This window comes from Dendrobates tinctorius, unplaced genomic scaffold (assembly GCF_039654945.1).
Source record: "Dendrobates tinctorius isolate UK_male_01 unplaced genomic scaffold, ASM3965494v1 ptg000022l, whole genome shotgun sequence".
NCBI lineage: Eukaryota > Metazoa > Chordata > Amphibia > Anura > Dendrobatidae > Dendrobates > Dendrobates tinctorius.
The window spans coordinates 117,242,579-117,386,757 of record NW_027361690.1 but is presented as its reverse complement, the minus strand read 5'-3'; the positions used below and the strand labels follow the sequence as shown (position 1 = coordinate 117,386,757).

The 144,179-nt window shown below is 43.6% G+C and overlaps 1 protein-coding gene across 1 annotated transcript; it reads left to right on the top strand.

The window, feature by feature from the left end:
- Positions 1-32,308: 32,308 nt before the first annotated feature.
- On the top strand, positions 32,309-103,339 carry TGFA (transforming growth factor alpha). The gene is made up of 6 exons (XM_073569092.1): positions 32,309-32,957; positions 63,983-64,042; positions 87,469-87,586; positions 89,595-89,744; positions 91,854-91,978; positions 97,087-103,339. Exons 1-6 carry the CDS (start codon positions 32,915-32,917, stop codon positions 97,092-97,094), a joined length of 504 nt encoding a protein of 167 aa, XP_073425193.1. The 5' UTR covers positions 32,309-32,914; the 3' UTR covers positions 97,095-103,339.
- The last annotated feature ends 40,840 nt before the right edge of the window (positions 103,340-144,179 follow it).

The following is a 144,179-nucleotide window of genomic DNA, read 5'->3' as shown; positions in this document are numbered from 1 at the left end:
TTCAAAAACACGGACACACGGACAGCAAACGGACGGCACACGGACAGCACACGGATGGTACACACGGACATACGGATAGCACACGGATGTCACACGGTGGCATAAGTATGCACACGGACACACGGATAGCTCCGGTACTGTTTTTTCCGGTACCGGAATTATCTGGACGTGCGAAACTGCCCTTATTCTATAAAATTTCCAGCCTGAAAACAGGAATTACCAAAACCCATAGCAAACTATGTATGGTCTTCCTGGGGCCTTATATACTACATAAGGCCTCTTTCACACATCAGTATTTTTGATCAGTATTTGATCAGTATTTGTTTGCCAAAACCAGGAGTGTCTCCAAAACAAAGAACAGACATCAGTCTTTCAATTATAATTTTTTCTTGGTAAGTTCCATTCCTGGCTTTGGCATACAAACACTGATGCAAAATACTGACCAAATACTGACGTGTGAATGAGCCTTAGGCCTCTTTCACACATCAGGTTTTTGCCGTCAGGCGTGATCCGGCGCTTTTGACAGAAACCGGATCCGGCGAAATGCAATGCCGGATCCGGTTTCCCCCCCATTGACTTGCATTTGCGCCGGATCGCGCCGGATGGCCATGCGTTTCATCCGGTTTTCGCCGGATCCGGCAATGTGTCGCGATCCGGCGTCTGGAAAAAACGGCTACTGTAACGTTTTTTGTCTCCGGCGAAAAAGCCGGACCGGCCGGATCCGGAGCGTCCGGCTTTTTCACACAATGAAAGCCTATGAGCGCCGCAATGCGCCTGATCCGGCGAAAGCCGGATCCGTTGGCCGGATCTGGTTTTTTTGGTCTGAGCATGCTCAGTAGCTCTGCCCACAAGACATATATAAAAGCAAGACAGTGGGACCCACAGCCACACCCAACATGCCACCCAAGAAAGCAACCAAGCGCAGCAGGAGAAGGCAGGAGACCACTGCAGCACCATCAGCACCACCACCACCCCAAATGGAGCAGCAAATGGAACATGCTGAGGAGGGGAGTCCAGCAGCAGATGAGAGACGGTAATTATCAAATCCCCCATTCCTCCAAACTAGGGCCATGGAATATCAAGATATTCATTGGCCCTTTGTTTCTCTTTATTCAACAGCCGCCCAAGAGATGCAGCAGCAGCAGCAGCAGCAGCAGAAATGGCATCACTGGCAGCAGCAACAGCAGCAGCAATACCCACAGCCATGGAGTGTGGCCATCAACAGGACAGCACATCTTCTTCTGGGAGCCCTCCCTCGCATCGTCAGCGTTTGACGGTAAGTTTTTATTTCCAAAATCCATCATCTCTGTAATATATGTCTATTCATTGCCTTTTATTTCAAAACAGGAATCACAAGATGAAGAGGAGCTCCCAGAAGAAGAAGGAAGGGGTGGACAGACACCTGGAGTGGGCTCACAATTGGTAAGTTTTTTGCATCAAACGCAGAAACACAACATCACACTACACACAACACATAGAAAACAATGTTCTGCAGACCACACACAGCAAACAAATGCCTACATCCAAAGACATAACATTTTTTGTTTTCTTCTCTAGTCTTCCCAATCTAGTGCTCGGCCAAGAGGTCCTCGCAGTGCCTCCCAGGGTCGTCGGCGACAGCAACGCGGCGGTCACCAGCGTGTAAGTATAAATATTTTTGCTTTGTTTTTTTGCACTTTTTATTTCATTTCTTTTGTGGAGGCTAATTATGTTATTTTTGTCTTTTTCTTTAACAGCCTTCACAGCGTGCTCCCGACTCTGACGGTGAGGATGGAGGACTCGATGTGGACCACCTCATCGATCTCGTCAGAGAAAGGGAGCCGCTCTGGAATATGGCTGACCGCCGCCACGCTGACCTTATCGTTACCCGACGACTCTGGGAGGAAATCTGTTCGCTCCTTGTGGGCCGCAGGACCTCGATGTTCGGGCCCAGATTAAAGAGCGTAAGTATATACAGTACCGGTTGCTTGATGTAAACCAGTGTTTCCGGAACTCCAGTCCTCGTGGTCCCCACGGATCATGTGTTCAGGATTTCTATTTACTATGGAAATCCTGAAAACATGACCCCTGGGGACCATGAGGACTGGAGTTTGTGAAACACTGATGTTGTATACTAACCACTCCTTTCTCGTTTCAGGGAACAGAATTGTGAATCGGTGGCGGTCTGTGAGGGATCGTTTCAAGAAGGAGTTCAATAAAGAGATGCAGGCCCCGAGTGGATCTGGAGGACGCAGGAGCAAGTACAAGTACTCACAAGCCCTGTCGTTCCTCCGGGAAACAATGGTCACTAGAAGGTAAATATTACACACCACATGTGAAAAAAAATGTTAGATGTAACTTTTTTTTTTCAGCCAGGGCCATACCATGTCAGTATTTTAATTGTTTTTTTTTCTCTTTATTCCACAGCACGGTGAGCAGCACTCGGGAGCCTGCACGATTGGACCCTTCTGAGGCGATCCCTGAGGAGACCGGCACCGAGGGACACTTCGACCGCCCCGGTACATCTGCACCTTCCCAGCCTTCCCACACATTCGACCCATCTGTCCCATCCACCAGCACAGGAGCATCGTGGCCGCCTACATTACATGAAGCTGCTGGTGAGGAGATCGCTTTCCCTTTACCCCACCCTTCTGCCCCTGCCACCTCTAGTACACCTGCGGGTACTGGGCGACAGCGGCAGAGGGGTCAGGAAAAGAGTTATGCGCAAGAGTTCTTGCATCTGAATGCATCTTTCCAGAACTGTCTAAAAGTCTTGTCAGAGCAAATCTCCGCAGGCTTTCAGCAGATCAACTCCAGCATTCTGGAGGTGAAGACACTTCTGCAAACCATGCATTCAGAAGCAAGATCTTCGCCAAACCACACCTTTTTCAGGTCTGTTGTGGAGCGCATGGCAACACTATCTCCTACCCAGCAGATGCATGTAATGCATTCGTGCCACGCTGCTCTCCAGCAAGTTACCTCCCAACCTCCACCTCCCACCACTGTAGTTCCTCCACCTGCACCCCCTCCAGCCACTTTCCATCCTCCCCCTCCTATTACATCTGCACCCCCTCCAGCCACTTTCCATCCTCCCCCTCCTATTACATACCAGCAACCTCACCAGTACCAGCAACCTCCCCAGTACCAGACATCTCCCCACTTCCAGCAACCTGCCCCGTACCAAACTCCTTCCCCGTACCAAACTCCTTCCCCGTACCAAACTCCTTCCCCATACAACTTTCCATCAACATCATCTGCTCCTACAGTCCCTGCCCAACCCTCCACTCCACCGCCCACCACCTCTTCTGCCTCCCACATGTCCACCCATTCTGTAGCTTTTTCCACACCTTCACCTCTAACTGTTCCTTCCCCACCACGATCCCAGTCCTCTCTCCACACACCCAGTGTCGAAGTGTCCCGCAGCCCCTCCAGCAGTATTTCCACCCCACAGTACACAGATTTGTAATGTGTGTTTTTTGTAATAAAAATGCCCATTGGGTTTAAAACCTTTATTAAAAAAGTTTTTTGCACTTTAAAAACATTTTACAAAAAAAAAAAAATTTTAAATAAAAGTTAAATTATCGTTTCACAATGGTTGTCTGTCATTTCTTTCTGCGGCAAACTATGTTTAAAAAAAAGGTTAAATACAGGGTATTTCAAAGGTAAAAAGGTATTCAAAACCAGGTATATAACTGTGGGTAAATTTTAGCTTTTTGCCACAGTTGTGTTCCTGGTTGTGTTTGAAGCAAAGTATTTCACCTAAAAAGTTGTGTTTATTGTTGGTGATTTCCTAACAATGTACACAACTTTTGTTAAAAGGTGAAATACTTTGCATAAAACACAACCAGGTACACACCTGTGGCCTAAAGCTAAAAATAGTAAGACCATGACAAGATAGCCAACTTTGGTTGGCAAAGGTATATACTGTTGGTCCAGAAGGTACACAGGTTTGGTTAGGGCACAAATCTTTCACACTCTGTCATCCTGCCAGTGTACTCTGCCTTGAGGTGACATAAAGTATAGTGCAAAATTGTCCCTCATTACTGAAACCGTCACAGAACTTCTAGTGGTAATATTTCCAATGACAACATCCATCTTCGCCAGTAACTTGCTCTTTTCTCCAACCTGCACTTTCTTCTCTACAACCTGTCAAAGAAGGGCTGTAGGAACATGCTATATATAGTTTTCCAGTAGCCAATCCCGTTCGGAAGGCCACAAGGGTCAATTTTAAAAACCGGATCCGGCGTAATCCGTCGAAAAACGGATAGAAAAACGGATGAACCGGATGAGACGGATCCGGTTTTGTCTGTCAAGAACAAGACGGATCCGGCAGAAAACCGGATCCGGCACATCAGGTTTTACAAAACATTTGCCGGATCCGGCATTCCGGCACGACGCCGGATCGCGCCTGACGCCGAAAACCTGATGTGTGAAAGTAGCCTAAGAGAGTGATACTTAGGAAACATTGCAATCCCATACTACTGATCCTGTTGCTACCTCCCAAACTGTATGATTTATGTGTACCTCCTAACATTGCAAGTTAGAAAAGATATACACATGCAATATTTAATTTACGCCTGTACCCTAACCTTGCCCAGTGCTTTACATGTGCCCACACAGAAATATTGCTCCTAGTGTAGCCCATTAGTGTTCCCACACAGTACACTACTCCTTTGATGGCCTTCACAGTGATCACCACACACAGTATGATGCCCTCAAATTACCCCAACACACAGTATGATGTTCCCACAGTCCCCCTCACACAGTATGATGCCCCTACAGTATCCTTCACACAGTATGATTCCTTCATTGCCCTGCTCACAGTGTCATGACCTCACAATTTATCCACATATTGTAATGTTCCCACAGTACATTCTCCAAACAGTATAATGCCCCCAAGGCCACCTGACACAGTATAATGTCCAACAGTTCCCGTCATACAGTATGATTCCCCAATAGCCTCGCTCGTACAGTATGATGTCCCCAAAATTTCTCCACACATTGTAGTATTCCCACAGTGCACCCCTCCACTTAATATGATGCCACCACAGTTCACCCCACACACACAGTCCTCCCATGGAGTATGATGCCCCCACAGTTTCCCCACATAGTAAAATGATCCCACTGTACATTCCTCCACACAGTATGATGCCCCAGCCCCCACTACATATTATGATTCCTCCATAGTTGCCCCCACACAGTGTCCTGCCTCCACAGTATGAATTCCCCACAGTTATCCTCCACACAAGTATCTGACTTGTTTGCATGTCTTGCTTCCTCTCAGACTTGTGTGTTCTGTTCCTTTTACAAGTCATATTAGCTGAAAGTCTTTCAGTCTATTGATGTGGAATGAAAAGCAGAGATCTGTGTGAAGCCACTGTCTTCATCTGTATCTGTGTCCACAGCACACAGATACAATTGAAATTTGGACATACCATGACCTCCTGGGACAGCTGCCCAAATTCAAGTCTGTCCTGCTGGATCCGGGATGGTTGAGAGGTATGTAAATGTTTGGGTTGAAGAAAAAAATGGTAAAAGGGGGAAACATTTGTTCTTTTTTTTTATCTTAGATGGGTATATTTCATGGATCTATCAAAAGAATGTATACAATAGCTATACACATACACCGCTTTTTCTTGCAGTTACAATTTTCAAGTTTCATCAGACTAATTTAGGTTTTCTATTACAAAAAGTGTCTGCCTGTCATTGGATATGCCAATGTGGCGCCCCTGAGGGTTCAGTCGCCACAGAGGTACTGCACCCCCTTCTGAGGTGTGGTACCCCACTATCCAGGTAAGGTGGAGACACCTGACCACACTCCAACACCTGCATCCCACACAACATAGTAGTGTGGCAAAGCACCTTTGGTGGCTCCCTGCTTGGAACACGAAGAGTGGTAGGAGGTGGGTGGAGCTTAGACTGCAGAAGAGAGCGGGAGAATATTAGGAAAAGGTCAGTCTGTGAGAGAAGATCCCCTGAGAGAGATGGAGTGAAGGAAGTGCTGCAGCAGACTCCTGTGACCTGGAGCTGCTGGCACAGGAAAGAGCCATAGAAAGCCTGATTCTTCAGAAGGAAGTTAGTTTAGTACGGAATGTAAGGAGAAGAAGAGGACTAAGGACTAGGGTCAGAGCAGAGCCCTTCCTCAAGTTTGAAGCACATGGCCAGGGTCCAGTCCCCAAGGTTGTATGGATACTGATGTTCCTGCAGCAGAAACCGGAGGAATAGAAGTCGTCACCACTTTATTCCCATCTAAGACTTGGGGCCCAACAGCAACGTGGGTGAGCCGGGACATGAAAGCAAGGAGTCCCCGAAGCAGGCTACAGCTGTCTGCCGTACAAGTAGAGTTCTAAATAACATCAAGAAGGAGGAACTTGAGTTTAATACGCAACTACAAGTACTTCAGTACTAGGCGCTAGTGTGGAGACGTTCAGAGAAGGCACATGTTGGAGGAGTGCTGGAAAGGTGTACTTTACCTTGCCTGGGAGTTGGCTGAGCCCCTGACCTGGAGGACATGGCACCGAAGCAGGCATCTGTGTGCACCAGACTGTGGGTAAAGCCTTGGAAATACATGCCTTTGTGTCCTCCACTTATTCTTGCGCCTTACACCCGGCTCTGCTACATCTACTTCTTTACACCATCTCCCCACTTGCCAACCTCATCTACACTGCCCTGAGACTACAGCTCCACCTGTGGGGAGCTTCAACACCATTGCTGCACCACACCATCTGTCCCAGAAAAGCAACCCTGCAGCGCTGGTCAAACTGACCAGAAACCACAGGTGGCGTCACGAATCATCTCAACAACTTTATCCCCATCACTCTACCCTTTTTACATTGACCACCTGAGGCCACAGACTGGGTCACTGCCACTGTGACATCTCCCATTGTAATCAACGGGCCCGGCTCCGAGTACCCCACGGCCTCTGGGGGCGAGTCACCATTGCTTTCCAATCAGTGGGAGTCAGACAAAGCATAGCTAACTGTACCACAACTCCAGTCAAGTGAATGCGGATAAGATATGGTTCCTGCACAATCGGGGCCTGGAGCTACAATCTGAGGGGAAAAATGTACTCACAGTGTCAGCCTCAGATGACTGGTGTTCACAGAACCATTTAGAAATAAATTATTGCCCACGGGAACCACTGCCTCAATATATCCTTTAATTATGAAAAAGAATGCAGAATGCTGTCTTTTAGTACAGTCAGTATGTTTGTCAAGTTAGCTTAGGTTTATGACAGGACAGGAGCCCATTACTCAAGGCCAGATCATAGCTTAGATAGAATGGATAATTTTCTAAGGGCCATTATAGCCCTGTCTCCATTAACAGTAAATTGCTCTATTCTTGCTCTCTGGTAGGTATAATTAACTTTTTTTATTCCATCATATATCGGTACGACATGAGAATTAATACTTTTTCTGAAATATTGGCCAACACATGTCAATTAATGTTTTCTGCTCCTAGTTTTCAACAATACCACTTTTTTACCTTTCATCAACAAGATAACAAAAACCATAGTTTTTTGGCGATTGAACTTGAGAGGTCTCATTGTCTGATCTGTAGAGAAATCAACTCATTAACTCCCATTAATGCTATCTATGTGCAAGGGAGTGGTGGACAGAAGATGCACCCATTCATCCTCCCACAGAACTTACAAATAAATGCTGAAATCTGCTGGTTGGACTGGAAATGAAGTACAGAGAGTGTGTTTCCTCTGGGGAAGAGTGTGATGGAGATGTCGGTGTCACGACACCCTGGTAATACTGTGGCGGGGAGAGCAGTAAGGGAGTTGAGCAAAGCGCCAGGTAACTATCAAGGTAAAGAATAGGACCTGAACCATGTGACAGAGTAGGAGGTGGTCAGGGGCGGAGCCAGATGTTGGGGTGCAGAGGAGACAATAAACACAGGAGAATAATCGAAACAAGCTAAGATCAGAGCCAGGAGATCATGAGGTACCAATTGGGATTGACAGAAGGGAAACCAGAGATCAAAATCCAGAACGAGCAGTGCGGTACAATAGAAACAAACTGTAACAGAGTAACAATAGCCAAACCAGGAGGTAAGAACCAGAGAAAATAATAGTACCAAAACATGAGACAGAGAACAGAGTGAGCGGGCAGACCAGGTCATACACGGGAGGCAATCAAGCAATGCAGTATACAAGCACACCAGGGGGTCAGACACACAGTCAGAACAACAGTATAGCTGACAGGGAATCCTAGTCTGGAGTGAGTATAAATACCCCTCCCAGATCCAAAGGGAGGCCAGCAAAAGTTAACCATGAGAGAGCAGGACATTAACCATGCCCTACACCAAGAGAGTACCCCCCCTTAACAGGGGGGCCACTGGACCCCCAGGCTTCTCAGGGTATCTGGCATGAAAATTCCGCACCAGCCGATCAGCATGCACTGAACTGGCCGGAACCCATGACCGATCCTCAATGGAATATTCCTTCCAATGAATAAGGTACTGAAGTCTCTGGTGCACCCACCGTGAATCAATGATGTGTAGGGTCGGACAGGTTCGCAGGATGCAGTGACGAGACACTAGACGAATGGTGGTTTTCGAAATCACGTTTATATAACTCTAGCCGATGGGCTAGGCTGAACAAAACAAGGATAAAGAAACAACACCAACAGTCCACGTAGGGACTCAACAAACTTAACCAAATATAGTTTCACTTAGCCTTCCAGGGACTGCGGGGTTCAGTAGCGTGGCCGCGTTGAGGTCGCTGAGGCGGCTGTCCTGAGGAAAGTGACATCGGTGGGGGCAACAGGCACTGAAGAAAATAATACCGTTGGGGCGCAACAAGCCCTGAAGAAAACGAGGACGTTGGGGAGCAACAGGCCCTGAAGAAAACGGGGACGTTGGGGTGCAACAGGCCCTGAAGGTAACGCTTCCACTGGGGCGCAACAGGCCCTGAAGGAAACACTGCCGCTGGGGCGCAGCAGGCCCTGAAGGAAACGGGGACGTTGGGGCGCAACAGGCCCTGTAGGTAACGCTGTCGCTGGGGCGCAACAGGCCCTGAAGGAAACGCTGCCGCTGGGGCGCAACAGGCCCTGAAGAAAACGCTGCCACTGGGGCGCAACAGGCCCTGAAGAAAACACTGCCGCTGGGGCGCAACAGGCCCTGAAGAAAACAATGCCGTTGGGGCTCAACGGGCCCTGAAGTAAATGATGGAGGTGGCGCGCGGTGATGACGCAGTTCCCCAGAAAGGCCTGTAGCCGTCCTTTACCAAGGAGTCTCTTCCTAAGCCAGGGTAGCGAGCCTTTTATCCCGCCTGTGACAATGTGGAGTATCTTGAGGCCGATGATGGCCGGGTCGGCGTGATGGGGGAAGGCTGGGGGGAAGGGCCCAGGTCTCTGAGGCCTGGTTACCGGTTCTCACGGCCACAACCGGAGATATAGTTCCTCTCCCTTCAAGGCGGGGGTTAGCGGGGATAATTCTCTCAGAACGGGGGCGGGGAGCAGTCTCTGGGCACAGTCTCTCACGTTTCTCTTGTCGGTAAATCGGTCGCTTTCTCCTCGCAGGCTTCTCTCGGTGCCCCTGCAATTCACCCTGCGTCCTGCCTTCACTCCCTCTCTTCCCAACTGCCACTTCAGCGCGTCCCCTGCTCCTTTTACCCTAGCCCCTCCCCCTGTTGCCCTGACAACCTCAGTCGCATGTCTCCCTTTGTAATTCCCCTGTTGTGCTTCCTTCAATAACTCTGATGGCGGTCCCCTTGGTTCCGGCCCAAACACTATATGGGGGTCCTCCTCCCCACATTCCCCCACCCTGTAAGCTCGCCAGTCCTCGGGCGAGGGAGTTAGTCTATTAAGATTGGCCTGTAAAGGTGTTAATATTCGTTGCCATACGAACTGATCTTGTTCATACCGTTCGGTGGGTTTGCCGGCTGTTGACCGCTCGGAGCGTCTAAGTTTGACTGGGGTGGAATCTTCTGGGGTGGTGGATGTCGGTGGGCTGCATGGTGCTGGTGGGTTAATTGTGTCAACTGGCTCATTATTGGGTGGAGGGCCCTTGGGAACTGGAGGGAAATCCTTGTCTTCCGAGTCCCAGCATATGGACTCCGGTTCGGATGTCTTCGGGACAGGTTCCAGTTGCTTCGGGTCGGTGGAAATACACGGGCGCAACATATTACGATGCACAATGCGGGTGGGCAGTGTTTCATCCTGCTCGGGCCGTATTTCGTACACAGGTCCTTCTGGATGGATACGGCGTAGTAACCGATAAGGACTCTCTTCCCAACGTAACTCCAGTTTATTCTGGGGGCGTTGATCTAGTACAAGCACACGGTCCCCGCTTTGGAGATGGGGAGGGGAGGTTGTATTCTTCCCTGGGTGTTCCCAGTCTTGAAGTTTGGTATGTACAATTCGGAGAAGAGTTTGCAGCCTGTGGCGATGATTTCGGACCCAAGATGACACTCCGGTCCAGGGCCGAGGCTCTTCGGGGTCCAGCTCTACCTCCGTGATCCCTTTACCCTCTCGTCCGAACAGCAGGAAATAAGGAGTATAGCCCGTAACTCGATGTACCCGATTATTATAAACCCATACTAATTCAGAAACATATTCAGGCCAACGAGCTTTCTTGTCACTCTCCAGAGTGCGTAGCATTTGAATCAATGTCCGATTAAATCGCTCACAAGCCCCATTCCCTTGCGGGTGATATGGTGTGGTCCGGGATTTATCAATCCCATAAAAATGATGTAGTTCCTCCATAACTTTCCCCAAAAAACATGCTCCCTGGTCGGAATGTATACGTTGAGGACAGCCGTACACTTGTATAAAGTTTCTGCAAATTGCGGAGGCGGCTGACTCCGCGGTCTGGTCTCGAGTAGGGGTGACCACAGCGAACTTGGTGAAATGATCCACCATGACGAGGCAGTGTTCGCATCCCTGGAATGCGGGACCAATGTGCAGATAATCCACCGTCAGGAGCTCAAAGGGTGCTGAAGTCACAATCGTCTGTGTTGCGGCCCTCTGAGCAGGCGGTTTGGCCAATTCACATAAGCGGCAGGTACGGCAAACTTCTTCCACAACGGCCAACAAGCGTGGGTGATAAACTTTCTGTTGTAACCATTGCAAAGTCTTTTTGACTCCAAAGTGGGCCCCTTTTTCGTGAGCCTCTTGAGCCAGCTCGTGTAGTTGAGCTCCGGGTGTAACCACCTGCCAAACAGTCGTTGAGGTTGTTTGCGAAGTGATTTTACGGTACAGTAGTCCCTTTTGGAAAATCAGTCTCTCCCATTATCGCAGCATCAGCGACAGGTCTTGGGTCAAAGTTTGTCGTTGAGTATCAGTGGGTAATTGACCAGCGGCGACCCATGTCCGGAGAAGTCCAACTTCTTCATCTTCTTGTTGCTGTTGTATCCACTTATCCCGAGATTGTTCCAGGATGCCCCTGTGGACCTCTGGGGAAGATACTTTTGCATCAACATTGGTGAGCACGGGAGCGGTAAGAGCGAACGGTATTTCCTCTCCTTCTAATTGTTCATCTCGATTCCGTCCGGTAGTTGTATGTCGAATCCTGGAGAGAGCATCTGCATGAACATTCTCGGCCCCTCTTTTGTAAATAATCTTGTAATTGTACTTCGCCATTCGGGCCACCCATCGCTGCTCCAAAGCCCCCAACTTGGCGTTTTCCAAATGAGCCAGTGGGTTGTTGTCAGTTCGCACTACCACCTCGGAGCCCGCTAGGTACTCTGCGAATCTCTCCGTCATAGCCCACACCACTGCGAGGAGCTCGAGCTTAAAAGAGCTGTAATTGTCAGGGTTACGCTCGGAGTCATGGAGTGAACGGCTTCCATAAGCGATCACCCTCTCCCGGCCATCCTGAACCTGTGACAATACAGCCCCTAGCCCGTGAAGACTCCCGTCAGTGTGCAGGATGAACGGCTGAGAGAAATCCGCATAAGCCAACACTGGGGCATCCGAGAGTGCAGCCTTAAGATCTCGGAAGGCCTCTTCCTGAGGGTGTTGCCACTGGATTTTTCGCCCATTGGCCCCAGCGGGAGCCCCCTTCAGCAGGTCATGCAGGGTTCGAGCTCGACATGCAAAATTCTTTACGAAACGACGGTAATATCCAGCTAACCCCAGAAAAGCCCGCACGTCTTTCACCGTCTCGGGGGTAGGCCATTCCTGGATAGCAGCAACCTTCTCCCGGGACGGCCTCACACCCTCTGCCGAAACGACATGACCCAGATACTCAATCTGAGAGCGAAATAGGTGGCATTTCTGAGGCTTCACCTTCAATCCGTACTTTTGCAGCCGGCTGAGTACCTGTCCCAACCGCTTCAGGTGGTCCTCGAAGGAGGCGGCATAGACAATGATGTCGTCCAGGTAGATCAACGTGGCCTCAAAATTGAGATCTCCTAAACATCGCTCCATCAATCGCTGAAAGGTCCCGGGGGCGTTGGCCAGCCCGAATGGCATACGATTAAACTCAAACAGTCCCATGGGCATTATGAATGCCGTCTTAGCTCTGTCCTCTTCTGACATGGGCACCTGCCAGTACCCACTGGCCAAGTCCAGGGTCGAAAAATATGTTGCTTTGCCCAATGCAGACAGAGATTCTTCTATGCGGGGCAGTGGGTATGAGTCTTTAATAGTGCAAGCATTCAATTTACGATAATCCACACAGAATCGTAGAGTACCATCTTTCTTCCGGACCAACACGATGGGGGCCGCCCAAGGGCTTTGACTTTCCCGTATCACCCCTTTTTGCAGCATCTGAGCCAGCAAAGTTTTCACCTCTTGATAGAGTTGTGGCGGGATCTGTCGATATCGTTCTCGGATAGGGGCCGCTCCTGCTGTGGGGATCTCATGAGTGATGGCGGTGGTACACCCAAAGTCATCCTCATGGCTAGCAAATACTTCGTGGTACTGTCACAGCAATGCTTTTACTTGTGAAAGTTGGGCCGCAGTTAGTCCAGAAAGCTCGGCCCGCATCTGCTCCAAAATATTTCGGCCCTTCTCTTGTGTCGAGACTTCATGGGCCTGTAAGGTTCGTATTGTTACCTCCCAAGGATCCTCGGGGTGTACTCGTAATTGAACCACAGGAGCGGGCAGCACTTCTTGGATCTAATCCTTATAAACAGGGAGGAAATGGTTGAGGAGGTAAAAGTGGCTGGGACCCTAGGAGGTAGCGACCATGCTATTTTAGAATTTTGGATAACTAGAGGCGGAAGACCTGTGAAGACTCAGACGTCAAGGTTAGATTTCAGAAAGGCAGATTTTAAGGGATTCAGAAAGAGAATTGGAGGGATCCAATGGCTGGATATCCTTAAAGACAAAAATGTCCAGGAAGGATGGGAAATCTTGAAAAATGAAATTCTCAAAGCACAGTTGTTAACAATTCCGAAAAGAGGGAAGAATAGGAAGCAGTTAAGGAAACCAGGATGGATGAACACAGAACTTAAGCACATGCTAAAAAGGAAGAAAAAAATGTTTATAAAATGGAAAGAGGGAGGCATATCTAAAGAAGAATATAATGCTGTCTGCAGAACCTGCAGGGCACAAATCAGATTAGCTAAAGCTGAAAATGAATTGAGGCTTGCAAGAGATGTCAAAAGCAATAATAAAGGATTTTGGGGATATGTCAAAAGTAAAAGAAAAGTCAAAGATGCTATAGGATTTTTACAGGATGAAAATGATGAAATGGTAAGACAGGATGTTGAGAAGGCTGAACTTTTAAATTCCTATTTTGCATCTGTTTTCTCTCAGAAAGGAAATGTAACATCAACTGTTATTCACTGTCCTATTAAGGGAATAGAAGAATCCAGGATATCTATAAACAGAAAGATAGTGAGGAAACACTTAGCTAGCCTAAATGAATTCAAGTCTCCAGGTCCAGATGAATTACACCCCAGAGTACTGAAGGAGATAGCAGAAGAAATTTTTGAACCCCTCTCTATAATCTTTGAAAATTCTTGGAGAACAGGAGAAGTGCCAGAAGACTGGAGAAGAGCAAATGTTGTTCCTATCTTCAAAAAGGGGAAGAAGGTGGACCCAGGTAACTATAGGCCGGTGAGTCTGACTTCTATACCAGGAAAGATCTTTGAACAAATTATTAAACAACATGTATGTCAATACCTGGATAAGAATGAAGTGATTAAACAGAGTCAGCATGGGTTTGTAACTAATAAGTCATGTCAGACTAACTTAATTTCCTTCTATGACGGTATCACTGATTGGGTGGATCAAGGAAATGCTGTAGATATAGTGTATCTTGACTTCAGCAAAGCATTTGACAAAGTCTCTCATACAATCCTTATTGAAAAAATGACTAAGTATGGAATGGACAAGGCAACTGTTAGGTGGATTCATAACTGGCTTAGTGATCGGACCCAAAGAGTGGTCGTAAATGGCTGCACATCCAGTTGGAAGAATGTCTCAAGTGGGGTACCACAGGGCTCTGTCCTGGGCCCTGTATTGTTCAACATCTTTATCAACGATTTAGATGAAGGAATTGAGGGTAAACTGATTAAATTTGCTGATGACACAAAGCTAGGAGGGATAGCTAATACTAGAGAAGAGAGAGAGAGGATTCAAAAAGATTTAAATAAACTGGAGAAGTGGGCAGCAACTAACAGAATGGTTTTTAACAGGGAGAAATGCAAAGTACTACATCTGGGCAATAAAAATGGAAAAAGCATATATAGAATGGGAGGAATAGGGCTAAGTGACAGCACATGTGAAAAAGACTTGGGTATACTAATAGATCACAGACTGAATATGAGTCAACAGTGTGATGCAGCAGCAAAAAAGGCAAATGCAATTCTAGGATGTATTAACAGAAGCATACAGTCTAGATCACGTGAAGTCATTATTTCCCTCTACTCCTCTTTGGTCAGACCTCATCTGGAATATTGTGTCCAATTTTGGGCACCACATTTTAAAAAAGACATCAGCAAACTGGAGCAAGTTCAGAAAAGAGCGACCAGAATGGTGACCGGTCTGCAAACCCTGTCTTATGAGGAAAGGTTGCAGGATTTGGGAATGTTTAGTTTGCAAAAGAGAAGACTGAGAGGAGACTTAATAGCTGTCTACAAATATCTAAAGGGCTGTCACATTGTAGAAGGATCAACTTTATTCTCATTTGCACAAGGAAAGACTAGAAGCAATGGGATGAAACTGAATGGGAGGAGACACAGATTAGATATTAGAAAAAACTTTTTGACAGTTAGAGTGATCAATGAGTGGAACAGGCTGCCACGAGAAGTGGTGAGTTCTCCTTCAATGGAAGTCTTCAAACAGAGGCTGGACAGACATCTGACTGGGATGATTTAGCGAATCCTGCTTTGAGCAGGGGGTTGGACCAGATGGCCCAGGAGGTCCCTTCCAACTCTACAATTCTATGATTCTATGATTCTATGATTCTTCTAAAGGCTTTACTAGTTTGGCCAGTACAGTCCGGGCTTTCAGAATGGTATCTCGGTCTTCAAGGTTAACGCAGCGGACCAGGACGGTTCCTTTTCGCACCGTAGCAAGGGAACGAGCCACCAGTATGCCAGGAGGTAAGTGCTCTGAGTGACATGGCTCCACCTGCACCTCTACACCCTCCAAAGGTATCGGGGCCCAAATTGGCAGGGCCACCACTGTCTGTCCAGGAGGCAGCACAAGCAGGGGTGCCGCTGACGCGATGACCTTACCCAGAGCCTCACCCTCCTGGCAGTCCCGATGCACCCGCGCACCTCGCACCAGCTGCTGGAATACCTGTCCCTGAGCTGTACGAGAACCCCACTGCTTCAGTGTCCTTTGTGTGGGATCATTAAGCAACAGGTTACCAAACTCTTTTAAAATATTCATGCCTAGGGTGACGGGGTGCCGTTGATCAGCTTCTCCTTGAGTCAGCACCACCCCTCTGCGGCCGAGGGGTTTACCGCACAACGTCATCTGCACCCACACTACCCCGGCAACCGGGACCGGCAGTTGGTTAGCAGCTACTAGTCTAATTATGGGTCCCCACTGAGGCCTTGCTGCCTCTGGAAAGTTTTGTTGAAAGTACGCTGCGGGCATAGTGGTTACTTGTGACCCCGTGTCCACCAGACACCGGACGGCCCGGCCCTCTACTTCTGCCCAAACTACCGGACACTTTGTTATCAAATCTTCGGGACTTCCACCACCCCTAGTTGTGGTTTTCGGCTCCGAGCGGCGTCCCCCCAGCCCGGAGCCCTTTAGTTTAATGGCCGCCGGGGTGGGTATCTCCCACGCCGCGGACACTCTCGGGCAAAGTGACCTGGTTCTCCACACTCATAACACCGGGCCGGTATAGGTTGACCACCCCGCGGAGAACGTGACCCCCAGGGACCGGGATTAACACTGAGTCATCCAGTCTCTGGTTCGGTTCTTCTCTTTACTTCAGCCAACTCGCTCTTAATATTTTTCAATTCTCGCTTCATCTCCACCCACTGGGGTTCCTCAACTGTGTTCGAGGAGGCCTCCACACCTCGGACCTTCCCCACGGGGACCGCCATCCCCTGCTCTTGCTCCCGAACCCGTGCCTGACTTCCCACTTCTGAAAAATCTATTTGGGGATTCATTCTAATCTGTTCCCGTAATGCTTGTTTTATCAGTGGATCTCGCAGTCCAGTCACCAGTAGGTCACGTAGGGTAATGTCAACAGGTCCTACCCCTACCCCGTCTTTTCTGTCAATAGCCGTATGCAATTCTTGGAGCACATTCATATACTGAGTAATCGTCTCCCCCTCTGCCTGCATCCGACTAAACAGACGGGTCCTTAACTCTCCCACATCAGTGGGATCTCCGTGGGTCTGTTCCACTATCTGCAACACCTTTTCAAAAGTGTTGCGGTGCCCCGGAGGTTTCAACATCACTGACCTCCGCACCTCCCCGTCTAGGGCCATGAGTGCCACTTCAGCTTCCAGGTCAGGGGTCATTGGGTGCATCCGAAAGAGCCCCCGCATTCGTTCTGTCCAGCTCCATAGCATAGTATTGGAGCCGGAAAATCTAGGCAGGTTGTTCAGCATGGCCCCCAATGAAATGCTAGTACGGGGGCCCTCATTATTTACAGATTCTACAGCTTCCCCCTGACCTGCGCCACCACCGTCTATGCTTGGAGACTGCATCCTGCCGACTACGCCAAGTGTAGGGTCGGACAGGTTCACAGGATGCAGTGACGAGACACTAGACGAATGGTGGTTTTCGAAATCACGTTTATATAACTCTAGCCGATGGGCTAGGCTGAACAAAACAAGGATAAAGAAACAACACCAACAGTCCTCGCAGGGACTCAACAAACTTAACCAAATATAGTTTCACTTAGCCTTCCAGGGACTGCGGGGTTCAGTAGCGTGGCCGCGTTGAGGTCGCTGAGGCGGCTGTCCTGAGGAAAGTGACGTCGGTGGGGGCAACAGGCCCTGAAGAAAATAATACCGTTGGGGCGCAACAAGCCCTGAAGAAAACGAGGACGTTGGGGAGCAACAGGCCTTGAAGAAAACGGGGACGTTGGGGCGCAACAGGCCCTGAAGGTAATGCTTCCACTGGGGCGAAACAGGCCCTGAAGGAAACACTGCCGCTGGGGCGCAGCAGGCCCTGAAGGAAACAGGACGTTGGGGCGCAACAGGCCCTGTAGGTAACGCTGCCGCTGGGGCGCAACAGGCCCTGAAGGAAACGCTGCCGCTGGGGCGCAACAGGCCCTGAAGAAAACACTGCCGCTGGGGCGCAACAGGCCCTGAAGAAAACACTGCCGCTGGGGCGCAACAGGCCCTGAAGAAAACAATGCCGTTTGGGCTCAACGGGCCCTGAAGTAAATGATGGAGGTGGCGCGCGGTGATGACGCAGTTCCCCAGAAAGGCCTGTAGCCGTCCTTTACCAAAGAGTCTCTTCCTAAGCCAGGGTAGCGAGCCTTTTATCCCGCCTGTGACAATGTGGCGTATCTTGAGGCCGATGATGGCCGGGTCGGCGTGATGGGGGAAGGCTGGGGGGAAGGGCCCAGGTCTCTGAGGTCTGGTTACCGGTACTCACGGCCACAACCGGAGATATAGTTCCTCTCCCTTCAAGGCGGGGGTTAGCGGGGATAATTCTCTCAGAACGGGGGCGGGGAGCAGTTTCTGGGCACAGTCTCTCACGTCTCTCTTGTCGGTAAATCGGTCGCTTTCTCCTCGCAGGCTCCTCTCGGTGCCCCTGCAAGTCACCCTGCGTCCTGCCTTCACTCCCTCTCTTCCCCAACTGCCACTTCAGCGCGTCCCCTGCTCCTTTTACCCTAGCCCCTCCCCCTGTTGCCCTGACAACCTCAGTCGCATGTCTCCCTTTGTAATTCCCCTGTTGTGCTTCCTTCAATAACTCTGATGGTGGTCCCCTTGGTTCCGGCCCAAACACTATATGGGGGTCCTCCTCCCCACAGATGCGCCCTACCTCGTACTTCAGTTGACCCTCTACCAATACTGGTTGAACCACGGATGAGGGATCTTCTCTAACTGTCCCCACAGGTTTTAATAGGGACCTGTGGAAGACCTTAAATATTTTGAAGGAGGTGGGCAACTGTAACCTGTAGGCCACCGGGTTGATCACCTCTACAATCTTGTATGGGCCAATAAATTTGGAGCTCAACTTCATAGAGAGTATCTTAAGTTTGCTGATATGGTTCGACAACCAGACCTTTTCCCCCACTGTCAACGCAGTTCCCGACACCCTCCGCCTGTCCACAAAATGTTTGTTCTTCTTATGGACTTTGGAGATGTTCCCCTGCACCTCCCTCCAGAGGGTTGTTAACTGTTGCACCATTCCCTCGGCATTAGGGCAACCAGAATTCATATGGGAAAATTCCCCACACTGCGGAACAAGCCCATAATTGACCTGAAAGGGAGACTTTCCGGTAGACTGATTAATACGACAGTTGAATCCAAGTTCTGCCATGGGTAATACCTCACACCAGTCTTCCTGTCAGGAGGAAGCCAGGCATCTCAGAATCTGCTCAAACGACTGGTTGGTGCGTTCAGTCTATCCGTTGGATTCCGGGTGATAGGCAGAGGAGAATGAGAACGTGACCCCCAGCTTCTTACAAAACGCTCTCCAAAACCTGGCCACAAATTGCACACTCCTGTCCGACACCACGTTCACAGGCACTCCATGCAACCGAACTATGTGCTGTAAAAACAAGCGGGCCAAGGTTTCAGCAGATGGTAACGCAGGTAACAGCCCAAAGTGGGCTTGCTTAGAAAATCTATCAACCACTACCCATACCACTGAGTTGCCCTTGGAAGGGGGAAGATTAGTGATAAAGTCCATGGACAGGTGTGTCCATGGTTTGTCCGGAATTGGCAAAGGCACCAATTCCCCGGCCGACCGGACCTGAGAGCCTTTAGAGCGAGCGCGCACCCCACAAGTATTTACAAACCTTTTGATATCATTACCCATAGAGGACCACCAAAAATCCCTAGCCACTGCCCCCTGAGTAGCTGCAATACCAGGGTGTGCACTTAACGCAGAATTATGAAATTCTTGCAGGAGTGTGAGACGGAGATGTTCGGGTACAAACAATTTACCTGGGGGTTTATCCCTGGGAGCTTGTGCTTCCAGAATCTCTCTCTGTAACTCAGAGGAGACTTCGGCTACAACCACTCCCGGTTGAAGAATAGAGGAAGGAGGTTCTGGAGGGGTCACAGAATCAAAACTTCGCAATAATGCATCCGCCTTTACATTTTTAGACCCTGGTCGGAATGTAATGGTAAAATGAAATCGAGAAAAAAAAAAGTGCCCACCGAGCCTGTCTGGGGGTCAGTCTCTTGGCGGACTCGATATAGGCCAGGTTTTTATGATCAGTGATGACCGTAATGGGGTGAGCGGCCCCCTCCAAAAAATGCCTCCATTCTTCGAAGGCCAATTTAACTGCTAACAATTCCCTGTTGCCAACATCATAGTTTCTCTCGGCCAAAGAGAACTTTATAAGAAAAAGGCCCAGGGTTTGAGGTTAGTCAGGGTAGACGGGCCCTGGGGGACAACACTGCCCCCACCCCCACCTCCGAAGCGTTGACCTCCACGATAAAAGGTCTTGACGAATCGGGTTGTACCAAACACAGGCTGAAATAAAGCATTTCTTTAATCTAAGGAAGGAATTTTTTCAAGCCACAGACCAATTTTTTACATCTGCCCCTTTAAGAGTGAGGTTCGTCAAGGGTTTCACCACCTGCGAAAACTTTTAATGAAATTCCTATAATAGTTAGTGAAGCCCAGAAATCGCTGCAATCCCTTCAGATCATGAGGCTGAACCCAATCTGTAATGGCCTGAACCTTCCCTGGATCCATGTGGAATCCCTCCCCAGATACAATTACACCCAGAAAAGACAGTTCTTGCATAAAAAAGGAGCACTTCTCCAGCTTAGCGTACAAATGGTTCTCCCGGAGTCTCATAAGAACCGTACGTAGATGGTGTAAGTGTGACTGACTGTCCTCAGAGTATATCAAGATGTCATCCAGGTAAATGACTACATAACTCCCAATCAAGTCAGAAAAAACATTAATGAAGTTCTGAAAATCAGCTGGGGTGTTAGTGAGGCCGAAGGGCATAACCAGGTTTTCAAACAGCCCCTCAGTTGTCAGGAACACTGTTTTCGATTCGTCCCCCTCCCGGATCCTTATCTACTATATAATTGTCTAATTCTGCCTGTCTGTCTGTAATGGAAATCCCGCCTTGCTGATTGGTCGCGGCAGTTAGGCCGCAATCAATCAGCGAAAGTTGCTTAGTCATTGCGGCAGCATGGCTGCATTGGTTATTGTACAGGCACCTTACAGCCGTTAAAGGCATCACTGCTGCATTGCTCATTGCACAGGCACAGTCCTGTACATATTCTGGAGTACATTACATTAGGTAACAGCAGAAAAGTGACTGCAGCTCTGGGTGTAACTGGCGTACAATAAATTAGGTAACAGCAGAAAAGTGACTGCAGCTCTGGGTGTAACTGGAGTACAATACATTAGGTAAGATCTGAACAGTGACTGCAGCTCTGGCTGTAACAGGAGTATAATACATTAAGTAAGAGCAGAACGGGGACTGCAGCTCTGGGTGTAACTGGACTACAATACATTAGGTAAAAGCAGAACAGTGACTGCAGCTCTGGGAGTAACTGGAGTACAATACATAAGATAACAGCAGAACAGTGACAGCAGCTCTAGGTATAACTGGAGTACACTACATTAGGTAACAGCAGAACCGTAACTGCAGCTCTGGGTGTAACAGCAGTACATTAGGTAAGAGCAGAACAGAGACTGCAGTTCTGGGTGTAACTTGAGTACAATACATTTGGTAAGATCTGAACAATGACTGCAGCTCTGGCTGTAATAGGAGTATAATACATTAGGTAAGAGCAGAACGGTGACTGCAGCTCTGGGTGTAACTGGACTACAACACATTAGGTAAAAGCAGAACAGTGACTGCAGCTCTGGAAGTAACTGGAGTACAATACATTAGATAAAAGAAGAACAGTGACAGCAGCTCTGGATGTAACTGGAGTACAATACATTAGGTAACATCAGAACAGTGACTGCAGATCTGGGTGTAACTGGAGTACACTACATTAGGTAACAGCAGAACAGTGACTGCAGCTCTGGGTGTAACAGGAGGACATTAGGTAATAGCAGAACGGTGACTGCAGCTCTGCGTGTAACTTGTGTACAATACATTAGGTAAGAGCAGAACAGTGCAGCTCTGGGTGTAACTTGCGTACAATATATTAGGTAAGTGCAGAACGGTGACTGCAGCTCTGGGTGTAACTGGACTACAATACATTAGGTAAAAGCAGAACAGTGACTGCAGATCTGGGAGTAACTGGAGTACAATACACTACATAACTCCCAATCAAGTCAGAAAAAACATTAATGAAGTTCTGAAAAACAGCTGGGGTGTTAGTGAGGCCGAAGGGCATAACCAGGTTTTTAAACAGCCCCTCAGTTGTCAGGAACACTGTTTTCGATTCCTCCCCCTCCCGGATCCTTATCTACTATATAATTGTCTAATTCTGCCTGTCTGTCTGTAATGGAAATCCCGCCTTGCTGATTGGTCGCGGCAGTTAGGCCGCAATCAATCAGCGACAGTTGCTTAGTCATTGCGGCAGCATGGCTGCATTGGTTATTGTACAGACACATTACAGCCATTAAAGGCATCACTGCTGCGTTGCTCATTGCACAGGAACAGTCCTGTACATATTCTGGAGTACATTACATTAGGTAACAGCAGAAAAGTGACTGCAGCTCTGGGTGTAACTGGAGTACAACAAATTAGGTAACAGCAGAAAAGTGACTGCAGCTCTGGGTGTAACTGGAGTACAATACATTAGGTAAGATCTGAACAGTGACTGCAGCTCTGGCTGTAACAGGAGTATAATACATTAAGTAAGAGCAGAACGGTGACTGCAGCTCTGGGTGTAACTGGACTACAATACATTAGGTAAAAGCAGAACAGTGACTGCAGCTCTGGGAGTAACTGGAGTACAATACATAAGATAACAGCAGAACAGTGACAGCAGCTTTAGGTGTAACTGGAGTACACTACATTAGGTAACAGCAGAACAGTGACTGCAGATATGGGTGTAACTGGAGTACAATACATTAGGTAAGATCTGAACAGTGACTGCAGATCTGGGTGTAACTGGAGTACACTACATTAGGTAACAGCAGAACCGTAACTGCAGCTCTGGGTGTAACAGCAGTACATTAGGTAAGAGCAGAACAGAGACTGCAGTTCTGGGTGTAACTTGAGTACAATACATTTGGTAAGATCTGAACAGTGACTGCAGCTCTGGCTGTAATAGAAGTATAATACATTAGGTAAGAGCAGAACGGTGACTGCAGCTCTGGGTGTAACTGGACTACAACACATTAGGTAAAAGCAGAACAGTGACTGCAGCTCTGGAAGTAACTGGAGTACAATACATTAGATAAAAGAAGAACAGTGACAGCAGCTCTGGATGTAACTGGAGTACAATACATTAGGTAACATCAGAACAGTGACTGCAGATCTGGGTGTAACTGGAGTACACTACATTAGGTAACAGCAGAACAGTGACTGCAGCTCTGGGTGTAACAGGAGGACATTAGGTAATAGCAGAACGGTGACTGCAGCTCTGCGTGTAACTTGTGTACAATACATTAGGTAAGAGCAGAACAGTGCAGCTCTGGGTGTAACTTGCGTACAATATATTAGGTAAGTGCAGAACGGTGACTGCAGCTCTGGGTGTAACTGGACTACAATACATTAGGTAAAAGCAGAACAGTGACTGCAGCTCTAGGAGTAACTGGAGTACAATACATTAGATAACAGCAGAACAATGACAGCAGCTCTGGGTGTAAATGGAGTACAATACATTAGGTAACAGCAGAACAGTGACTGCAGCTTTGGCTGTAACTGGAGTACAATACATTAGGTAACAGCAGAACAGTGACAGCAGCTCCGGGTGTAACATGAGTATATACACTAGATGGTGGCCCAATTTTATTGCATCGGGTAGTTTAGAGTCTCTGTTAAAATAAAAAATAGTTATACACTCACCTTCCGATAGCCCTCGGACTCTGTTCCGCCTCTCACCACGCTCCCGGCATCTTCCAGTCCCAGTAATGATTAGCGTGAAGGGCTGCGAGAGTGCGACGTCATCAGCGGTGTTTCACGGTAAGCATTACTGGGACTGGAAGATGCCGGGAGCGTGGTGAGAGGAGGGACAGAGTCCGATAAACACAGGAGAATAATCAAAACAAGCTAATATCAGAACCAGGAGATCACGAGGTACCAATGGAGTGAGACAGGGGATTGTCAGAAGGGAAGCCAGAGGTCAAAAGCCAGAACGAGCAGTGCAGTAAAATAGGGACAAACTGTAACGGAGTAACAATAGCCAAGCCAGGAGTTCAGAACTGGAGAATACAATAGTACCAAAACGTGAGACAGAGAACAGAGTAAACGGACAGACCAGGTCATATACGGGAGGCAATCAAGCAAAGCAGTATACAAGCACACCAGGGGGTCAGACACACAGTCAGAACAACAGTATAGTTGACAGGGAATCCTAGTCTGGAGTGAGTATTAATGCCTCACCCAGATCCAAAGGGAGGCCAGCAAAAGTTAACCCTGAAAGAGCAGGACATTAACCATGTCCTATACCATGACAGTTGGGTCAGGTGACAGCAGTAGCTTAGCTTAGTTGCTAAATTTAAAAGGCTGGGATGGTGAGGCAGAGGTTTTGGCACCAAGATGTGAAAGGAAAAGGGCGAGGAACAGTGGAGTGGACTCATGGCCACCACTACAGTAGCAGCACCTGAGAGTGATCTGATTCCAGAGAAGATCAGACTTCACAGGTCATGAATTGTAGACCAAACGCCAAAGGACAAGCACCATAGACCGGACTTCGCAGGTCAAGCACTGAAGACCTGATGCTGATTACTGAATAGAGGGGAACGCACGTCATCTTTAAAAGAAGTTCCTTGTGAACCAGGCCGTTGCTTCCTGTGCAGATATGCAGTACTAATTGAGAAAAGTTGCTAATTTTTCAATAGGACTTGTGACTTAGCGAATTGTACCATAGCCCCGGTAGGCCCTGTATGTTGATATTTTGAATTATCTATTTGTATATTGGATTGTTTCTATAAGGGGAAGTGGTGACCAGTTGGGGTGACAGTGACTCTTCCCTGACAGAGAGACCAGGATTAAGTAACGTTAGGTAATATCTGTTAATTAGTGTCCTAAGTAGTTGAACGCAGAAAGATTGCCTGTATACTATTGACTGTGTATTGATCTGCCTGTCGATAGTAATTTGTACTGTTCCCTGTTAATCTCTTATCACTGCTAACTAACATGGACTGGGACCGCTGGACGAAGTGATGAGGAACCAGCTAGTTGCGGGTTCAAGGGATCCCTACCTGAGACAAGCTCTGAAGGAACATTCACATTATAACCTCAATATGAATTTCCTGGAGATAGTAGCTGAAGCTAGGGTTCGAGAGCAAGAGGCGCCAGCTATGACAGGTGTAGCCCAAAGCCATGAACTAATCACTTCTGAGTTGCCTAATGCTGAGCAGGACTAGGCTCGTGATTTGTGGCAAGAAATGCGAGAAATCATGGGGGAACTACGCATTATTAGGAGAACTCCTACACATAGCACAGAGCTAAATGTTGCTCTCTGATATGAAGAGAGACCAGAGCGGAGATTTTCCCCATCCAGAGACCAGTAATACCAGCCGTGTCGAACACCCGGAGAACATAGAGTTGATTATTGGACCCTTGGAGGAAAGGGACACATCTCCAGGAATTGCCTGCCTTGAGAAAACCAGCAGATAGGATAACTGTTAAATTAGCATGCACCACAGTCAAGGATCACACCGTGGGACTCTGTACCCCTAGAGAGGGGGACGAAGACTGCGAAAATTTAGTTTTTGAGAAACTCATGACATGGGCCAAACTTAATGGATGTTTAATGGACACAGGAGCTCAGGTGACCACCATGCATGAAGAATTCTTTTGACGGTACTTCCCAGATGTTGTCCTCACCCGAGAAGAACCAGTCATATGGCTGATGGCTACCAACCAGCTGCCCACTCCCATAGTAGGAAAAGTGTGACTCAAGATACGAGTATGTGACAAGACTCTTGGGAAGAAGGGGATTTGCTATTGAAAGACCGCGTCGTGTGAGGACCTATAGTGACTCTGTGGATGAATGATCTTAGAGAAGTGGGACAGTTTTTGGCCTCACCAAAGTAAAAAAATATTACAACAGCTCATCCAGGTTAGTCAGATCGGGAAGCTGCCTGCTGCATCCCAACATCTAGGAAAAGTAGTGGTACCCCCCAACACCACCTTGACTCTGCCACAAAGACAGACTGTGTTTCTACACTGTTCTGGGCTTGGGTGCCATGGGAAGTCGTGGAGAGATGCCGGAGAGGGAGAAGTGCTGCCTTGACCATTGGTCATCTGCAGGACATTAAGGATGTCTGCTGGTGAGATGCATTAAGCTGAGTGGGACGAGTCAACAGTTGATTCCCAAGAAGGAAGTAGCCTGACGTTTCCTGTATGCTTTGTATATTACTGACTTTGCATTGATCTACCTGTTGATAGTCATCTGTACTTTTTTCCTGTTCATCTCATATCACTGTTTAGTCTTAAATCCTTTGTAAAATAAATATCCGTTTTGAGTAATCACCGAGTCTCCTTTCGTGCACTGTTACATTCTTGGATCTTGTTGACATGTCATTGATACATACAGTGGGGACATAAATATTTGATCCCTTGCTTATTTTGTCAGTTTGCCCACTGACAAAGCCATGAACAGTCTGTTATTTTAAGGGTAGGTTAATTTTAACATTGAGAGATAGAATATCAAAAATAAAATCCAGGAAATCACATTGTATAATTATTTAAATTTATTTGCATTTTGCAGTGAGAAATAAGTATTTGATTTCTCTGGCAAACAAGACTTAATACTTGATGGCAAAACTCTTGTTGGCAAGCACAGCAGTCAGATGTTTTTTGTAGTTGATGAGGTTTGTGCACATGTCAGGAGGAATTTTGGTCCACTCCTCTTTGCAGATCATCTCTAAATCATTAAGATTTTGAGGCTGTCACTTGGCAACTCGGAGCTTCAACTCCCTCCATACGTTTTCAATGGGATTAAGGTCTGGAGCCTGGCTAGGCCACACCATGACCTTAATGTGCTTCTTTTTGAGCCACTTCTTTGTTGCATTCGCTGTATATTTTGGGTCATTATCTTGCTGGAAGACCCAGCAACAATCCATTTTTAATGCTCTAGCAGAGAGAAGAAGGTTGTCACTCAGGATTTTACTTTACAAGGCTCTCATTGATGCGGTGAAGTAGTCCAGTGCCCTTAGTAGAGTAACTCCCCCAAAACATAATGTTTCCACCTCCATGCTTGACAGTGGGAACAGTGTTCTTTGGGTCCTAGACAGCATTTTTCTTCCTCCAAACACGGCGAGTTGAGTTAATGCCAAATAGCTCAATTTTTGTCTCATCTGTCCACAGCACCTTCTCCCAATCACTCACAGAATCATCTAGGTGTTCATTGGCAAACTTCAGACAGGCTTGCACATGTGCCTTCATGAGCAGGGAGACCTTGTGTGCAATGCAGGATTTTAAACCTTTACGGCGTAATGTGTTACCAATGGTTTTCTTAGTGACTGTGGTCCCAGCTGCCTTGAGATCATTAACAAGTTCCCCTATGTAGTTTTAGGCTGATCTCTCACCTTCCTCATAATCAAGGATACCCCACGAGGTGAGATTTTGCATGGCGCCCTATATCGATGTCGACTGACAGTCATTTTGTATTTCTTCCATTTTCTTAGAATTGCACCAACAGTTGTCTCCTCACCCAGCGTCTTACTTATGATTTTGCAGCCCATTACAGCTTTGTGCAGGTCTATGATCTTGTCCCTGACATCCTTATATAGCGCTTTGGTCTTGCCCATGTTGTAGCGGTTAGAGTCTGGCTGATTAATTGAGTCTGTGGACAGGAGTCTTTTATAAAGGTGGCTATGTAAGACAGCTGTCTTTAATGCAGGTAACAAGTTCATTAGGAGCGTCTAACTGGTCTGTAGGAGTCAGAACTCTTAACGGTTGGTAGGGGATAAAATACTTGTTTGCCACCAAGTATGAAGTCTTGTTTGCCAGAGGGATCAAATACTTATTTCCCACTGCAAAATGCAAATAAATTTATATAATTTATACAATGTGATTTTCTGGATTTTATTTTTGATATTCTATCTCTCAATGTTAAAATTAACCTACCCTTAAAATTATAGACTGTTCATGTCTTTGTCAGTGGGCAAACTTACAAAATCAGCAAGGGATCAAATACTTATTTCTCCCACTATACCTGAATATCAAGGACTGCGTCCAGTTTCAATCTCAGTTTAGCAAGTGGTTATTGTTTAAAATGTTAAAAAAAAATCAAATTTTTATGTTATATTTAATTTATGATATTAAATTAAATCTATCTGGTCCCAAATCAGGTGTTTCTGGGCAGAATTTGTTAAAAAATAAATTTCTAGGAATTAATTAGATGAGTATTAAAGGGAATTTGTCACGATGTATGTACATAGAATCTGATTTGGGGACAACACAGTGTTGAGAAGGAGAAGATGAACCTAATGAGGTTTGTTGAAAAAGAAACAATATAACTTTTATTTTATTCAGTAAAATCCTTGATATTTACATGTAAGAGTCCAGTGAGTGGTCCTACTAGTGATTAGGAAGACTGTCAAACACTAGCAGGACCGCCCACTGGACTCATGTATACAAACACCTAGGATTTCAATCAATAAAATGCAAGTTTTACTTAAACTTTCCCACAAAAAAATGTGTATCAATCTGATCTGCTCCTCTTAGAATCTTGTCTGCAGACAAATCTGTAAAATGGCTGGAAAAAATAGAACTATATTTGCTACTGAACTAGGTTGTTTAAAACATCAGAAATATTAGAATATGAAAAGTCATTTCTGTATTATTCTAATTAATGCACTGTACAAATTATGTAATATATGGATGTAACAACATCAGTTTACCACTAGGTGGAGACTCAGCAGTAGAAATGATTCCCTCTGCAGAGGGGATGGCCACTAGTTATTTACAATGGATGTGAGGTGTCTTCATGCTTAAAAAGTAAATTATTGGGAATTCAAGGGTAAAGAAAAAAATGTAGATGCCCTAAAAAGGTAAAACTGTGGGAATTTGTTTATAGAGGGGATCTAATGTTCAGGAATTAATGTGTTTACTGTTCTAGGTAAAAGTCAGGGTCACAAATCACAAAAATTAGCAGCAATTACCCACCAATGAAAATAGGAAATCAGCATTCATAGCTTGCAAAATCCCAATAATAATAGGGTGGTCCTAGAAGTAAGAATGTGGAACTATGATCAATGTGGGGGATATGGACACCGATGTGAAGTTAGCAGATAATACAGAGGGCACTGGGACCTTAAAGGGATCAAAGGCACTTTTGTCCATAATAAGCAAAAATGTTAAGGGTTAAGGGTGCAGTACCATTTTTTTTTTGCAAGAAAGGAAACTAAAAATTATAGTTTCATCAATGCCCCAAAATGCTGGCATGTAGTGCCCTACAATGGTGTCACACAGTGTCCAATCTTTTACAGCACTCCAAAATACCGCTACGCTGTGACTGAATAGTGGGCTCAAAGTGTGCCGCCATATAGGCGGTTTACATCAGGCTGTGGTCAGAACAAGACTATTTGGGAAGGCTCCCGTGCTGCAATATGGGAGAGTCTGGGTAAGAAGGCACACGAGACAGATTGACATGAGCAGAGATGATATACATCCCAATGATGTATTTCTGCCCCATTCTCACTGATCTGTAGGATGGCTTTAGTCCATCTTTTTGACAGGTTCCTTTTAAAAATGATGTTACTTAAAGGGGTTTTCCCACAAAGTTAATTTTAATTAATATTTTAATCACTAGGTCTTGGAATAAAAAGTTCTACAATTGGATGTGTATAAATATAATGTTCCTGTGCTGAGATAATCTTATAAATGTGCCCCTGCTGTGTACTGTGTAATGGTTGTGTCTGACCGAACAGGAAAATGGTCTGATCATACCGCAGCTCCTGGGCAGGGGAGGAAGCAAAAGAGATAATACAGAGAGGACAGTACGGGATCGCAAACAATTATTTCTTTCAGGTAAAACATTGCTTAAAAACAGGCAGGGAAATGTTTTACCTCACAAAAAGAATGGTTTGCGACCAGATGCTCTCCTGTCTGTATAGTCACTTTTGCATTTTTCCCTACCCAGGAGCTGTGGTAAGATCAGACCATGTCCCTGTACAGTCAGACACGACCATTACACAGTACACAGCAGGGGCACATTTATAAGATTATCTCAGCACAGGAACATTTCTTATCAACACATCAAATTATGGAAATTATTTTTATTCCAAAATCTAGTAACTAAAATTGTACTTTGTTCGTGGGAAAACCTCTTTAATGATCTTTTAGACCATGAGAACACAAAGCTAATATGACCAATCAGATTACAGATCTCATTTTTAGCAATACTTAGTACATGAATACTGTGTTCTGATTGGTTCCTGTGAAGAACATTTTCGATAAATAAACCCCAATATAGTTATATGCCTTCAAGTGGGGGCCTCAATGTTCCATAGTGCCCCAAATTAACCTGCACATACATAACCCTAAAATCGACATAAGACTACATATTCAAACATCAAGTTTTTAGTATATGCATAAGATATACAGGACATGGTGTTTGCAAACAAGGCTGTGTACATAGGTAGACGAAGCGGGAGCACTGGCGCCGCAGGGTGCCGGGGGAACATGGAAACCTGTCCACGGATGGAATCACCTCACAGGTTATAGATCTCTGGAAATGTTAGTGAACATTTGCTGACCCACAGTATGGCCTATTTGTGGTGCTTATGCGCCATTATATGTGTTACATTTCCCAATTTACTTTAACTTGGTGAAAATTTTCAATGTGGCTTCCATGCATGCAGAGTTAGGGTCATTTCCTACCACATGGTCCTTAAAGGGGTTATTTGGGAATAGAAAAAAAGAAAAAGACACAATTAAAATGTCATTATAAATAAATTCCTAAATGCCTTTATTTAATGACTCACACTTGTTTTGTCTAGAGAGGTAATCACAATAGTACGTTAAAATGGCCGCCGTCTTATTACACTGATAGGAACCTGTCCTAGAGTTTTACGACAGGTCCGGTGCTTATGAGCATGCACAGTGGGTGGCTTTGCTGCTGTGACCTGGAGATAGGCAGTGCATGGTACAGGTTATCTCCTGGCAGGTCACAGCAGCGGAGTTTTTTAATTCACATGCTCATAGGTTCCTGTCCTATTAACCAGGGCAGAAGGCAGGAAGAAATGTTCCCAGCGTGGAAATCTAAGGTAAGACTTAACTTTTATTTTCCATGATCATAAAAAATATTACACTGGCATACCACTGACTGACCAAGACAAACCGACCCGTTTCGACAGCTTATGTCTTAATCTTGGTCTCAGGGTTACGGTAGGTTGTAGGCTTGTCGGAAGAGGTAGGTCTTCAGGTTCTTTTTGAAGGTTTCCATGGTAGGCGAGAGTCTGATATGTTGGGGTAGAGAATTCCAGAGTTGGGGGGATGTACAGAAGAAACCTTGTATGTGATTGCGGGAAGAGGAGATAAGTGGGGAGTAGAGAAGGAGACGTTGTGAGGATCGGAGGTTGCGTGCAGGTAAGTACCGGGAGGTGAGGTCACAGATGTATGGAGGACACAGGTTGTGGATGGCTTTGTATGCCATGCCATGGTTAGGGTTTTGAACTGGAGTCTCTGGGCAATGGGGAGCTAGTGCAGGGATTGACAAAGAGGAGAGGCCAGAAAATAGTGGAGGGGATAGATGGATTACTTGGGCAGCAGAGTTTAGGATATACTGGAGGGGCGCAAGTGTGTTAGAGGGGAGGCGAGAAAGCAGGAGGTTGCAGAAGTCGAGACTGGAGATGATGAGGGCATGCAGTAGTGTTTTTGCAGATTCTTGTTTGAGCAATGTGCAGATCTGGGAGATATTTTTGAGTTGGAGTCAGCAGGAAGTGGAAAGGGCTTGGATGTGTGGTTTGAATGAGAGATCAGAGTCAAAATGGGGATAGTGGAAAACTTTTGACTTTGATGAATTGGTCTGTTGGGGGTTGAGTGAGACAGTTTTCGTTGAGCGTCCTATCCCTAGGGCCACTACTGATCAGCAGAATAAGGAATACAAGGCGCTCCAGGGAGAATAGATAATTAATGAATTTTCCCTGAAAAATCTTCAGTGAGGTTCATTCCGACATCATTCGTTAAACGCAATAGTAGTCAGCCAGGTTTCCCCTTAGGCTACGTTCCCACAATAAGTTTTTGGTGAGTTTTGTTACATTATGTATTTTTGAAAAAAAATGCAAATAGCTTATTTTACATGAAGGGATTTTCCCATGAACAAACTTAATTTTAATCAACATTTTAATCAATAGATTGTTGAATAATAATAATTTCCACAATTTGATGTGTTGAACAGAAATGTTCCTGTGCTGAGATAATCTTATATGGTCGCCTAAACCTATCCTCAGGCCAAAGAGGTTTGTGTTTTGGGTATATGTAAGAAATACAGTATTTGCAGACATGAAAATAACGGATCCAATATGGAACTCAATTGTACTTTGTTCTTTTTCTAGATTCGGATATTTTTTTATGGTCGTATGAATTAGTTTTTATTATGAAATAGTTGTAAATTACTTCCACTTTGAAGCCTGTATGACACACAGAGCAGTGATTGTAAGGAGAGGAGAGTCTGTAGCTGGAAAGGGGAGGATCCATAGCAAGAAGTGAGCCTGAGCCCTGACAGAGCGCTGTCACCTAATGCTGCCAGCTCTGGCACAGGACACACTAGTGTAGACCTGGCTGCTGATCTCAGCTCCCCATACAACACAACTTTACAGAGAAGAACCCAATACTGACAGCAAGAAGCCTCATGCACTTCTCCAGAACTGGATCATTAACAGGATATCTGCTGCCCAGACCACTTCTTGCACCCTCTTCACTGTGTCTTACTACTAATACTCAAGTCTTCCTAGGGCTGATCCGGGATTGTTCACACTCTTGGATATATTGCACCTGACTATATACTCTGAGATTCCAGGATGGAAGTCACACACCCTGAAAATACTTTGTAACAACTGTACGATAAGAATAGGGAAACACAAGGATTCCTAGTTGCCTAAGATGTTAATATTTGCTGATCTGCCGTGAACCGCATATTATCTGAATGCTTTGGGCTGGCCAATGGAGGAAGCAGCCAGTTTGCTTGTAGACTGAATTGGCTGTGTCTTGTAAGAAGGTGAGTCCGTCACTTTTAGGAGAGCCTTGTCGTGTTACCTGAAGGGTCACCAGCTCACCACCTCTGCTTGGGACTTCAGCTCGCCACTGGCTATTTGAGATCCCCAACTGGACAATGCTGCTGTCATCCGCAGGATACGTCATGCTGCTTATCTTAGGTAGGTCATCGCATGATAAATGTTGTATAGAATATTGATTGATGTCTTCAGCAAAGGACACCAAGGACATGGATGGAATCAAAAGGGAAATCAATGACAAATCAAGACCGGTGCATAATCTTGAAATCGATTCCCTATCTATAATGTGCCATTGATCATTTCGGTGTCTTACAATGTGACATAGGGACCTTTAGGTTCTTTTCAGTACCGGCAGCAAGTGAAATTACCACCGCTGTACCCCTCTTTAGCCACATCCCAGAAATATTTTGTATTTTGAGGTCCAGTATGTATTTTTTTGACTATTTATTCTCAGTACACATGTATAGGTGTTCTGCTACATTTTATGGAAAGCTCTCCATAGCTACTAATAAATATTGGCTCTACTGATATAGCTATCCATGGTACCAGTGCTAAATTATTGCTCAGATCTGCTGAACTTCCAAAATGCTCATTAAGGAAGACCTATACATCCAACCATTACTCTTGGAGCTCTTGGTGTCCCTTCCAATGATGTCCCTGAGCGCCATTATACAATCTTCTGGCCTAAGTTCTCTAACCATGGTCGATGTGAGAGAGACTAGGTCACAGGGCACCTCAAGTCTCGGGTTGAGGTCTACATAATTTATGAAAGTTGATCTCCTTATCATTGATAGATGAAATACATGTGTGCTCCATAGAGTGATTTGGATAAAGTATATTTGTGTTAAAGAATGACCATGCCGATTATTACCCATTGGGTGGAGAACCTAACGTTGTCATTATACAGTCGGCAGACATGGACAGGCAGGTATTTTGTGATCTATAGGGATCTCATTGGGATTTTGGGGTCCAGTATGTTCTGTTGGCTTGGACGTTAGCTAAAAAATTGTATTACTGAAGGATTACACATGAGTAAGGTTTATACTATGATAATCCTCTAAGCAATGTTATAATCAGTGAGCAGTGATGTTATCACTTATGGACGGAGTCACTATTCTTGTATACCATAGGATAACACACCTTTTTCTACACTTTAGCTGTACTTATCCTTTACAGTGCAACTACAAGTCTCAGAAACCAGGCTCAATTAGTAGTAAAAAAAATGTTTTACATGTACCGGAAAAAGGAAGTTGACTTTTCAGTTGGTCATAGGAGGTGTGATCTCTTCTCTTTGACACCTTTGGTGAGATACAACTCAACTTTCTACCTAATTTCTTTGCCTGCTCCATCACAGGGGTCTGATCTGTCTTATGTCAAATGTAGAAGAGACAACGGTGACATGATGACATGGACATATCGAATCATGCTCTGCATTATGGTGTTACCGTCTGTTGACTCCATTGGCGAATCACATAAAAAGTTACGCATAAAAGAGAAAAAAGCGGATGGCACCGCTGTTACCATGAGAAGATCAACTTGTGCGCGGTTGTCGGTTATAGGCTTGCCTGCAGCCTTGGGTGCGAGTCCTGGAGGATCACAGCAATGTCCAAATCCATGTGGAGAAAAATGGACCGCACTCTTCAGGCTGGTGAGGAAACGCTGCTATTTTATTGGCACATACAATACATATTGGCTGGGGGAGTAATAGCAGGAGTGAGCAGAAAGCTGACAACGGCCGTTTCGCTCTGCACCAAAGCTTCAATGGTGCAGAGCGAAACGGCCGTTGTCAGCTATCTGCTCACTCCTGCTTTCACTCCCCCAGCCAATATGTATTGTATGTGCCAATAAAATAGCAGCGTTTCCTCACCAGCCTGAAGAGTGCGGTCCATTTTTCTCCACATGGATTTGGACATAAAAAGTTACACCGTGTGGAGCTGCCTCAATGTCCATTTCAACTGCCAATTAGGGTTAGGCTAGGATCACAGCACCGTATATTCTCTCATCTGAGAAAATTGGTCGATTATGCTAAGCACTCTCTGATCAGAGTGTGGTCATAGTGTGATCTGATTTTCTCGGATGAGGAGAAGATGGGAAACAAATGTCTCCATCTTCTCCATTCTGTCAGTCTGGGAAAATCAGACTGTACTCGGATGTCATCCAAGTGCATTCCAGTTTTTTTGACGAGCTCATTGATTTGCATGACTGAGTGCAATCCGATTTACAGTCCAAGGAATAAAATGGACATGTGCATAAACCCCATAGAATAACATTGGTCCAAGTGCGATCCAATGTTTTGACTGATGGCACTCGGACCGAAAATACGGTCATCTGCATGAGCCCTTAGACTGCTCACCTACCTGCACAGAAAGGAATTAATCCAGAAAAGAGTAAAGTCCAGCAACAGAATAGACATGTCAGGACTGGAGTTCTTTTTGGATTTTGGTGCTTACATGCTTGGTAGCATTATATTTTCATGTTGGCACCAAAAACCATGTTGAATGAATTTAATAGATGAATTCAACATTTTTGAAAACTTTATGCAAAGATTCCTTCATTAGGTTGTCCCTTAATACATATCTTCCAGCGTCAATGACAATTGACAAGTCTTGGACTTTTTAGTTGATAAGACTGCTTATCTCTGAATATGAGCGTGGTACATTGTAGGGTATATGCAGATGATGTCTTTAAGATGCTGGCTGAACCGCCAAATATTCCAAGGCAAAACGGTTCAAGAAAACACCGGTCGCTTTCCCGAAGTGTCTTCGTCGATGACTTTTCAGTTGTCTTTGCTCTATGCTTTCAAGAATATTGAGAGGACAGCTTCCAAATATAGCCACCCCAAAAATGAACATATTAAGTCTTTTAATCACATAAAGGTTTTCAAATCCTGAAGTGGTTAAAAAAAGTGACATATACGGAACAAGTCCACAGCCGTGTCGCTTTGACATTGCTGTGCATTATGTTCATATTCTGCTACTCTTTTTCGGCCAAGTTCCAGGTGGAACCACCTGAAAAAAAATCATATGCCCATACCATGAGGGTACTACATTTTTTGTACATAAGGATGCTACATTTTTAGTACATTTGTAGGGTAGATGGATCTGTCCTAAAGGGTGCGAGAAAGGCGAATGGTCCTCTGTAATACGACATGTTCTGTTATGGATATGGCCAATGGTATTATCCAACTATTGGAAAACATTTCATGTGTGCTATTTTAATGGGGCAGAAGTTGATATACGCTTCTCGTCCCATGGAACACAGTGGACCACACGGGTAAAAATCCCACTCGTTAGTTACTTTTATCCCTCACAGATACTTCAAGTATTAAATTTTTTTGCTGGATTAGCAGGTAATAAGCCTCTATACAGCAGACTTAATATACTGTACATAATGTCCTTCGTCTATGAATTATGTATCCCAGGGGGTTCCTCTGTGACTCAGAGATACTTTAGCCTGTGGCCTGATATTTCTGTGACAAATCAACACGAAACTACAGGTAGATTTATAGATTCTGCTTCCAGTGGAAAAAATGTTTGAATATTTCACATTTTTGAGCAGGTCAGACAGACTTTCTTAGTTACCAGTTAAACTACACACATACAGAATAGCTAAGTTGAATTTGCCATTCAGCTTAATCAAATAGAATAAATAAATGGAGATGGCGTCTTCCTCTATGACTGACGGTACTGGCAGGGAATGTTTCCCTTTTTGATGGATGCCCAGCCGGTGCCTAGGCCAGGTTGTTTGTTATATGGTAAATGCTGCAAACGGAATCGTTGATCTGGGTGAAGGATGGCTAAACATGCTTTGAGATGCCCTAAGATGGACGTACATGCTAGATGGTTGGCCGGTCATCTAATGAGTTTGGACCTTCTGCTGAACAAAGATGTTGGAGATTGAGAAGTTGGATTTCTATATCTGATATTTTAGTTCTTTGGGATTATAACTTAAAGCTAGACGTGTCTGACTGCGGTGTACCTTCCTTGGAGGAACTGTTGGTCGGCCAGCCGGTATCTAACATCTATGACGTAACTATAGGAAAAGCACAGTAACAGTAAAAACACAGATGAACCTAGTGCTTGTGTATGGGGGGGGAGACATCATGAAGACTCCTTGTTAACTGAACAAGCATACCGAGACCGTGAATGTCGGACGTGAGAAACCGGCCAGACATGTATGGCCACCTTTAGGGTTAAGTTTAGGGTTAGAAGTCAGTCACTTTAATAGAAGTTACTTGCGTGGAATTGCTCTTGTAATCTCAGTAATGACAGCTTGGAGCTCCTACCTCAAATGAATAATGAAACTCCACCTGAAAATCCAATAATTTGTCGTAAATGACAATAATCCCGGTGATGATTATTTCACTTCCCAAATGAGTAAAAATGAAAATATCTGTATATGTCGTTCTACCCTAGAATACTGCATAGAAGAAGGTTACAGGGATTTCCTATTGCAGAAAACCTCTGGTTTATGTCCTGGGAAACTGTTCACTTAGATTTCCTTGGTGGCATCTTCTGGTGACTCAGAGAAAGGATGACAGGAGAGGTGCGGCTCCTTCTCTCTTGTTTGTTTTTTAATTTGGTGATACTAAAACCAGCAATCATCCTGGGGAGAAGAAGGATTAACCCCTGGTCTTCTGCAGCCATTCCAGAATTGCTTTATGCGGAGCATTTAGCATTAGCTCCTCTTGGCATATTGACCTTGTGTAGTGATGAAGTAGGGAGTCTCTCTTCAAAAAATGCACCGGATATTGGGCTTCATGATAAGCAAAGAGATGGACTCTAGAGAGTTCACAGTCACATAGCAATACCACAACCTGTCGATTGTGGGCATCGAGTGGTGAAGAGTTCAAATGGTGTTGTACCCATATAACCCAAGGGTTGTGTCATGCTTAGTGCACAGGAGCACACTGCTCCTTCGCAACCCAGATTCCTGTTTGCCGGTAAGGGAGGATGCTGTATGGGGAAGCGTGGAGGAGCGTGCAAAATCATCTGTTTTTCATCCAGAAAAATCAGACAATATTTTATCCGTACTGCCATAATGTGTCCGTATTTTAGTTCATTTTTTACATGAACAATTTAATATTTAATAAAAGGCCAAATCCAGTTTCCAATGTTAATAATTGTAAAGGATCTACGAAAAAAACAAACACTTGACCTGCGGATGGCAGACCATCTGTGACCCGCTTTTGGTTCTCTCATTGACTTATAGTAGTCGAATTTAATCCAGACTACAGATCTAAGCAATCACAACCAAAGAGAAAAAAGGCGATCATCAAGTCCATAGGATTATGAATATATAAATATTTTATTAATTACCAAAAATACAGCAGGTACAAGTGATATACACCAAAGTGCTATGCACAGTTTAGATTAAAACCAAAACAAAACGGGACACAGTTGTATTGCCATATATATCATAGAACTATCAATTTCTGTATAGAGATGACAAATTTATCTTTTAGATATATATTCCCTCAATATTATGCCATGTACATCACAAAAAGAGGGAATACACATCCCCCCAGAGACAGCATAGTGTAGTAAATATAATATCATATAATTCCAAAAACATGATTGAAATAACTCCCCTGTCAGCTCAACCTAACACATGCAGAGCTATAGGGACACAAAGATATATTGCCCAATACACACCCACTTGGGACTGCTGAACTGCGAGGGAGATACTGTCCGAGGGAAAGTGCAAATGGCAGCACAACCGCGTCGCCCCGACGCGCGTTTCGGCAAGCCTTCGTCAGGGGGCATGACGCAGAATGTAAGTGACAGGTATAAAAAGAGAACCGGAACCAATCGGCATGAAACGGAAGTGACGTCAGTTGCTATGGCAACCACAATAGCAGACGCGCTCTACCGCCTCTACTCAGGGTGCGCCGGGAGATCTCGACACAGCGCACAGAACTGAGGAGGCGGGAGAAGACAACCCGAACATAGAGAGCCATAGGGAGGAATGCCATAATTGTTTACAGATCTATGTAGTATATTCTCCGATTTTGTTTACACGCAGACCATTGGTTCATGCGTAAAAATATTCATGTGAACTATCATATTTACATTGGCCAATGTGCCGTCCGTATGCTACCTGCTTTCCTTCCGGACAGCACATAGACCCATAATACGCTCATCTGAACGATCCCTAAAGGATATTTTGACCCTTCAAAACTGTTTTACGGATAAAATTCACATAAAGGTTGTGGAAACACATTAATTATTCAGCGCTAATATTGTAGGTTGTCATTGGAAATAGTCAACAAGCTTGTTGCCAGACAAGACAGCTTTTAGTTGCGCTCCTACAATGTAGTGGAACAGATAGCTGTTCCTCCTTTATATGAGATTATTAAACAATTATGATCACAAGCTCTGAAGGCTGCAGAATTGTGAATGCAGCTCTGGACTGTAAGCAATGTAATATTTACAGGCTGTTCTCTCCCCCATTCCTGAGCATTAAACTTGATGGTCGACCAAAATCATCAAGGATCTGTTAATTAGAGGCAAATTATGAAGAGAGTTCTTCTTATTAACCAACTTTATATTTTGTGTGCTATTTTTTAAAAAATGACTCAGAGTCCACCCACTCCACCAGTAAGTAGACTGTTTCTTAGTGCCATTCTATTTTGTTCTTTTTTGATTTACAGCACCACCCCTGTCCTCAGGTTGTATCTGGTACTGCAGGTTAGCACCATTCACATCATAAAGAGCTGAACTGCACTACCCAATGCAATCCACAGAGAGGTGTGGTGCTATTTCTGGAAGAAACTAGTCATGAATTTCTAAGGGCTCGTGCAGACGATCGTATTTTTGGTCCAAGTGTAATCCGACAAAACATTGGATCGCACGTAGCCCAATGTTATTCTATGGGAGCTGTGCACATGTCCAACGTTTTCTGAGTTATTGGATCACCTTCGGTCATGCAAGTCAATGGGTCAGTGGAAAACATCGGACTGCACTCTGATGTCGGAATTGAGAAGATGGAGATTTTTTTTTTCTCCATCTTCTCCTCTTCTGAGAAAATCGGATCACACTAAGCTGACACTCTGATGAAACTATGATCAGAGATTGATCATGGGGTCATTTGCATAATCAACCCCATTCTTTCAGTGTAACCCTAGCCTAACCCTGTACATCCCCTTTAAATACTGAACTGACGCCCTAAATTTCAGCTAAGTACATTATATATCATTATATACTGTCTAGATTTTAAAGATTGGGTTGTTAAAGCTCAGCAATCACTCCGGCTTTACTACTAACTTTAATAACTTTACTGCCTCCTGCAATATATACTGGCGACAAGACCTGAGTTACTAAGAGGCGACACTTTTAGTTAATAAAGTCTCTTTACTTTCAGCCAAGTAACTTAATGTAATATAATAAATGTCACTTCAAGTAGCCACAATATAAATACAGTCATCCAGAACAGAACATTAATTATGTTTTTGACAGATCACTTAAAGGGGAATTTCCCTTTTAATAAATCATATTATAAGGATTGTTTTGTTTTGCTATACATACTGTTATACATATAGTGAAAGGAACTTTACCAGGAAACACACTGATGGTGTATCAGAAGGATCGACCGCTAAGGTGTGATCAATGATCGCTCAGAAGAATGCAGTGACTATAGCGCTCCTAGTGGCTGAGCAGTGTAAAGACGTTGCTAGACAGATGTTGATTGATGCGTGGTGATACAATGCGCCCTTTCGCTTTGCTGATTGAGCGCAATGATCGATCCCACCGATGATACTGATCAACCTCACCGATCACACCTTAATGGCCCATGCTAATATTTATCGTGCATGTCCTTGATAACCGCCATATATACTTCCCCTTTATGAAGTAATCTTTTCTGATATCCTGACATTGAGGCAGCTAGTATTTAGTACATGTTGTTGGCTCGTGTGCGTGTATGTGCTTGTACGAATAACTTCACTTCCCACAGATCTATGTTTGGTCACCAAGTTTACAGCAGTTGCCATCCACCCTTGATGTCGAGGGATAGTTCCATGTTTTTGTGAATTGCTTAGTATCACTTTACCTCCCCGAATCTTAGCATGTATTCATAGGTGCTGTGCATGAAGAATGAACTATTGAAAACTATGCAATGAGCAATGCGGTAATGATAACCAGTGATCACGTTCTATTGTTCTCTCTCTGTGCCATTGATTGTGTCATAAGGTGCCAAGCAATAAACGGTTCCTGGAAATTGTATTCTGCATAGTTTATTGGATAATTCACAATAATAAATATTGTCCAGATATTTTATAACAGGCATATTTACAGTTTTTCTGGGTGTGTGCCACAGAGCCTCAATAAAGTAAATTACAAGACCATATTTAAAAAAAGAAATTGGTCAGTCTTTGCAAAGTTATACATTTTTGTAATGTACTTCATTACCTTAATTTGTGCCCTTCTCTCATAAACACTATGCTGCGGAGCTGTTTTAACTGCCTAGTTCAAGCTCCCTAAGATACTGCTTTGAACGGCTGCTCAGCAAGAATCCATACACTATTTACAAACATGAAAATCTCATATCCACCACCAATAATTGGCAGAAAGAGAGGCATAGAATAAAATTACAACAATGTTTATTACATAAAAATTTTCACAAAATTCATATTCAACAAGGTAAGTACACATAAATTAGCGCCATGGGTACATATAAAGAAACACTGTGAGGACAAAATTGTATACAGGACTAATACCAATAATTTCTCAATGAGATTGGAAAAATTGAACAAAAAACTTCATAGCTATTAAATTAGCAGCACAAAATATCAGATGCATATCATCAAGAGATTATTTCTGTGAATCCACACTAGATCTAAAACATTTTTTTCAACTGGTCCAATCTCCACATAATGAGAATTAGTTGTATCCACAGCACTACAAGCTCTAATGTTTCAGATCATGTGTATTTAATTGCTGCGATACAAAAGAAGCACATAATGCAAGTCCAAAAAGGTGAGGGGAATTTCCATTACTGCAATACACTTGCTAGCCACCACATTATAAAAAAAAAAATCCTCCCTTACACGTGCAATGCCTCTTAGATAAGCGCGCACAGCCACCCCTGACAGCGCCGTTTCACCAAATAGGCTTCCTCCATGAGGGGCCTGTGTGTTCTCTGCAATGCCCGGCTTTAAATACACCTCCCTACAGCTGATCAATTTTTGAATCAGCTGTAGGGAGGTTTTATGAATTTTTACACAGCGGGTAACTAAGTGACGCGCGCTCTTAGTTACCCGATATTTACCTTAGATACCAGCTCCCAGCATTTGCTTACAGCGCTGGGAGCTCTCTGATTGTCGGTCTCCCGCTGCCACACGATGCGTGCTGGCCAGCGGGAGACCAACGATCAAAAAATGTCCCAGGACGTTCAAGCACGATCAGCGATACCCGCAGGGGGGCCGGTCGCTGATGTGTCCCACACAGCGAGATCGCTGATGCGTCACAAAATCAGCGATCTCACTAGCGATCTCGCTGTGTGTGACGGGGCCTTAAGGAACACGATTGGGCTAGAAGGAAGGACAGTGAGCATGAGCTGAGAAGAACACAAGCTACTGAGGAAAAGCAGTCAGGAGAAGCAGAAGGTGTCTACTGAGTGCGTGCAGGTCTGAGACGGCAAGAGAGGGAACAACGCAAGGAACTTAAATACATTGTTCTGTAGCAAGCCAAAAGACTGAGCAACTGCAAGGATGACCCATCCTGCGCAATGTCATCCAAGGGCTTACTGTACAGCTGCCATCACAGTAATTACTTTTGTTATTAAGACGCTAAACATCCTTGTGAATGCCGCTAAGTCATTACATATTGTTTGTTTAAGCAAGTTATGGGTTTAACTAACAGCCTCTGAAGCCCTCCATGTCAAGTGTCCATGACACGTAGTTTTTCTATGGTGAATGTGAGATAGTCGGCCCCCAGAAACCTTTGGTGATGGGAATAAAATAGGACGGACCAGGTTGATAGAGTAGGATGTGCTGACTGAAAAACCTCATATCGCTGGTGGCCACCTTTAGATTGAATGCTCTTGAGATGAATGTCTTCTGCCTGAAGCAGGATTATTGCTGTAAGGTTTATGAAGAAATCTTCCACTTTAAGCATATGTAAAAATGAGTGATGTGTGCGGTCAGAAGGTAAGGTTTTATTGGACAGGCTAGTAAAATGTGAAAGCGCCTGTAATGTGTGGAGTGTCAGCTAATATCGAAGCAAGGCAGAGTTCCTCCCTAGGTTTAGAGAAGTAATGACACTGTTGTACGTCTTATGTTCAGCTGACTGGAGAACATAAAAATCTATATGACAGTGTGTAACTAAACGGACCTGTATGACCCTCCCAGAATACTAATACAATGTGGTACTGTAGGCCTGTAAAATATTTAGAGACTTCTGTGTAAAATGATATTACAGTCCACCCATTAGTTACACATTGTGAAGGCAGCCGTTTACTCAGCTTAGTATCATTGGAGAATGGCCTGTCAATTCAATAGGAAATAGTTGTTGAGATTTGGACAAATTCAAAGGAGAACTATGCGACCTACATACAAGCTTTCTCCGTCCACATGATAAAGATGAAGCCGGTTGTGTAATAATTTACTTCTTTGACAAGTCACCAATATAATTCTGGAGTGTATATCTACTCCAACACTTTAATACTTCCTGTTGGGCTATCTTCACTCTTCATTGGCATAGGGTCATAACTATTCAAGCCAGGTGGGTTGTGGACACTGGTTTGGAGGGTAGTTTGGATCAACGCAATGGGGCAAATGTTTTATTACTGTTCCAAAACAAGCAGGCTGAAGAAGAGTCAGTCTTACTGCAATGACACACTGGTGGCACCACCTCTAGGTTGGCCTTCTTTATACAAAGAATTTGCACCAAAATTTTGTTCAAGTTTAGCAATTTTTAATACACCTTTACACACAACCCCTTATCTATAGAACATAACAAATCTGGTGCAATACATTAACACTAAATTTTTGGTACTAATTGAGCTAGGATTTTGGTGCCTTTAGCTTAGTGTACCTCATCCACTAGCTCCATGAAAAGCTGAGGTAAACCCTAACACATTGCAGTAAGTATCACAGGGGTGCAAACCTATGAGTACGCCTGGCAGTGTACAGGTACAGTTGTGGCCAAAAGTATTGACACCCCTGGAATTCTGTCAGATAATACTCATTTTTTTCCTGAAAATGATTGCAAGCACAAATTCTTTGGTATTATTATCTTCATTTAATTTGTCTTAAATGAAAAAACACAAAACAGAATGAAGCAAAAAGCAAAACATTGATCATTTCACACAAAACTCCAAAAGTGGGTCAGACAAAAGTATTGGCACCCTCAGCCTAATACTTGGTTGCACAACCTTTAGCCAAAATAGCTGCGACCAACCGCTTCCGGTAACCATCAATGAGTTTCTTACAATGCTCTGCTGGAATTTTAGACCATTCTTCTTTGGCAAACTGCTCCAGGTCCCTGATATTTGAAGGGTGCCATCTCCAAACTGCCATTTTTAGATCTCTCCACAGGTGTTCTATGGGATTCAGGTCTGGACTCATTGCTGGCCACCTTAGAAGTCTCCAGTGCCTCTCAAACCATTTTCTAGTGCTTTTTGAAGTGTGTTTTGGGTCATTGTCCTGCTGGAAGACCCATGACCTCTGAGGGAGACCCAGCTTTCTCACACTGGGCCCTACATTATGCTGCAAAATTTGTTGGTAGTCTTCTGACTTCATATTGCCATGCACACGGTCAAGCAGTCCAGTGCCAGAGGCAGCAAAGCAACCCCAAAACATCAGGGAACCTCCGCCATGTTTGACTGTAGGGACCACGTTTTTTTCTTTGAATGCCTTTTTCTCTCCTGTAAACTCTATGTTGATGCCTTTGCCCAAAAAGCTCTACTTTTGTCTCATCTGACCAGAGAACATTCTTCCAAAATGTTTTAGGCTTTTTCAGGTAAGTTTTGGCTCCAGCCTGGCTTTTTTATGTCTCGGGGTAAGAAGTGGGGTCTTCCTGGGTCTCCTACCATACAGTCCCTTTTCATTCAGATGCCGCTGGATAGTACAAGTTGACACTGTTGTACCCTCGGACTGCAGGGCAGCTTGAACTTGTTTGGATGTTAGTCGAGGTTCTTTATCCAACATCCGCACAATCTTGCATTGAAATCTCTTGTCACTTTTTCTTTTCCGTCCACATCTAGGGAGGTTAGCCATAGTGCCATGGGCTTTAAACTTCTTGATGACACTGCGCACGGTAGACACAGGAACATTCAGGTCTTTGGAGATGGACTTATAGCCTTGAGATTGCTCATGTTTCCTCACAATTTGGTTTCTCAATCCTCAGACAGTTCTTTGGTCTTCTTTCTTTTCTCCATGCTCAATGTGGTACACACAAGGACACAGGACAGAGGTTGAGTCAACTTTAATCCATGTCAACTGGCTGCAAGTGTGATTTAGTTATTGCCAACACCTGTTAGGTGCCACAGGTAAGTTACAGGTGCTGTTAATTACACAAATTAGAGAAGCATCACATGATTTTTCGAACAGTGCCAATACTTTTGTCCACCCTCTTTTTTATGTTTGGTGTGGAATTATATCCAATTTGGCTTTAGGACAATTCTTTTTGTGTTTTTTCATTTAAGACAAATTAAATGAAGATAATAATAACAAAGAATTTGTGTTTGCAATCATTTTCAGGAAGAAACTGAGTATTATCTGACAGAATTGCAGGGGTGTCAATAAGCTTGGCCACAACTGTAGATACAATATCTCACAGCTAAAAAAGCTTGTTCGCCCAACATCTATTGCTTCAGTTTCCCTATATGCTTGAACACTCATATTGGCATGTATTCTTAAGGCCCCGTCTCACATAGCAAGATCTTTAGCAAGGTCGCAGAAATGTCAGAGATTTTGTGACTCACAGCGACCTCTCCAGTGATCTTGCTACATGAGACACATAGCGGCGACCAGTCCCCCGCTGCGATCTCTCTGATTGTGCTGGAATGTCCTGGGCCATTTTTTGATCGCTGGTGTCCCGCTAGCCAGCATGCATCGCTGTGTTTGACGCCGACGAGCGACCTCGTTGGCGACTCAGAACTCAGGGACGCAGGTGTGAGTCATCAGAATAGCTGCTGTGTGACAAGGTCCCAACGACCGCCGAGGTCGTTATATGGATCGCCGGATCATTGCTGCGTCATTGAGTGGATCTATCTGTTCTGTTTGACAGCTTACTAGCGACGTACCAGCGATCCTTACCAGGTCGTATCGTTGTCGGGATGGACTTCCAGACAGTGACCGGGCAGGTACCAGGGGACCGCCATCAGGGTTCCTGAGGGAACGATACTGGGAGGACAGTGAAGGGAGAGACTTGACTGAAGTTGTCAGGGAAACAGGGGCGGGGCAAGGATAAAAGAAGCAGGGGCGCGCTGAAGTGGCAGTTGGGAGAGAGTATGACAGGAGGCAGGAAGCCGGGTGACTTAGAGGGACACCGATAGGAGCCTGTGAGGAGGATACTGCGCACTGACCGACAAGGGAGACGTGAGAGACTTTTACCGGAGGCCACTTCCCGCCCCTGTTCGCAGAGAGACACGCCCGCCGCCCCCCGCCTTTGAGAGACAGATCCCTTACCTCAGGTCGCAGCTGTGACTACACATAAAACGGCCACAGAGGCCTGGACACTGCCCCCCCGGGCCTTCTCCCACCGCGGCGACCCTGTGATCACCGGCCTCAGGGGACACCACCTCGTCCTAGGCAACATTAGAGGCCCATTTCCCAGCTGTGGAGGGACCCTTATCAGAGGATAGCTACTGGTCATTTGGGGAACTGTGTCATTACCGCGCCCCACTGACATCGTTTCTTCAGGGCCTGTTGCGCCCCACCGGCATCGTTTCTTCAGGGCCTGTTGCGCCCCACCGACATCGTTCCTTCAGGGCCTGCTGCGCCCCACTGGCATCATTCCTTCAGGGCCTGTTGCACCCCACTGGCATCGTTTCTTCAGGGCCTGTTGCACCCCACCGCCATCGTTTCTTCAGGGCCTGTTGTGCCCCACCGGCATAGTTTCTTCAGGGCCTGTCGAACCCAAATCTTCCCGGGATATCGAGGCGTCAAGACAGCCGCATCAACGATCTCTAAGCGATCCCGAGTGACGCAAGGAAGGATAAGTGGACTATAGCCATAAGTGCTATAGTTTGGCCACGTTCCGGCTTTCTACACCCGGACTAGCCAGGGTACTCCCAGTTTCCTTAAAAAAGTATTGTTTATTTTATTGAGTCCCTGCGAGGACAGATTTGTGTTTACCCCTTTCTGCCTGTTCAGCATAGCCCTAGGGGCTCCAATTTATAAAAGTTGATTATACAAGTTATACCCTGTCTCGTGTCTCGTCACTGCATCCTGAGAATCTGCTGGTCACTACAATCGCACAATCTTCCCAATGACTGACTTAAAGGGGTTGTCCGGGACTTTAGCATTAATGGGGTGGATGTGCAATATTCCGTCGACAGAGCTGTGCACCTCTACCACTGAGCAGTTCCGGCCAAAGCCGACAAAGGGAAAAGCTGATCGCCGAGGGTACAGGATGTTGCAACCCCACCAATCAGACATTGATGACCATCCTAACTATAGGTCATTATTAGTGTTAAAGTCCCAGACAAGACCTCTTTAAATGAATAAAAGCCAAATAGATAATTACAGTGGGGAAAATAAGTATTTGGTACACTCCCTATTTTGCAAGTTTTCCCACCTACAAAGAATAGAGAAGTTTGTATTTTTTATTGTAGGTACACTTCAACTGTGAGAGACAGAATCCTTAAAAGAAAACCACAGTTTTACATAATTAAATTGCATTTTATTGCATGAAATATGTATTTGACCACCTACACCAACCAGCAAGAATTTTGGCTCTCACAGACCTGTTAGGTTTTTTTGTTTTTTTTTAAGAAGCCCTCCTACTCTGCACTCATTCACTAATCCAGAGGAGGTGTGAGAGAAGGCCATGTGGTCAGATGAGGCTAAAATAGAACTTTTTGGTATCAACACTCGCTGTGCTTGGAGAAAGAAGAAAGATGAGTACAACCCCAAGAACACCGTCCCAACCGTGAAGCATGGTGGGGGGAAACATGATACTTTGGGGGTGCTTTTCTGCAAAGGAGACAAGACCACTCCACTGTATTGACAGTAGAATGGATGGGGTCATGTATCACAAGATTTTGGCCAACAACCTCATTCCCTCAGTAAGAGCAATGAAGATGGCTCATGGCTGGGTCTTCCAGCGTGACAATGACCCAAAACAAAAGCCAGGGCAACTAAGGAGTGGCTCCGTAAGAAGCATTTCAAGGTCCTGGAGTTGGCTAGCCAGTCTCCAGACCTGAACCCAATAAAAAATCTTTGGAGGGAGCTGAAACTCAATGTTGCCCAGCGACAACCCCGAAACCTGAAAGATCTGGAGAAGATCTGTATGACGGAGTGGGCCAAAATCCCTGCTGCAGTGCGTGCAAACTTGGTAAAGAACTACAGATAATGTCTGACCTCTGTAATTGCAGACAAAGGTTTCTGTACCAAATATTAAGTTCTGTTTTTCTATTGTATCAAATACTTATTTCATACAATAAAATGCAAATTAATTATGTAAAAATCATACAATGTGATTTTCTGATTTTTATTTTTAGATTCTGTCTCTCACAGTTGAGTGTACCTATGATAAAAATTACAGACCTCTCCATTCTTTGAACGTGGGACAACTTGCAAAATCGGCAGTGTATGAAATATTTATTTTCCCCACTGTACTTATATTTTGCAGTAATCTTTTTCTTGGGTTAAATTATGTTCTTTTTCAGCTGCTTGTCTCTCTCTGGCTATATATACATTGCACAAACAATTGCAGCAATTAGAGGCTGTCAGCTCATTCCTCCTGCTGAGCTGGATGAGAATGTCTCACCTATCCTTCTGCATTCCTGTAATAGCAGAAGGGCAGTTTCTCACAGGTTTCTCTGTCCTGGAAGCACGTGGCTGGGAGGCGGTGAGGAAGACAATGTTTAGTGACTACTCCCCTCTTTGGGAATGAGAGCAGAAGGAGGTGTATCTGGCTTGAGTCACTGGTGGGAGTGGGCTGTCTGCCGATCCATGTCCAGGCTCCACACCTTACAGCACATCTATAATAACTCATCTCACGACGGTGACATCACAGGAGCTATACAAAGTAACCTGTTTAGTATTGAGCATAACAAGTACTCAAAGGTCAGTCTGCCCAGCAGAGACACACTGGAGTTACTGTATGCATGGCATTTATAGAGCCTTGGAGTTTTTGCAGTCTGGGGTGCATAGACCATGTAGACCACTCTATATGTGGACATGTTAAGGAGAACCTGTCAGCACGATTTTGTAATGTACAGTAAAGCTAGGGCTGTAATGGTGCTGTAATATAGATTAAATTGATACCTTTGAGGAAGAAATACACTTTGGGGTTCTTCTGTAATCACCATTTGAAACTTTCTGCTAATTAGATTTCAGTGCACAGGGGCCGGACTGTGCACTGGGTCTTCTCCTTGCCTGTGATTCCCTTGCCCCTCTGCTGCCTCCAGTTTGTGAATGACCGGCCTCCTCTGTTTAAAATCTCAGTGGTGGCCTGTCATTCACAGACCACAAGCAGCAGAGGGGCCGGGGAATCACAGGCAGAGAGGAGACCAAGTGCACAGTCTGGCCCCTGTGCACCTAAATCTAATTAGCAGAAAACTTCAAATAATAATTACAGAAGAACAACAAAGCAGATTTCTTGACCAAAGGTATCAATTTATTGTGTATTGCGGCACCATTACAGCCGTGTTTTTACATTACAAAATCGTGTTGACAGGTTCTCTTTAAATATTGCAAACATAAGACAAAGTATTAATTTACTGCTATAAAGTTGGGCATAGACATAAAACTATAATCAACCAAAATGCATTTGTTCAATCATCTGTCGGATCGTTTGTATGAGCGATCCGACTAACTATCATCATGTCAAACAAAGCGTATGTAATGATCTGCCATATTGGCAGCACGGTGGCTCAGTGGTTAGCCTTGCAGCGCTGGGGTCCTAGGTTCAAATCCCACCAAGGACAACACCTGCAAGGAGTTTGTATGTTCTTCCACTGGTTTGTGTGGGTTTCCTCCCACATTTCAAAGACATACTGTCACGCTCGCGCCTTGGCTGAATGGCGCGAGCCAGGGGGTTGTGGCCCCACTGTGCCACAAACCAGACTACCCTGGAAGGGGCGTGACTACGACAGCTATCTCGGTCTTCACTGGAGCCTCTGATGGTGAGGTCAGGCTTGTGCGGCAGGTAGTTGTTGGGTGCCACTCCAGGGTGGTGTCTGGCTGTGGCTGCTGATCCCACTCGGGACAAGTCACTTGGACAGGTGTGACTAACAGGCAGGCTGAGACACAGGGCAAGCAGGCACGGCTTGGTACACTGGCAGGCAGGCATGGCTTGGAGACACAGGGCAAGCAGGCACGGCTTGGAGACACAGGGCAAGCAGGCGGACACGGCTCGGAAAGGAACAAGTAGGGGCCTGTTCACACAGCAGGGGCAGGTATAGGTTTAGGCAGGAAGAAGCGGAGTATGTTGGGACAGGTTAGGAACTGAGCCGCAGGAGTGTGGTGTAGGCGGAGCCAAAGGAGTGCGGAGTAGACGGAGATGCAGTAGTGCAGAGGACACAAGGAAAGACACAGCAGAGAAGGAAGCCAAAGACAAGGAGACTGACAGACAGAGGTAAGACTGAGTTCAGACAGAGACACAGGGACAAGGACCAGGATATTCTGCCTTCTGGCAGGCGGACAGAGAAGTACTAGGCAAGGTACCAAGACACAGTAATACGCAATAAGAGCTTTCAGAGAAGGCAAGACATAGGACAGGGCCTGGCTAGCTCAGCAGCAAGGAGCTAACTGAGTTTAGACATTGCACAGGCAATGTTCCAGTGGATGGGGCAGGGTTAAATAGTCCAGGGCTCTAGGTAATTGGTCAGGGACCCATTAGCCAGGTGCACCCTGACTGTATAAGAACCAGAGAGTTCAGACGCCACCCCCCTATACACACAGTCAGGAAACATGGAGAGCAAGCAGGAAAACAAGAGGCATAGCGCATGGAGCTCAGGGCTGGCAACAGACAGAATTCACAGCATGGCTTGAAGCAGAAAGTAAGTTGGTGTGCGGGGAATGGGAGGCCATGCAGTGACGCCAGCAGGGTTGTTACACATACAGATAGGGAATTTAAGCCCCCGTTACACACTGCGATATCGCTAGCAATATCGCTGTAAAGTCACTGATTTTGTGACGTAGCAGCGATATCGCTACATGTGATACTTACCTCCGACCGGCTCCCCCACTGATTATCGCTGGTCGCGCGAGAAGGTCCTGGATCATTTCTCGTCGGGCGCTTCCTGCGGCGCTTCCTGTGGCGCCGACGAGCGACGCGTGAACACGGGCGGGAGGACGTCAGGATCGCCGCATCAGACAGGTAAGTAGCGACCCCCGTCCCCAGCGATGTCGCTGGTGAGATCTGCCTGTGTGGCAGCTCACTAGCGACCACTTAGCGATGCACCAGCGATCCATATCGTTGTCGGGATCGCTGGTGCATTGCTAAGTGTAATGGTACCCTTAGATTGTGAAGCCCCAATGGGGAGATCAATGATAATGAATGTAAAGCGCTGTGGAATGAGATAGCGCTATATAAGTAAAGCATAATAAATAATTATTCAGCCAGTCGTTCCATATATGTGTAGTTTGAGCTGACAATCACCAAAAAAATCAAAGCTGACAAATCACATTTTTGCCAAACAAGAGTCTACTGTCTACCATATTCTTTTTAAACCAATAGCCTAAATAGTAAAAATTGTGAATATCAGCCAACTATTATGTTATGTGAATGGGTCAGCTTTGTGCAACCACTTGCATCCTTTTAAAAATTGCACAGTATTTTCACCCTGGATGTTATGACAACATGCATGAGTATACTTTCATGTATGAATGTAAGCAGGGCTGCATTAAAGGGGTTGCCCATTACTGGAAGAACTTTTATTAGACCAGCTCTTGTAGCCTGCACTGAATTCCATGCTGTGCGGCTGGCATCAACACCCAGCAGTGACGTCAAGTGAGCACTGCAGCCTACCCGTAATTGCTGGTTGGCTATAGCGTTCATAGTTTGTCCAAATCAAGATTCAAGAAACACTTTATCTTCTACTTTGGTTAGACAAACTCTAATGGTCTCCATGTAACTAAGGAGATGTGGCATTATTACACCTAAGTATGGGACAGGTGGCTGCACATACACTAGTCTATGAGATTTATGGAGATTGACACTTGGATACACCCATTCAACTTTACGCTAGGGAGCACATGTATGTGTAACCATCTCTTGACCTTCTTTTCCTGAGGGGTGGAAGACCCAGTAGTGAACACAGTTGGTGTAATTATAAATGTTAGATCCATAGCAAACTTTTCAAAGGGTCCCTTGAATCAATTACAGGGTATCCCTTGTTATATATCACTGGTAGCTTGTAATGTGTGAAATGAGAGCGCCAACATAATTGTGTTTGGTCAAAGTGAAGACTCTTTTGCGCCTTTGGACCATTGGTTCTTCCAGTCTAGTTATGATTGTAACAGTTGGATCCAAAAGACTGGAGTGGACATTGACGTTGAGTCGTTAAGGTCTCATAGTACCCCTACTTGGTGGATGGCTGGGGCAAATATCATGTGCTTTAACTGTAATACGACCCTGAGGACAGCAGGTTCTGACATCATTATAGGTGCCATGGACAACAGGATGTAAGTTGACCAGCTGTCATAAAGGGCCAAACGAATGGACTTTTTTGACCACTCATCTGGATTTCAAGAATGTTGCAATTAACTAAGGCAGATTATGATACTGTCCCTTTTATATGCATGTACTATTTCTGATATCCCAACAGGACCGAACCTGCTATATGGGCAATGGTGTAATATAATATCGTCATCGGACCTAATGTCTTCAGGTCCATAGTCTTGACAGCCAAAGGAGATCTTTACTATTGACACTAATGTCCATGACAACCTGAAGACAAAGTTTTTTTCATTCCAATTCATTGTAATCCACCAACACCACCACCATTGTGGTAAAGTTTCACATTTCCAGAAATGGCAGACAAATTCTTATTTGGACGACGGCATTCCATCTAGTATATATTGTATATATTATATTATTTATAGTAGTGTAATATACTGTAGTTTTTTTCTTAATTGCACATCTTATGATTCTACACGTGATTCCTGCCAAATAATTGCTACCTTTGAAGGCATCTGATCTGACACTCTGGAATGTTATCTGTCAAGCTTGTTAGACAGAATTTCATACCTGTAAATTATTAGCCGCTGTTTTGCCGTCACTCATCTTGTGAATACATGGCCTGGAATTCAATGGGAAAATTGCCTGCAAATAATATTAGAGATGATATGGCTGGAATGAGTCCAGAGTAAACCAGATGAGAGGATGGCAATTAAGCAGGTTTCCAAAATTGCAGATGATTTTCTTGCATAAAAGTAATAATTACATCTTTGAGACTGCCAGGCGAGAGCTTGTTGGACCTGGGATGTGTGGGAAATACTGGGCAAGGTGCCATGAAAAGTGTAGCCTGCACTAATAAAAGAGCCATTATACATGAGTCCATTGTCCACTGACTTGGTACTCATCAAAATATTAACATTTGACTCTAGACAAACAAGATTAAGCCATTTGTATGGGTTTTTATTTATTTATTTAACTCATTTATATAGCGCCATTAATTCCACAGGGCTTTAAGGCCCCGTTACACATAACGATGTCCCAGCGATCCCACCAACGATCCGACATGATGAGATCGCTGAGACATCGTTAGGCTGATCGCTGGTGAGCTGTCACAAGACAGCACCCCCATCGATCAGGACCAGTGACGCTGGTAAACAAGGTAAACAGCGGGTATCCAGGAGTCACGCAGCTCTTAGATACCCAATGTTTACATTAGAAACCAGCGTGTCCTGGATACCCGATGTTTACATTAGAAACCAGCGTCGCTGATCGCTGGTCTCTCGCTGCCACACGCAGCGATGCGCGCTGGCCAGCGGGAGACCAGCGATCGAAAAACGGCCCAGGCCGATGCTGCACGATAACCGGCAGGGGGGGCTGGTCGCTGATCCTTTACAAACATTATTGGCACTGTCCCCGATGGGGCTCAAAATCTAAATTCCATATCAGTATGTCTTTGGAATGTGGGAGGAAACCGGAGTACCCGGAGGAAACCCAGGACCCCATCACTGCAAGGCTGCATTGCTAACCACTGAGCCACCATGCTGCCCTGCTAACAGGAGGAACCAAGAAAATGCTATACTTGTCCTTTATAACTCAGACAAACACAGAAGAGGGGGGCCTCATAACAAATATAAAACTCGGCCCGTCATTTTACAGATGATTTTTTCCATCCAGGACAGAATGGTGTTATGTCTATTACTTTCTTTATCCTCTTTCCAAGAGCATTATGCTAATTCCACACCCCTTTGTTTGCAAAGACTGCAGTTCTTCAGGGGCAGGGCTGCACAAGTTTACACTATATAAAAACAAAAGGGATTCAACCTAATCAAAATTAGGCCTCCTTCCTCCAAAGGCTGCATTGCCTATTTCTATGGCACACATAACATTGTACTCCGATAATACTAAAAGGTAGTAACCAGGTCAATATTCGGGAAACGAGTGTTTTTATGTGTAAAGTGTCCGAGAGTGGTAGTCGCAACTGAGCTAATGTCCCGTCACGCTCGGGCACTTTACCGGAAAATATTGTGGGTCCTGGCTGGGTGTTGATATTGGTGTTGTGTGGGCCTTGTGCCCGTACAGGCTGCCTTTAGCCTATAATATTGGTTGTCCAGGACCATGACTTCCACAGATCAATGAAGAAGATAAACATAGGAACTTTACTTAAGGGTTATGTACAGTACAAGGAATGTCATGTACACAGTCTTCAGCACATTTCATTCACAAAGAGAAACCTTTTCACAGACATTGCTTCCTTCCACTGTTCTCTACTCCAGGGCCAATATAGCACATTGTTTTGCCCTACTTTGTCATAGCCAAACTTGTCGCCACAGTACAGGTCAGCGAGTTTCTCTACACCCGCTCAGTGGCTCCACATCATATCACTATGGACGCCCTGGATCCACCGCTCTGGATCCTCAGGGGATGACAAACATCCCCTGAGGAAGAAATAGTCCTTACTTCGAAACGCGTTAGGAATAAATGATTAATCTTTCACCATAATTGGGATTCTGTATTTTGGCGAGCAGCGCATGGAAGTCCACAAATTAGTTCCATAAGAATTAATGGGAGACTGAACACATTTCGAACACAACGTGTGTTCATAAACTCAGTTTCATCAATCAGTTGGATCTCTTCTTCTACAAGTGATTACCCCAGCGTCTGGCAGAGACGCGATCCTGTGCTTCTTTTCGAGTTCACAAGGAACCAACCAAGGGTGAGCTGAAACAAACCCCTTTTTTTCTCAAAGTTTCTCATGACACATCATACTATCCAAGGGCCCCTTTAGGATGGAAGGCCACTCTCTCTCTTCTGTCAGTTCTCCTCTCTTTCTAGTTGTGGATGACCCTTTTGTGCTCCAAATTTTCACTGCCTCTATTCAAGAAGTAATCTGCATTCCCTGGCACCAGTCCCTCGCACTGTGGGCTATTCCCAAACATTAACGGTATCATAACTTTCCCTGTTTCTGCCAGTTACGTGTGGCTGGGCAGACTATAGTTTCATATTAACAATATAAAACGTATCTATACACAAAGTCTTTTACACTTATAATGTTTATCCTATACTATCACATCCTGTACGGTACATTGCTTACATTGCTACATACATTACAGAGGCAAACATCTTACACTTCACATGACACAATTGGTACACAAGAAGCAGGACATTATTCAGATTAACATCACATTATACACAGCACTAATGTCATCAAGGGGGAGCAGGGTATAACCTTGTATGCAACCCCCCTTCTAATGTACAGCACCATGGAATTAATGGCGCTATATAAATAAATAATAATAATACGTCCATCTCGTTACGTATAAATGCTTGTTATCGACTATCGTTCTGTCTATATAAGCCGGCATATACCCATCGGACAAGCACAATGGTTGCTCATTGGATGAGATGATTTTAAAGCAGGCTTAAAAATCATTGCTCTCAAAAGCATGGTTTTTCGGTGTGCATAAAAGTGTCTTCTGGTTTACACAGACCGGTGATCGGTTTGCATATAGCTGATTGGCAGCCATTTAATGAGATTGTGCAGTTCAAACCCAGCATAAGATTGAATTTAGATGGAGTTTATTAATTGTGTGCAGCAGTTATATATTCACTTTTATAAAAATAGGATAGTGGGGTCTTAGTAAATGCAAATATAATATGTCTGGATTTTACTGTTCAGAAGAACTTGGATTGCTCGAAATACTAAAGTCCCACTCCTATATTAGCCGCATAGCAGTTGCCCCTACCAACTGGCTATAGTCCATAGAAAACAGCCCAACAAGTTGTTTTTCTTTATAATTTATCCAAAAATATTTCATGCATTATATATATATATATATATATATATATATATATATATATGCACAAGTAATAGAAATACTGTAACTTTGCAGTATATTCACCACTGTTAACAAATCTTTGAGACTACGGTACGGGCTTGAGAAAGCTTCAAACTTGCAGACAGATCCTGGGTGTGGGTGATCCTTGTGCAGACTCGCACTTCCATACATTGAGCTGGATAGCAGGGTTACTGACCGGCGATGAGGGAAACACACCTGCGGCGACGTTTCGGGGGACTTCCAGATCGCACTCAGACCGGTGTTATTCTATGCGGCCGGGCACATGTCTGATTTTTCCCTCGGACTGAGCGAGTCTGAAGAAAAAAATTGCAGCATACCCAAGTTGAATTATCGGATCACATTCGGCCATGCAAGTCATGGACAACATCCAAAAGAGAAAAAGTCCGGCGAATGGCATATGTTGCTAAAAAAAAACTTTAGTCCATACAAATAAATAAATACCAACATAATGCAACCAGTCCTATGACACACTAGTGGGAAAAGTACGATCAACGCGTTTCGACTTTCATCTCATTCAGATCATTCGGATGACAGAAGGATACGATCATGTGACCCTAGCCTAAGGCGGTTACAATTATGGGGCCGTAATTATAAATGATCTAGTCTCCTTCATCTGTGTTATTATAAGGTTACTTCTTTTAGAGTAATATCATTATTATTAGGAAATTGATCCCTTAGACATCAGTTTATGGTAAAACAGTATAATTGTAAAATGATGATTTATTATTTATTATTATAGCGCCATTTATTCCATGGCGCTTTACGTGTGAGAAGGGGTATACATAATAAAAACAAGTACCGTAATCTTAACAATACATGTCACGATTGGTGGTACAGCATGAGAGAGGACCCTGCCCGCGAGGGCTCACAATCTACAAGGGATGGGTGAGGATACAGTAGGCGAGAGTAGAGCTGGTCTTGCAGCGGTATGTTGGATCGGTGGTTACTGCAGGTTGTAGGCTTGTCGGAAGAGGTAGGTCTTCAGGTTCTTTTTGAAAGTTTCCATGGTAGGCGAGAGCCTGATATGTTGTGGTAGAGAGTTCCAGATTAGGGGGGATGTGCAGGAGAAATCAAGTGAATGCTAGGGCAGCACGGTGGCTCAGTGGTTAGCCAATGGGTCCTGGGTTCAAATCCGACCAAGGACAACATCTGCAAGGAGTTTGTATGTTCTCCTCGTGTTTGCGTGGGTTTCCTCCAGGTACTCCGGTTTCCTCCCACATTCCAAAGACATACTGATAGGGAATTTAGATTGTGAGCCCCATCGGGGACAGTGATGATAATGTGTGCAAGCTGTAAAGCGCTGCGGAATATGTTAGCGCTATATAAAAATAAAGATTATTATTATTAATGCTAGCAGCAAAGATAAGAAGAGTCTGTGTGGAAAGTTGGGTGACGTACCAAGTGAATGTTAAATCTGTTTACTATTCATTCAGTGTTGCATTGCAGTTTCTTGGATTCTCAGTCTATTTGAGCATGTCCATTTCTGAGTGTATTATTATAGTCTAGCAGGATATTTGAGAAATAATTACCCATAAGAAATGGACTCTTGTGACAAGTGGTTGGATCCAAAATGAGTTTGGAATGGGATTGTTGTCTGCTAGACCTTGGTTGACCATTGCATCAGGGATTTGGACCAACTGAGGATCTCCTTGTATTCTGGTGTGACAATAGACTCTCTAAAGGATCCTAATAAGTTGGAAGACTATAAGGACAAGTCCAGCACTTGGCATTCTCTGACAGTCCCAGAAATAATGAATGGAGAGTAGCACATATGTGCGACCATGCTGATTCATACAGTACAGAGGTCAGGGAAAATTATTATTATTATTATTATTATTATTATTATGCATTTATATAGCGCCATTTATTCCATGGCGCTTTACATGTGAAAAGGGGAAATATAGACAAGTATAATAAACATGTGTAAGACAAGGGACACACAAGTTCATAAGGAGAGGGGACCCTGCCGTGAGGGCTCACAGTCTACAGGGATGGGTGAGGATACAGTAGGAGAGGGTAGAGCGGGTCGTGCGGTGGTTCAGTAGACCGAGGATCATTGCAGGCTGTAGGCTTGTCGGAACAGGTGGGTCTTCAGGTTCTTCTTGAAGGTTTCCGTTGATGGTGAGAGTCTAATGTGTTGCAGCAGAGAGTTCCAGAGTATGGGGGAAGCACGGGAGAAGTCTTGAATGCGGTTGTGGGAAGAAGAGATAAGGGGGGAGTAGAGAAGGAGATCTTGAGATGATCGAAGGTTGCGTGCGGGTAGGTACCTAGAGACCATGTCACAGATGTATGGAGGAGACAGGTTGTGGATGGCTTTGTATGTCATGGTTAGGGTTTGGAGTTGGAGCCTCTGGGCAATAGGAAGCCAGTGAAGGGTCTGGCATGGGGGGGAGGCTGGGGAATAGCGGGGAGACAGGTGGATTAGTCGGGCAGCAGAGTGTAGGATGGACTGGAGCCAGAGTGCTAGAGGGGAGGCCAAAGAGTAGGAGGTTGCAGTAGTCGAGGCGGGAGATGATAAGAGCGTGCACTAGTGTTTTTGTGGTTTCGTGGATGAGGAATGAGCAGATCCGGGAAATATTTTTGAGTTTGAGGCAGCAGGAGGAGGCGAGGGCTCCTGGGGACGAATGGGAGTTCCAGTGCCCTAGCAATGACATAATATTAACTATCATATGAATATGTAATAAACACTGGCCGACTCAGAAAAAAAAGGGTCCTGTGCAAGAACAGTATATGGGCCCTTTACATTCTAATAGCTCATCATAATGCACAATCCCACCTGCTTTGGGGTGGAAATTGGCTCTCTTACCTCTTGGGCCCCAGGTTGTACCAATGATATGTCTACCCCTGATGATAAATGTCTTTTGGAGGAGTAACCCCTGTAGCACCCTTAAGGCACCCCCCCACCCATACACATTATATAAAAGTCTGAGGATCCAACAGATTTTAGCAGGATCAATCTTTATGGAGGTCTATCGACTCTCCCAGATAGAGTACGAACGTGAGTGCCACTGAGAATATAATGCTCATGTGGACCCATTATGTAGTAATATGTACGATCTGACATGGCTTTAAAACTGGTTTCTAAGCTATGTCATTTAATGGAGTTCTTCTGAGAATTGCAGCTTTAAAAGTGACCGTACTTTTAACGAGCAAGTAATGACTTACCATTACATGTAAAGCAGCTCACTCATCAGCTATATGGCTAAAAAAAGATGGATCCTTCCCTCCCTATTAAGGAGTTAAATAATAACACCTAAATGTGATCTGACATCTGTTCGTGAATTGTACGCAGCTAACTGCATAGATCTTGCACTCAAAACTCATCCGTCAGGACGAGGCTTTGCTTAGAAAACTGGCACAAGCCAGGTCCAACCACTTCAAAGGCCAGGACCAGAAGCCCTGAGCGACTTCTCTAGCAGTTACATACAGCAGAAGTAAATCAGAAGCTTTCTCCTCTTCATGTTTAGTTTGGCGAATAGTGGTAGTGTAATTAGCCTACGGAGACTGGAAGAAAAATGATTGCTGCGTGGAATAACCTGAATGTAAAATGCATCCAGTAAAGGACATGTTCACTTTGAAGGAGATGGTTGGCAAGACTTTAGGGAGGTTTCCTAGACAAAATCTATGAAGCTCTATGTCCATTAGGTAAAGCGCTTTGATATTTTTTTAGTAGGGTTTAAGGCAATCGAAAAATTTAAGGATTGCTATATTGATGATCAATTTTTAGGATCTGTTATCAATATCAGATTGGTGGGGGTCCAACACCCAGGACATTGTGTAGTGGTCATTATTACATATTGATCTCAGCCCCTATTACCTGTTTTTGGCTTTGTTCAACGCTTACATCCAGACTGTAAGACTCATCGTTGGGGGTGACAGGTGTTGGACCTCAACTCATCTGATTTTGATGACCAATCCATTATAGGTCATCAATATCTGAAGCCTGGAAAACGTTTTTAACTCTTCACAATTGTACTGAATTATAACCTTGAAAATAACATAAGTATCTAATTGTGTGGTTGGAGAAAGGCTCAATTTGATTAAGTGACTGTTTTGAATAGTAAAATACAATAAATATATAAAAGGGGATTTTACTTTCAAGAAAGTGGACCCCAAATGCCTTAGAATACCTAAAATAGTAAGCAAAGCAGATACTCATCCTCCCCATGTTCACCCCGGCCCCCCACCACTGCCCTGATGTCGGTATTTTGGATGCAGCGGTGATATCACATCAACAGCATGCATCACCACCACTGTAGCCACTCACTGAGAATCATAGAACCATAGAATGTTAGGGTTGGAAGGCACCTCCAGGGTCATCGTGTCCAACCCCCTGCTCAAATCTGGATTCACTAAACCATCTCAGACAGATGTCTGTCCAGCCTTGGCACAGCTCAGCATCTGTGCCGAAGTAGATGGAACGAGCCACTGACCTTAGTGATTGGCTACAGTGCTGGAACACACTGTTGACATGATGTCACCACTGCAGCCAAAACTCCCGAAACTTGAGTAGCGGCAGTGAGCTGGGGATTGAATTTGGGTAGGGTGAGTACCTGCTTTTTTTTCGTTATTTGACATATTTTAAACCTATTTTTTGAATAAAGAAATTTCTTTTAAGTGAACCTGTCATGTAGAAAATGGTAGCCAATCTTCCTGCAGTTTCTTATAAAACAATAGAAGCTGAGCAGATCCATATATATAGTTTTGTGGGTGGTCCTAATCAATGGCTGACACATATTTGTGTAAGCATAAAGAGTTAGCTGTCCATCACTGAATAGGACCACCCACTGGACTCTTAAGCTCAGAGAGGGTAGGGATCCAAATCAATAGATTCAAAGTTATACTGAATATTTTCCATCAAAAAATTATATATTTATGTTTAAAAGTTTTCCACTTGTCCCTTCAGCCCAAATGGTCCAATACCCGTTTCACTCCAATATAACAAGAGCTTTAAGAATTAATACATTACAACTGGAAAATGTACCTTTAGTCAATAAACTTGAAAAAAAAAACATGCTCTACCATGAAATTTGCATATGATCCAACTGCAGCCAGCTGTGACCAGGTTAAAGGGTTAAATCCAGTGTTGAAAATGGGATTAAATTGCTAGCTGGGAATTTTCTTTTCCTTAAGGGGAAACATCCAAATAGATTTCTTGGCTCCAGATCAAACTGTTGCCGTTTATTGTCTAGAAGCTTTAGGTTGGTACGCAAAAAAAAAAAAAAAAAATTGGGGATTGTCCTCACCTGACTTCCCACACTCAGACAGTAGGAAATATAATTATGTTTAATGAGTTTTCCAAAATAAGATTTTGTCTTTGGTCTGCAGGATAATAGACAAGAAGCTATACCGGAGATGCTAATAAATTCTTTTATAATAATAATAAATGATTATTTTGGTATACATCAGTTGTAGGACGTATTGTTGGCCAACCTACCACGCGAACAGGCAGCCATTATCTGCAATAACAGCTAATATTGCCACTGTCAAACCCAATTTATTGGCAAAGAATACTTGAGGGACCACACCGTGAATCACAGTTTTACAGAAATTTTCACCTTCTTAGAGGCAATATTTTCCCCCACACATACTGACTGCCGCCAAGCCCAATTTATTTGCTAAATCTAATCGATGGGCTTCACAATGACAGTGAGAAGACAGTGACTTTATTATTATGCTGTTTTCTTTCATTTATTTTAAAAATAATATAGAAATTCAAGTGCTGGGCTGGTCAAAATATGGTTGTGATAACTGGTTGACATCTTTTGTTAGTGCAAATAGTCCAAGAATGTCCATAGGGTGGTGTGATTAGGGTGATCCTTGCTTGCTAGAATGGTTTCTTGTCAATAGGCTTTTCACAAAGAGTCCCTCTGATGGGGCTCCCACCAATCATCTGTAATCCTACATGGCAGGGAATAATTAATTTCCCGGTAGCGCCTCCACAGGGAAAAATAAAGCACTACGCAGAGCATGTTCAAATAATTGAGTTGCCTGTGTAATGCAGCTTAGGACAGGTCATCAAGTCAAGAGACACTATTTGTAACCTCTCGTCTCTGGTAAAGACGTGGAATTTTGACCGATGAACATCTCTCCCCTTGCAATAACTAAGAATTCCCTAATAGACTACTAGATAATATATATGGATGGATGATAGATAGATAGATAGATAGATAGATAGATAGATATGTAGATAGATAGATAGATTTGGTCTAATTTGGGCGATCCTTGCTTGCTAGAAGGGTTTTTTGTCAATAGGCAGTTCACAAAGAGTCCCTCTGATGGGGCTCCCATCAATATGATCTTCATCAGACTTTTCTAACAAGAGTGAGTTCCTTCAAAAAGTTAGACAATATGACTTGATAGTAGGATAAGAGAAAAAACAAAAACATCATCCTGACATAGACAGGAAAACCGATATAATGTGATGCACTTTAAGACCCTAGAGAAGGCTTGCAGCACTAGGTCGTAGGGCAGATCCAAAGACTATGTGGAGCCATCTCCCATGCATCTCAGGCTTCAAGTAGAGTGCGATGGTTGGCTGGCAGTGCAAATTACTCAGTGCTGTCTGCCTGTCCTACCATTGTAAATAATATTCTATCAATGACTATGAGCCCCCCGGAAATCACTGCTTACTCTACTAGCTGTAACCAATGGATAGCAGCACATAGTTCACAGCATTTCTATAGCGCTGATACTGAAATCTTGGACACGTCAGGGTTTGTTGCAAAAAGTGAAGAACTGTCTTGAAATCATCAGTAAGTATTCGATTTTGCCGTAATTTTTGGCATAAGTTGCTCCTTTTTAACGCAAATGAATGTAGTCAAATTTCTTTCTGATTTGCCTCAAAAAGACCAGCGTCTAGGTGTGCAACCTATCTAGGTGTGCGTCCACCTAGACAGTCTTCTATGGTGTCTAGAAATGGGGTAGTGGTTTTGGAGAATCTAAAAAGGCATCAGATTTTGTATTGGCCAGTGCCGGTTTTATGGTCTGTATTACTGGCTGGTAGTAAGCCAATAAAAAGTTTGCACAGGTGTCTAATTTCATGCCAGATTGACCAACTGTATCACACAGTGAGCGCCATTGTGACACGTTGGGGGCACTTGTTATATTGTTTTCCTTTTGAACCCTGTTAGTAAATGTGGGCAAATGTCTTCATGTGTAAATAATGTCACCTTTTGGGCAAAACTGTAAGCTTTATTTCTTTTTATTGGTACTTGTGCAGCACTGGTCACAGAATGGCCAGAATGGGACACTGATGCTCTCACTCATGCCTTTCTGAATTTATTCAAGTTTTAGGGATTTTTTTTTTGGGGGGGGACTAAAGAGAAAATCTGATGTTGGTCAAATTACCCCATGTGATTTTTACTAATAATTGTCATTGTTGTAAAGTAACTGGTGCCAACAGGTTCTGTACACCTCTTACTATAGTCCAAAAGGTTTTGGGATAGATTGTCTGAATGCGAATATATTAGATGGTTCGTGCTCATATTAATAGAGTTTTGTTTTGTTTTTATAGGTATTCTTTTAGCTGCTTGCCATGCATTGGAAAACACAACAGAAGCAATCACAGTTAGTGGTAAGTAACCTTCATATAATTAGGCTTGTACACTTTTATACTTTCTATGTTTTATATCAAGCCAACACGTACTAAAGAGCCAGACTATGTGGCTGCTATGGCGCCCCCAAAGAGAAGGGACCCAGCATAGATTGGTCAAGTCCCTGTGATACTAGGTGGAGACAGACTGTGTAAGACTTCACCTTTCCGGGGGAACTATTCCTACAGCAAAAAGAGAGTCGTGGACTGAAAACGGACACTAGGTCCTTCCGTCCCTAGAAGCTAAGCTTGGGACCCTTATTTTACTATGTGGAGCCATGTGGCTCACTGATGAACTGGGTCATAGGAGGCTTGTAATAGCCATATTAAATTAATGTGAGGCTTGAGTCTCTCCGCATAATTTTGCAAATAACATACCTGTTAAATGGGGTATTCCCACCCTGAACAAATGTAGAACATTCATCTGTGGGACCTGCACCTATATGTGGAAAATGAGATTCCGACAAGCCCTGAGCTGGCCTACGGATATGCCATAAATGCCATAAATGCCCTAGGTGAGAAGCTAGCTAGTCACAGGTTCAAGAAAAATCTATGAGAAGCCATTTCATCTAGATCATAGTCCTCATATGTAACATGTCCTTTCATTTCCGTAACAATAGGAAACATATTATATATCCTCCCCCTCTATATAGTCATCTACCAGTCATCCTTTATATGTACCTTTTAGGGCTCGTGCACATGACCATTTGAATCTGACAAGTGCTGTCTGTGGTTTTGACAGATAGCACTCATACCCATGTTATTCCATAGGGACGTGCACATGTCTGAATTTTTCTTCTGACCAAGTGGTCCGAGTACAAAAATTGCAGCATGCACGATTTGACTCCAATCGGATGGCCCTTGCTCATTCATATCAATGGTTCCGTGAAAAAAATCTGTCTGTACTTGGATGACTGACATAATGGAGACGGTGGAGAAACCTTTTTTTCTCTCTACTTCCAAGAAAATCGGATCACACTCTGATCAGAGTTTGATTAGGATAAATGAACAGATTTTCTCGGATGCAGAGAAAACGGTGGTGTGACCCTGGCCTTAGGGGTCTTATCAGGAAATACCCTGCATGTAGAATAGACAAGAATTCCCTGACCTGTGGCCTGGCTATAAATAGTGCAGTAACACCTAGCTTTCACCTGTCAATATGTAGACATTGGTATTTTATCTGATTTCTCTAGAACATTGAGATCTCTATTCTACTGTTCAAGACTGCACAGCATGGGGCAAGTACTGTAACCCTAGATCTACATATATTCAGTGTGACCGTGTAGCAGTATATATCAAAAATCAATATCCTCCATCTGATGGCTTGGTGGCTATGGCCACCGTGCCAGGACAAGAGCAAGAAGAACCTGTTTCATTGTATATGGTAGAAATATCACATAGAAATACCAAAAAGTGGGCAAACCTTTAAATGGGTTGTCTGGGATAGGCAAAAAAATTGTCAATGGGGCAGAAATGTGATATAATCACTCCTAAGTCCTAACCTGTTAAATTCTCTAGTGCTCCAGAGATGCTGCTTCGGTGCTCCCCCATCAGCCTTTGATTATTCTGCCTTTAAAGGGAATCTGTCACCCCATTTTTGGCCTATAAGATGCGGCCACAGCCATCAGGGGCTTATCTACAGAATTCTGTAATTCTGTAGATAAGCCCCAGATGTAACCTGTAAAAGGAGAAAAATTAGTTTTATTATACTCAACCGGGGATCCGGTCTGGTCCGATGGGTGTCGCTGTCCAGTCCAGCACCTCCCATCTTCTAGAGATGACGTCCTTCCTACTTCTGCCGCGGCTCCTGCGCAGGCGTATTTTATCTGCCCTGTTGAGAGCAGAGTAACGTACTGCAGTGCGCAGGCACTAGACCTCTCTGACCTTCTGAGCCGCGGCAGAAGTAAGAAGGAGGACGTCATCTCTAGAAGATGGGAGGCGCCGGACCGGACCGTGACACCCACCGCACCCGCCCCCCAGTGAGTATAATCTAACTTGTTTTTCTTCTCTTTCAGGTTACATCGGGGGCTTATCTACAGCATTACTGAATGCTGTAGATAAGCCCCTGATGGCGGTGGTCGCAGCTTATAGGCCAAAAATGGGGTGACAGATTCCCTTTAAAGTACATCCATTATCCAGGTTATACATGTAATTTACATACATTGATTGAGCTAGTTTTGTAGCTACCTGGCTTTCGTTATCTCATACTGGTCATTAGGATTAACATTTATTTCATAGCAGCATTCACAATTTTGTGGGCTTCAGAGCTAAAAACTTTCAGCATTCTCCAAAAACTATTCAGACTTATTTTTCGGAGGTTTTCAATTTCATTAGTGTCATTTTCAAACCAGACGCTGTCTAGTAATCTACATCATGCAATCAAATGTGTCTGTCATCCAATTTGTACACTGTTTTCCAAGAACAAGCAGAAGTATGAATGCAGCTCTAGGCTATAATACTGTCTGTATGTTAGGATGAGTACATACTGTATATAATACAAAACGCAAGGTAAGAAGATACTCAACCTTCTCTTTAGATTGGATATACACAATGGTGACATGACAATTAAAGGGGTAGTCTATGATTTAAAAAAAAAACCAAGCTAAGAAGAATTAAATAATAAATTAACCTATTCAACCCCTTGCTGCTTCAGCTCTACCAACCTGGAGATCCTGTCTATGGGGGCATTTACATGATTTTTCGCAGACTGAACGGTTCACGGAAAATGGCAGAGACATGTCCGTTTTGATACGAGCGTCAGATCGAAATCGGCAATGCAAGTCTATAGTTCCGTGAAAAAATTGGATCTCATCCGGATGTCTGATTTTTACGGACTATCACATCGAAGTTCGAGAAGTTTTTTTTATTCTCCATGTCACGAGAAAAACAGATGACACTCCGACCACACTCTGATCAAAGTCTGACCAAAACTATCGCTTCATTTTTCTCGTGTGTTGGGAAAAAAAACGACGTCTGAATGAGATCCTAGGAAAGGAAGTTTGGTAGAAAGAGTTAAAGCTGAAGCGGATTTACACCTGTGAATTCACAGAGCAAATAGTGACAACTCACCTGAAAGGCTGCGCTCTCATGTGAGCGCGTTCATGTGTGTTATTAACCAGCCAGAGCTGCAGCCCTTTCCCAGGCTGCACATTATATGAGGAGCTTCCTTTCTTCCATGGAGCGCACATTGTAACCGCGCTGTTTACTGCTGTTCCAGCCATATGGAACAAGTCCGTCCTGTCTTCTAAACGGGTCAAAAACCTACAATATAAAACACAGAGAGGCTGTTCGGAAGAACGCGTTGGGGTACCTAAAGGACGGATACTTTTAGCGTGGACGAATATTTTAGATTTTAGCATAATTTGCTATATGCATAATAACACAGTAAAGGCATGTGCCGCCACATGGTGCCCTTTCCAGCACAATTTTTATACCGCTATCCTCCCATATAACTCATCAGCTAGGTTACCAATAAATTTCACATGGAAACACCAAGAAGCATATCATGATTTCATATAAAAATATAAATTTTATTACAACAAATAGAATCACAATATACACAAAAAGGATGCAATAAAAGAGGGACCTACAATCAAGGCTGTGCAAAATTAATGCACGGACAGCACAAAAAGACTATGATAATAGCACAAGCCATATGCAATATACAACCAAAGAACAAAGGAGGAGTTTTAAATATGGTAATTTATGCTAGTAAATATGCTTTTCCAATTTGCTACCAACCTATTACCCCTAGAAGGCAAGTTTGCTTTTAAGGTGACAGGAAATGGGTCGCCCTCCCAGGGCTGTGGGGTACTTGGTACCGGGCCGGTATCAGTGGGATGTGTCACAGCAGCGGTGACCCGGACCGTGGCCCTGGGCGCCCAAGTAATAGGGGAAGTTGTGAATGGTAGAATGTAGTTAGATGAATAGTTTGTGACGCCACCTGTGGTGTTTGGCAAGGGAGGTGTTAAGACAGATCCTCCGGGACAGATGGTGTGGTGCAGCAATGATGTTATAGCCCTCCACAGGAAGGGCTGTTGTCCCAGGGCAGTGTAGATGTGGAGACACTTAGATGGTGTAGTGTCCAGCGCAGGGGATGTAGCAGTGCCAGGCGGACGGACACAGGAAGGAATGGAGGACACCAGGGCATGTAGTTCCAAAGCTTTACTCACAGTCTGTAGTGCCCGCTTCTGTGCCGTGTCCTCCGGGTCAGGGACTCAGTCAACCCCCAGGCAAGATGGAAGGCTCCCATCCATGCTCCGCCAACTTATGTCCCTTTTCTGAACGTCTCCTCTTTAGCGCCTTTAAGTATGAAGATCTCCTAGTACTGAGTTACACTGGAGTTCCTCCTGACAGATGTTCCCAAGAATTCTACTTGTACGGCAAACAGCTGTAGCCTGCTTCGGGGACTCTCTACTCCTAAGTCCCGGCTCTCTATCCGTGTTGCTGTTGTGCCCTCAAGTCTTAGATGGGTGTAGTGCATTTACAGCCCACTACTCCACCGGTGTCTGCTGCAGAACCATTAGTGTCCATACAACCTCGGGGACCATGCCCCGGCCTTGCGCTTAGAACTTCTAGGCAGGGTTCTTCCTCTAACCCACGTCCTCTGTGTTCCCTTTTACTCCTACATTCCCTACTTGTCTTTCTCTCCTATAGAAGCTCAGGCTTCAGTTCAATGTCTTTCTCCTTCTTTCCTTTCCCGTGCCAGCTGGCTCAGGTCACTGAGGCAGCTGCAGCACTCCTTCCTCCATCCCTCTTCCAGGGATCCCCACTCCTCTCCGAGTGGATTCCTCTCTCAGACTCTCCGACTGACTGTCCTGTAATCCTAAACCATCCTGCTCTTTTATGTATTCTCAACTCCACCCACCTCCCAGCACATCTAGTGTTCCAAGCAGGGAACCACCAAAGGTGCTCTGCTTCTCTCTAAACAAGGAGCCGCAATGTGGTTTTGCTGAACTACTCTATTGTGTGGGGTGCGAGTGTTGGAGCATGGTCAGGAGCCCCCAACTTACCTGGATGGTGGGGCACCACACCTTAGGAGAAGGTGCATTACCTCTGTGGCGACTGAGCCTCAGGGGCACCACAGAAACAACTCCCAATGTATTCACAGGCTATAAAACCAAACATGTCCAAATCCATATAAATCAAAGTTTGAAATAAAGTAGACAATTATACCTATCACTAGGAGAGCTGCCCGCCGCACATGCGATGGTGTCCCTCTGCCCCGACGCGCGTTTCGCTTCGCTTCTTCGGGAGGCACCCATATATCCTCCCATATAAGCATTGCTAGCTTCATAGTACTGCTTCTGAAAGAACATGTCAGTAAATCAAATGAAAATGAAGAGGTGCAGCAGCAGGCACTGTGCACGAAGATATATGTGAACATTGTATGTATGAATTCTGAACAGTATTATTGCTATGTAGACTGGACTTATAGAAGTAAGATACTTAGCATGGAAGTTTGCCAGTTTGCTTGTGCCCATCTTCCATGACGAGGCGTAGCCTGTAAATGTTAACCTAGCTTAAAGGGTATATCTGGGGCTAATTAATATTTTCCTTATGGGCCTGAGAATTAACAGGCAGGCAGTTAACTACCTGACCATTGTGCCTGGCGTCACTCTCTGCCGGGTCAGAATGGTCACGGACTGCTCCTGCGGGCAATTCATCAGCTTCCTGTGATGTCAAGTCAACAGAACAGTGTCTTCTCTTCCTCTCTATTCTGTTGACGGGGTGTGACTACCAATGTCATGCTGATGGACTCTCCACTGAAGAACTGTGTGAAGCCAGCTGTCAATCAGCATGACATCGGCTGTCAATCAGCATGACATCGGCTGTCAATCAGCATGACATCGGTAGTCAAGTCCCATCAACAAAGCTGCCAGGAAAAGGAAGAGCTGCTCTGTTGATGTGAAGCGGCAAAATGGAGGGAGTTGAGGGATGCATTCCTATTCTTAAAATTGTGGAGGTCCCAGCACTCAATCCCTCAGCAATCCCCAAGTTATCACCTATTATTTGGACTTTTAATGATTGGAATAACCCTTTATGATGGACTATTAGTGTTATAGTCCCCAGCAAACTAATAACATGTTACTAACAATCAGTTGTATGGGTATAGTTCTCCATAGCCCTCTATGGATATATCCAAAGTATCTTGTACAGGGAAATATCTCATATAAAAGAGTCCCAGCCGCAGTGTGAAAAATAAATATTTAGTACAATGCCAGTGTGATTGCTGCATGAGCCCCATTAGAGCAGCACTCCGACCAAAGTTTTTATCCTCTTAATATATTACACTCGTCATATTATATAGCACTGTGTACTTGCAATTGCTCATTTTGCCTTTCTACCCAGTTAATTCTTCTCTTATCTCTGCTCTATGTAGAAACAGGAAGTCTCTTGTCCCTGCATGATTCACAACACAGTTATATACAGCGCTATATAATATGGTGGCTGCAATATATTAAAGAGGATGAAAACTTTGATGGGAGTGCTGCTTTAATTGATCTTTATATTTATCAAATAGAACCTCTCCAACAAATGACATTGTGTAAAGGGGTGACACCGACTACCATCATCGCTTTGTCTGTGGTGGGACCATCGGCTGCCCCAGTGGTCTACATTTACACAGGGCAGTACCAGAAATACACATTTAGCATTTACTGCTATATTTTCTGAAGGTAGAACTGTTCCGACTCCAGTTTGTGGGCTCCAGACAATTTCTAATGAATGAATCGGCTTTTTATTCTAATTATAGAGTTCCCTGTAATTTGTCAGGTCGCCTTTCTCCTTCCTGCAATCATCCTTATCCCTGATAATCCTCCGGCTAAACTGATTGGGGGAATGAAGTGCAGTTAGTTGCTTCAAAGGAAATTATGTCTAAGGATTTCACAGTGACTGAGGTGGGTCGTTGCTTTATAGAAGATGGGAATTTCCAATTCTCTTCACGAAACTGTTGCTGTATGTTCTGGATGGGTGATTCTGACTGTAATGTCCAGATTCGCTCTCATATCTAGTACCCGTCCTACCACAATAACTTGTTACTTACCCAAAACTTGCTGGTCAGATTCATGCAGATTGGTCATCACCATGACTATGCTGGTGACATCGTCTTTGTCATCAGATCTAGTCATATCCTGTTAAATCGATAATTTCTGCCCAATGTCATACTCAGGACATAAAACTAGCCCAAACCTACAGATTATAGCAGGATCATCTAAAGATCTAATGTGTAAAGGGGCCATCCAAATCCCCTAATAGCAGATGTTAGGGGAAAGGAGAATCAGGCATATTGGACAATCTTTTGTTCCCATGGGAGATGAGCCACTACTAAATGTGTCTTCTTATCGTATATTTCCCTTACAGTCGAGAATACATATTTATGGGTCAGATTGAAGACCATCAGGAGAAATAAATTGGCTGCCTTACGCACCTTTGTAGATCACTATGGTTCAGAGTGGTTTCACCCAATAGCGACATAAGCAGAGGATATCCCTCAAATACAACCATGGATTTTGCCTCTTACGGATAAAATTATGAGACCTATAACAAGAGACTACACATACCATCAATAATTTGAAGACCTATAGCATTATTATGAACAAATACAAACATTTAAAACAAAGTGTGTGGAGATGGTTTTATGAATATCAACTAAGAGTGAGTGGTTATGTTTACATGAAACCTATAAATCCGAATATATATATATATATATATATATATATATATATATAAAAATGGCTCCAAAATGTAGTAATTGATGTAGTATTACCAGAAAAAAAAATAAATAATAATAGTAAAGGGGAAGGATGAATTCCCTAAAAATGGTGAATGTTCTTGATCTATAGATTCTATTCTACAATAATACAATGTCACCATTAACATTACATATGTAGGGGAAAAAAGTGTTTAGTGGATAAAATAGCAATTAATAGAAAATTCATGGAGTTAGTAATGAAAAATAAATAACACTATATTTAGATATGCAATAAAGTGCAATAACAATTATGCAAAAGGAGTGCTACATATAATATGGTGTATACTAGGGCATAAATGACTAAGTCTCCCTCATAAGTATGTAATCTGTGAGATAGTCCTGATGTGTCCACGTAAGAGACCACACAGGGACAAAAGATATGAAACACTAAACGTGGTAAAACAGGATCAAGTTAACCACATCACCTCAGAAGTTTGCACCTGACGCGCGTTTTGCCATCGCTTCATCAGTGGGCAGATGGGTATAATTGTAAAGTGCCTGTGAAACTAGTAACTTTGCATCCTATCTCTTATCAAAAATTCTCTAGAATAGAGGAGATATTAATTTTATAGTATATCGCTCATGCCATGGTTACTGCCCACTGCTGCTGTCTATCAAAGGTGGCTAGTCTCCAATGCAAGTAGCGCAGCGCTTACATGCTCTTTGCTTTAGAGCATTAGAATCTCAGTGCTCTTCCAATGCTGAAGGGACAAAGTGGCTCAACCATGCCGCGTGTCCAAAATGTTGATAATTCAGGAGCGAACTACCCTCCTGGCAAGCAGGAGAGCGGGAGGCAGTAGAGCAGTGTGCTCCTGAAGAAAAATCTTGAGAAGAAGCAGAAGTTCAGTAAGGTCTCATACACTTATATGATTGAACTTGTAATAATAGTAATAATGCAGATAATGACTTATCCAAGCATCAGTTGTTTGTGGGCTTTTGGGTCTTCCAATATGAAAGTTCAGTTGCCTTTTGGTGTAAAATCGACAACTGCTCTCCCCACATTACATGGGCAATGTACTAGTTGCCACATTTTTAGATGGAGGAACACTAGTTACTAATAAGCTTCTTACAAATGATAATGATTTTACATCATTCAGTAGTTATCGCGTAGAAAGACTCCATGTTTGCACTTCAGTTCAGAGGATTACAAATTATCCTGAGTATGTCCGTACACATATCACATCGTAACATCAAAATGACGTTGTTTTTTTAACTACTACTATATTTTATGAGTTAATTTAAAGTCACCTTCATTTTTTTTTGTACTCCCTTTCTAAGAGAACCTGACATCTCAGAGGTTCAGTTTTTTTTTCAAAGACATGATTAATGACCCTAGGCCTATTTGATGTGGTCACAAGTGGAAAATTGGGATGCAAATGTCTTGCATCAAAGCAAACAATCTGTCCCATCCAGGATCAAAGTGAATAAATGGCTCAGAAATTATAAATATTCTATAGAATTGTACAAAAAAAAAGTTCAGTTCAAAGAATTTCTCATTCAATTATTAGTACATAGATTGACTAAATCTATAATATGGTAGGAAGGAAGTCCCAACAATCCATATAAGACCTCAAGGAGAATGTGGATAGATTCTGCAAACGATTACTGCAATGACAATTACCGTATATAGTGTAAATGTCCATTGGGTAAAGAGGACAAGAAGAACATCTTCCTGCCTTAAACACACACAACACATTAATTAACACTGAGTGGGCTGTGTAAACCCCTCCGTAGACATATTCTAATGCCGGCTGAATCTGCCGATATTGATGAGTTCACACCGACTGTCTAAAGTGTTAGGGGGTCCCGAACAATTTATTGTCAGGAAAGATATGGTATGTCCGATGTCAGACTGCCCATACTTTTGTTCTCCTGGAGATAAGCCGCCGGTGGGCATATCTAGGATTAGCTCTCTTATAGAGAACACAGTTGAATGAGTACCCGTATGCGAGAGCCAGCTGAGATGGCTGTCAGCAGAGCGATCGGCCAAAGAGTTGTTCAACTGACGGACGCCTTTTGTTTTTGGCGGGCTTTACTATTTGGAGGCAGTTTTGACAGGTTTTCTACTTACACTTCACATTCTCTTTTTTAAGTGATTATTTTAATGAGTGGAAAGATTGGTTCAAAGTGCAGGAACTGCTAACATTTCAATGAATTAATGGCACAGAAGAGTGGGTACATACTTGATTAGTTAAATCTTGGCAATCATAATCAATGCGATACTCGAAATCTCCATAGTCTCATAATTAGTGTCTCACTTTCCACCAATGCCTTTTAGGTTGTCACATTCCTGGTAATGTGCTTTTAAAAAAAGATTTTCAAGACACCCATTGAAATGAGTGGGAAACCAAATACTAAGTTATCTTGTCAAGTCTCCCAGAGCGAAATCCATTCTTTAGAGGGGAGTCCAGAGATAAGGGTCCTTCTCTATGCCCTAAAAGGATTGTCCTCCCTCCTTGTGTATAGTTAATATCAGAGTTTCTTTTTTTATCAGCATGTTTTATTATTATTATTATTATTATTATTATTATGGAAGGGGAGTTGGAAAATACTGGCTGTTTTTTGACACTTGGGCCTCAGACTGCTGCAGTTTGACCACCTGTAGACTGCTGATGCATATGAATGGCAATGATAGTGAGCTAGAATTTTCACCCTTCATTTCTTGCCTTGTATATATTGGCATGATGGCTTCCAAATCATAATAGTGCACCAAATCCAAATGGAACCCAATGGATCTTATTGATATAATGCTGTATGTTCCTTTAAGGTTTTCATTATTTCAACAGCAAAGTGAGCACTCCATGTTCTACTATTCTTGCTATCAAAAGTGATCCTCTTACATAAGTCCTAACTGAGAATCAAAACATCAATGTGGACAGAGTATAGAGGATATCTCTCTAAGGGAACCTGTCACAAGAAAAAAAAAATATGAACATCAAAGATATGGGGTTAATCTATAGGTTAACGCTGTTACTAACCTGCTCGACACCAAACGCTTCAGAGAGAAAATGAACTTTATTCCCCCGGCAGCATTCCGGTCTCAGTCATGGGGGCGGCACCGGTGCTGGTTCAATCACCGCTCTGAGCCGCGGCTGTAACCGCGCTTCCGGTCCTGACTGACAGTGGTCCCTAATGCAGAGCCAGTGTCAGTCAAGACCTGGTTACAGGCGCCGCTCTCTATACCAATGCCGCTCCCATGACTTAACCGAAAACGTTGCCAGAGGGAATAAAATTAATTTTCCCCCTGCAACGTTAAACTAAGAGCAGATGCCGTGCTGGTTAGTAACAATATGAACCTGCAGATTAACGCAATATCTGTAGTTTAGTGACATTTTTTTCTGGTGATGGTGACAGGTTCCCTTTAAAGATCTGTCATTAGCCATAAATATGTAATTTTAATACCCGGTGTAAATGTCGCTGTTTTCCAGAATCTGGCACCGTATATATTTTTGTTCTTTTGCACCCTCTTCCCTTAAAATAAACCTAGTCTTTTTAACCTAATGGATGTGGTCCTCAAGAAGCCTCCCACAGACAAGAGCTGAGTAATACTCCCACTTGGTTAAAAAAGAGTAGATTTATATACAGTGAAGAGGAAGCCATATCTCAGGAGCGAAGAGGCAAAGGAATACATTTTAAAAAATGGCAAATTTAGAATAGTGGCATTTAAAAAAATGACATATATAAGACTAAACTAGACTGGCCGCCGGTCTGCCGATCCGAACTCAACAACCTCATAGGCAGAAATGCCATAAATTAGTCTGTGTATTTTTCACGGACGTCTGAGTTTGGCCTTATTGAAAGTGACAGGTCCTCTTTAACCCCTTAAGAAATATTATGTACAGTTACGTCATATGCAGAGCCCACATCCAAGTAGATGATGGGAAGAATAATCAACCCAACCATCTAAACGCCAGTGTTTTTGGTCGCCACAGCACTGGAAAAAATACAATAAGATGCGATCAAACCATTGCATCTACCCCAGAATGGTATCAGTAAAAACATCTGCTCAGGTCATAAAAAATAAGCCCTCACACAGCCCCATCGACCAAAAATTGGAAAATGGTAAAACATGCAATTTTTTTTATACAAATATCAGAATTTTTTTGCCACTTAAATAAATAAAAAAAACTATACATGTTTGGCATGTGCATCCTCGTATGGACCTGGGAAATCTGGGGAAATATCACCAGGTCAATTTTACCGTATAGTGAATATGGTCAATAAAAAAAAAAACAATTGTGGAATTGCGCTTTTTTCACAATTTTGCCGCACTTGGGATTTTTTCTTGTGCTTCACTTAATAAAATGAATGGTGTCATTCAAAAATACAACTCATCCCACAAAAATACAAGATCTGATATGGCTATTTCGTATGCAAAATAAAGGAAAAGTTACGGCTCTTGGAATGAGGGGAAGAAAAAAATAAAAGTGCAAAAATTGAAAATCGCCCGGTTAGGAAGGGATTAAGTACCGTAATTTAAAAAATAAACACAGTGGTGAACAAATGCCGTAATTAGACGGTAAAGTGTAGCATCTAAAGCTTTTACTACTACCATCTAACCTCTTATACACCACTTAAGGCGCCCACCATTACTGTGTGTTATGGACATGGGATGAACAGAGATATCTCTGCCCAGGCTCCGATGGCTTCTCTGGCACTGGTGACATTACACCGGTATAATGGGTCGGGTCTCATGCCATCAGGATTTTTGTGGCTTGATGCTTCCTATGAGTTTTCATGGCAGCATAATCACAAGTGACGTGTCTCCACACATACGCTCTCTGCTATCACTGACTTCATTCATAAACCTCCGCTCACAAGTCAGGAACTGAAACCTGAAACTCCCAACCGTCCTGTGTTTTCCGATTATGCGGCGCCTGCCTAAGAAAAAAAGGGGTTTTACATTCACCCTCTTCTTCAATAAATATGCAGAAATAAGAGAAATTAAAATAAAAACTGAATAAGCTTCTGAATTTTTCATCAAGCCTCCCCCTGTGGCCATCCTTCTTCTCGACCCCTCCATTGAGGTGATACAAGGAAGGCGTGTATTCTTGTTTGGAGTTGAATTATTTTCCAGAGGGTTCAAAGAGCGTTTCATTAACAGCGCTGCTTGTTTGCTCGGCGTGATGTTAAAAAGTAGGTTGTGTCCTTTGGAAGATTTGTCTGCAAATATGTCTGCTGCCAGTAAAATAAATCGACGGTGTTTTTTTTAACATTTGGGGCGTCCCATGCTGCAGAGTTGAAAGGGCGGCCATAGAACTTAAAGGATTATTGATAAACAAGCAGGACTTTATGCCGAGGTTTGCTTTTTATCCCCTGATACGTCTAATGGGGAGTCATTGGGTGCAGAGATTGGGAACCACCTTGTTCACGTTGTCGGTTATTTTCCAACTTTCTGTAAAATCTCAAGTACTTGACTTTTCGGCTTGTCTAAGGGACAACCAAAGGATTCTTTGGTGCACTGGTGGGCCGGTTTGTCCCTACATAGTGTTAATAGACATTGATCTGCTCTAACGCCACTAAGGTTGAGTTCAGACTGGGTTATAAAAAAAAATGGTGGAATTTTAACATTGTTGCTTCAAAAAATTGCCACGAAAATAGTTAGTATGCCCTTTATTTTGCCACAGGAAAACAACTTTCCTTCCAAAGCAGTATATATACAGTATCATGTAAAAAGTTTGGGAACCCCTGGCCAAAATTACTGTTATTGTGGCCTAAAGGTAAAGATGACACATTTCCTTTGTATTTTAGGCAAAATATTTTAATAGATTTTTATGTTTTACATTTTTATAGATTTTCATCTTTTACATTTGAAAAATTATACAAAGAAAAATGAGCCAATGCAAAAGTTGGGCACCCTGCATGGTTAGTACCTAGCAGCATCCACTTTTGCAATTATCACAGCTTGTAAACGCTTTTTTCAGTCAGCCAAGTCTTTCAATTCTTGTTTGAGGGATTTTCATCCATTCTTCCTTAAAAATTTAATCCAGTTCTGGATCATCTTGTATGCACTGCTAATTCGAGGTCTACCCACAGATTTTCAATGATGTTCAGATCAGGGGACTGTGAGGGCCATTGTAAGATATTCAGCTTGCACCTTTTGAGGTAGTCTATTGTGGATTTTGACATGTGTTTGGGATCATTATCCATTTGTAGAAGCCATCCTCTTTTCAAATTCAGCTTTTTTTACAGTGTTTGTTTAAATTTTATTGAATCCTTTCTTCCCGCTACCCGTAAAATGTTACCCTTGCCATTGGTTGTAACACAACTCCAAAGCATGATTGATCCAACCCCATGCTTAATGCCTGGCAAGAGGTTCTTTTCCTGAAATTCTGTGTCCTTTTTTCTCCACACTTATCTTTTGATCACTGTGTCCAAAGAGTTCTAATTTAACCTCATTGGTCCACAATGCATCACACTTGTTTAGATGTTCTTTTTCATACTTCTGACTCAGAAGTTTATGGTGAGGACGCAGGAGAGGTTTTTTTCTGATGACTCTTCCATGAATGCCATATTTTTGCAGGTGTCTCTGTACAGTAAAACAATGTACCACAACGCCTGAGTCTGCTAAATCTTTCTGAAGGTCTTTTGCGTGAAGCAGGGGTTTTGATTTGCTTTTCTAGCAATCCTACGAGCAACTCTCACTGAAATTTTGCCTGGTCTTCCAGACCTTATCTTGATCTCCACTGTTTCTGTTAACTGCCATTTCTTAATTACAACTGAGGATATGGCAACTTGAAAACGCTTTTAATTTCCAGAGTGCTAGGCGGCTGCTTAGGAGAACCTATGGCTGCTGTTTTTTGGCACAAGATTTGAGAAGGCTGAGTTTTTATAAAGCTAGCAAATTTGCACCACATGGCCTTTCCTAATTATGATAGTAAACAAGACAGGCTAATTAAGGTCTGCAACCTTGTTCAAAGTTATCTGAGCACACAAATCTCCAAGGGTGCCCAAACTTTTGCATTGGCCCATTTTCCTTTTTCTAATTTTTAAAATGTAAAACATGACTATATTTTTTTTCTCTTTTTTGCTTTAAACAGAAAGGAAATGTGTCATCTTTAACTTTAGGCCTTTTAGAGATCATTTCATCTTCAACTTGCTTAACTCTTCACAGCAACAGAAATTTTGACCAGGGGTGTCCAAACTTTTACATACCGATATATATATATACAGTCATGGCCAAAAGTATTGACACCCCTGCAATTCTGTCAGATAATACTCAGTTTCTTCCTGAAAATGATTGCAAACACAAATTCTTTGGTATTATTATCTTCATTTAATTTGTCTTAAATGAAAAAACACAAAAAGAATTGTCCTAAAGCCAAATTGGATATAATTCCACACCAAACTTAAAAAAGAGGGTGGACAAAAGTATTGGCACTGTTTGAAAAATCATGTGATGCTTCTCTAATTTGTGTAATTAACAGCACCTGTAACTTACCTGTGGCACCTAACAGGTGTTGGCAATAACTAAATCACACTTGCAGCCAGTTAACATGGATTAAAGTTGACTCAACCTCTGTCCTGTGTCCTTGTGTGTACCACATTGAGCATGGAGAAAAGAAAGAAGACCAAAGAACTGTCTGAGGACTTGAGAAACCAAATTGTGAGGAAGCATGAGCAATCTCAAGGCTACAAGTCCATCTCCAAAGACCTGAATGTTCCTGTGTCTACCGTGCGCAGTGTCATCAAGAAGTTTAAAGCCCATGGCACTGTGGCTAACCTCCCTAGATGTGGCCGGAAAAGAAAAATTGACAAGAGATTTTAACGCAAGATTGTGCGGATGTTGGATAAAGAACCTCGACTAACATCCAAACAAGTTCAAGCTGCCCTGCAGTCCGAGGGTACAACGGTGTCAACCCGTACTATCCGTCGGCATCTGAATGAAAAGGGACTGTATGGTAGGAGACCCAGGAAGACTCCACTTCTTACCCCGAGACATAAAAAAAGCCAGGCTGGAGTTTGCCAAAACTTACCTGAAAAAGCCTAAAACATTTTGGAAGAATGTTCTCTGGTCAGATGAGACAAAAGTAGAGCTTTTAGGGCAAAAGCATCAACATAGAGTTTACAGGAGAAAAAAGAGGCATTCAAAGAAAAAAACACGGTCCCTACAGTCAAACATGGTGGAGATTCCATGATGTTTTGGGGTTGCTTTGCTGCCTCTGGCACTGGACTGCTTGACCGTGTGCATGGCATTATGAAGTCAGAAGACTACCAACAAATTTTGCAGCATAATTTAGAGCCCAGTGTGAGAAAGCTGGGTTTACCTCAGAGGTCATGGGTCTTCCAGCAGGACAATAACCCAAAACACACTTCAAAAAGCACTAGAAAATGGTTTGAGAGGAAGCACTGGAGACTTCTAAGGTGGCCAGCAATGAGTCCAGACCTGAATCCCATAGAACACCTGTGGAGAGATCTAAAAATGGCAGTTTGGAGAAGGCACCCTTCAAATATCAGGGACCTGGAGTAGTTTGCCAAAGAAGAATGGTCTAAAATTCCAGCAGAGCATTGTAAGAAACTCATTGATGGTTACCGGAAGCGGTTGGTCGCAGTTATTTTGGCTAAAGGTTGTGCAATCAAGTATTAGGCTGAGGGTGCCAATACTTTTGTCCGGCCCATTTTTGGAGTTTTGTGTGAAATGATCAATGTTTTGCATTTTGCTTCATTTTATTTTGTGTTTTTTCATTTAAGACAAATTAAATGAAGATAATAATACCAAAGAATTTGTGTTTGCAATCATTTTCAGGAAGAAACTGAATATTATCTGACAGAATTGCAGGGGTGTCAATACTTTTGGCCATGACTGTATATATATATATATATATATATACACACACACACAGTATATATAGACAGATAGGTCAAACAGTTATCGGTGTAGTAATGAAGGGGTTAAACCTATTTCAGTATATTGATAAATCAGGTTATTGTGCAGAGTAGAAGACTTCAAAGAGACAGACATCTGTGATAAAGTTCAAAGCAGTTGTAAACAGGTGGTCACAAAAGTTCAGGATTTAATCACTACTGGAATAATACGGTGTGGAGTGAGGGGGCAGGGAAGACAATGCACCTGGTAGGTGGCCTGATATACCAGCCAAGACCATCCAAGCATAGCAGACTGTAAGAAAATAAAAAAAATAAAAGGGGCACTAGGAAGAAAGTAAATCAAATTACAATTGTTCTCAACAAATAATATCCTGTGTCTTCAAATGACCTGACATTGTTTTATACATATATTTACCTGTAGGTATAGTATGCCAGACTAGGTGTGGAAGGATAAGGGGATAACCCTGGCTATTACTGTATTCACTATACATGGCAGATTATGGTTCATTTATAGCAGTCAAGGGGCCAGAATGCCCAAATCCCAATTTGCTTTTCTGTCTTCAGTTTTCTAGATCTTTCATGGGATCTGTTTGGCATTGTGCGTCTCACCTACAAGTGAAATCGCTGGTGGCTCCGCTATAAACATGCATGCTATGCCTTGTATGCATGTTTATTTCAGAGGGTAGAGGGGAATAAGAGAGGTCTGGCAGTGGTGTGCGTCTGCTGTCAAAAAAGATTGTGCATCTTGGATTCATCTACTATCCTAAGTCAAGAAGTTCACATGCATGTTAGGTTTTGGGCCATTCCCACAAAAATTGGCAAGTTCATTCGAGTTTTCACTGGCTTTTATGGGCACTTATAAAAGGAAAATAATATTTATTCTCTTATTGTCACTATTTAAATTTTTTCGGCAAAATTAACGGGGTTCAGATTAAAAATATAGAAATCCAGCAATCTTGATGACCACCAAGTCCAAGCCAACAAGGGTAAGATCTGGGCATTTAGTGGCTACACCCATATAATTGTTGGCGCTCATAGCTCTTGAATCTTAAGGCCGTTACACATAGCGAGATTGTTAGCGAGATCACTGAAAAGTCACCGATTTTGTGATGCAACAGCGACCTCGCTAGCGATCTCGCTACTTGTGACACATAGCAGCGACCGGGCCCCTGCTGGATATCGCTGATCGTGCTCAAATGTCCTGGGCCATTTTTTGATCATTGGTGTCCCGCTGGCCAGCATGCATCGCTGTGTTTGACGCCGACGAGCGACCTCGTTGGCGACAGACCTCATGGATGCAGGCGTCAGTCGTCAGAATAGCTGCTGTGTGACAAGGTCCCAACGACCGCCGAGGTCGTTATACGGATCGCCGCATCGTTGCTGCATCGGTGAGTAAGTCTGCCTGTTTGACAGCTCACTAGCGACCATTTAGCGACATACCAGCCGATCCTTACCAGGTCGTATCGCTGTCGGGATCGCTGGTGCATCGCTTATTGTAACGGTACCCTTAGACCTCCACTGGTCGAATCTTATAATAATCTTTATTTATTTATTTATGGCGCCAACATATTCCGCAGCGCTTTACAGTTTGCACACATTATCATCGTTGTCCCTGATGGGGCTCACAAACTAAATTCCCTATGTGCAAGTCTTTGGAATGTAGGAGGAAACCGGAGAACCTGGAGGAAACTCACGCAAACACAGGGAGAATATTCAAACTCCTTGCAGATGTTGTCCTTGGTGGGATTTGTACCCAGGATCCCAGCGCTGCAGTGCTAACCACTGATCCACCGTGCTGCATTTTATTTAGATTATTATCACCTGTTTATTGCATATCCTGGTACATTCTCATCCCTTTTGTATGAGACATTGGTATAGGAGGGATAGCTAGGCTTTCCTCTACTTGGGGAGAAGATTCAGTTTGCTGCTGTATCTGCATACTTGCCTACTCCACCGGAATGTATGGGATGCTACCAGATTAAAAAGACATCCAGGACTCCTACAAGACTTGGTTAAGTTCCTGGGCACCACATAATCCTCTTGGAAAGCAGTGCTCCCCTATCCTCTATTACTGCGACGCCTAGCCCAAGAGTCCAGAGGTGCATTCAGAGAAAAGAACAAGGCCAAGAAGCTTTGTGGTTATGCAAATAAAAAATTGACATCACACTTCAAGTGCCAAAATGCCCCACTTCTACGTGCGAATTTTGAAAACTTGAAATTATGATCTTAATATCCTGTTTTCCTCTACCCCCAACAATATGGGCATATGTCTCACCCCCAAAAGATAAACTTCTTCCCCAGTACTGCTGTGCTCTACTAATAGAGTGGAATGTCTCCCACCTTGGCCCAAGAGACCAATATTTATCCCATTTCTGCTCTTAGGACTCATTTACACTGGGCGACAATCAGGGGTCATTTAATAGCCTGTGCATCAGAATGATGAATCTCTTTATGGAATAAAATTATTTTTAATAATATTTTTTTCTAAACCACCTCCATAAAGAGATTTACGTAGCGGTCACTGAGTGGACCGTTGGACGAGCAGCAGGCTGACAAATTGATTCTATATGCTCAGCTCTCTCCTGGAAAGGGTGAGTATATCTCTATATTGTTTTTTATAAATCACCCGGATAAGACCCTATTGCGCTCTTCTCTACCTATAGTTTGAATCATCAAAATGATGAATCATAGATCGTTCTTTACTAGTGATGAGCGAGTATACTTGTTGCTTGGGTTTTCCCGAGCATGCTAGGGTGGTCTCCTGAGTATTTTGGCGTGCTCGGACATTATTTATTTTTTCGACACAGCTGCATGATTTGCGGCTGCTAGACAGCCTGAATACATGTGGGGATTTCCTAACAACCAGGCATTCCTCACATGTATTCAGGCTGTCTAGCAGCCACAAATCATGCAGCTTCGTCGACAAAAAACTAAACTCCTAGCACGCCAAAATACTCGGAGGACACCCAAGCATGCTCGGAAATCTCGAGTAACGAGTATACTCGCTCATCTCTATTCTTTACACATGGGCTGCTTGGCAGCACATGTCCTGTTTACACACATCGATGTGCTGCCGAGAATGATTATTGTTTAATCAAGCTTAAAAGTAGCTTTTTGCTCGTTTGTCGGATTATTGTCAGCCTGTTTGCAGTGACCAATCGGGAAACGAGTGTCCCCAGGAATTCTCATTCACAATAATCACCCAGCGTGAATGCGCCCTAAGTGATAACAGCTCGAGCGGCGTGTTAGGTGACGCTGACCCCGTATTCTTGAGAAAACAAGCAGTATCATTGTGGAATGACCTGGTTTCTCCCTGCGCTTATAAAACGATTACTTATTTGTCAGCTCCCCTCACCCAGGGAATTTTTAAGCTGTTTAGCGAATTCCATTATAACCACAAAGTGAGGCCAAGACGGCTGCAGGTACTGCAAGTTAACCCATCAAATTACAGAAATTACAGCGGCTGTCTCGAGGACCTTCCTAGATCATGCCTCCATTAAGCGAGTAGTCACAGTCCTTCTGGTCTGTTGAAAAGATTTTCCTAATGGCTGACGGCTGATTTATAAGTGCGCGGATTACGGTCGAGAGACTGATCTCTAATTGATGTGACTGTCGTTCGGTAAGAGCAGCTGACTCGTAGTGGGGGATCATTACCTCCCTATAGGAATCCATGGACTGACTTGTATTACTAAGCATCATGTCACCTCTATGGCATATGTATGGTATGTTCTAAGGGAAATGAATCTTCTTTTCTGTTTCTTTTGACAAAATCATAGTCAGAAGAAGCATATAATTTGCATTAAAGAACAGTTTGTTATCAGATATTAGTACTGAACAAAGGGGGTCTATTTGAATTGTTAACATGGGGTACCATCCCTGTGTTACTAAATGCTATCACACCTGTCTACCCACCCTACAGATGGGTGTTTCTGTGCCCCAAAATAAAATCTGTTTTTTATGTATCTGTATAAAATCTGTGGCATTAGTAATGTTAATGACTTCTTATATGCATTCGACTGCGGTGCTTTAAATATTTGCTAACTTTGGAGTAACTCGGGCAGTTCAGTGTTAAAAAAACTAACTGCTCTTTACTCCCTTTACTCACAGACTCTTGGTCCACTACTGAGTCTCTGGCGATGCTCCTGGTGGCTGCCATTGGCTGTGGCGCTAACATCGCGTTAACAGAGCGACAGCCAATCAGTGAGCTCAGTGGCTCTGTGTGGGTGGTCCTTATACACGCGCAGAGTCACTGAGCATAGTGATTGGATCCACACTCTCGACGTGAAGTGAGCATGGCTGCCAACGCTAAACACAGCAGCGGAGACTCAGAGGTGGACCGAGGGATAGTGAGTAAAATATGGTTTGGTTTTCTATACCAAGCTGCACTCAGAGACCAAGGTCTCATGAAAAGGGACAAAACCCCTTTAAGTAGGGGAGGCCAGAGAGGGTTCATAGAGAATGCATGAACTGAGGATTAAGGTCTAGCCTGTAACTATAGTGGGTGCAAAGGTGTAGTTGCAACTGGGCCCGGGAGCATAATGGAGGCCAAAGGTCTACTTGGCCTATATGAGAAAACCAATTCTTTTAAAAGATATCTGACACCAGTTTTGTTTTTACAATCTGAGAGTAGCATAATGTACAGACACAAAAGCTAATTCAGGCAATGTGTCACATACTGGGCTGCACGCTGTAGTTTTGATAAAATCACTGTTTTATCAGTGGGAGATTATCAATAGAGGACTAGTAAACCTGCTGCCATGTAGTCCTCCATATTCATGAGCTCTGTATAACCCCTCCCCCACCACTGACTGGCAGCTTTCTGCCTATGTAAAGTGTACACAGAAGGCTGCCAATCAGTGGTGCAGAGCTCAGCATTCAGAGAACTGCTATATCTGCAGCAGAGAATCCTGTGATTTTATCAAAATGACAAGCAGCTCAGTAAGTGACACGTCACTGTAATCAGTGATTTTGCCCCAACATCATGCCGCTTTCAGATGGGGTATCAAAAACCTGGTGACAGATTACCTTTATCGATGATAGTTTGGGGCCCTGCTGAAGATTTTGCATCGGAGCCACAAGCTTCAAGTTACACCACCATTTATGGTACCCTGGGGGTGAGCTTCAATTCTCATTGCATTTGTATGGGTGGGCTCCATGATATATATGGCCAAACTGCATCTTTGCATAGTAAGCAATGCGGCTGCAGGATACTAATTCATTGTGTTTATCCTTGAGTCCCACAGCTTAGGCCTTCGATTTAACAATAATGTAAAACTTCCAATAAAAGGAAAAAACTGAGGCTTTGGCCTGGTATTTGTTGACTTCATACAGCAGCCCCATATCTGTTTACCTTCTACTGATACAAAGACATAAAGCTCCACCGAGTCCATAGAGTGTGTGAGAAACAGATGATACAAAGGACCAAACTCTGAGGAAAATTTAGGAAGAGAGAACAGGGAAGAGTTATATTAGTGAGGTGATGTGATAGGCCAGTCTAAAGAAATGTATTTTTATGGTAGGCTTAAAACTGTGGACTTTGGGAATCTTTTGCATTGTCTGGGGTAATAGATTCCAGAGAACTGGCGCAGCACTAGAAAAGTCTTGGAGACAGATGTGGGAAGTTTAGATGATGGAGTATGTTGGTCTTAAGTCATTGGCAGAATAGATTGAACAGGTAGGGTGGGAGATAGAGATGGAGATGTATGGTGCTGGACAAATAGTGCAATGACTGGCACAGGGTGGAGGCATCTGTGTAGCAGCTGGACAGAAATATGAGCAGGAATGACATAACTACAGATGTAACTGATCACATCACCAGTCACAAAGTGTAAGGATGTATTTCTGTTATTCTTTTGTACCCTCTCATTTTACATCAGGCAGTTATAGTAGCTTATGCTTTCCTATGAAGGGTGTTGTATCACCACTTCCAGTTCTGAATTTCACATTCAATGCAAAGCTGAAGTTTTACAAGCATGACATAACTTCAGTTGTAACTGATGACCTCACCCGTCACAAAACCTATGGATGTTTTTACAGGACATTTTACATACAGTATATGGTAATCGTGTGACGTATGACGGTTCTGAGTCAGAGTTTATCCTTGTTTCATGGATACAGCACAGCTCTATGGGGCTTTTACTATTACACAATGTTTTTCTATGTATTTCTTATGTGAAAGATGAACTGAGACTCTGACTTGCGTCATTGGATTAAACTGAAATATATGTTCAGTTCTAATTGTGATAATTGTTATATTCATGAGCATTGAGATTTTGGAAAAGGTTTTCTCTTGTGAACCGGATGTGAATATTACGGATGAGGGAGGGAGATAGATGACAGCTGATCATTATATTATGTATATGGTGAGCATTACATATCAAATAATGTGATATAATTGTGTCGCTCCTGTGTTCTCTATTGGAAAGCCGCCGAATGACATGTTGGCGGGCGGCTTAGCTCGGGAACAAAAATGTGAGCGGCAGTCCAAAAACAGAGATTCGCGATCAACATGTTCCTCGACCATCAGTCCGCTGGCGTCTCCATACACCTTAGACTGTCGGACTAACCCGTCGTTATCTTAGTCTAATCTGTATCGGGGCCTTAAGAGAGACTATGATGATACGAAGCTGTAGGGATTGTCTGCCTGATGTGATGAGATCACTACCCTAAAATATAAGGCATAAAGTATATCCAAAAGTCTTTTAAATACCTGCCGTAATCCTGAATACGAAACATTTAGCAACAACACAAAGTGCTAAAGACCTAACATTACTGTATGTGTACAACGTGTCTGCACCACTCCATTATCATGTGCTCTTATCTTTTGCAGATCCTCCAGTTGCGGCGGCTGTGAGGTCTCACTTTCTGGATTGTCCGGATGCCCACATTAATTTCTGCTTCCATGGAACGTGTAGGTTTCTAGTGCAAGAAGAAGAACCAGCCTGTGTGTAAGTTACCGTCCTTGCTGCCTTGTATGAGGGATATGTTGGATTTATTGAGGAATATTTGCATTGGAAACCTCAGTGTCAAGGCAGTTGGCCATATACTTCAGTTGATGTTTTTATAGAAGTTTCTCAGTGAGTTTTTTTTTTTTAGTAAAACTTTGTAAAATTAAATATTGTCTCTGCAACACATGGAAAATGTTGCTGTATTGAAGGAGATACGTGCAACCAAGGCAAATCCGAGTGCAAATTTCAGAAATTTGTCAGTGGATTAAACTAGTCTACTTCACCTTGTTTCAGGGTTAGCAGTAACAAGGGTATGTTCACCTTTCTACACGTTTTTGCAGTTTATATAGAGCTTACAGTAGCTACAAAAAGTTGAACAACTTTACAGATGCATTGCATTACTGATCTTGTTCTGATCCTGATTCCAGAGTTACATCCAGAGCTGTGCTCAATATTCACTTTGATTAAAAGGGGGGTCCATGACTTTATAATTGATGACCTATCTGTTGGCTAGGTCACCAATATATCTGCTCCGACAGCTACAAGCAACATACAGCGCAGAACACCGCAGTGCTGTGCAAGACTTAGCGACCACTGCCAAGTATTGAAGTTTATTCCATACTTTAATTGTAAAGTTCCAGAAAACCATTTGAAGGACTCAGAAAACCATTTTGAAGTATCCCTTTACAGTAGTCCACGCCCTACTCTACCTCCTGAATGTTCCTCTGCCCTACTACATTATTCTGTAGGATCTGAGCTCAATTGTTAGGGAAGTGTTAGTTGACAAGATTGCTAACTTTTTCCTATTATAACCAGTAGAATTATAATAGAAACTTTGGTTCATAATATAGACCATAATTTAAAGGGGTTTTCTGGGACTCTTATTTTTTTACTATGGGCCTAAAAACTAAAAGGCAGGTAGTTACTAATAGAGGAAACTACCTGCCTGTTCCACCCTGCGACGGCTCCGAATGGTGATCGCCAATTCAACTGCTCCATGTCAACAGAGCAGCTTTTCATCTTCCGGGATGCCCTGCCGATGGGGCGTGAATGCTGATGTCATGATGATTGACTGCCAGCTCCCCGCAGTTAGGCAGCAGAGAGCTGACTGTCAATCAGCATGATAGTGGCAGTCACAACCTGTCAACAGAGCAGAGCGGAAGAGGAGCTGTCGCTGTGTTGATGTGATGTCAGCGGAAGCCACTGGATCACCGGCGGTATGTGATCCCTCTGTCCCGGCAGAGATCAGCGCTGGGCGCAACAGGCAGATAGTTAGCAACCTACCTGGCTTTCAGATCTAAGGCTCATAGGCCTGGATAACCCCTTTAGGATCAGTGCAAAATAAGTCATGCCATACACTGAAAGTTACCCGGGACGGGGGGTTTAATCTGCCTTCACATATACAGTATGTGTACATTAATACAACTTTTTATAAAGCTTCTACAAAAGTTTACAAACATAGCCATGTCCTATGGTGATCCATTAGACAAGTGCTTCATAGTCCCAGTATAGTCTCCTGTTGCTACCAAACTTCATGAAATGTGGACAGTGTACAAGGTCATAGGAGTTTTTCGCTGTAGCTAGGTAATATGGACTTCAAACCTGCTGCCTCATCTACGCTCCTGTAGATAGAAGTATAAAACAGATAACCTTTGATTTCCTTGCCATTCATAGAATAACTGGGAAAGACCGGATCTGATAACGTTATGCGTAGTTTTACGTCATATATTTGATTGCCAGTTTTACACGGTTGGCTTGTGCTCTTAAAATTTTCAGAGAGCAAAATAAATAGTTCAATGGAGAAAAAGATGTTACTTATACACTGTCAATGGGGATATCTAATAATGTTCTTGAATACATGAATATTATATAAAAATTCTGTATCTAAGCAGCAAGATGTGTAACATATCTGGAATAAAGTCTGAACTTCAGAGCGAAGAAGCTTCCCTTACAGAGAGACAAGATAGTTAGATCACAGTTGACGTTGCTTCCCTGTCTTGTCTTCCAGATGTCTTCCAGGCTTTGCCGGCAAACGCTGTGAGCACGCCGACCTCCTGGCAGTTGTGGCTGCAAGTCAGAAGAAAAACACCATCACAGCACTAGTGGCAGTAGCAGTGATATGCACAGGTCTTCTTATTACCGGCTGTATATTAATGCAGTAAGTAGGACAATTCCTTTAAGCAAATTTTCTAGTTGAGAGACCTTAGAGATATTGTTGAAGGGGATGTCTACCTTTGGGGCAATATTTTTTTTTCTTAAAAGGAATCTGTCAGCGGGTTTTTGTCATGTAATCTAGCAGCAGCATGATATGGGGTAGAGAATCATAGTGACATAAAATGGTAGAGTTGGAAGGGACCACCTGGGTCATCTGGTCCAACCCCCTGCTCAATGCAGGATTTACTAAATCATCCCAGACAGATGTCTGTCCAGCCTCTGTTTGAAGACTTCCATTGAAGGAGAACTCACCACCTCTTGTGGCAGCCTGTTCCACTCATTGATCACCCTAACTGTCAAAAAGGTTTTTCTAATATCTAATCTGTGTCTCCTCCCATTCAGTTTCATCCCTTTGCTTCCAGTCTTTCCTTGTGCAAATGAGAATAAAGATGATCCTTCTACAATGTGACAGCCCTTAAGATATTTGTAGACAGCTATTAAGTCTCTTCTCAGTCTTCTTTTTTGCAAGCTAAACATTCCCAAATCCTGCAACCGTTCCTTGTAGGACATGGTTTGCAGACCGGTCACCATTCTGGTCGCTCTTCTCTGAACTTGCTCCAGTTTATTGATGTCTTTATTAAAATGTGGTGCCAAAAACTGGACACAATATTCCAGATGAGGTCTGACCAAAGATGAGTAGAGGGAAATAATGACTTCATGTGATCTAGACTGTATCCTTCTGTTAATACATCCTAGAATTGTATTTGCCTTTTTTGCTGTTGCATCACACCGTTGACTCATGTTTAGGCTGTGATCTATTAGTATACCCAAGTCTTTTTCACATTTGCTGTTGCTTAGCCCTACTACTCCCATTCTGTATATGCTTTTTTCATTTCATATAGAGAGCCTGATTCCCGCAATGTATCACTTACTGAATTGCTTGGTGCAGTTTTGATAGGAATCCCTGATTTCTCTTCTGTAGATGTACCGGTGGTTAGAATGCTGAGCTGAGTATAACCCCACCCACACTACTGATTGGCTGCCTTCTGTGTACATTATACATTGTCAGCAAGCAGCCAATCAGTGGTGGTGTTGCTGATACACAGATTAGCTGGACTGGCCTGCATGTGATAACTAGTCCTTTAGTGTTTATCTCCTGCTGATAAAACACTAATTGTATTGAAGCTACAGCAATCTGCTAAGCAGTGGAATCCCTGGAATCATCGCCTTTCTTCAACAACAGTCTACCTTTCGACAGTGCTATATTGTTTTTCGTTCCTCTGCATGGTCTTAAGCAATCTTTTTTTATCTGAATAAAGTCAAATAGTTAGACCGAAACATGATTTTTGTTTGGATTGCTCTAAAATAAATTAAATTATTTGGTTTGTGGTTAGAGCACTACTTGTGCACCTCCAGCATCATAAGTGTTATATTCTTAAGAAAGGCTAATTTGGAAATTATAAGAAATTGTAGGATATAACCTACAAAAAAAAATGTAGTTTGGTATCTAGCCTCACTCTAAGGGTAGGTTCTCATGATCAAAAAATTTCATCCAGAAAAGTGAGATGATTCTTTTTCAGTTGTCACCTGTGTGTAGTCCGTATACAATTCGTTTTCTTACAAGACCATTTACAGCTTCCTATGCTACAGCACTGCAATGTATCCGTAAAAATCGGATGCTTTACGCACCAATGTGTGAGTCTCATCCAATTTATAACTAGTGCCTGCTGCCTTTTTCTCCCCCACGCAGATTTGGTCAGGGAAAAAAATCGCCAATCTGCACTGCTCCATTAAATAACATTGGTCAGAGTGATGTCCGTTCTTTTCACGGACAGCAATCAGACCGAAAATACGATCATGTGAACGAACCCTTACTGGCAAAAAATGCATGTGAGTTATTTATACCAAGGTTTGATACCCACATCCCCCCCAAAAAAAACTCAGAAGCAACTGAGGAAGGGTCAGCTGTAAACAAGTAGAACTTAAAACTTATAGCATTAGTGATTTTTATATTGACTGTGAAATACCACAAAAATACCATTAACTTTTGAAGACAACGAAGAAAAAAAAATAATCATCCTCCCGCACACTTAAATGCCCTCTTGTGTTACAGTTGTTGCAGCTGGAAAAAGCACCGCGAGTGGTGTCGATCGGTGATGTGTCGGCAAGAGAAACCAGATGGACTCTACAAAGGGGGAGCTTCCTGCTGCAAGTCAGAGACAGGTGACCGTGCATCAGGTATGACGGGAAATGAGGCAGAGGGCGATGAATATCTTATACTGCTTAGCTAAACTAATGTCAGAAGTCTTACTGTACAAATTACAAATCTGATGTCATTGCATTTAAAGCTTGACACCCAATCTGAAGATGAGTGAGCATTCATTACAAGGAGGCTTAAGTAAATGGACATCACACCGGCTTAGGAGATGAATGTGAAGGGAGTATGTGTGATCTCTGGCCTGTATTCAAAACTCTTACATAATACTCAACCACAAATATCTCTATGTAGACCTAGGTGCCGCAGCAAGTCAGTGATCTGCTCAACATTGAGTAGTTAAAGTGTTAAGGGCCCGTTACACATAGCGATATCACTAGCAATATCGCTGTAACGTCACTGGTTTTATGACGCTGCAGCGATATTGCTAGCGATATCGCTACATGTGATACTTACCTCCAATCGGCTCTCCCGCTGTCTGTCGCTGATCGTGCGAGAACGTCCTGGACCATATCTCGTCGGGCGCTTCCTGCTGGGCTTCCTGTGGCGCTGACGAGCGACGCGTGGACGCGGGCGGAGGACGTCAGGATCGCCGCGTCTGACAGGTAAGTAGCGACCCCCGACCGCTGCTATGTCGCTGGTGAGATCTACCTGTGTGGCAGCTCACAAGTGACCACATAGCGATGCACCAGCGATCCATATCGTTGTCGAGATCGCTGGTGCATCGCTAAGTGTAACGGTACCCTTAGTTAGCTCTCATGCCCCCTGCCTCATGGCTCCCTATCCATGGACAGACATATCAATAGTGCAACCACAGGGGCCCAGAAGGTAAGAGGGTCCACTTCTACCTCCAAAGTAGCAAGAAGCTTCTGTCATAGACACATTATTGGACTGAACCTGGTCCATATACTGTTTTTACATAGGGGCCCTCTTTTGTCTGTGTCCACGGGTGTCCCTAGCTATTGGCATCTCTATATTTGGTTGTGTCAAGGATGCCATACCATTAGAAAAAAGGAAGACTAGGGTCAAAATCAGTTACCTGGCACAACGTTAATAGTTCATTTACACTTGGCTATTTCAGGCCACCGAGTACATATCGACTTTATAAGAGACCAGCAGCAGTGTTTTCCATAGGCCAAGTAGCAATGATGGGGACAGAACGATTGCTAACTAGCTGATATTGCTAATATTGGGCTGTTCCTATAAATATATAGTGCATGTTATCAGCATCATATTCTGTGCGGCTAAAAAAAATGATTTTTATGCATGCATAAAAATCCAATCACCCAACGAATAACCTTTTTGCCTATTAATTGGGGTGATTGGTGGCCTATTTAAAAAGGTAAATATTTGGAAAGACCATACGAGCTTCTAATACTGCGATCGCTCGTTCAATGACTTTTGACCTTAAGACAAGAGTCAAATCAATAGGTCGTATCTTTAATAGGCTTTTTTTGCTCCTTTAATACTCAGGGTGCTTCAACAACATCTATTGTATTTGACCTACTAAGAGTTAGGGACCTCTGACCAATAGACAAGACCTTTAAGTCAGACCATGAAAATGTAATCCCTTTTTGGAAAACCATCAAATATTTCATTAAATAAACTCAGTCTATCGAAAAATAGCCAATTTTCACTACCTCCGCTAATAAAATGGTCCATAAATTAGAGTTGAGGAAAAATATTTGCCGGACCCTGGTCCAACAGACAGATGATTGGTTGTCCCCCATTGTGGTTTCCAGACCTTAGCCCTGCAAACTTCCTTCTACCTACCAGCATACACAGCTCCTGTTTTGGTAAACAATGTTGGCATGTGTGCATTACCCCCAACAATAAAATCAAGCCAGGCCCACTAATCAGAAGAGACACCAGGAATGACAGGTCAAGCAAGGTTCACAGAACTCTGGTCTGATGCCCACAGACCACCAATGTGGTCCTTGGCCCAGAGTTATGAGAGTCTTTTTGCTCAACTCTAGTACTAATGGATACAAATTTGAACATTCCTGCCAAGGGATTAAAATAAATTAAAATGGCTGTTCAGGATTGCAAAAAATAGCAATTGTCTCCCAACTGTCATCTGCCTATGGGTTGTGCCTGATATTGCAGCTCAGCATTATTGTAGCAACAATTTCACACACCACCAATTGACAGGTTAGGCACTATTCTAGTCCTGGACCACCCCTTTAAGTATGTGTGATGCCTATATCCGGCCCTAGGGAGGGACTGGCAATCAAGAAGATTGAGGTGAACATCTTGTTAGACAGATTTTGTGGTTTCAGACAACCATTCGGAAATTGGAAGCAGATACTTACATGGCTGATACGGATTATAATAACCACCTAATTATGAAGCTATTATTCTTATTAACATCCACATCAGTATTTGCAGCTTTGTGAATTGCCTTTGATGTGCTTCTGACTCAGGAGCCTTTCATGGTGGCCAGCTTGAGAACCATGTAATAATCTTCCATTTATCCATTCCTTTAACATTGGAAAACAACAGGTGTGACTTGGCTGATGTCAAGGCAGGAAAACATGCTCAAGCCCTACTTTGAGTTTAAAGCAGAACCTCATGTGGGTGAGGAGTCTTTCCATCTCTCCACATGTTTCCATAGGAGACAAAGTGACTCTGTGCACGTCCCCGGCTTACTCAGCCGCACAATGGCCACGTTGTCCTCACGTCGACAGTTTAACGCAGCAACACTGTGGATACTGAAACCTTTCAGCGCCGCCGCTCACTGATTTTAAATTGCATTTGGCAGAAGGCCACAGATTTATGGTCTGAACTGCCCTTTTCAACCCCTAAACCCAAAACCTCTCGTTTCCAAGTTTCATCTTATAGAACATCCTGTTTCCACTTTCTATAAAATGAGCAAATACAAAACGGTCACTCATTAAATTCATTTATTTTATGCAATGATGCCCATTTCACAGCAGATATTTAGCTATTGTAGCTGTATAAGATAAACTAAAGAACAAGGTCACAAGACGATTTTCTTCACACCCGGGAAAAATAGACCAAATATTCTGATCACACTTTGGTCAGAGTGGCATTGGTTTTTCCTGGTTCTCCACCATTTCCATTCAGGCACTCTTGTGAAAATTGGACCGCACTTGGATATCATCCAATTTCAGTGAGATTTTTTCATAGACCCATAGATTAGCATTGGAGATTTTTATCCAACACTCGGATCAAAATCGGTCATGTCTCCAGTCTACAATTTTTTCTGTGGACCACTAAGTCTGAGGAAAAAATTGGACATATGCGTAGCCCTATAGAATATTATAGGTATGAGTGCTAGCCTGGAAACCATGGACTGCAATTGTCCAAGATAATTGGTCATGTTCAACAAGGCCTAAGGAAGAGTTCCTAGTTATGGAGTAGAAAGTAGACAAGTAACACAAGGGATAAGAGGTAATATCAGACTGCTGGGGTAACTTCTGCTGATCACTTACTTCATAGCTGTCAGCTATGCATCATCACCATCAACATCATAACATTTTTTGTTGATTCCAAAGATGGGCAAAGCTTATAAATCTGTGTGGGATTAAAAAAAATTCTTATTTTTTCTTGGTAATGACCATGAAAAATATTCAGTAAATAAAAAGTCCTATATCTCTGGTCAACTTAAAAGACAAAAAACTGCATACTCCGATGAGCAGTGGGAACAGAGTAAGAGCAAAAACTGACCACTTTTGGCCGGGTGACAGGTCCTCTTTAAGGCTTGTTCACATAAGCTGATACAAACTATATGGCAGCAAACAATTCTTATTAATAATGATCTGTATCCATACCATTTGCTTTCTGCCAGAATGATATTTGCTGTTTACACGGGATGATGTGTTGCGACAACGATAAGTTTTAGACTGCATAAACAATCCGATCAGCCAAGAAAAAAGCATTCCGGCCATTCGTCAGCTGATAGAGGCATGTTTACATTGGTAATTATAGGGAAGAAGCGTACATACAAACTTTTTTTAGCTAATTATTAATCCATATTAAAGGACCTTAAGGTTGCATGTATTGTCTTTCTGTAAGTACGATGACGGTCCGAATAATTAAGGGCAGTATGGTGGTTTATTGCCTAGGAACAAGGGCTTCATGTAGCACAAGGGTCTTCAGACCGACTAAGACACAAACTACTTTGAGCTTGTATGTTGCTCTGATGCCTGTATGGAGTCCGTTCTGTTAGTTCAGAAATGTTCTCATGGATTAATTTGAATTCAAGTACAATTAGCCTACAGTAGTCTATATAGGACAGGGGCATTGGATTGTGAAGCCCACTTGAGACAGTATCTGTCATGTGTGGATACGTTCATTAACTAATTATTGTGTTGGGATTCTATGATATCTGCATATATTTTATGGGTTTTTTTCACAATTAGAATCATAGAATGGTAGAGTTGGAAGGGAGCTCCTGGGTCATCTGGTCCAACCCCCTGCTCAAAGCAGGATTCTCTAAATCATCCCAGACAGATGTCTGTCCAGCCTCTGTTTGGAATTACATAAAAATGATTCTCCATATCATTAGCTGTCGTATGAAGAAAAAATTCTGAATGTCGTCAACTGAATAAAATCTTCAAAGCTTTATTTCAAGACATGAGATTAAAGATTAAAATTCATGATGCTAGATGGGATAACGCTCATTACCTGTCATATTATGCTTAGCAATAATGGGGTATTTTCTAAGATCATATGGCAAGTCTGAAGTGATCCAGTCCGTGACACTAGCCAACACCAACCAATCTGAAAATATGCTAAGGTGAAGAACATGACCATAGTCAGAGTCCATTTGCGGAAATGTTCCCTTAACCGATCTCTAAATATAGCGATCACATAGTCACCTTGTAGAGTTTCTCAGCTTTAGTTGACTTCCTAGTGACAAGGAGTCTTGAGTTTGACATTTACCATGGACACTACTGTCGTGTTTTCTTGGATAGGTGTGTATGAAGGTCATAATAAATGTCCCAAATAGTGATCATCTTCTGGTCATATATGGATAACCTTCATTCAGTGCCTTCTCCAGGCAAATGCAAGTGTTTTCCATCCTGATAAGTTTTCTTTCTATTTGCCTAAAATTCTTTTTCGCATGAAGACTTCTCATTTTTGTATTTTCTCTATTGCTTTGCAGTGGTCTGAGAAGGATCTGCAGAAAACAAGGGCATTCCCCATCTATGGAGAAACCTTCTGACCCATCTTGCTCAACTACAGCTGGGACACATATTCTTAACAGGACACATGCTGGGGTCCATGATCCAAAGACATGGGAACTGTACCCAACGTGCCTTGAATAATGTGAAGCAGTGGTGAATGGAGAAGGCCAACAATTCACACTGGAAATATATTTAGATTCCAAGTACTCTATGGGGATCACGGAGTATGATCAGCATAAGAAAGACTGACGCTACAAGTGCGGAACTTATTTTGTTACAAAGGCATCTACTATGAGCCGGACTAATATTTTAATTCTTATACTGCCAGATGGGTCTTCAGTGTGTAAGTCAATGAGTTGTTGGGCCCGTTTGTTGGTAAGACATTGATAGATATTTTTTTTTAATCATTTTGACACTCTGAAAAGTGTTCCTTCTAATGGACCATTCGCTTATATACCATGCTGCTGGCATTTCAGTATATTCATAGATGTATATCTAGGGACGGCTTGGTGATATCCACGGGAAAAACAAAAATTCATTTTGCATCAATATGTTGACATCTTCCATCTTGAAGAGAAGAATGTTATTTTTGTATATTTAAAAAAGAAATTACCTATAGAGTGCATTAGACGTAATCTCCGTTAGTCTATTATCTTTAGTCCAGTAAAACTCATGTGAAGACCCGTATAAACACCCAAACTTTGCTAATTGTCTATGGCCTATTTTAGCCAACTTAAGGACATGTGTTTGCCCAAAAAACGATTTACTGTCAAATTTAGGTGGTTTTTCAGCATACCGTATTTATTAATGAGTCACGAGTAGTACAACCCATTCATCGTTCATCGACGCTACACACTGAATGGTTTCGGTATTGATCCAATGGACCCTTCCTTCTTCACTTCTTGTATGTTTCCTTACCTGATTTTTTTTTTTGTACCCTGGAAGAGCATGTAAGGCAGGAAGAATTACCTCGGTGTCCTAATTATTGGCTTCCACTGTAGACAGTGATGAGAAAGTGAGTCACTATGAGATGAGGGTTTCGATCTCGCAATCCTGTGTCTGGAGACATAAAAAACAGCTGGTCTACATTCGTTCAGCTCTTACCTGAGGAATCAAGGAGATGAGATGCCTACAAGTCATATTCATTGCTGTAAAGCAGGTTTTAGCATGTGTTGAGCAGTCAGATGGTACATATATACAAGCTTTCTTCCAGCTTAGAGGAAGTAGGTTGTCAAAAAATTACACATTTTGGGAAGCAATTATTTAGGCTTTTTTGCGTTCTAGAGTACCCACAATGCCAGAGCTCCCTTGCTGTCTACTTTTTATACCTCCCTATACAATAAATGTTTATCAAGAGTGTTATTAGATCATCACCAAAGGGGATGTAATTACGGAATGATACGTTTTTTGTGCTGCGGGAGACTAGACAGGCAGGGTAACACAGAAAATACCAGTTGATGAGGTGAACAACATGAACACTATTCACGTTAGTTCTTAACACTTTTTGGGTGAAACTTGTTTAAAAAAAAATCTATGGCCCCGATGAATCAAGACCATTCTTCATCAAGCCGCATGCCTCAGACGCATCACCACAAATCTTACTCAATTCAAGAACTGGAGTAGAATTTCTGGGGTATGGTATGTTACAGCCCATCGTGAATTAGACACGCCGGGGCATTTTGGCAAAAGTCAAAATAATTTCGCGACTTATCAACGTGTTTTTTACGCCAGATTTCTTGTGTAAACACTTGGATGAATTGCGGCCCATGTATTTTGTTACTTTTTTTTTATACCCATCTATATTCTACAAAGGATTATACAAAAACTGTACAAAACCATATCCGAAGGATATGCAATAAATTTTACAAAAACGTTCATATTTCACATATTTTATAGGGAACCTATCACTCAATTCATGCATCCCAAACCACAGGCACCATGAATCGGATCCTGGCTGTGGGATTGCAGTCATGTATTGTTTTCTCCAGTGTTTCAGAGAAAACAGTTTGAAGAGCCAGAAACCGTAGGAATAAACATGACTAATCCAGCGAGGCCCCCAGATGGCTTCTCCCTGCACCACTTTTGTCGATTGAGAGGTCTCTCCCATGCGTGTATGTAAGAAAGACCTGTCGACCCCCTGGAGTGGGATGGGGAGAAGCTCATTAAATTATATTTTCTTTGAAACGCCACATTTTGGACAGACACATACAGCCAGACCCTGATTCATGTCGCCTATGGTTTGAGCAGCATGAATCAAGTGACAGATTCCCTTTAAGGAAAATTATAGATTTTTTTTAACGGTGCTTAATGCACCTTATTGGTTACTGGAAGGTTGTGAAATCAGTCACAGACATGAAATGGGAATATTAATTTACAGCAATCTCTGATGTCGCATATTTTGTTAATTTCAGGACAGAGCCACAATTTAAAATCGCAGCGTTCCCATTTTTTTGAGCTTTGCGGTACTTACCGTATTTTTCTCTTTATAAGACGCTCCGGATTATAAGACGCATCCCAAATTTTGAGGAGAAAAATAGGAAAAAACTTTTTTTTAATAAAATGGTGGTGCTTCTTATAATCCAGGCATCTTATTGCTTACCAGGGGTGGTGGGAAGTGGGGTCCGGTCCCAGGATTGCTGCTGGAAGAGGCAGGAGTGGAACGTTGCTGCTAGGATGAGGGGGTGTTTTGATGTGCGGTGCGCCGCTGCGGGTGTCCGATGCTGCCGCTGTGCTATGTTCCCGCGCTTTGTACCTGGTGGTGTTGGGTGCCGCCACCCACTCTGTCCCCTTGTGCTGCCGCCCGCTCTGTCCCCCGCAGCTGCCGGGTGCTGCTGCCGCAGCGCTCTGTCCCCCCGTGCTTGCCTCCACCGCCGCGCTCTGTCCCGTGCTGCGTGGGGGCCCTGCCGTTCCATCCATGCTTGCTTGCCTGTGCGGTGGATTGCTTCCTGGAAAATGGCCGCCGCTCAAGCGCAGATGGAGATCTCGGCACTGAAATCTCGGGAGATTAGATTTCAGCACTCCCAACTAGATATTTGCTTTCATTATTTATGACGGCATCTAATCATTACTCTCATTTTTCCCTACATTACTTTACATCCCTAACCCATCACCAAAATCTGCCCCTTTGTAGACAAAACACACTTTCGAGCTCCATCATGTCCAATACAAGCCCTGTCTTCGAGGTGCTCTAAAATACACCCTTTCTTACTGGACTTCGTTGTATCAGATTGGGTGAAGTGTTTTAGGCTTTTTGTGGGTAATTTTATGCATTTTCTCTCAATTCTTCATCCTCTGAGGCCCCAATCAGACGTACGTTTTTCGCATGTACGAGAAAAGCAAACCGATTACTTTGATCGGATTTTGGTCAGAATGTGGTCCGAGAGTCATCCGGGAGGAAAGGTTGTACGTAATGTCATTTTTTCAAGGACCCTTAGATTTCCATGAGCGATTTTGATCTGACCCTGATTGGACATATCACGCGATTTTCTGTAGATCACAAAAAATCATGGACATGTGAATGGCCCAATAGACTATCACAGGTACGAGTGCTGTCAGTGAAAACCACAGATAGCACTCGCACGTGAAACACGGACGTCTGAACAAGGTCCAATCTTGTGAACCCAGTGGAGTACTGATCATCACCAGCAATGTCCAATGCTTCTCCATGCATCAATCCAACCATCTCCATTGTACGGCCAGCATAAGTCAAGAACAAGGCCAGGATTGGTGATCTCATGGTTTCACGGTGCTGAAATGCCAGAGAAAAAACATTGGGTTACAAGGTGTAAACTTGCCTTAGTTAAGGTGATAAAATAGAAGTGGAAGCCTGAACCCAATGCAATTAGGTTGTGAACTTTTCATTCAGTACAAATAACTCTGCTACCATATAGTTTTAATTGCACTAATCTTTTTTATATCGGGTAGAAAAAAAATTTACGTTAGTTGTTTCTTTCCAGCCAAATCTTTGTTTATTGCAGCGTAAAGTACTGTATAATAGGTAGATAGTAAAAGGGGTCTAGTGGTAACACCACAGCAAAGCAAAACCGATACATCGCAAGCAGGCAAAGCATCGAGACCGTCTGAAGAAAAATCACCCACTACTTAAAGGGAATCTGTCAGCGGGTTTTTGCTATCTAATGTGACGGCAGCCTGATGTAGGGACAGAGACCCTGATTCCAGCGATGTATCACTTAGTATCCTGGGTGCAGCAGTGGTGATGCAATCCCTGTTTTCTCTCCCGCAGATCTAGCAGAGCTCTGAATGCTGAGCCCTGTATAACCCCGCTCACACCACTGATTGGCAGCTTTCTGTGTACACTGTGTATTGACAGAAAGTTACAAATAGTGGGGTCATTGTGGGAGCAGAAGGAATGAAACACCCAGACCTCTAGTGATAATCACCTGCTGATAAGAAATGATTTTATTGAAACCGCAAAACACAGCCCAGTAAGTGACACATCACTGGAATCAGGGTCTCTGCCCCTACATGATGTTGCTCTCAGATCATATAACAAAAACCTGCTGACAGATTCCCTTTAATACATCCATTAAAAATGGATAGCAATATTGTTCTTACCTTTCTTTATTACTATATTTTAGGTCACAGTTCATTAGAGGGGGGTCAGTTTAAGAACACTTGTGAAAAATTTGGAGGTACCATATATTTTTTTTAAATCTTTTTTGGTTTCTTACACTATACAACTTCTACATCCGCTTAGCATCCCCTGCGTTTTCCCTTCATTAGATTTACTATTTGCTCCTCATGTAAAATTATAACATCCAGTGAACTGAGGGTTAAAGCAGATCTGTCGCCACATTTGACATTAACAACTGCCTACATTACTTAATAGACCTCATAGACCTGATAAGGCTGGTGTACTCACTTTCAAAAATCCATGTTAGGATGGCTGTATTATCCTGACACGAGCATTTTATGAATCCGGTTATGGAATAAAATAACTCAAGGGTCCAAGTGGATTCAATTTTTTGCTCACCCAGCCTCACTGACAGTCTGTACTGAGCATTGTGAGCTCTCAGCAGCAGAGGGGAGGAGGGACGCTGAGAAGCCATCAGCAGCGATAGGTGGGCAAAGATATAAACTTTCAAAAAAGATTGTACGGCCTTTGCCAAGATGAATTTTCAAAGTAAGTACACCAGCTTCATCAGGCATAAGAGATCTATTTAATAATGTATGTGGTTTATTTAGTGACAATTTATGGCAGAGAGATCCTCTTTATGTATTCACCTTAATTTGCTAATTGATTATGGCTGTGTTGTTTATAGTGTTTGATACTTACCCAGTCCTGGGAAGGAGGCTTCTTGCGTCATACTTTTACTTAAAGACAATGGGAGAAAAAATTACATAGTATTGACTTAACGTATAGCTTGAATTACCTGGATCTGCTTGAAATCTATGCTCCGTATCAATCTTTACTGCTACAATTGTATGAGTATCTAAGAAATTGGGCAAATGGCTATGATTGGATTTTCCAATGAATCGTTGCATTCACATTTATTCGCGGGATTGTTTTTTCCATGCGTGTAATATCTTCACCTTTGGAAAAAATTAACAAATATATTTAGGTTATACTGTAAGTAGTGGAAAAAAACAATGTCAAAATACATCCGGGGTGGGCTAGAGGGGGCTGGTGGGACATGTGCCCTGGCTGCTGGTAGCCAAAGGGAGCCCGGCAGGCCATTCTGCCATGACGCTGATATTTAGAGAAAGAGGTTGTGACAGCAAACTAGAAGGAACTCTGATATATCTCATGAAATGTCCTAACACACCAACTAAATCAACTCTAAAGGCATCAAATGTGAAACCTTAGGCCATACCTCCCTCCGTAATGTCTACGTAACAAGTCTTTGTATTACCAAATTGATAAAAACGTTTTATTTTTTTCTAGATTTTTTTATTTTTGCGCAAGTACTTTAGAATTTGATGACGAGCCTTGATCCTGGTTATTAATGTACTGCTATGACCTGCAACTTGTGTTATGAAAAAGCTTTAATAGCGACCGATGTTAAATGTTTTCCGCGGCTCTTTTCTACTCTAAATGACCAGTCACTTTGTAGAAATGGTAACTTTAATGTATATCTTGCACTGAAAGAGAAGGTAATATTTAAAACTTAATTTATTTGTATTCTAAATTAATTGCAATTTTGTGTGATTGGCTGGATATTAGTTATTTAAAAGAAAACCCTTGGATATTAAACATCATTTTTGTACTCATCTGTGGTTGATGTTTCTTTTTAATTGAAAATGGGTATTGTTAGGGCCAATTGTAGACAAAGTGGGGCCCCAAATACTCACATATGGCACCATCACACAGAAACATTTTGGTTGTGTTTACACACACTGAGTTAAGGCCACCAAACGAGCGTGATTGAAAATATTAAAGTCGTTCGACTCTTGCTTCCCAGCCCCTTTACACCTGCTGAGGAAGAATAGTGGGCACAGAACGATAACTAGTAGATCAATCTGTCCCCATACAGTATCATGTTATCAGCAGCATATCTGCAGTTTTCTCTGGACGAAGTGCTGCTGAGAACAATGATTTATGTTTCGGCATAAACAATCCAATCACTCGATGAATAGGCAGCATTATGCTCATTTAGTATGAAGCACCCCATAGTCTACCACATTAGCACCCCATAGCCCCCCATATAGTATAATGCACAACCCATAGTCCTCCATATAGTATAATCTGCCCCATTGTCCTCTACATAAGATAATGTTCCCCATAGTCCTATATATAGTATAATACACTCTCCATTGATATCCATACAGTATAATACACTTCCCATAGTCCTCAATATAGTATAATGCATCCCACAGCCCTCCATGTAGTATAATCCACACAATAGTCTTCCATATAGTATAATGCACTCCATAGTCCTCCGTACAGTAGAATGCACTTCCCATAGCCCTCCATATAGTATAATGTACCCCATAGTTCTTCATATAGCATAATGCAGCCCCCATAGAGTATAATGCACTTCCAAAAGTTCTTGATAGAGGATAATGCAGCCCAATAGAGTATAATACAGTCTCCACAGAGTATAGTGCAGTCCCCATAGAGTATAATGCAGTCCAATAGAGTATATTGTAGCCCTCATAGAGTATAATTCAGCCCCTATAGAGTATAATGCAGCCACCATAGAGTTTAATGCAGCCCGATTGAGTATAATGCAGCCCGACTGAGTATAATGCAGCCCCATAAAGTACATAGAGTATAATGCAGCCCCCGTAGAGTATAACGCAGCCCCATAGAGTAAAACGTAGACCTCATAGACTATAATGCAGCCTCATAGAGAACAAGAAGGGGAATTATGGGAGAAGTAGTGTCATCTGATGCTCTCTCCTCCATCATTGACTTCTACTGTACTTATGATGCTGATAGAGTTGAATGTGTGATGTGGGGGCAGATCTGGCGTTGACACCGTATCTGCCTTCCTGACTTACAGGACCCATAGCGTTAATGTGATGTGCCACTGTTCGCGTCACACCCGTGGCTGGGGACCCCTGGGGGAGTAGGGGCCCTAGGCAAATGCCTAGTATACCTGCCCCTAACATCAGCCTGTTATTGTCTCCATCTGGAATTAAAATCAATGCTCCATGCTGAGTGTGCAAAAGTTTTCTATTCTCAGATCTGCTCAAAAGTTGCATGGTATTTAGAATACTGCTGCCTTCTTATGAGAAAAAATGGGCATTAGGAACCTAACCAGTGCAGAACTTCATGGCATTGTCGCTATTAAAACCCTTTTACATCGGTCAAATCAGAGGGGCAGACCTTCTAAGAATTAGGATAGGGTCACACCATTGTATTTTCAATCATCTGAGAGAATTGGGCTGATTATGCTAATCACACTCTGATCAAACTCTGACCAGAATATCATCATACTGTGTGATACAATTTTCTCGGATGAGGAGAATATGGTAAAAAAAAATTCTGTTTTATCCATTCAGACAGTCTGTGAAAATTGGATATCATCCGAGCGCGGTTCGATATTTTCCATTGACCCAGAGACTTGCATGTCCGAGTATGATTCTAATATTGGATGCAAATCATTCATGCTGCGATTGTTTTCTTGGACAGACGTCCAAATAAAAAATGTCGGACCTATGCACAGCCCCATAGAATAACATTAGTTCGAGTGTGATCCGATATTTTGTCGGATCGTATTCAGTCTCAGACTAGAGCCCAGTGCAAAGATACCAAGTGTTCAACTAACAGCCAAGAAAACAAGCTGGTTTGTGGTTTGACTGCAGCATTTCTGACCATCATTGGTCAGCGGCCTATTGGCCCATGAAAACAAGCATGTGGTGCCAACAATAAACACAACTGTATGAGAGTGCACAATCACACAAACAATCATTTGGTCACATACATTTGAGGCTGGTTTCACATATCTAACAATCATTGCAAAAATACAGATTGCGATGTCCAGACCAGCCCTGGTTCTCTGATCGAAACTCAACTACTACATGTATGTCTATGAATCTGCTGAGTTCAAGTCACTAGACCGGCAGCCTTTCCAGACAGTGCGGACTGTACTCAGCTTGTGAATGTCGGATGTGTGAAACCCACCAATATGAAGCTAAACAAGCACTAATCAAAATGCTGTATCATTGATCACAGCTCATTTTGCACAAAAGAAAATCCATTCTGTCTGTGTTGAAGGTCCCTTACATTATAGTTTGTCCTCTAAGTCGTGCAAAGGGTTTCTAGTAGCACAAACTTGAGATGTAAGTAAGGCCGGGTTTACATTGCGTTTTAGCTTATGGTTAGTGGCTTTGTCAGGGCTTACGTCTGAAGCCCTGGAAAATGGGATTTAGGTATATGGGCTGAAGGGGCCATTGACTATAATGATGCAAAGTCACTGTGTGCTCTTGTTGGACATCATCTTGGGCAATATCAGTATACTTTTGTGGTATCCTGATGAAGGAGTCATAGTACTCCGAAACACGTTAAATAAAGCCAATTTTTCATCAGAATATCCATTTGGACTTCTATCTTTCAAGCAGCATGGAGTTAATCCACCTTTTTATCCCATATTTTTACTCTGGCTGGTCACGAGGAGACCGGTAGATCTGCAGCAGCTAATATTTCTATGAGCCTGTGTTTGGGCTCTATCTGGCGAGTAAAATCTGATTAGAGGTATCTCTTAATACCCAGATAAGACCCTATTGTGCTTTTACTTTCCTTCCAGCTTTTTATCAGTTTTTAGAAGACACATTCTTCAAGCAGTGTTACAGGAAAAAGTCTGCATCTTTCAAGAAAACCAAGATTTTTATGCAGGACAATGCTCCATCACATGCATCGAAGTCTCCACTGCTTGGCTGCCAGTAAAGGCCTTAAAGATGACAGGATAACGACAAGGCCACATCCTCATCTGATCCTAACCATACTGAGAACTTGTGGGCCCTCCAGAAATGGGAGATTTGTGGTGAAGGAAAACAGTCCATCTCTCTGAACATTGGGAGGTTGTGGTTGGTGCTGCCCATAAAGTAGATTAAGAACCAGGCATACTCCATGGTTGGAAGGCTTATGACTGTTACTGAAAGGAAGGACAGCTATATTGGTCACTGATATTTGTTATGGAAATGTAAGTAATGTTATTTTGTACATTTTGAGTTGTTTGGTTATTATTCTCACTATAACAGATGAAAATAAGCAGTTGAGATTGGAAAATTTACATTTTTCATTTAGTTGCATAATAATTCTGAACACAGATATTCTCCTAAGAAAGACAAACCTCACTTTGACTTTGTTAAATATTCAAGTTTCTGTTTTATTAACTTTTTGGATTCACTGACAGCACTGTAGTTGTTCAATAAAATTATCGTATATACTTGAATATAAGCCAAATTTTTCAGCACATTTTTTTGTGCTGAAAACGCCCCCCCCCCCCCTTGGCTTATACTCAAGTGACTGTCCCGGAAGATGGAGGGGCAGTGGGTCACAGGAGGCAGGAGATGGCTGCTGTGGCTAAAGCCTGTCTCCGCTGCTAAAGAGAAATGAATATTCACTGCACTGACACTGAATATTAATTTCTCTGTAATAGTGGGCACAGTAGCCACAGCCACCGGCTTCCAGCAGCGGCCGGGCGATCACGTGAGCCCGCTACTTAAGAAAAATGAATAATTACTTCACTCCAACCGGAGTGGAGAAAAGTGACTATTCTTTCCTCTGAAGTAGTGGACGCACATGAAAGCCCGGCAGCTGCAGAAAGCCGGCGGTTGTGGCTGACACTGTGCGCTTTACTAAACAGCAATGACTACTTTACTGCCCTCCACGCACATAGCCCCAGCGTGGAGACCAGTGAGTATTCCGGCAGCTGTCCTCTGTCTGTAAGCAGTGCATTACATCACTGCCCTGCACTGTTTACTAGCAAAAATCAGCTGCTGGCACCTGAACAAGATGCTGCGACAGAGCGCAGGGACGGTAAGTAGGATTTTTTTATGTTTTTTGATGGGGGGCATGCATACCAGGATAGGGATGAAGAGCCATGCATACAAGGATAGGGATGTGGAGCAATGCCTACAAGGACAGGGATGAGGAGCCATGCATGCCAAGAAAGGGATGAGGGTGCCATGCATGCAAGGATAGGGATGAGGGTGCCATGCATACAAGGATAGGGATGAGGGTGCCATGCATACAAGGATAGGGATGAGGGTGCCATGCATACAAGGATAGGGATGAAGAGCCATGCATACAAGGACAGGGATGAGGAGCCATGCATACCAAGAAAGGGATGAGGGTGCCATGCATACAAGGATAAGGATGAGAAGCCATGCATACAAGGATAGGCATGAGGGGCCATGCATAAAAGGATAAGGATGAGAAGCCATGCTTACCAGGATAGGGATGAAGAGTCATGCAGACCAGGATGGCGATGAGGAGCCTTGCCTACCGGATAGGGATGAGGGGACAATGCATGCCCGTATTATTCCTTAGTCAATAAGTTTTCCCAGTTTTTTTGTGGTAAAATTAGGTGACTCAGCTTATACTCAAGTATGCACGGTAATAATCAAAAATACAAACTGCCTAATAATTGTGCATACAGGGTATGTACATTTTATAGGAGGTTCTCAAAGCAGAGGTTAATTAAAGAAACTAGTGCATGTGCAGACATTATACCCCACTACGGTCAGCCTTCTTTACAGAAACTTGTGGAACCACCAAAAAATGGAGTAACCATAAACCACCAGACACCAATTAAAACATATATTTATTGAAACAATAAAAGATACCAAGTATATAAAATATTATGATCTAATAAGGAGGAAACATTAAGAATAGGAAAAGCAACATATTCCAGTATAAAGTATGGGGAAAGCACACAGATGAAAGCTATAGATGCAATAGAAACCAGATGCCAATATGCATAGAATGAAAAATGGATAACAAGGAACCCCAACATATACCAATAAGATCGGAATCAAGTGCAAAAGGTCTATAATAATCATGTAGTGCATCCAGAATCCCTTGTATCCACGTTGCCTGAATCAGTATAAAAAATGCTTACCTAGATTAGCTAAGGAGCTGGCTGCCCCAATGCGCTTTTTGAGTAGATGCTTTCTCCCCTTTCTCACAATTAATGACCAATACCAAATTCTTAAGTTTAAGGCAGAATTTAAGATGTACAGTAAAAGAATTGTAAAGGGTTCTCTCATCAGTGACAACACTTTTACTATAAAAACAGAGACAAACAGTTGATTTCACAAGGAGGAAGCATCGACCAGTCTATGTAGACGGTCCACCAGAGTGAGAATTGTTGCTTGTTAGCCCTCCTTCAGACTTTCCTGCATTATCTATGGATGCAATGTTTCTCCTTATCCACATCTAATCCTGCCAAACCACAATTTATTTTGGTTAAGCATCTTTTAGAATGTGGTTGAGTTTTCCATCTATTCTTACATCATCAGGTTTATTAATGGTTTTCTGTAATTGGAGTTCTTGTTTTTGACAACGTCAAGGTGTTGTCCATCCTGCCAAGTTGAAGACCTGCGCTATAAATTTTGTGGCCATAAGGAAAAGTTATGTCATTGGGATATTTAATAACGTAAATGTCATGTGCAGATTTATTGGAAGTGCAGGAACCACTAACAGAGTTTTTCTATATTTGTAATTCCCAACAAGAGTTTTTTATATTATTGACCCTGGATTAGGACATCGCCCTGGAGCTCAGCACATTGAAGGACACTCACATTAACCAAAACTTTCTGTTGGCTGGAAAACTGTTATTCAACATTTTGAGTAAAAATGTAAGTTTATTAACCCTATAATAATGTCACGAGGCTGTCATGTCCCCCTGGGAGACCTGGAGTTATAAGGTCACAACAGGTAATAAATTACAAGTCCTCTTTAGAGATGTTGCGATTGGTGTCCTATTTTAAATGGATTTCGTTTCCATCAGTGCTGAAAGGGTTAAGGACTCTTTCCATGCTGGCTGGGAACATACAGTGTTGCTCTTAGCTGCAGTTGCTGATATCTTTTCCTCTCCCTACTACTATACTATATTAGCTCCGGACGTTTCTTACTTGCCGGTGAAAGAATCCTATTCCTATTTCCTATTCCTGGAAGTGTTGAGCTGTAAAGTGTTGGAGTTGGGAGTAGTTGTTGGAATGTTTTGTGTGCTGTAGTTTCGAGAGTATTTATCTCCTTGTCCTTTTTCCTATTTAACTTGTTTATTTCTCCCTTTCCCTATAGTCCTCCCTAATTTTGGTGAGTGTTTTGCATAATAGTCAATTTCAGTTACTCCTGTCTGTCTTTGTATCTTGTTTCCCTTACATTTCTGTCCCATACTTCATGGGTTGGGGGAGGGGCCAGATTAGGGTTTAACAAGAGCATAGTAAGGTTGGAGGCCCAGGCCTCTCTACCATCAAGGGTACCCCTGGGACAGGGATTACTAGGATCCCAATTCCAAGGACAGTTTTAGGCCCCTCTCCCTAACTTCAGACCGTCACATCATAACAAGTAAGTAAATAAGTACTTTAAAAAGTAATAGTACATGCTAATAACATATGGTATTTAGCAGAAACATCAATGTTTGTACAAAGTACAAGAAACTGCAGCAAAACCCTGGAAATGAGCCAGAGCATAAGTTGGTATAATGGCAATGTAAGAGCACATTCACACTGTGGCCATTTCACAGACAAAATCCAAGAAAAAAAAACAAAATAAGCATATACCCAATAGTAAGTAAATAGTAATAGTACATGTAAATAACTTAGAGTATTTAGTGAACACTATTGAATAGCATTTGAATTAAATCATTTTATTCAAGAGCATGTCGGCTTTAGACAATCCTTTTGTATTAGAGGGAGCTCTGATGATAAACACATTGCTAAGTGTCCCACTTGTGAGACGCTGATCAATCTTAGCAGCAAGAGTTCAAATCTATTGCAGCGCCCCTATAAGAAAAAAGGAAGCATTACACTGTTCCAATTCAAATCAGTGGACTGTCCATGTATTTCTTGGGCATGCTGAGTCATCCAGACATGAAATGCTCTGTAAATGCTGCATTTTGTGTCTATAGGCCCTGTTACATTTAGCGATGCACCAGCGATCCCGACCACGATATGACCCGGTCAGGATCGCTGGTGCATCGCTAAATGGTCGCTAGTGAGCTGCCAAACAAGCAGATCTCACTAGCAATGCAGCTGTGGTCGGCGGTCGATACTTACCGTCAGACGCAGTGATGATGTCTTCTTCCGCCCGCGTTCTTGGCTCGCTCGTTGGCGCCAGCAGGAAGCCGACGACGAGAAATGGACCAGGCCGATCTCGCGCGATCAGCGATAACCAGCGGGGGAGCCGGTCGGAGGTGAGTATCACATGTAGCGATATCGCTAGTGATATCGCCGCTGCGTCACAAAATCGGTGACGCTTTAGCAATATTGCTAGAGATATCGCTATGTGTAAAGGGCCCTTAACACATGAGGCTCCTGAAAGAAGGACCCCTTTATTTTTCAACAAGACAACCCCTTTTTACCCCTAGATCAGTTATTATTAATCTGACTACAATGAGGCTCACCTGAGCATTTTTGCTTAATTTGTAAGAAACCCCAAATAAGCACATCTTACCTTATATTGATGCCACAACATTGGCTTAATTGAATACGTAGATGGCCTCAGTCTGCACAAACAGGGCACATCTGTAGAAGACAACCCCTTTTATTGTCTAAGTTCTCTTCATGTCCTCGTTTCACGCTCCACGTGTCTTCTGGTTTTCTATGTGCTACAGAAACATTCATGCTGTTATTTTGCAGTCCATTCACAAAATTTATTGTGCTGCTGGAGCCTCAATAGTTGAAATTAACATGCAATTTTTCTAAACATGTCCTAGAGTTGAGTTGGTCCTACTGGTCCGTCCTCATGGAGCATAAAATATGGTGTGATCCTGGATTCCTTACCAAATACACGCCATTCTCACCATGCCCTGACCACTTTTACAGCAGCATACTGGTGCACAATATGTACCATACTTTCCAACATTTCATGGAGCGTCTAATCATAGCTCTTTACAGCTATGACTTGCATTCTAAGTCAAGCCACTCTTACACTCCCTTTCACCTTTGCGGGGCTTTGGTTTTACCCAGGAGGCTTGTAAACTCCTCTAGGAGTCCAGAAAGAGTCCTCTTTCTTTTGGAACTTTTCAGAGTTGGCGAGTATGATATATACTGGAATACTTATAAACTTAGTGTAACCAAAGAAATAAAATAAAAATATGCACTGTGAGATGAGATCATTTTCATTGTATTCTGTGGGAATGATGCCTGAAAAGTGGTGATACAATAATACCAATTTAATGCCAAACAAATCAATGATTTTAGAAGAGACAGAAGATTCGGCACTGCTCCTTAACCCCTAAGCAGTTCCATGACTGCTATTCAAGTCCAAAATCACACACCTGGACCGACTGCCAAACTACCCTTTGAAGACCCTTTGAAGCGCAAGTGCGTGAAACGGCCATCGTCCACTCTCTGTACGTTCCTCCCGTGCCAATGCCTTTTAATCAATAAAGAATTTTCACGACAGAACGGTGAGTGCCATCACTTTTTTTTTCTCGTTTGAACATAATCAAATCAATGATTTTACCACATTCATAAGCAGAAATGGTGTTTGTATTGTGCGACATACTATTAAAATATCAGATTGTTCTGTCCAGACAATTGAGGAATGAGGCTTCTAGCACAACATCATAAATATATTGTAGGTAATCAATAAAGAGTATACAAATTCCAATGACGTCTGACATTGCCTTTGTCACATTAACAACTCTCCGAACTAAAACCAATGGGCTGTCTCAGTTTTACCTATATCAGTGTATGGAATTAGTAATTGCCATGTCCTTTGGTCTCTTACAAGTCTACACTACATCCATAAAAGTCAATCAGTTGCATATGGTCTTTTATCTGTCCTTTGCAAGTTTAGATATCTATGGATTTAAAGATACTTCATCAATGTTATCTTTCTCCAGTAAACCTTTATGTAGATGTCAAAAGATAACTTTTGACCATGGATTGTGTCTGATGCTACAGCTGATCCTAATTCAAATAAATAGACCAAAGTAGTGCTACGAGACACAGTCCATGGATTAAAGTGGAGCTGTTGCTAGCTATTTATCCATGTTAATGAGCACCAGTTGCAACACAATATATTTTTCTTTAATCAGTAAGTGTTTCAGCTCACATAGTGAGGTGGATCCTTCAAGAACCTGGTCCAAGTAGGCACATGGGCCACTGGCGTTGGTGCAGCAAGTAAGTCACGAGGGATGCAAGGACTAAAATCATTGGGGACTGCAGGCAGTCTGGACACTTTAAAGCAGGTATAGATATGGAACAGGTACAAGAAGCACTGGGGGCAGCAGACATAGTAACATAGTTACATAGTTATTAAGGTTGAAGGGAGACTTTAAGTGCATCTAGTTCAACCCATATCCTATCCTAACTTGCCCTAACATGTTGATCCAGAGGAAGGCAAAAAAAAACCCATGTGGCAAACAGCAAGCTTCACTTTGGGGAAAAAAATTCCTTCCCGACTCCACATACGGCAATCAGACTAGCTCCCTGGATCAACGCAATATTAAGGAAACTAGTGTATATACCCTGTAATATTATGCTTTTCAAGAAAGGCATCCAGTCCCTTCTTAAATTTTAGTAGGGAATCACTCATTACAACATCATATGGCAGAGAGTTCCATAGTCTCACTGCTCTTACAGTAAAGAATCCGTGTCTGTGAGTATGCTTAAACCTTCTTTCCTCCAGATGTAGAGGATGCCCCCTTGTCCCCGTCACAGGTCTAAGAGTAAAAAGATCATCAGAAAGGTCTTTGTATTGTCCCTGCATATATTTATACATTGTAATAAGATCACCCCTAAGCCTTCGATTTTCCAAACTAAATAACCCCAAGTGTAATTGTAGGGAAGGTGACCGACGGACGGACAGACTTGTCAGAATAGAGAAAGGAAGGTTTGCACAGTTTAGACAGGTGTCAGTTACTACAGTGGGGAAACAGCTGAGAAAGTGTAGTGGACGTGCAGTACCTTGGGTTGACCATTACAGGGCAGGGAGGAGTGTGAGCAAAGGACTTGACATCAGCTTAGGGCTTAGGAAACCGTTGGTCATGGGGGGCGGAGTTACAGGGAACCGGGAATTATATAAATTTGACAGGAGGGTTCCAGAAAGTTCCAGTCCCCAGAGGGAGCTCCAGTGACAGGAGGACTACGACAGTTTGTGCACTGTGAGGAAAACCGAACCAGGGGGACTGAGGAGAGAGAAAGTCAGGGGGGTGGTCCTGACACCAGAGAACCGCAGTATAGACGAGGCACTGAGGTAAAGCTTACCTTACAGAGAGAGAGAGACAACTGATCAGTAGAAGTGCTGTTGGTTTACGGGCCTAAGGCGGCCACAGTGACGGATCTGACAGGAACGTCGAAGAGTGAAGAGGGGACGGTGCGTAAATGTACGTCCCCGGTGTAAAGTACGGTGTGCGGGAAGCGGCCCTGGAAACGGGGGGCCGATAAGTGAAGTGAAGCAAACTGAATTGAAGTGCGGTGTACTCCGGAGGCCGTCAGGTGGACGGCAAGAGAATAAACTTGGACCTGTTGTACCCGAAACTTGCCTCATCGTGTGTCTGTACGTCACTGCGTGGGATATCGAGGGACCACCCCCCAGCTCGGCCCACCAACCCTACATAATAACCTGTCTTGGTATTGCAGACCCCCTAGTTCCCTAATAACCTTGGTCGCTCTTCTCTGCACACGCTCCAGTTCAGCTATGTCTTTCTTATACACCGGAGACCAGAACTGTACACAGTATTCTAAGTGTGGTCACACTAGTGACTTATATAGAGGTAAAATTATGTTCTCCTCATGAGCATCTATGCCTCTTTTAATGCATCCCATTATTTTATTTGCCTTTGCAGCAGCTGCCTGACACTGGCCACTAAATGTGAGTTTGTCGTCCACCCATACACCCAAGTCTTTTTCAGTGACAGTTTTCCCAGTGTTTTACAATTAAGCACATAATTATACATCTTGTTCGTTCTACCCAAGTGCATGACCTAACATTTATCCCCATTAAAGCTCATTTGCCATTTATCAGCCCAAGCTTCTAGTTTACATAAATCCTCCTGTAATATAAAATGGTCCTCCTCTGTATTGATTACCCTGCAGAGTTTAGTGTCATCTGCAAATATTGAAATTCTACTCTCTATGCCCCCTACAAGGTCATTAATAAATGTTAAAAAGAAGCGGGCCCAAAACTGACCCCTGTGGTACCCCACTGCTAACCGTGACCCAGTCGGAGTGTGCTCCATTAATAGCCACCCTTTGTTTCCTATCCCTGAGCCAGCTCTTAACCCACCTACACATATTTTCCCCTATCCCCATTGTTCTCATTTTATGTATCAACCTTTTGTGTGGCACCATATCAAAAGCTTTTGAAAAGTACAAGTACACCATGTCCACTGCATTCCCTTGGTCCATTCCTGAACTTACCTCTTCATAAAAGCTTATCAGATTAGTCTGACATGAACGGTCCCTTGTAAACCCATGTTGATATTGGGTCATGAGGTTACTCTTCTCCAGATACTCCAGTATAGTACCTCTTAGAAAACCCTCCAGGATTTTACCCACAGTGGAGGTTAAACTTACTGGCCTATAATTTCCAAGTTCAGTTTTTGTCCCCTTTTTGAATATTGGCACCACATTTGCCATACGCCAGTCCTGTGGTACAGACCTTGTTATTATGGAATCTTTAAAGATTAAAAATAATGGTCTATCTATGACTGCTTAATTCCTGCAGTACTCGGGGGTGTATCCCATCCGGGCCCGGGGATTTGTCAATTTTAGTGATTTTTAGATGCCGCCGTACTTCCTGCTGGGTTAAGCAGGTGACATTTAATGGAGAATTTTTATCCCTGATCATGTTATCTGTCATGGGATTTTCTTGTGTAGATTCTGTTGAAAAAAAGTCATTTAGCATATTGGCTTTTTCCTCATCCTCATCCACCATTTCACCCAGACTATTTTTAAGGGGGCCAACACTATCATTTTTTAGCTTCTTACTATTTATGTAGTTAAAGAATATTTTGGGATTAATTTTACTTTCTCTGGCAATGAGTCTCTCTGTCTCAATCTTTGCTATTTTGATTTGTTTTTTACAGAATTTAATTAATTCTCTGTATTTATTTAATGCCTCATCACTACCTACTTGCTTTAATTCTCTAAATGCTTTATTTTTGTCCCTTATTGCGCCCCTTACAGCTCTATTTAGCCATAGTGGTTTCCTCCTATTTCTCGCATGTTTATTCCCATACGGTATATATTGTGCACAGGTCCTATTCAGGATGCTAATAAATGTCTCCCATTTTCTTTGTGTATTTTTATGTCTCAGGATATCGTCCCAGTTAATTGCACCAAGATCATCTCTCATCCGTTGGAAATTTGCCTTCCTGAAGTTTAGTGTCCTTGTAACCCCTCTACTACACATCTTATTAAAGGATACATGAAAACTTATTAATTTGTGATCACTATTACCCAAGTGACCCTCAACCCTTACATTTGATATGCGGTCTGGCCTGTTGGTTAATATTAGGTCTAGCAGTGCCCCCCCTCTTGTTGGGTACTGAACCAGTTGTGAAAGGTAATTGTCTCTCATAGTTGTCAAAAACCTATTACCTTTGCTGGAACTGCATGTTTCGGTTCCCCAATGTATTTCAGGGTAGTTGAAGTCCCCCATAATAATGACTTCTCCTTGAGTCGCTGCTTCATCTATTTGCTTTATGAGGATATTCTCTGTTGCTTCCATTATTTTTGGAGACTTATAACAAACCCCTATCAGTAATTTATTATTTTTTCCCCCCTCCCCTTATTTCTACCCACAGGGACTCTACATTTTCATTAGATTCAAATATATTATCACGAAGGATGGATTTTAAGGATGATTTTACATATAAACACACGCCTCCCCCTCGCTTATTTGTACGGTCATTTCTGAACAGACTATAGCCCTGTAAATTAACAGCCCAGTCACGGCTCTCATCCAGCCATGTCTCAGATATCCCCACCATGTCATAATTATCTTCCAACAACATTAACTCTAATTTCTCCATCTTGTTGGAGAGGCTTCTGGCATTAGTATACATGCAATTTATGTATCTCTCTGTACCTCTATTCTTTCTTAAATTATTAACTGTTCTAACCCCCCCCCATGCCACCCCCACCCCCAATTTCATTATTTGTGCCCCGGTCTCTATCTGCACTGTCTTACCCTCCTATAAAAGGAATACTCTCCCCCCATCCCTAGTTTAAACACTCCTCCATCCTTCTAGCCATTTTCTCCCCCAGCACAGCTGCACCCTCCCCATTGAGGTGCAGCCCGTCCCTAGCGTAGAACCTGTAGCCAACTGAGAAGTCAGCCCAGTTCTGCAGGAACCCAAACCCCTCCTTCCTACACCAATTCCTGATCCACTTATTAACACAAATGAAACTAATAGTCTTAATACCAAGACTCGGGTGTGTGTATTGGTGGGCCTTATACAGGCCTAGGCAGACGATCATATGGGAGCACACCGGGCAAAGCCCAACGTGGAACACATTAGACTTGAGCAGACTGAGGCAAGGAAAACAGACCCCAAACCTGGGACAGGTGTGTAACAATAAGACACCAAATAATGGCTTAAATAGTTATTTACCACCTGAAAATAAAACCAAAGTCCAAATTAAAGTGGAAATTTAAATAATAACTACACTTTTTTCTAAATCAAAGCTAGGCTAAGAAACTATGTAATATACAGTGGGGAAAACAAGTATTTGATACACTGCCAATTTTGCAAGTTTTCCACGTACAAATGTGGCACCCCAGGAGTCCGGTTGCCACAGTGACATTGCATCCCTCCCAGGGGGTGATGACATGCTTGGAAGCAGAGAGGCCTTCCCTGGTCACGTAACTACAACACACAACACTTTCCCTACTCCAGACCAGAAGGGGGAGCTCCAAACCCTGTTTTGGGGGAGCTTCCCTGAAGGTTCTGGGCTGGAGGAGAGGTTAGGAAGTCTGAGTCTGGGAGTGAGAGAAGCAGGAAGCAGGAGTAGCTGCTCCCCAGACTAGGGCAGAGAACAAGAGAGAGGAAGAAAGAAGTTAAAGGGAACCTGTCACCCCCCCAGGGCGTTTTTAAGTAAAAGAGCCACCTTCAGCAGCACTAAGGCTGCACTCTGTGAAGGTGGCTCTTCTGTGTCTGATCCCTAGTAATGCCGAAATATTGACTTTTATAAATTGCTCCCCGCACCTGTATTGAGTTCCCATAGGATGGTGTGTCACCCTGTATCAGCCGCCTCCCAGCCATCTATCATGCCCCTGTAGCGTCAGTGCACCGCCTCCCAGCCAACCATCATGCCCCTGTTGCATCTGTGCGCCGCCTCCCGACCGTCCATCATGCCCCTGTTGCGTCTATGCTCCGACTCCAAGCCATCCATCATGCCCATGTTGCGTCTGTGCGCTGCCTCCTCCTGTGTTGTATGCCAGTACCTGCGCTGTGCCAACAGTCCTCGGGCATGCGCAGTGCGCGCTGCCCGGGAACTGACATCAGGCTATTGTGCCAGCGTGTTGCGGAGGCCCCAGATCCAGCCCCGCTGTGTATTATGATGTATTCACACTGCGGGGCTGGGAATCTGGCACCTGCGCAGTGAGCATCTATAGCTGTGCCGGCCCCATCTCCCTCCTCCTCTCTCTCTTTCTTTATAGGCGCAGCTATAGATGCTCAATACACAGCGCCAGATTCCCAGCCCCGCAGTGTGAATACATCATAACACACTGCGGAGCGGGATCTGGGGCCTCCGCAACACGCAGGCGCGATAGCCTGATGTCAGTTCTTGGGCAGTGCGCACTGCGCATGCCCGAGAGCTGTTGGCACATCGCAGGCGCTAGTATGCAACACAGGAGGATGCGGCGCACAGACGCAACAGGGGCACGATGGATGGCTAGGAGGCAGTGCACAGACACAACAGGGGCATGATGGATGGCAGGGAGGCGGCGCACAGACGCAGCAGAAGCATGATGGACGGCTGGGAGGTGGCTGATACAGGGGGGCACACCATACCTATGGGACTCAATACAGGTAAGGGGAGCAATTTATAAAAGTCAATATTTCGGCGATACTAGGGATCAGAAACAGAAGAGCTACCTTCACAGAGTGCAGCCTTAGTGCTGCCGAAGGTGGCTCTTTTACTTAAAAATGCCCTGGGGGGGTGTAAGGTTCCCTTTAAGGACAGCCTGGGGCAGTGGAGCTGTGAGGAAGCTCACCCCAGGTCTGAGAACTTGATACTGGACACCGGAGTCCGTGGCTGTCTGGGAACGATAGGCCCAGTAGCCGAATCCGGAGGGCAGGAGACTGCAGTCCTCCTGGTCCCACTAAAACCGTGAAGGCACAGTAGCAAACGAGAGCCTGGAGTCACCACAGAGAAGTGACACCTGTAAAAGGCTCAAGCTGCCTGCCATACGGGCAAGTACTAAAGACTGTAGAGACCAGAGGACTGAGCATAGCTTCAAGCTGCAGAGACCTCAGAAACTAGCGCAGAAAGGAGGCCTCAAACACTTCTTGGCTCAGGGGACTCTGATCTGCTTTCAGGCTGCCAGAACTCCAATTCCATCTGTACCAGTGCCCGGTCTGCGCCACAAGCCTTCAGTAAAGGTAAAGGAAACAGCAATCCGTGTGTCTGCAGTTACTGACCCTATATACAGTCCTGCACCTCCATTATCCCCATCCTTCATCTAACAACTGCCCTGGGGACTAGCTCCACCTGTGGGGAGCTGAACCAACTCTGCTGCATCGCCATCATCCCCAGCGGTCTGAACTGCAGCGTCGGCCTACACCTAAATTGCAGAACACCACAGGTGGCGTCACAAACTTACCCCCACATAAACTTTACTCCCCATAAAACCTTATTTCACTGGACACTATGGTCATGGACAGGGTCCCCGCTAGTGTGACACTTCCCCTTTAAGTACCGACCCGGTACTGAGTATGCCACGGCCCTAAGGGTGCGCCACAAAGAATGGAGAGGTCTGTAATTTTTATCGTTTTTACACTTCAACTGTGAGAGACAGAATCTAAAAAAAATCCAGAAAATCACATTGTATTATTTTTACATAATTAATTTGCATTTTATGGCATGAAATAAGTATTTGACACAAAACAAAAACAGAACTTAATATTTGCTACAGAAACAGGCCAGATATTTCCTGTAGTTCGTGCCCAAGTTTGCACACACTGCAGCAGGGATTTTGGCCCACTCCTCCATACAGATCTTCTCCAGATCTTTCTGATTTTGAGGCTGTTGCTGGGCAACATTGAGTTTCAGCTCCCTCCAAAGATTTTCTATTGGGTTTAGGTCTGGAGATTGGGAGGCCACTCCAGGGTTTTGAATGGAGGCTGTTGGCTAAAATCTCACAATACATGACACCATCCATTCTCCCTTCAATACAGTGCAGTTGTCCTGTCCCCTTTGCAGAAAAGCCCCCCGAAAGTATGTTTCCCACACCACGCTTTTGGCCCCTCATAGCCTTGTGCAGATCTACAATTTTGCATTGGTGTCCTTAGACAGCTCGTTGGTGTTTGCCATGGTGGAGAGGTTGAAGTGTGATTCATTGAGTGTGTGGACAGGTGTCTTTTATACAGGTAACAAGTTCAGAGAGATGCAATTGTGGCGCCCCCAGGAGTATGGTCGAGACAGTGGCATTACCTTCCTCCAGGGAGGGTGATGTCAGGCTTGGAGGCAATGAAGGGTCTCTCTAACAGTTAACCATGTCATGCAACACAGTTCCCACTCCAGGCCAGCATAGGGAGCTCTGAACCTGAATTGGGGGAGGAGTGCTCTCTGAGGACCAGGAGGGGAAATGAGGAGTTAGTGTGAGGAGGGCAACGAGTGTGGATGTGTGGAGAGAAGCTGGAGGTTGAGCTGAGGATAGAGAGCTGCCTCCCAGTGAGAGCGCATGATCTGGAGCCTGGTCTCCACGGTTGTATGGATACTGAAGGTCCTGCAACACAAACCAGTGGAATAGGAAACTGTAAATGCTCTATTCCCAACTAAGACTCGGAGGCACAACAGCGACGGGTGAGCCAAGAGAGATAGAGGGCTACAGCTGTCTGCCATTCGAGGTAGTTCTAAGAGAAGATAAGAAGGAGGAACTTCAGTGTAACACTGTACTGGATGTACCTCAAGCCAGCACTAGGAAGGAGACTACACAACCCATCTGATAGAGAGATCCTTGAGTTGCTTCCAGGCTAGCCTGCTCCTGTGCCATCTGTAACCAGGACCCTGGACTGCGTTTGCCAAGTAAAGGTAAAGAAACTGCACCCCTTTGTGTCCTTGCCTCCTTCCTGCAACATCCTCAGCACTGCTACATCTCTGTGCCAAACATTGCACCCTCTTCCTAAACATTCCGCTACACTGCCCTGGGACCAAGAGCCCTACCTGTGGAGGGCTACAACATCATTGCTGCACTACACCATCTATCCCAGAGGATCTGCTTGCAGCGTCGGCTTAACACCTCCCTTGCCGAACACCACAGGTGGCGTCACGAATCACTTATAAACTTTATTCCCAACTCAACCCCTTTTACATGGGCGCCCAGGGCCATGGACCGGGTCACTGCTGCTGTGACAATCCCCTCTGAGAGACCGACCCGGTACCGAGTACCCCACAGCCCTGCGAGGGCGACCCATTTTGGTGTCACGAACAGGATTACGGAGCCCGGTATCCCCGGGTCCTGTGTGCCAGAGACTGTGTTTGGTGCTATAGACTGTGTGCGAAATTGGCGCCATTGCCGCCTTTATCCCGCTGATTGGCGCGCATGGGAAGAAAAGGGGGCAGGCCTTCGTGGGAGGAGCCAGCCGAGAAGCGTGAAAAGAGAAGAGAGCGCGCGGGAAGTGAAAAGCTGAGGCCTGCAGTTCTGGCGTCCCCGGATCCAGCCGAGGAGCGGCATCCGGTAAGCCAGCGCATCCCCGCGGCCTGGCCCACGTTAACTAGGGGGGAGAGAAAATGTGTGAGGACAATGCCAATGCAGTGGCGGACGCCCCCGCAGTCCCCACAGCGCCGCTGAATCCAGCAGCCAGTGTTGCTTCCAGGGCATCGCAAGAAACAGCGCCCACCGCAGCGGTCCCCATAATGCCGCTGTCTATGCCTTACATACCGGGAGCAGCCTGGCTACCGCAGTATTCAGGGGAGTCGCATACCCAGAGTGAATTTAAAGAGAGACTATGCAGTTTGTTTGAGGTGTATCCTCTATCTGAAAGCCAGAAGGTGAACATCCTGATTGGGCAGCTAACCGGTGCAGCGCAGAGAGAAGTAAAAGCCTGGCAGGACACTGATAAAGAGACTGTTAAAAAGATTTTGGCCAAGCTAAGAAGCACGTTCGACACCCGCACTGCAGCTGAAATCAAGATGAGGTTCTTTGGATGTAAACAGAAAGCGCAGGACAATATAAGGGACTATGCTCTTAACCTGCAGGAGGCGCTGCGAGCCGTCAAGCAGATTGACCCTGACAGTGTGAAAGATGGAGACCGACTGTTAAAAGAGCAATTCATCGAGGGACTCTTGTCCAGCACCCACAGAGCACAGCTGCCCATCATAGCCCTACAGAACCCTGATCAAGACTTTGCTGATTTCAAGGACAGGGCTATCCGGGTGCTGCAGGAACCAAATGTCAGCCGTCCAGCGCCCCCTAGGCGCCCAGCGATCACCTACCACCAGGAAGCAACATCTTTCCCTTCCAGCCCTGTGGAGGCTGATGCACAGACTCTGGATAAAGATCCAACTGAAGAACTGCATCTTCAGGTCCAGGAGTTGACCAAAGGGATGGCTGCACTTACTAAAACCGTGCAGTCCCTGCAGGTGTCCTCCAAGGAGAAAATCCAGCTTGCTTCCAGTCCAGAGGATGTCCCGTGGCTCCGGAAAAGGAGAACCCCGCCACTCCGAGGGAGGAACAACGATCGCTATGACCAGAACGGACGTCCCATCTGTCGTCACTTCCACAAGGCAGGCCATCTTGCAAGATTCTGTCCTTTAACCGAGTAACCCCTGGGGCAGAGGGCCAACCCCCAGGAGTAGGACCACAAGGCCCAAGGAACTGGCGAGCCAAGTATGTTGGAGGGAGACCGATCCTTCCAGTAGTGATTGACGGCATCCCCATGAACGTTTTGCTGGACACTGGCTCCCAGGTGACCACTATGCCCAAAATCCTCTACAAGCAGTATTGGGCTGACTCTGAACTCACCCGTGGCCCAACTGATGAACTGACGGTAGTTGCTAGTAATGGTCAGTCTTTACCACAAGTGGGATGTAAAGAAATTACTGTTAAAGTGGGGAGGGTGGAGTTAAAATCTCAAGCTCTGATAGTTGTGGATATTGATCGACGAGAATGTAATCCCATGATGACTCTTGGTACAAATGTAATTGAAAATTGTCTTTCCGAGGTTATTGTCTTGTTGCAACAGGTGGCTGAGACTGCAGGTTCCAGTGAACAATGAGTCCTGCAGAAGATCAAGGCCCTGATGCAAAGACAGCAGGTAGAACTGTCTGGCGGAGAAATTGGCAGCGTCAGAGTGAGTGATTCTTTCCTAATTGCAATACCCCCCAGATGTGAATGTTGATTTGGTGTCAGGTAGCTATAGGTCTCAGAGGAAAAGATTAACTGGCAATGGTAGAGCCAGTATACTCTGATAGCAGGCCCACTGTCCTGACAGCCAGAGGGGTAGTTGATGTTCGCAGAGGGAGAGTACCTGTACGCCTCTTGAATTGTGGGGAGGAGGAGGCCACAATACCTCGGTATGCCACAGTTGCTAAGCTGCTCACTGTCAGTAATAATGCAATGCAGGCAGCAGAGCCCTTGGTCTCATCCGACCAGGTGGAGGACAATGGCTCTGTAAAGCAGCGGGAGGAGTGGTGTCAGCAACTGCAGGTGGGAACTGACTCCACCCCTTCATACCAAAAGAATGGGGTTTACAGAGTGACCCAGGAGTATGAGCGGGTATTCAGCAAACACCCTCTAGATTTTGGGAAGGCAAAAGAGGTGTTTGAAGCCTTGTCCAACTTTGGCCTGAAGGTGAAACCTTCCAAATGCCACCTCCTGAAGCCCAAGGTACAGTACCTCGGTCATGTTGTGAGTGTAGAAGGTGTGGCACCAGATCCTGACAAAGTCACAGTCATCCGGGACTGGCCGAAGCCCAGCAACCTCCATGAAGTACGCCAATTTCTTGGGTTGGTAGGCTACTACCGAAGGTTCATCAAGGGCTTCACGGAAATAGCCACTCCTATGCAAAATCTTCTGGTGGGGCAGTCCAAGAAAGCCAAACAGAAGAGTTCCACATTTGAATGGACTGACGAGTTGGAGAGGTCCTTCACCCAACTGAAGATGGCTCTCACAGGAGATGAAGTTCTGGCCTACCCAGATTATGACCAACCATTTGTGTTGTATACTGATGCCAGCAACGTGGGACTTGGAGCAGTACTGTCACAGGTACAGAATGGCAAAGAAAGAGTGAAGCAGGAAGCTTCGTCCCACTGAAATTAACCCTGACAACTACAGTTCCTTCAAGCTGGAGTTGCTCGCCATAGTCTGGGCTGTGACTGAAAGATTCAAGCATTAACATAATAACATAGTTTTGAAGGCTGAAGGAAGACCTTATGTCTATTTAGTTCAGCCTATTTTTAGTGCAGCTGTTCTGCTTTGTTGATCCTGGGGAAGGCAAAAAACCCACAGAGTAGAAGCCAATTTTCTCCGTAGGGAAAAAAAATTCCTTCCCCTAAGCTGGGTCAATCATCTACCTATAATATTATGCTATTCGTAACCTTCTATACTGTTACTCACAAGAAAAGCATCCATTCCTTTCTTAAATTCATTCAGTGAGTTGGCCATCACCACTTCCTCAGGAAGAGAATTCCAGAGCCTCACTGCTCTTACCGTGAAGAACCCTCTTCTATGCTGGTGCAGAAATTGTCTTCCTCCAAACGAAGAGAATGCCCCCTTATTCTTGTCACAGTCCTTGGTACAAACAGTTCATTGGAGAGATCTCTGTATTGCCCTCTGATATATTTGTACATATATTAGGTCTCCCTTAAGTCTTCTCTTTTCTAGAGTAAATAGACCTAATTTTGAGAACCTTTCTGGGTATTGTAGTGAACCAACTCCATTTATCATTTTAGAAGCCCGCCTTTGAACCCTTTCAAGTTCAGTAATGTCTTTCTTGAGCACCGGCGTCCAAAATTGCACACAATACTCAAAGTTTGGTCTGACGAGTGATTTGTATAGAGGGAGAATTATGTTTTTATCTCGTGTCCCCAGACCTCTTCTAATGCATCCCATGACCCTATTTGCTTTGGTGGCAGCTGCCTGACATTGGGCACTCCAATTTAGCTTCTTAATGACTAAGATGCCTAAGTCTTTTTCCATGTCTGATTTCCCCAGCAGTTTCCCATTTAGTAAGTAATTGTAGCATCTGTTTCTCCTTCCCATGCGCATAACGTTACACTTATCTGTGTTAAACCTCATTTGCCATTTTTCAGCCCAATTCTCCAATTTACTCAAATCTGTCTGTAGTTGCAAACTGTCCTCCTTTGTGTTGACTACCTTACATAATTTTGTATCATCTGCAAATACTGATATTTTACTGTGTAAGCCATCCACTAGATCATTAATAAATATATTAAATAGTAGGGGGCCCAAAACAGAACCCTGTGGTACCCCACTAGTAACCCTGGCCCAATCTGAGTATGCACCATTAATAACCACTCTTTGTTTTCTCTCACTAAGCCAGCTACCTATCCATCTACACACATTTTCCCCTAGCCCAATCTTTCTCATCTTACTTACCAATCTTTTATGTGGGACAGTGTCAAATGCTTTAGAGAAGTCGAGATAAAGCATTACCTAGCTTCAGCCAAGTTTACTATCTTCACGGACAACAACTCGTTGACTCACTTGGAAACTGCAAAACTAGGTGCACTGGAACAGCGATGGATGGCTCGGCTGTCTAACTATGAGTTTACCATCAAGTACCGGGCAGGGCATAAGAATGCCAATGCTGATGAACTGTCCAGAATGCCTAATCTGCCAGATGCAGGAGAAGACCCTGAGGCTCTTGAAGAAATAGAGTTGCCTCCCTTCCACCGGCCAATTGCAGCCCAGCGTGCTCAAGGAGTGAGAAACAGACGGTCTGGCTTGAAAGAGGTCACCCTAAATCCATTGCCCCATCATGACTGGACAGAAACGCAGGATAGCGACCCCGCAGTCCGCCTGGTGAAGACGCTACTGTCACAAGCTGACTCACGCCCAGAGTCGGATGCTCCTGAAGAAACCCAGCTGTTGTGGAAGGAAAGAGGCCGGCTGTTCATCTATGAAGGAAAGCTGTATCAGAGGAGTATCAATGCCCCCACTCATGAGTTGGTCCGGCAGGTGGTAGTCCCAAAGAGAGAGGCATCAATGGTCCTGGAAGCATACCACAATGGAGCTGGCCACTTCGGCTGGAAGAAGTTGGAAGCATTGCTCCGGGAGAGATTCTACTAGGCTGGTATGAGGAAGGCTATTGAAAATTGGTGCCGGAAGTGTGGACAATGTAACTTGCGCAGAAAGGACCGTAACAGCCAGCGAACTCCTTTGCAGCCAATAATAACCAAGTAACCACTTGAGTTGGTCGCCCTAGACCATGTGAAGCTGGTCCGAAGCCTTTCAGGCTACATTTATGCTCTTACCATCGTGGACCACTACTCAAGATTCCTGGTAGTTGTGACTGTCAAGGATCAAACAGCCAGGACAGCAGCCAGAGCCTTTCAACAGCACTTCTGTAGACCACATGGATATCCTGAGCGAGTGCTTACTGATCAAGGTCCCGCTTTTGAGGCAGAAGTGTTCCAGGAATTCTGTAACTTGTATGGTTGCAAGAAGATCAGGACAACACCGTAGCATCCACAGACCAATGGCATGTGTGAAAAGATGAACCAGGTGGTGATCGATCTGCTAAAAACCTTGCCTTTGGAGGAGAGGAATCTGTGGTCAGAAAAGTTGCCAGATCTTGTAGACCTATACAACCACATTCCTGTGAATTCCACCAACTGCACTTCAGCCTACCTAATGAGAGCGAGGCCTGGTAAACTGCCTATTGATTTGGATATGGGAGTCCTTACACATGAGGTGACGTCATCAGATGCTGACTGGGACACAGAGAGGCAGCAACAGTACAGAAGAGTACAAGAGTGTATAGAGAAGAGTCTAGCTCAGGCAAGACGAAAACAAGAAAGGCACTGTAACCAACATGCACCTGCAGTCCCCTTGTTACTAGGAGAACAAGTCCTCAAGAGGAAAAGAAGACTGCATAAATTGGATGACCAATGGGAAGCTGAACCCTATATCATTCTACCCTCAAATTTTGACAATACCAAGGTGTGCCTTATTAGTAAAGATGGAGGAGAAACCTCAGCAGCAGTATCAAGGGATCATTTGAAATTATGCCCTGACCAGTTAAAAGAAAGGATGGAAGAACAAAGTAACAACCAACCCATAGAAGAAGAAATGGCCAACACTATACTTGGAGAATTCCCTGCCAATTGGACTAAAGTAAATGATGCCATAGTGGTGCCAGTGTTGACATTTCCCCAACTGGTAGTACAAGAAGAAGTGACTCATGAGAACTCTGAAAATCAGGAAGTTGAGATAGAAGATGCCATACCAGCAGTGGAGCCAGAGAACCCTCGCCCTGCCAGTGGTGAATCTGTCATGCCCATGGTGGGACTAAGAATTTATAGGAGAATACTACCCAGTTTACCCACACCAGAGTTACGCAGGTCTACCTGTACTACACAAGGTATACCGCCCATCAGATATCGTGTATAGATAAGTTTATGTGAATGTTGAAATTGTGTATATATGTAACTGTTCTCAAGCTTTGTGCCTACAGATAACCTGTAAGAAGCCTTTTTGAAGTTCTTGTTTCATGTTTTGATGGACATTGGACCACAGAACTTGTGTGGTCAAAACCAACTTATAAATAGTTCACCATTTGCCCAGGAATGGACCATGGACATTGATGGCATGATCTGGAGCCTGGTCTCCACGGTTGTATGGATACTGAAGGTCCTGCAACAGAAACCAGAGGAATAGGAAGCTGTAAATGCTCTATTCCCAACTAAGACTCGGAGGCACAACAGCAACGGGTGAGCCAAGAGAGATAGAGGGCTATAGCTGTCTGCCATATGAGGTAGTTCTAAGAGAATATAAGAAGGAGCAACTTCAGTGTAACACTGTACTGGATGTTCCTCAAGCTAGCGCTAGGAAGGAGACTACAAAACCCATCTGATAGAGAGATCCCTGAGTTGCTTCCAGGCTAGCCTGCTCCTGTGCCATCTGTAACCAGGACCCTGGACTGCATTTGCCAAGTAAAGGTAAAGAAACTGCACCCTGTTGTGTCCTTGCCTCCTTCCTGCAACATCCTCAGCACTGCTACATCTCTGTGCCAAACACTGCACCCTCTTCCTAAACATTCTGCTACACTGCCCTGGGACCAACAGCCCTACCTGTGGAGGGCTACAACATCATTGCTGCACTACACCATCTGTCCCAGAGGATCTGCTTGCAGCGTCGGCTTAACACCTCCCTTGCCGAACACCACAGGTGGCGTCACGAATCACTTATAAACTTTATTCCCAACTCAATAAAAAAAGAGAGAAGCCAGCGCTGCTTGTGGTTAGAACGCATAACATGAGGTGCATATGCACATATTAACATCTAACTGTATTCAAAATGAGACATTTGGCAAAATATTGATCAATAAATTGAGCCACCCCGCCGCGCCAAGGCAATCTCATGTGGGGCGTCCTACTCTACATTTTTATTATTCACTGTGCCATTATGGCCTCCTATATATTTTAAAAGCAAGACCATATCAAATGCAATCCGAACCTGAAGCATATCTGCATCACTCCCGTGCAGCCAGATGAAGCAAGTGCAGATAAAGGCCAACCTGGTCTGAACATAGACATCTCAGGTTTGACCTCCACACAATGCCTGACCAGCAAACACAGATGAAGGGCGATGCAGGCTCAGGCACAGGTGCACAAATTAAATAAAGCCTGGGGCAGGGCGGGGCTGTTGTGTGTGTGCACAGCAGCCTAGATCCATCACAATGAACACAGCAAAAATGGTGAACATAACACAGCGCGCGCGGCAACAGTGGTAGTCAACCACAAACCAATATGCAATAAAAAAAGAGAGAAGCCAGCGCTGCTTGTGGTTAGAACGCATAACATGAGGTGCATATGCACATATTAACATCTAACTGTATTCAAAATGAGACATTTGGCAAAATATTGATCAATAAATTGAGCCACCCCGCCGCGCCAAGGCAATCTCATGTGGGGGGTCCTACTCTACATTTTTATTATTCACTGTGCCATTTTGGCCTCCTAAATATTTTAAAAGCTAGACCATATCAAATGCAATCCGTACCTGAAGCATATCTGCATCACTCTCGTGCAGCCAGATGAAGCAAGTGCAGATAAAGGCCAACCTGGTCTGAACATAGACATCTCAGGTTTGACCTCCACACAATGCCTGACCAGCAAACACAGATGAAGGGCGATGCAGGCTCAGACACAGGTGCACAAATTAAATAAAGCCTGGGGCAGGGCGGGGCTGCGGAGTGTGTGCACAGCAGCCTAGATCCATCACAATGAACACGGCAAAAACGGCGAACACCCTTGCTGAACACCACAGGTGGCGTCACGAATCACTTATAAACTTTATTCCCAACTCAACCAATTTTACATGGGCGCCCAGGGCCACGGACCGAGTCACTGCTGCTGTGACAATCCCCTCTGAGAGACTGGCCCAGTACCGAGTACCCCACAGCCCTGGAGGGCGACCCACAATTAAGACAGGTAATAATAATAATAATAAATTTTATTTTTATAGCGCCGACATATTCCGCAGCACTGAGGGCTTCTTAAAGAAAAACTAACAGGTCTGTGAGAGAGAGAATTCTTGCTGGCACTGGCCCCTCTCAGCCTAAAAATAGCAGTTTGCAGCCTCCCCATTAGAAATTTCTCACGGTGAACTACAGTGAACTCATTGCGTTCAGCGCTGCACCATGAGACTTTATCTCATGATGCAAGTGGTGATCTCACTGAGGTCACCGCAGTTCATCGGTCCGGATAGGAATGCATCCTCAGTGACCTGTGGTAACCTTGATGACGTCACTGTTACTGATGCTGCGCTCACAGTAGTTCATTCCCTGTGGTTTTCAGCCTGGACGGTAACATCTTGGCATCCAGGTTCAAAACCAATTATCGTAGATATGGATTGCAGCATTGGACAGTATGTTAAACATGTGAGGGCTATTGCTTTTTATTTTTGTTTTTTTACAGGAGACAAGGTTTTTAATGGAATGGGCGTAAGGTGAGTAAAACTATATTTGTTAATTTTAAATACATTTGTAAAGCAATGTGCATTTTGAATTCAAATAAAGGACTTTATTCTGAATGTTCTTTTTCTGACCATATGACTATGAGGTTATTAGTGGAGAGGCGTGTCCATTACTAACCTTTGGGCTTGATGTCACCTGAAAATACAAAGGTGACATCAACCCCACAATTCCTTCTGCCTGTTAACCCCAGACTCAAGATCATCAGTCACCTGGTTTAGCTGCCTCTGGAAAAGCATCCGACCCATCTGTACTGCTCCCTGTGAAGCTACAGCATCCTTCTGTTCCTCAGCCCGTCCGACTCCGGTCCTAAGAGCGTCCGCCCAGGCAATGTTGCCACATATTATCTACTGCTCTTGCTCACTGTACCAATGTCCAATAGTTGTGGATAACTGGGACTTTCACTGATTAATGTTGCATGGATGCCGAGCCGTCCTGGGCCTATAGCCCATGTGGATACTTCGGGCGCCCTGGCCCCGTCTGAACTAACTTTCTTCTATCCTAGCCTTACCTCCCCGCAACCCCTACTACACTTAACCCTATCTTGCTAAGAACTCTATGTACTAACGTGCCCCCCCTCTAGTGTCCAAAGGGTGCCCTATACTTTCCCTATCTAAAAGATAGTATTGTACAATCGAACACAACACATTTTGAGGAAATGAAAACACATATAAAAGTGTGGCAATACCACTGATTCGGGGTGGTAATACATGACGACATGTAGCAGTACCACCGGATTACTATACAGCAATTACCCTACAACATAAAACATTAAGAACTACTAAGGGAGGCAGAGGAAGGAAATAGTATTATTCCACCCCCTTACACAGCAGCTGTGGGTGTATTCATCAGCTGACGACTGCGATCTAAGTAAATTATTAAGAAAAAAATGGCATGGGTGTAAGAAAATGTTCTTATCGAGAGAGGTGGAAGAGCCGGATAAAATTGCAGACAATCCTTCTCGAAGCTGAGGTTGAAGGTTTATTCGGAGATACACGGCAAAACAGATACAGAATAACAGAGGAGTTGGAATATGCGGGCAAAAACAGGAATGCAGACAGGCAGAGATTCGCTAGGAAGTCTGGCGATGGTAAGGCTCTGTGCCCTGGCCATGGTGAGGCACAGTGGCATGATGGCAATGGAATGGCCCCGATCGACAGTAACAGGGGCTTCTTATACATTATCAGAACAAAGAAAGCTGCATTTTGCCGCAGAGGGCGTTTAACATTATAATTCTAAGGCGTTTTCATGGTAATCTACAGAAATGTGGTTTAGAAAAGAGAATATAATGACATAATACGAAGATATTAATTAACATTTCTCCAAGCAACACTAAAACCCATAAGTCATTGGTATCTATGGCTACTGTCCTAAAATCTTATCATCGTCTCCAATCTATGTCCATAAATACTTACATCCTGACATTTTAATGATCCTTCTCTCTACCAGCAATATCACATAAACACACATTGACCATATATTTGGTGACCCTATTCCCCTATTGATCCAATCTTCCTCTATGCACATCTGCTGAAGTTGGTAAGAGACATGATCTCATTTTCCATCCTCCATTTAGTACATTTTATTAGCTCTTTTGTAAAAGTTGAATCTTCTCTAACTTTCAACAAAATGGCTGCTAGTGACAACATGGCCGTTCAGTATATTATGGCTGACCATTCTCTTACAAGTCCCCCTCTTGTACTCTATCCAGAGTACAACATACAGTACTGTAATATTCATGGGTGAATTACTGAAAATAAGAATATTGAGGTAATTCAGCACTTTATGCACGTGTGTGTAAGGCAAAAGTCCCTAAAAATAGCACAAACACATAATAAAAAAATAATTCAAATAGTCCCAAAAAAAATAAGTTGCACAATAGTCAAGTCTTTTGGTCTTTTTCTTCTCATTCTTTGTCTTCTGGATTTTCCTGATCTTCTCCCCCTCTCACACTATCAGAGTCCCACTGTATAGTGTGAAGCATCTTCTCCTGGTCATCCAATAGGTTCATGGTCCTAGGAGTCGAATATGAAAATCTACAGCGGTCCTGGAGAAAATAGAAAAAAAGAGTGGAGTATCAGTCCTTACCAGAAATCTCAGTAAAATAATTAAGAAGTCTACACTGATTGATATGAACCATTTTAATCACCTTTTTAGCTTGAAAATTTGAGCAAAGACTTAATCATTGTTGTTGGGATATAAGGCACAAGTCTGTCATTAACCTGTTTGTAATACAAGCACTCCCCCTCAATGGGCAGGGACTCGAGGGAATTGAACAGGGATGAGTCACCCTCCTTCTCCTGTGCCTTTATGAGATCTTGCAGAGGAGAAAAGACAAGGGGGGCTCTCGGGGTTTCTCAGTGACTGCAGCGATGACTTCTTGAGGATATTTGTCATCGCCTGTGAGTGCAGCCTCCTTGGCCGCGTGATCTACATATGCATTGCCAAGGATGTGGGGGTCAGGAATCAACCTCTGGTGTCCCTTGATTTTACAGAAGGACCATAATTTTGGGAATTCTTTACCCCGTTGCTCAATTTGTTTTAGAATGTCTGCATGCTGCAAGGGCTTGTTCTGAGAATCAACCATCCCCTGCTGCTTCCAACTCAGCTCTTTGAGCGGAGAAATGACCAGGGAGTTTATACTGCAGCAGCAATGGCTTAGCTGGAAACCACACAGCGAAGCCTGTGACATAATGCCCCTCATGCCAATAGCGAGCTCCGTCAATATAGGCACAGGGGATTCCCTCTTGAAAGTCTGCTCGGAAGGGAGAGGGAGTAACATTAGCCTGTTCAATTTGACAATCGTGACTTTTTCCTGCATATTGCATCATCTGGGCTAAGTGATATTTCTCACCCACTTCAACTTGTAAGTCTCTAGTCTCAAAATCAATGATCCATTGGGCCATTCTCTGTGAATTAATACCTGAAGCTTTTCCCTTCAGCAAAGTTTTTTAAGTGACATGCGGGGTTTGTAGAATTAAAGGAGCAAATCCCACTATATGCTTCACTTGATTCATAGTCCAGTGCACGCCCAGTAGGTGCTTCATGCACTGAGTGAATCCTTTTTCCACGGGGGTCAGCAACCTGGAGTAATAACCTAGGGCATACAACTGACTAGACACTTCTGGGCTTTCTTTGGGCCATTTTTGTAGGAGCACAGAAGAAATAGAGATATCACCGGTGTGAGTCTGAATGTAGAAAGGCTGGGAAGGGTCAGGGTTAACCAATGCAGTAGCTGCCGTAAGGGTGCGCTTTAATCCCTCAAAAGCCTGTAAGGCGGTTCCCTCTACATTAACAGGGTCAAAGTCATTATCAACATTTTTCAATAAATCATACAGTGGTTTAGCCAAATAAGCAAAATCTTCAATGAATTCTCTGGAAAAATTAATAAGACCCAAAAATTTTCTGAGTTCAGTAATATTAGTTGGTATGGGGACAGCCTGAATAGCTTTAACCCTATCATGCATGGGCTTCTTTACTTCTGCTGAGACAGACACACCCAGAAATTTAACCTCTGATTTCATCAATTGTACTTTATCTAGACTCATTTTGAGTCCTGCCTCTTGTAAAGCCTGACAAACATTTTCAAGGGTTTCTCTGTGTTCACCTTCATCGACAGTTTGAATCAATAAATCATCCACATTCTGTAAGACTTTGTCTCCGTAACCAAGGCATTCTAACACCTGAGCTAATGCCTGATGGAAATACACAGGAGAACTGTGAAATCCCATGGGCAGCCGCGTGAACAAGTATTGCACATTTTCAAAAGTGAATGCGAAGCGGAGGGCAGATTCAGGTGTTAGGGGTACTGAGAAAAAGCCATTTGAAATATCCAAACAAGAAAACACGTTACAATCACTCCTCAGCTGTGACGTAACTTCAGGGACAGATGCAACAAGGTGAGCAGCTGAGGGAGTGTACTTATTTACAAGTCTCAGGTCTACTACCATTCGAAAACTGCCATCTTCCTTTTTTACAGGTAGAATAGGACTGTTACATGGAGAATTACCTTTCACAACAACACCTTGTTTCTTCAATTCACTGACTGCAACCCTTTTGTAAGGGATTGCGTCCTCAGGAATACGGTACAGACGCTGGAAAGGTGGCAGTTTTTCACCATCAATTTTAACCTGAGTTTGCATTAACCCACAATCAGTTTTTTTTTAGATCCACAATTCAGGGAACTTTTGCTTCAATTCATTCTTTAAAGCATCATTGTCAGCATTTTCAACATTTTCACCAGTACATGCTCTGAAACTAGTAATGGGTAATTTATGACTCTTCTCCTCCTCCACAGGGACAATTACAGAACAGATAGTGGCTTCTTTGTTCCGCCACAAGACTTTGTTACATAAATCAACAACAATTCCCATTGCTCCCAAAACATCAGTTCCCAAAATAGTGTACCGTAACTGTGGGTTTACCCAAAAAGCGCATCGAAGACCCCTTTGCTTCGATCCCCCTGTGTCCTGAAATCTCAGGTTCACTGGACAACTTTTTTACTGCTTGAATACAGGAGTCCTCAAATCCTACCAAAGTGTAGTCTCAGGCAGTCTAGGGGGTGACTGCAATTTGTGTCGTGTTATTGAAACTGAGGCTCCTGTATCGATGAGGATGTCTTCCCAAGGCAGCCCCTCTATTCTCCCTCTGACGTAAGGTCTACCGTCTTGCCCAGGGAAAGGGGGCAAGGAGGGTAAGGGGAACAGGGGGAGCACTCCATCAATCAGTGTTACCTGCCGTGGGAAGCCCGAAAAATCCATCATCCCCATCTGGGCACGGCTTCCGTCCAACAGCTGCCACCTCCGCCCCAAAGAGATCCTTAGTCAGGGTCCTGTCCTCATGTTCCCTTAGCTCCTTGATCAGGGGAGCGTAGGGACGAGGAGGAGTGACCCCTCTCTGAATAGCCTGGATCTCCGGGTGCGGATGAGTGAAAGCTATTGGGGAAGGAGCAGGAGCAGAAGGCTCCTGTGAGACTGGGTTAACCATTTGAAGACCGTTGTACTGCTGATACTGCCTAGGGTCATTCACTGCTGGATACGGAGGTCTAACTCCGAAAGGTGGTCTAGAGAACTCCCGGGGCCGTTGGGGGTTAAATGGCTCCCGGGATTCTCGGGATATAGTCCCTGGCACAAAATTGGGACAAAAACGTCTAAAGTGTCCTAGCTGTCCGCAAAAATAACACAAGGGAGGACCTTTCATGGGATCCCGTGGGGGCTCTGCCGAACCGGACCTTCCCATTCTCGGCAGCTGCGCATACCCCCCTGGAACTCCTGGCCTCCCCGAATCAACAGATACACCCCGAGGTAAATGGCATGCAAAAACATTGGACTCATCACCCTTCACCTCGGACTGCATCGTCCTAACAAAACACTCCCTTACCTTCCTCCCAATTAGGCAAATTTTTAATAAATTTAAGATGGATCAGGAACATTTGGTCAGGGATATTTTTCTCGGGGTTGAAGCAGCATCACACCTAACCTAGGGTCTGCATGTGCTGGAGCTGTTGGGACAATATATCTTTCCTCAACTGTATCTGCATAAGCTGGAGCTGTTGGGACACTATATCTTGTTATGTACTACTTCACTCATTCTCCTAACTCTCTTCTCCAGTCTACAAGTGCATTTACATCAGCACTGTGTCTCGAAGCTGCAGTGTCCATCTGTGACATAACTGCTCTCAGCTGCTGCTGCTCGCACCCCTCCTCTCTGTGCTTCCGTGCTAGCTCCAGCATCTCACTCAGCTTTTCTAATCTCTCCCTATATGCTGCCCCTGCCCGGGTGACCCCATATACATACTGTGGTTTAGGCTGTCTATCAAGAGCCTGGTCAAAAGTTATGACTGTCTTACATAAAGCCGCTACCCGGCTGTTACTGTTACTTTTACCTAGCGAATTCTTTCTATCTAGTTCCCTATTCTCTGTGGTAAACCATCGCATACAATTTAGCCACGTGGTTTCCACATTTACCCCCTCCAGCTGGGGTGTGCCAGCATATTTCTCTGCTTGCTTCCGTAACCACTCCATATTTACAGTGGTCTACAAGGACGAGTTTTACTCTGTCCTAGTATCAACAAATGCAATTTAAGCAAAGTTAGATACTCACACCTCTCTCGAATGGAAGACCTCCTGCAGGCTGGGTCGACCAGATATCAAAAGAGGTGCAGCTGTGATTCCAGCCTCACTCGTTAGCTTGCCAGGCGTCTCCCCACGCCCTTTTAAAGCTTCTTGCTACCGGGCACAAAAAAATTCTCACGTCCTTGTAGATAGCTTCTTCTTAGTTACTCATCTTTTTATAGTCTTTTTCTTTGTCCGTGGTTTTCTTATAAAAAAATCGGGCAGGCGGTCTCGGAGCGATCGCGAGAGGTTCTCCTTCAGGCTGGCTTACTTTGATCGGTTTCACGTGTGGCCACACGCGTTTCTTTTATTTTTTCTCTTCCTCTTCCCACCTCAAACTCTCATCTGCAACTTCTTCCACAAAGGTTCTTCTGGAGGCCACTCTCCGGAGCTGCTCCTCCTGGCTGGATCGCCACTTGTAAGAAAATGTTCTTATCGAGAGAGGTGGAAGAGCCGGATAAAATTGCAGACAATCCTTCTCGAAGCTGAGGTTGAAGGTTTATTCGGAGATACACGGCAAAACAGATACAGAATAACAGAGGAGTTGGAATATGCGGGCAAAAACAGGAATGCAGACAGGCAGAGATTCGCTAGGAAGTCTGGCGATGGTAAGGCTCTGTGCCCTGGCCATGGTGAGGCACAGTGGCATGATGGCGATGGAATGGCCCCGATCGACAGTAACAGGGGCTTCTTATACATTATCAGAACAAAGAAAGCTGCATTTTGCCGCAGAGGGCGTTTAACATTATAATTCTAAGGCGTTTTCATGGTAATCTACAGAAACGTGGTTTAGAAAAGAGAATATAATGACATAATACGAAGATATTAATTAACATTTCTCCAAGCAACACTAAAACCCATAAGTCATTGGTATCTATGGCTACTGTCCTAAAATCTTATCATCATCTCCAATCTATGTCCATAAATTCTTACATCCTGACATTTTAATGATCCTTCTCTCTACCAGCAATATCACATAAACACACATTGACCATATATTTGGTGACCCTATTCCCCTATTGATCCAATCTTCCTCTATGCACATCTGCTGAAGTTGGTAAGAGACATGATCTCATTTACCATCCTCCATTTAGTACATTTTATTAGCTCTTTTGTAAAAGTTGAATCTTCTCTAACTTTCAACAAAATGGCTGCTAGAGACAACATGGCCGTTCAGTATATTATGGCTGACCATTCTCTTACAATGGGACCCCTGTATTTTTCATAACCAGCCAGGCAAAACTGACAACTGGGGGCTGCAACCCTCAGCTGTATGCGTTAGCACGGCTGGGTATCAAGAATAAATAATTAAATAAAAAATTTTAAAAACCGGCATGGGGTCACCCCCATTTTGACAACCAGCCAAGCTAAAGCAGACAGCTGGAGGATGTTATTCTCCAGCTGGTAAGGGGACGTTAGATATTGGCCCTCACAGCCTAAAAATAACAGCCCGCAGCCGCCTCAGAAAAGATGTATCTAGTTGATGCGCCATTTCTGGCGCTTTTCCCATGCTGCTGGGAACTGTGGATGTATAACCAGAGGTAATGATTTTATCGCCGATCAGAAGCAGTGTTTGCCGCGACATGGCACCCCTCGTTTAATGCAACGAACAAAAGTTATTTCAGCTCACCCCTTCCACGGAAAACGCCTTTGATTCCATGGATCCTGAGCAAGGGCTCGTGTCTCCACCAAACACCAGGAAATTTGCTTGAAAAAAGGAGAATCCAGCTCCAAGGAAAAAAATTGATTTCCTTTACTTAATTCAGCAATAAAATATGACAAAATCATGCATCACGCTAGTACAGGGTATACCAGTGAGAAAGAGTGCCTGGCTGGAAACTGAACGCATTTCAAACACACACGTGTTCTTAGACTCAGTTAAGTTTTTTTCACTGGTATACCCGGTACTATCGTGATGCATGATTTTGTCATATTTTATTGCTGAATTAAATAAAGGAAATCAATTTTATTCCTTGGAGCTGGATTCTCCTTTTTTCAAGCATACCCCTCGTTTAATGACAGAAAAACCCACAATGGTCACAGAAATAACTTGAATCTGACAAAAGTAAAAATAAATCAAAAAGCTATGAAAATGAACAAATGAAAGTCAGACATTGCTTTTCAACCATGCTTCCACAGAATTTAAAAAAAAAATAAAACTCAAGAAATAAGCCTCGAAATATGGTACACTTAACTTAATATTTTGCTACACAACCTTTTGAGGCAATGACTGCAATCAAACGATTCTTGTAACTGTAAATGTGACTTCTGCACCTCTCCATAGGTAGTTTGGCCCACTCCTCAAGAGCACACTGTTCCAGTTGTCTCATGTTTGAAGGTTGCCTTTTCCTGATAGCATGTTTCAGCTCTTTTCAAATATGCTCAATAGGATTTAGGTCAGGGAAAACCACTTGAGAATAGCCCAGTGTTTCCCTATTAGCCATTCTTGGGTGTTTTTAGCTGTGTGTTTTGGGTAATTATCCTGTTGCAAGACCCATGACCTGAGACTGAGACCAAGCTTTCTGATACTGGGAAGCAAACTTCTCTCCAGAATCGCTTGATAGTTTTGATATTTCATTGTACCCTGCACAGATTCTAGACACCCTGTGCCAGATGCAGCAAAGCAGCCCCAGAACATAACAGAGCCTCTTCCATGTTTCACAGTAGGGACAGTGTTCTTTTCTTGTTATGCTTCATTTTTACGTCTGTGAACATAGAGCTGATGTGCCTTGCCAAAAAGTTCAATTTTTTCTCATCTGTCCATAGGACATGCTCCCAGAAGCTTTGTGGCTTGTCAACATGTACTGTAGTTTGACAAATCCCAGTCTGGCTTTTTTATGATTTTTTTTTTTTCAACAATGGTGTCCTCCTTGGTCGTCTCCCATAAAGTCCACTTTGGCTCATTGGCTCATACAATGATGGATGGTGCAATCCGACACTGATGTTCATTGAGCTTGAAGTTCACTTTTAATCTGTTTAGAAGTTTTTCTGGGCTCTTTTGTTACCATTCATATTATCCGTCTCTTTGATTTGTCATCAATTTTCTTTCTGCGGCCACGTCCAGGGAGGTTGGCCACAGTCCCATGGAGCTTACATTTCTCAATAATATGTGCAATTGTAGTCACAGGAACATCAAGCTGCTTGGTGATGGTCTTATAACTTCTACCTTTAACATGTTTGTCTATAATTTTCTTTCTAATCTCCTGAGACAACTCTTCCTCTGATCCATGTTGAGTGTGATACATACCATGTCACCAAACAGCACAGTGAGTATCTGTAGCCCTCTATAAAGGCCCACTCACTGATTCCAAGATTGTAGACACTTGTGATGCTAATTAGTGGACGCACCCAGATTTAAACATCTCCCTTTAGTCACATTATTTTCAGGGGTACCATCATTTCTGTCCAGGCCTATTTCATGAGTTTTATTTTTTTTTAAATTCTGTGGAAGCATGGTTGAAAAGCAATGCCTGACTTTCGTTCATTATCGTAGATTTGTGATTTATTATTACTTTTGTCAGATTCAAGTTATTTCTGTGACCTTTGTGGGTTTTTCTGTCATTAAACGAGGGGTACCAACAATTTTGATCACGTGTGTAATGGTGTAAAATAACAAATTGAGCAATACTCAACAATCCCCTGCTGCTACTTCGCCGCCACTTCTTGAGTCCCTGCTGATCACTGTTTTCTTACCTACAGTATTGACATTGACATGAGACCTCTGCAGGTAATCAAGTGGGCACCACTGAGGGCACCACTTCAACTGATGAGTAACTGCAGCGGTCTCATGTCCATGTCGATATTCATCGCAAGGGAAGTGAAAGTAGGAGAGCAGTGAGGGATTGTGAGGGAAGTATCAATTGGGTTGTTATTTTATATTATTATAAGCTTTTCATTTAAGAAATGTCAAGGGTTGGACAATTTTGGATAATCCTTTATAATAATTATCACGTATCCATCAATTCTCAAGCGTGGCTCACATAATAATCCAAAACAGGCTAAAATAATCACGCCTGCTTAGTGAAGGCCTTAAAATTATATGACATAATATACTGTACATGCGGTACAAGATATTAGCCCTTGATTGTAAAAATGCTTCTTATATTCCTAAATTTGTTTTCACCTGTCTGTATTACCATCAGAAATCCCATTGCATTTGTGAGTAGGACAATGTAATGCAACCCTTCCTTCACTGAGTTATTTGGAGGCTTTGTATGGTAGGTATATGAAAAACTGCATAAAAGGCTATTTATAGGGCTCTTTATTGTGCTATTTATAGTGCTTTTATGTTATTATTGTCATCAAAGCCACAGGAAAGACAACACTTTCAGGAGTATGACGATCTGAGAGGTTCTCACAGGTAGAACATAAGATACTGCAGCAGATTTTCATGCACAACTGCACAAATATTATAGCACATATGGTACATATTCTCGTGACGAGACTTTACACCATGCTGACATTTTACTGTCTTTGTTCTGCAAGACCAGCAAAAAAGCAGATAGTTGTGCATTTGTTGATATCAGGAACAAATTGGGGTTTATATGTTGGATATTTGATTATCAGATCCTGTGTTATCAGCTGCGTATAAAGGTTTTATCTGTCATAATACTGTCTGTGATGATAAGGAAACTGCTGAAAACACTTCCTGATAGGAAAGTTGTTGGAGTCTAAAATAGCCCAAGTCAAAAGTGTGAAAATTACAAGATTTCTAAGTTTCTTTTCTATCTATCTATCTATCTATCTATCTATCTATCTATCTATCTATCTATCTAGACCATCAAGATTATATCAACTGATTTCTATATATCAGTATATTTTGTATATATCCTCTAGACTCTATTGAGAATTTTTCTATTCCCCTGCCTCAACTAGGGACTAATAGGGTTAGCAGGGTGAACCGTCGATGAGCAGGGGGGCCATTGCGCAGCTATATAAGGTGCCAGGTATATAGGTTCAGTATTTTACAGGGGCAGGCACCTCCATGTGGTATCTACATTTTTACATTTCTTGGTGATGGTGTTTGCTTACACGTTATGTATATATTTGATATTTTATTGATGTGAATTAAAAGTTATATTTTAACTTGAAAAAGTTTAGAGTTCTACAGTGAACTTGAGAAAAATATAGGCATAAGTTAGATTTATGGAATAAAATAACTAAAAATTAGCATTGGCATATGTATTTACTCCTTTTGCCATGAAGCTCCTACAAATTTCTGGGGCAAGCAATTACCTTACTTTCATAAATCACTGAATCGTCAGCAGATAGAAAAAGCAGCATGACCCAGCACCGGGACCAAATGTTACCCTCAATGTGCCTGGCTAAACAGCTCCTCAGGAGTCCAGTACAACAGCATGCGGTAATCTAGGTGCTTACCAAATATACAGTATATTGAAAATGTCCAATGGAGAAAGAAGGCAGCACTCACCACACTGGTGATGATTCTTTATTCAAAAGTGGAATTACACATAGCGGCGGGGATAAGAGGTGGAGATAACAAAAGGACCCACCAAAACTCTCCAACTGGGCAGCAAGGTCAATAATCAGCACAGAGACCAAAAGTAATCCTGAAGGGGCTACAGATTTCCCAAGCAGAGACTGGAGTATCTGTCTGTATAACCACAATACATTCCATAGAGCTGCCTTTATAGAAGAGTGGACAGAAAAAAGCCTTTAGTTACTAAATTAAATTGTAAGGCTTGTTTTGAGTTTGCCAAAAGACACGTGGGAAACTGCTCAAATGTATGGAGGAAGGTGCTGTGCTGTGGTCAGATGAGGCCATAATTTAACTTTTTGTCCGCCAAGGTAAACGCTGTGTCTGGCACCAAACAAATACAGCTCACCACCTCAAGAACACCATCCCCACAGTGAAACATGGTTGTGGCAGCATCATGCTGAAGGAATGTTTTTTGGCAGCATTGACAGGGAAAGTGGTCCGAATCGAGAGGAAGGTAGATGGTGCGAAATTCAGAGATATTCTTGAGCCAAACCCGTTTCAGTCTGTCAGTGATTTGAGACTGGGACAGAGGTTCACCTTCCAACAAGACAATGACCCAAAGCATACTGCTAAAGCAACACTTGAGTGATTTAAGGGGAAACATGTAAATATTTTGGAGTGACTTTGTCAAAACCCAGACCTTAATCCAGTTGAGAATTTAGGGTCAGATGTGAAAATTGCAGTTGACCAGAGGAAACCATCTCCCGTAACTTAAAGGAACTGGAGTAGTTTTGCCTTGAGGAATGGGCACAAATCTCAGTTGAAAGATATGGAAAGCTCATCGAGACTTATCCAAAGTGACTTGCAGCTGTAATTGTCACAAGAGGAGGCCCTACAAAGTACTGACTTTAGGGGAGTGAATAGTTATGCACACTGAAGTTTTCAGTTATTTTGCCTATTTGTTGTTTGATTCACAATAAAAGAAATCCAAATGATCACAGTTGTGGGCATGTTCTGTATGTTCTTTACATAAACTGATGCAAACCCTAAAAAAAACAGTGAAATTCCAAGAATACTTTCGCAAGCCACTATACAGTTGTGCTCAAAAGTTTACATACCCCAGCAGAAATTTTGCTTTCTTGGCCATTTTTCAGAGGATATGAATGATAACACCAAAACTTTTTCTCCACTCATGGATAGTGGTTGGGTGAAGCTATTTATTGTCAAACTACTGTGTTTTCTCTTTTTAAATCATAAGAGAGCCCAAAAAATCCAAATAACTCATTCACATACCCTGGTAATTTTCGTCTGATAACATGCACAGAAGTTGAGTTGACAAAAATGGGTTTCAATGGCTACTAAAGGTAACATCCTCACCTGTGTCCTGTTTGCTTGTAATCAGTGTGTGCATAAAAGTTGAGTGAGTTTCTGGGATCCAGACAGACTCTTGCATCTTTCATCCAGCTACTGACATTTCTGGATTGTGAGTCATGGGGAAAGCAAAAGAATTCATAGAATCATAGAATCATAGAATCGTAGAGTTGGAAGGGACCTCCTGGGCCATCTGGTCCAACCCCCTGCTCAAAGCAGGATTCGCTAAATCATCCCAGTCAGATGTCTGTCCAGCCTCTGTTTGAAGACTTCCATTGAAGGAGAACTCACCACTTCTCGTGGCAGCCTGTTCCGTGTCAGCAGATCAATGACAAAAGGTAGTTAAACTGTATAAAACAGGAAAGGGATACAAAAAGATATCCAAGGAATTGATAACGCCAAACAGCAGCGTTCAAACTGTGATTAACACATGGAAAATCAGGGGCTCTGTAAAATCAAAATCACGTTCAGGTAGACCAACAAAGCCTTCATTCACAACTATCAGGAAAATTGTTCAGGATGCGAAGAAAAACCCACAAATAACAACTGAAATATTGAACTCTCTGAAAACTATTGGTGTGGCTGTTTCAAGATGCACAATAAGGAGGCACTTGAAGAAAAATGGTCTGCACGGTCGAGTCGCCAAAAGAAAGCCATTACTGCGCAAATGCCACAAAAGTATCTCACCTACAATATGCAAAACAGCACAGAGACAAGCCTCAAAACTTCTGGAACATGGTAATTTAGAGTGATGAGACCAAAAGGAGAAAAAAAGTAACTTTTTTGAATTTACCAAATGGCTGCAATGAAACAAAGAGTGAAAAAATTAAAGGGGTTTGAATACTTTCCATACCCACTGTACACATTTAGGACAAATATCTTATATAAAAATAGGTCACTTTCTGATGATACATCCCCTTTAAGACCCATTGACTGTAGCCACACTCCTCATAGCGCCAATCACGATGTCCACCAAAAGATGCTGATCGCCAACATCATCACAGTCCATTAAGCAGCCGGACAAAGAAATCTGACCATGTTTGCACCGCCATGGATGGAAAATAGGAAAGGAACCTATGTGTGCTCATTAAGGGCTCGCTCACACGAGTGTATAACACGGCCGAGTGCTATCCGATGTTTTATGGGATAGTACTCGTCACGATGTTATG

Coding starts and splice junctions, on each gene's coding strand:
- TGFA (XM_073569092.1), top strand. CDS start 32,915: ATGCTGCTGTCATCCGCAGGATACGTCATGCTGCTTATCTTAG. Junction 32,958..63,982: donor CGTCATGCTGCTTATCTTAG/GTAGGTCATCGC, acceptor TTGTTTTTATAG/GTATTCTTTTAGCTGCTTGC. Junction 87,587..89,594: donor GAAGAAGAACCAGCCTGTGT/GTAAGTTACCGT, acceptor CTTGTCTTCCAG/ATGTCTTCCAGGCTTTGCCG.